Raw genomic sequence first — 139,795 nt, 5'->3', positions numbered from 1 at the left:
ATCATGCCTTACTTCATCACGGTGGGCACCGAGCTGGCGGAGCAGCAGGGCCAGGAGCACCAGAACGGCCAGCAGGCCATGAGTCTGGCCATCCTGAGGGTCATCCGCCTGGTCCGGGTCTTCCGGATCTTCAAGCTGTCCAGACACTCCAAGGGGCTCCAGATCCTGGGCCAGACTCTGAAGGCCAGCATGAGGGAGCTGGGGCTGCTCATCTTCTTCCTCTTCATCGGAGTCATCCTCTTCTCCAGCGCCGTCTACTTCGCCGAGGCGGACGAACCGGAGTCTCACTTCTCCAGCATCCCGGACGCCTTCTGGTGGGCCGTGGTCACCATGACGACGGTGGGTTACGGGGACATGAGGCCGGTGACGGTCGGAGGGAAGATCGTGGGTTCGCTGTGCGCCATCGCGGGCGTGTTGACCATCGCGCTGCCGGTTCCGGTCATCGTGTCCAACTTCAACTACTTCTACCACCGGGAGACGGACCAGGACCAGTCCTCCCTGAAGGACGAGCCGAACAGCGGCAGAACCAGCCCCGAACTGAAGCGCAAAGGCAGCAAATCCTCCACCAAGTCCCAGGACGCGGAGAACAACGAGGCGGGCGCAGCGGTGGAGAAGAACATGAAGGCGAACAGCAGCTTGGACCTGAAGAGGTCCCTGTACGCCTTCTGCCTGGACACCCGGGAGACCGACCTGTAGAACCAGAACCAGCAGAGAGCAGAGCTGAGCCCGCTGTCATGGAGAGTTTTCTAAAAAGCACATTTAATCCGCTGGTCTGATGCACCCAGCGGCCCTTTAACTCACAGAACACCTCCAAAGCTGATGAAGCAGAGCCAGCAGGACATCATTAGAGAGAGGATTAGAGCTGCAACAGCCCATAATAAGCAGAACCAGACACAAGCCTTTTTGCTCTTTGTGTAAATATTCCAGCTGCTGGATTCTGGAGGAAAAAAAGTCTATTTTTTGACACCGCTCAGGTGTGAAACTTCTTCTCAGAGGACCTCAGCCTTGTTCTGCTCCTTTTAAGCCACAGAACATTTTTCTTTTTTAAACTAAAGGACAGAACATGGAAGTATGCAGAACCAGAACCAGAACATCGTCTGGAGAGCCCAGCAGCACTGGAACCAGGTGAGTGTTCAGGAGAACTGCTCTCAGGTTCTTCAGATCCACTGAAGACGGTGTTTGGTTTCTGCTTTAGCTCTGAAGCTGTTTGTCAGGAAATACCGTCTAAAATGATCAGTTAGCTTTAATTCATTCAGAGGTGCACGATCCAAAACAGATTTCATGGATTCTGCTCTCAGATTATTGGTCTTTATAAAGAATATTCAAACATTTCTTCAGGAACCTTATGCTTTAATGTTTGTTGCTTTTTTCCACATTAGTTGAAAATTAGAAGCAGAAACCTTTTATGATAGAAACTCATTAAAGTTCTGGATTTAAGCTGATTGAAAACGTTAGAAACTGTTTCACACATTTCTGCTGAAGAAGCTCAACGGTCAAAAGCTTTAGAAGTTTCTCGGTTCTTGAAGAACCCTGATGTGTTCTACGTTCGGCTGGGTTCCAGGCATCAGAACCAGGCGTGTTGAAAAGTTCCACTGAGATTTTCTTCGTGTCTGAGCAGCAGAAAACTGAGAACATCTTTTTCTGGAATAAATCCGTTGGGCTCCGACTGTCACAGGCTTTTATTCTGAAGGAGACGACACACTGAAGTCTGATTTCTGAGCTTTGATGTGAACGTGTCGGAGCGTCTCCATCTGTGCTGAAGTTGTTCTGATCAGACAGGAAATGATTGTCAGTGGTTTGTTTTGCTGTAAAACGAAGCTTTCCATCGTCTGCTCTGCTTTTGGCTCATTTCATTTATTGGTTTGTCTCTAAAATCCGAGCTGGGATGTTTTCAGACATCTTGTTTCTTCAGTTCAGAAAGCAGAAAGATGTTCAGATTTTTAACAAATACAGAAAAAGATTGACAGATGATCACAGTAGTGGATTCTTTCCTCAGTGAAGCTCCAGTTTTAGTCCAGTAATCAGAATCTGACAGTAATGATTCATATTTTAATTTATTGAACCAGGACAGCTGTTGGTCTGCAGTTAAACCGAACATTTGGTTTGATGTAAGTTTAAGTCGGGTGCAGTTTGTGGTGGAGCATGAAGGAACGGTGTGGTTTAGAACAGAAGCGGTCCACGTTCAGCAGACTGAGGAGGTGATTGTTATTCAGAGACAGATGGAGTCTGCAGGCGTCGCTCCATCAGCTTCTGCTTCCTCCAGAGCAGCTGAGAACTTTCTGCACGTCTGTCCTGAGAGACCCGAAGAGCTGAAAGAAGCAGAGCAGCCGGTGCATCGTGGGTATTTATGGTTTCACCCTGAGAGGAGATCCACAGACAGAAAAATAACAGAAAGACAGGAAATAAACAGGCAACAAATACACAAAGAGCATTTAGCAGCACAATATGTTGACACAGGCAGTTTTTACTACCAGGTTCATTGTTGTTGTTGTTGTTGTTTAGGGTTTTATTTCATTCATTTATTTTTCCCTGCAGTTATCACAGAACTGATGCTTCACATGTAGCATGTAGCATAAAGCTAATTTTCAGCTCCTGTCTCTGGTTGGGCTTTAGAGTGAAAGCGGTCAAAGGACCAACAACAGAAATAAAAGCAGCACAGACAGCTTTAAAAACCTGCCTCACACACACATTCTGCTACATTCTTTTTCTTTCAGTACTTCACTTTAGCTGTAGAACTTTTGAAATCATTTTCTGAGCTGATGTGTTCCACATGTAGTTCTGTGGTAAGATGTCAAAAGTTTCACTGTGAAAAAAACGTGTTTTTTTTCCCATTTTCAGACTTTAAAACGGGTCAGTTTTGACCTGCAGGACGACTCCAGGGTTAAAAAGAATGACTCGTGCTTCTGTCGTTCTAACAGAAGACGTCTGAGTTCTGCTTCCTCAGAACCACAGAGACAGAAGCTGCTGCTTGGACTTCAGCTGTTAGACTGACGCATTCATAGTTTAGATTTTTACAGTGGAGCTCAAACCAGCAGAATATTTATCCCGGGAATCTCAGAAGGGATTCCTCCTAAAGTGCAGTTTATTCCATTCGCTGCCTCCAGTCCTGTCATTCCTCCTCTGCTGCTCCATCGCTGCCCCGATCCGGTTCCATTACATAACCTCTGATTTTTGTTTATTCGCTCGCTGCTGTTTGAGGACCTTCTGACCGCGTGAAGGAAGCAGTGGTTCAGCATCGTGTCTGCTGGCCGGGCTGTGGCAGCGAGCAGAAAGCTGCAGGACTGCAGTGTGTCCTGCAGATCCACGTGGCTTCACCTTCAGCCGGCAGCGGTGCAGCATCTGGATGCAGCCGACCGCAGCCAAACGCACACGTTGGCCTGCATCTTTTATTACGTTCAGCTCATTTCACAGAGTAATTACAGCCTCCGTCACGTCTCCTGCTCGTTAAAACCAGCAGCTATCCGACTGTTCCGTATCCGGGAACACCACTTCTTTCACATTATTCCTGGATAAAGACTGCAGCACTGACTGCATGTTAGTACCGGCTGAAAGCAGCTCAAGCTGTAAATTACATGTAACATTTCATGAGTCTGCACATCTTTCTGGTGTTTTTGAGAAACTGAATTAAAAATAGGGCAGTTTTCAAGCTGGTCCAAAACTACAACAGAAAAGATTTCAGCCTCAGTTTAACCCTGGTGTCGTTTAAAGTTTGAAAATTTGAAAAAAGAATATAGATTTTCACAGTGAAACGTCTGATGTCCACATTTTCAGCATTTTTGGGAAACATTTGAAAAATTTTTGGTGGGAAAAAAAGAAATGTTAAAAATGTTTCTTAAGAACATTCACAAAAAGATCAACAAAATCCAGTGAATTTTGCTGGATTTGGTGATTTTTTTTTATGTGAATGTTCTACAGGAAAATATTAGATGTTTTACTGATATATCTGTAATCACTTTAGATATTTTTAGGATTTTTTTGGAAGATTTGTACTCGTTTTTGAAAATATTTACAAGAATTTTCTTGCCAAATTTGGGGGATTTCTTTTGAATAAAAATTTGAAGGGAAACTTTTAAGACATTACTGGAATTTTCTTCCTGAAGGTTTTGCAAATTTAAAGTTAGAAAATGTGGGGGGGGGGGGGGGGAGAGAAATCAATATTTTCATGGTGAAACTTCTGTTGTCCACATTTTCAACATTTTTGGGAAATTTTTGAAAAATTTTTGGTGGAAAAAAAAATTGTTTTATTAAGAATATTCACCAAAAAATCAACCAAAATCCAGCCAATTTGGCTGGATTTTGGTTGATTTTTGTTTCCTGAACGTTCTTAAAGAAAATATCAGAAGTTTTACTGATGTGTATGGAATCACTTTAGATATTTTTAGGATTTTTAAAAAAGATTTTTACTCATTTTTTGAATGTACTGTTGTTGTTTACGGTTGTTGTTGCTTACAGTTGTTGGTGTTTACTGTGGTTGTTGTTGTTGTTTATGGTTGTTGTTTACGGGTGTTGTTGTTTTTGTTTACGATTGTTTTTGTTTGTTTGTTGTTGTTTGCAGTTTTTATTTATGGATGTTGTTTATGCTTGTTGTTGTTGATTATGGTTGTTGTTGTTTGTTTGTTGTTGTTTATGTTTGTTGTTGTTGTTTATGGGTGTTGTTGTTTATGGTTGTTGTTGTTGTTGTTATTTATTGTTGTTTATGTTTGTTGTTGTTTCAGGTTGTTATTGTTGTTTGTTTTTCTTGTTTATGGTTGTTGTTGTTGTTTATCATTGTTTTTTATGGTTGTTGTTTATGGTTATTTCAGGTTGTTGTTGTTGTTGTTGTTGTTTGTTTTTGTTATTTATGGTTGTTGTTGTTTATCATTGTTATTTATGGTTGTTGTTGTTTATCATTGTTGTTGTTTATGGTTGATGTTGTTCATCGTTGTTGTTATTTATGGTTGATGTTGTTCATCGTTGTTGTTGTTTAAGGTTGGTGTTGTTTATGGTTGTTGTTGTTTATGGTTGTTGTTGTTGTTTATGGTTGTTGTTGTTGTTGTTGTTTATTGTTGTTTATGTTTGTTGTTGTTTCAGGTTATTGTTGTTTGTTTTTCTTGTTTATGGTTGTTGTTGTTGTTTATCATTGTTTTTTATGGTTGTTGTTTATGGTTATTTCAGGTTGTTGTTGTTGTTGTTTGTTTTTGTTGTTTATGGTTGTTGTTGTTTATCATTGTTATTTGTGGTTGTTGTTGTTCATCATTGTTGTTGTTTATGGTTGATGTTGTTCATCGTTGTTGTTATTTATGGTTGTTGTTTATGCCGGTTGTTGTTGTTTAAGGTTGGTGTTGTTTATGGTTGTTGTTGTTTATGGTTGTTGTTGTTGTTTATGGTTGTTGTTGTTTCACGTTGTTGTTTATGGTGGTTGTTGTTTAAGGTTGTTGTTATTTATTGTTGATGTTATTTATGGTGGTTGTTGTTTAAGGTTGTTGTTGATGTTGTTTAAGGTTGTTGTTGTTTATGGTTGTTGTTGTTTATTGTTGTTATTTATGGTTGATGTTGTTGTTTATGGTTGGTGGTAGAGGTGAAACAGCTAATCGATTAAGATTAATTATTAAAATAGTTGTCAATTATTTTGGTCATCGATTAGTTGGTTAATAAGTCTGTTTTTACCGTAAGCGTCATGTTTCACGCATATTTTAAACCAGCCTGTAATCGCGGTGACCAGGTGTGGCAGTAATGAGCCAGTGTAGGTTTTATGTAACCAGAACTGCAGGAGAAGAAGCAAACAACCAATAGTTTGCCTTGCTTTAGGTCACATGATGTTCACTCATAGACTCGCGCTCAGCGGCTGTGTACTCACTGGGAAAGTCCAACAGGAGGTCCTCACATACTTCGGTGAGAAGCCAGTTTTCAAGGGAGAAAATCCGTTACAGTGGTGGAAGTCAAATGAGGTGAAGTACCCCTTTTTGTCAAGGTGAGCAAAGTCCTACCTCTGTATACCAAGCACTACTACACCAGCAGAGCGGCTGTTTTCTGCAGCAGGGAATATAGCCTCTAAAAAGAGAGCTAGCCTTAGCCCAGAGCATGTGGACATGCTAACATTTTTGCACTGCAATACAAAGTTCATGATTCATTCATTAGACGAATGTTTACATTGTTTGTAAAATTCACTTGTTTACTCTAAATATTCAGTTTTTTTAACTCTTAAAAATGTGACTTCCATTTAGGATCCTGAAATGACACTTTATTTTAAGTTTTGTTTACAGTTTCACAGCATGTTAATAAGCGATAAAACTCGTTCTCAGGTGAAATCTGTGTTTTTTTGGATAAAATAAAATGCAGTTAACAGCAAAATAGTTTCTATTTATTTAGTTCTAATATAGTTCACTACTTTTGGAGCCCTTACTTGTGATATTATTGTAGTATAGCTTAAAACACATGGGTGACCAGAAAATGCTTCTCTACAGGAAAGATGTTTTTAAAGTATAAATGTTGCCTTGGTGAAACTTCATTTAAGATCTTGTGACGTTGGATGTATGAGTATGGATGTGTTGATGAGTCACTGTTTGATTGCTGCTAATTGAGACAAACTAAAATCCAACTCTGGATAGGTTTTTGAAGAATTTAGAACATTGTAACATGGTTAAAAGCTCTTAAAATGTACGTTGAATGATATAGGCCCTTTATTAATATTTTACATTGGAAAATAAAGGTTGTTGTTGATGTTTACGGTTGTTGTTGGTGTTGTTGTTGTTTATGGTTGTTCTTGTTGTTGTTTATGGTGGTTGTTGTTTATGGTGGTTGTTGTTTACGGTTGTTGTTTATGGTTGTTCTTGTTTATGGTTGTTCTTGTTTATGGTGGTTGTTTACAGTTGTTTTCGTTTCAGGTTGTTGTTGATGTTTATGGTGGTTGTTGTTGTTTACAGTTGTTGTTGTTGTTGTTTCAGGTTGTTGTTGTTGATGTTTATGGTGGTTGTTGTTTACGGTTGTTGTTGCTTATGGTTGTTGTTGTTGTTTATGGTTGTTGTTTCAGGTTGTTGTTGTTTCAGGTTGTTGTTGTTGTTATTGTTTATGGTTGTTTACAGTTGTTGTTGCTTATGGTTGTTGTTGTTGTTGCTTATGGTTGTTGTTTCAGGTTGTTGTTGTTGATGTTTATGGCGGTTGATGTTTACGGTTGTTGTTGCTTATGGTTGTTGTTGTTGTTTATGGTTGTTGTTGTTGATGTTTATGGTGGTTGTTGTTTACGGTTGTTGTTGCTTATGGTTGTTGTTGTTTATGGTTGTTGTTTCAGGTTGTTGTTGTTTCAGGTTGTTGTTGTTGTTATTGTTTATGGTTGTTTACAGTTGTTGTTGCTTATGGTTGTTGTTGTTGTTGCTTATGGTTGTTGTTTCAGGTTGTTGTTGTTGTTTATGGTTGTTGTTTACAGTTGTTGTTGTTTCAGGTTGTTGTTGTTGTTTATGGTTGTTGTTGTTGTTTACAGTTGTTGTTGTTTCAGGTTGTTGTTGTTGATGTTTATGGTGGTTGTTGTTTACGGTTGTTGTTGCTTATGGTTGTTGTTGTTGTTTATGGTTGTTGTTTCAGGTTGTTGTTGTTGTTATTGTTTATGGTTGTTTACAGTTGTTGTTGCTTATGGTTGTTGTTGTTGTTGCTTATGGTTGTTGTTTCAGGTTGTTGTTGTTGATGTTTATGGCGGTTGATGTTTACGGTTGTTGTTGCTTATGGTTGTTGTTGTTGTTTATGGTTGTTGTTGTTGATGTTTATGGTGGTTGTTGTTTACGGTTGTTGTTGCTTATGGTTGTTGTTGTTTATGGTTGTTGTTTCAGGTTGTTGTTGTTTCAGGTTGTTGTTGTTGTTATTGTTTATGGTTGTTTACAGTTGTTGTTGCTTATGGTTGTTGTTGTTGTTGCTTATGGTTGTTGTTTCAGGTTGTTGTTGTTGTTGATGTTTATGGCGGTTGATGTTTACGGTTGTTGTTGCTTATGGTTGTTGTTGTTGATGTTTATGGTTGTTGTTGTTGATGTTTATGGTGGTTGTTGTTTACGGTTGTTGTTGCTTATGGTTGTTGTTTCAAGTTGTTGTTGTTGTTATTGTTTATGGTTGTTTACAGTTGTTGCTTATGGTTGTTGTTGTTGTTGTTTATGGTTGTTGTTTCAGGTTGTTGTTGTTGATGTTTATTGCGGTTGTTGTTTACGGTTGTTGTTGTTGTTGTTATTGTTTATGGTTGTTTACAGTTGTTGCTTATGGTTGTTGTTGTTGTTGTTTATGGTTGTTGTTTCAGGTTGTTATTGTTTCAGGTGGTTGTTGTTCTGACATTCAGCCTTTCAGCAGCTGTTCAAACAGTGTGTAGTGAATGGCAGCAGACTTGTAGGTTTATAAACTGATGACTTGTCCTCAGTGTGGATCTTAACGCTGCAGCTGAGATCACAGCAGAGAGAACATGATGTCTTCAGGAGGTCCTCTTCATTCCCACCTCTCCTGCTGTTAACTGAATCACACTGAACTGCTCTCGTTATCTGCTGGATGCATCAATTAGCCAGATCTGAGCGCCGGGACACCGTCCAACCGTCATGAATTCTGGCTGTAATCTGGTGAACTGGCGGGGATCTGCAGAACCCAATTAGGGGAAGCCGTCTGCTGCTGGCAGCGACTGGAGGACAAAGATCCACGAAAAAAAAACGTTTCTGACTTCAGCCTGAACACGATGAACTGAGAGGCTTTAGTTTGTCGTCTGATCTCAGAAATCAGTCCGTTTACAGCGTTAGCAGGGTCACTTTAAAGGTCTATGAGTTAAACACTGCTAAAAATCACTCACCTGGACAGGTAACAGTCTGCCACATAGAGACAAACATTCACAGCTCCAGATAATCTGGAATCGTTCACCCTGGTGTCGTCCTGTGTTCAGATTGATCCGTTTTAAAGTTTGAAAATGTGGAACAAAACTATTTTCACAGTGAAACTTCTGATGTTGAACATCTTCAACTTTTTTTTTAAACTTTTTGAACATTTTTTGGTGGAAAAAAAAAAGTTTCTTTCAGAACATTCACCAAAAAATCAACCAAAATCCAGCGGGCACCAAAGAATATAGTTTCCTTCTCTTAAAAATAAATCCAAAAATTCAGCAAAAAATTTCGACAAATTTCTGAAAATTTGCAAAACCTTCAGAAGAAAATTCCTTTAATTCCTTCAAGTTTCTTTTGAAAGTTTTTTAATCCCCCAAACCTGGTATGAAAATTCTTGTAAATATTTTTTTATGCAATAAGTTAAAATCTTCCAAATAAAATCCTAAAAATATCTAAAATGATTCCATATATATCAGTAAACCTTCTGGTATTTTCTGTAAGAACGTGCACATAAAGGTGATGTTCTTCAGAACCTTTTTTAACTTTTTTAATGATCCTGTCCTTCTGGTGGCTGAAGCTGCCGTCCATCCCAGACGGTTTGTTCCTGATAAACTGAATCAGACGCAGCAGAAGCGACGCCGCCTCCATTTTCCTGCAGCTTTTAAAATGGAAGTTTGAACCAGAGGCTGCTGCTGGTAGAAAAAGAGTTAAAAGAGAAACACCGTGGGTTTCCTCCTGAGTCCTGGTTCACGGCTCGGCCCCATCTTTGCTCTGGCAGTGATTCCCTGTTTGCTCAGGCGGCAGTGGAGGCTGCAGCTGAGCACCGTGCTGCTTTATATTTATACTTCTGTACCAGTGTGGCGTTACGTAAGCTCCTCGCTGCATTGTCTCTCTGCTCCCAGCGTTTCTGATGGAGCCTCATGCTAATCACCTCCATGCACTGAGGAGGAGCTGCCTGAAGCCTCCACCATCTCCAGCTGAGCCTCGGTGTGCTTTCACGGCTCTAATCACTGCAGATAATTAGTTGTGCTGCTGCAGAAGCTCCTCGCTAATATTTCTGGAGTCGTTGTGCTGTCAGGGAGCATCGCCCGGATTAGATGCATTTATGGGGATAAAAATAGAGCCGTGATAATGCGTCCCCTCTAAACGCCGTACATCTTGTTTGTAGGAACCGTGGGGTTGGGATTAGTCTCCCAGCTCCTCTCTGAAATGAGCTGTCGGTCATTCTGACGGCAAAGTTTTTTAATCTTTTCCAGTTTTTGGAGCGCCTCAAATGCGGCCGTCAGTCCGACTGGAAGTCCATCTGAGGAAAGTTCAGAAAGAGCTCCTTCAAAGTTTCTAACCCTGGTGTCGTCCCGCCGGTCCGAATCGACCCGTTTTAAAACTTTAGAAAAGTGGGAAAAAATTGAAACTTCTCATGTCCACATTTTTGGGAAATTCGTCAACATTTTTTGGTGGAAAAAAAAAGTTTCCTGAGAACATTCACAAAAAATGTTTTTTTGTGAATGAAGAAAATACAACAAGTTTTACTGATATGTATGGAACCACCTTAGATAGTTTTAGGATTTTTTTGAAGATTTTTACTCATTTTTAAAAAATATTTACAAGATGTTTCTTTTTTTTAATAAAAATTTAAGGAAAACTTTTAAGGAATTATTGGAATTTTCTTCCTGAAGGTTTGCAAATTTAAAATTTGAAAATGTGGAGAAAAAATCAATTCAGATATTTTTAGGATTTTTTAAAAAGATTTTTACTCATTTTGGAAAATATTTACAAGAATTTTCTTGCCAAATTTGGTGATTTTTTTAAAAATAAAACTTTTAATGGAAACCTTTCAGGAATTATTGGAATTTTCTTCCTGAAGGTTTGCACATTTTCTGAAATTTGGAGATTTTTTTTTTTTTTTGCTGAATTTTTGGATTTTTTTCAGACAAGGAAACAATATTTTTTGGTGCCCGTAAATGAGGACAACAGGAGACTCCATTAACAACAACAACAATAATAATAGTGATAATAATAATAATCCTATTAACAGGTGAATGTGGTCAGATCTGGACTGTTGCTTCCTCCGCCTCCATCCTTCCTCATCTTTATTTCGTCTTTCTTCATCTCCAGCCTGCTGATGTGCTTCCTGATGATCCAGGAGCATGAGAAGACCTCTGTGGTCTTCAGCTTTCCAACGTTACAGCACCAGCAGACGTTTCCCTTCTTCTGAACTGTGAAAAAGCACAAGAAGGGAGAAAATCCTGCAAACAAACTAAATCATTCCAGTTTTTTTCAATCTTACTTTCTCAGATTATTTTATCAGCTGATCTTTTTTGTTCCCCACTGAAGAAGATTTCAGATTATTATCATTATTATTATTATTATTATTGTTTTATTATTGTCTTTGAGTCGATACACAACCAGGTTTTCACACACTGCCTAAAAGCACACCACCATGTTTATCACAAACACTTGTTATTATTGCTGGTATTGAGGATTGTTCCTCATGGAGGCTGGTTCTACGCTCAAAGGAAGTGTGTTTGCTGGTTCGTAGTTCCTGTAAAGTCCTCTGTGTGGTGATGGACTCGTCGGTTTGGTTCTGCTGGTCCTGTCTCCATGTATGGTCAGTGGTCGGTTCTCCTGAAATCACTTCTCAGCCGTTTGGTCTTCTGCTGTTTGGAGCCCAGCTGTCCTCAGTCCGTCACTCTGAAGCTCCTTTCTGATCAGTTCCACCTGAACTCAGTGATGTTCTTCTGTTAGATGAAAGCAGGCGAGTTCAGAGAATGAAGGAGAACTCAAGAACTCTGCTGGAATCCTGAGACACTGGAGGAACCTGGTAGACTTAAAGAGTCCACATCTAGATGGAGGTCTGGATGGATGTTCTGATGGACGTCTGGGTGGATGTTCTGATGGAGGTCTGGATGGATGTTGTGATGGAGGCCTGGATGGATGTTGTGATGGACGTCTGGATGGATGTTCTGATGGACGTCTGGATGGATGTTGTGATGGAGGTCTGGATGGATGTTGTGATGGAGGTCTGGGTGGATGTTGTGATGGAGGTCTGGGTGGATGTTGTGATGGACGTCTGGATGGATGTTCTGATGGACGTCTGGATGGATGTTGTGATGGAGGTCTGGGTGGATGTTGTGATGGACGTCTGGATGGATGTTCTGATGGACGTCTGGATGGATGTTGTGATGGAGGTCTGGATGGATGTTGTGATGGAGGTCTGGATGGATGTTGTGATGGACGTCTGGATGGATGTTCTGATGGACGTCTGGATGGATGTTGTGATGGAGGTCTGGATGGATGTTGTGATGGAGGTCTGGATGGATGTTGTGATGGACGTCTGGATGGATGTTGTGATGGAGGTCTGGGTGGATGTTGTGATGGAGGTCTGGATGGATGTTGTGATGGAGGTCTGGGTGGATGTTGTGATGGAGGTCTGGATGGATGTTGTGATGGAGGTCTGGATGGATGTTGTGATGGAGGTCTGGATGGATGTTGTGATGGACGTCTGGATGGATGTTGTGATGGAGGTCTGGATGGATGTTGTGATGGAGGTCTGGATGGATGTTGTGATGGACGTCTGGATGGATGTTGTGATGGAGGTCTGGGTGGATGTTGTGATGGAGGTCTGGATGGATGTTGTGATGGAGGTCTGGGTGGATGTTGTGATGGAGGTCTGGATGGATGTTCTGATGGACGTCTGGATGGATGTTGTGATGGAGGTCTGGATGGATGTTGTGATGGAGGTCTGGGTGGATGTTGTGATGGAGGTCTGGGTGGATGTTGTGATGGAGGCCTGGATGGATGTTGTGATGGAGGTCTGGGTGGATGTTGTGATGGAGGTCTGGATGGATGTTCTGATGGACGTCTGGATGGATGTTGTGATGGAGGTCTGGATGGATGTTGTGATGGAGGTCTGGGTGGATGTTGTGATGGAGGTCTGGATGGATGTTGTGATGGAGGTCTGGGTGGATGTTGTGATGGAGGTCTGGGTGGATGTTGTGATGGACGTCTGGATGGATGTTTGTGATGGAGGCCTGGATGGATGTTGTGATGGAGGTCTGGGTGGATGTTGTGATGGAGGTCTGGATGGATGTTGTGATGGAGGTCTGGATGGATGTTGTGATGGAGGTCTGGGTGGATGTTGTGATGGACGTCTGGATGGATGTTCTGATGGACGTCTGGATGGATGTTGTGATGGAGGTCTGGATGGATGTTGTGATGGAGGTCTGGGTGGATGTTGTGATGGAGGTCTGGATGGATGTTGTGATGGAGGTCTGGGTGGATGTTGTGATGGAGGTCTGGATGGATGTTGTGATGGAAGTCTGGGTGGATGTTGTGATGGAGGTCTGGATGGATGTTCTGATGGACGTCTGGATGGATGTTGTGATGGAGGTCTGGATGGATGTTCTGATGGACGTCTGGATGGATGTTGTGATGGAGGCCTGGAGGATGTTGTGATGGAGGTCTGGGTGGATGTTGTGATGGAGGTCTGGGTGGATGTTGTGATGGACGTCTGGATGGATGTTGTGATGGAGGTCTGGATGGATGTTGTGATGGAGGTCTGGGTGGATGTTGTGATGGACGTCTGGATGGATGTTGTGATGGAGGTCTGGATGGATGTTGTGATGGAGGTCTGGGTGGATGTTTGTGATGGACGTCTGGATGGATGTTCTGATGGACGTCTGGATGGATGTTGTGATGGAGGTCTGGATGGATGTTGTGATGGAGGTCTGGATGGATGTTGTGATGGAGGTCTGGGTGGATGTTGTGATGGACGTCTGGATGGATGTTCTGATGGAGGTCTGGATGGATGTTGTGATGGAGGTCTGGATGGATGTTGTGATGGACGTCTGGATGGATGTTCTGATGGACGTCTGGATGGATGTTGTGATGGAGGTCTGGATGGATGTTGTGATGGAGGTCTGGAGGATGTTGTGATGGACGTCTGGATGGATGTTGTGATGGAGGTCTGGGTGGATGTTTGTGATGGAGGTCTGGATGGATGTTGTGATGGAGGTCTGGATGGATGTTGTGATGGAGGTCTGGGTGGATGTTGTGATGGAGGTCTGGTTGGATGTTGTGATGGAGGTCTGGATGGATGTTCTGATGGACGTCTGGATGGATGTTGTGATGGAGGTCTGGATGGATGTTGTGATGGGAGGTCTGGGTGGATGTTGTGATGGAGGTCTGGGTGGATGTTGTGATGGAGGTCTGGGTGGATGTTGTGATGGAGGCCTGGAATGGATGTTGTGATGGAGGTCTGGGTGGATGTTGTGATGGAGGTCTGGATGGATGTTGTGAATGGAGGTCTGGATGGATGTTGTGATGGAGGTCTGGGTGGATGTTGTGATGGAGGTCTGGATGGATGTTGTGATGGAGGTCTGGGTGGATGTTGTGATGGAGGTCTGGGTGGATGTTGTGATGGACGTCTGGATGGATGTTGTGATGGAGGCCTGGATGGATGTTGTGATGGAGGTCTGGGTGGATGTTGTGATGGAGGTCTGGATGGATGTTGTGATGGAGGTCTGGGTGGATGTTGTGATGGAGGTCTGGGTGGATGTTGTGATGGAGGTCTGGGTGGATGTTGTGATGGAGGTCTGGGTGGATGTTGTGATGGAGGTCTGGATGGATGTTGTGATGGAGGTCTGGGTGGATGTTGTGATGGAGGTCTGGGTGGATGTTGTGATGGACGTCTGGATGGATGTTGTGATGGAGGTCTGGATGGATGTTGTGATGGAGGTCTGGGTGGATGTTGTGATGGACGTCTGGATGGATGTTGTGATGGAGGTCTGGATGGATGTTGTGATGGAGGTCTGGGTGGATGTTGTGATGGAGGTCTGGGTGGATGTTGTGATGGAGGTCTGGGTGGATGTTGTGATGGACGTCTGGATGGATGTTGTGATGGAGGTCTGGATGGATGTTGTGATGGAGGTCTGGGTGGATGTTGTGATGGAGGTCTGGGTGGATGTTGTGATGGACGTCTGGATGGATGTTGTGATGGAGGTCTGGATGGATGTTGTGATGGAGGTCTGGGTGGATGTTGTGATGGGAGGTCTGGATGGATGTTGTGATGGAGGTCTGGATGGATGTTGTGATGGAGGTCTGGGTGGATGTTGTGATGGAGGTCTGGGTGGATGTTGTGATGGAGGTCTGGGTGGATGTTGTGATGGAGGTCTGGATGGATGTTGTGATGGAGGTCTGGGTGGATGTTCTGATGGAGGTCTGGGTGGATGTTCTGATGGAGGTCCACTCCAGTCCAGATTTAATTGGAGCTTTTTTCCATCAGAGTCTTTCTCTTGTCTACAGTTGTTGATGAACAGTCTGAAGCTGGAACTCCTTCAGAGGAGTCATAGAGTCTTGGTGGCCTCCCTCACTTGTAAATGTTCTTGTATCATCCTGGCCGAGTTTCTTTGGCATGTTCTTCAGGCTTCATGGTGTGGTTCTACCAGGAGAACCTCCTCCTGGTCCACATCCAGTCATACTCCAGCAGGCTACCTTCTACATCCTTTCATTTCACAGTTTAGTCGACGTGTCAGTCAGACCGATGCTGGTTTCTGATGAAAGCTTAATGTCTGGGAGTGGACTGATGGTAACACAAAATACATTTTAAAGTTTAAAAAGTATAATTAGGTGCAAATATCTGCATGTGCCAACTCATTTATTCTTTGTTGACGTAAAACTCCAGAACACACGTGAGAAATGAACCTTGAGTCAAACGTTCAGTCGGCTTCTGAGAGCAGAAGTCTTTGCTGCTCCTCAGATTTTAGCTGCTCTGTCCATCAGTCCTCCCCCTCCTGCTCAGTAATCTGTGCAGATGATGCAGGATTTAAAGCTCCAGTTGCATAAGAACCAATCTCCTGTATGGAGTGCAGCAGAGAGAAGGTGTTAAAGAGTGAATCTACCTGCTTCTGGAGCTGCCACTGACAAAACACACCAGCTTTTGGCTCAAAGTCAGCTCAATGTTCTGTAGAGAGGCGGTAAACTTGCTCAGAGTGGTGTTTTATGGAGGATCTCTGACCCTGACGTGGATTTACACTTGGTGAAAGACCTGCAGTTGTAGCTGAAGATGATGAGCCTAAATTTAACACTGAAGGATGAACAAGTTCAAGCATCATCTGAGGAAATGAAAGAAGTTCTGAATGAGTTGTTGTTGGTTTAATCTGAATCACAAAGATGAAGCATTTAAGACATTAAAGCTCTGAAAGCAGCCAAAGTGCGAACAGAAAATGAAGCGATGTGGGAAGTTAAAGGGTCAGTTTGGGAAAAATTAAAGTTCTGGAAAGAGAGATGATTCTTTAACATCAGCCATGAAAGCAATGGAAGCATCAGGATTAATAAAGTATCCAACCCCGCCCACCCACCCACCAACACCCGCCCACCCACCCACCCATCCACCAACACCCGCCCACCCACCAACACCCGCCCACCAACACCCGCCCACCCACCCACCAACACCCACCCACCCACCAACCACCCGACCTCCCGCCCACCAACACCCGCCCACCCACCAACACCGGCCCACCCACCACCAACACCGCCCACCCACCCACCAACACCCGACCTCGCCGCCCACCCATCCACCCATCCACCCGCCCACCATCCACCAACACCCGCCCACCACCAACACCCGCCCACCAACACCCGCCCACCCACCCATCCACCAACACCCGCCCACCCACCAACACCCGCCCACCCACCCACCCGCCCATCACCCACCCATCCACCCACCCATCCACCCGCCCATCCATCCATCCATCCATCCATCCATCCATCCATCCACCCGCCCATCCACCCGCCCATCCATCCATCCATCCATCCATCCATCCATCCATCCATCCATCCATCCACAGGGACAGGACTATTTCCTGGTCCGGCTTGGTTTTTCCTGGAGTTTGCTTTTCCCTGTAGCTTCAGAATGCTAACGTTGGGTGAAGCTCTCAGCAGCAGAGATGAATGCTGCCAATGTTGAATCCAGCGCAGCCTGACGGAGGTTATTTAAAACCTGCCACGCGGTCATTAGCTGCAGGCCGTGAGCGTAGACGGGAGCGCACGAGCAAACAGAAATGATTGCCTCGTTGTGATAATTAAGGGTTTTCAGCGAGCTGCTCAGCTGGCTCCAGGTCTGTGACATGGAAATGGAGACTCAGATGAGCTTACGTAACCTAATTGTTTAGCCTCGGAGGAGAGCTGCGGTTTAAATGGAAAGCATTGTGAGGGCCTGAATTAATCAGATATATGTAAACTGTGCTGAGGATGCTAATTATCCCCCCGCTGCCATCGACTTCCTGGATAAACTGTGATCATGGCTCTGAACTCACAGTCACACCTTTAACATCAGCTCCATTAGCCCTGGTGTCAAACTGTTTTAAAGTCAGAAAATGTGGAAAAAATACATCTCTATGTCCACATTTTAACATGTTTTGGTGGAAAAGAAATGGGAAAAAACAAATGTTTCCTTAATGTTAATCATTAATGATCCGAAATAAGTATTAGAAGTTTTACTGATATACATATACATACATATATATATATATATATAATGTATATATAAAATCACTTTCAATAGTTTTAGGATTTTTTTGGAGATTTTACTCATTTTTAAAAACTATTTACAGGAATTTTTATCAAATTCGGGGGACTTAAAAAAAACATGAAGGAATTATTGGAATTTTCTTCCTGAAGATTTTGCAAATTTTCAGATATTTGAGGAGTTTTTTTTTTTTTGCTGAATTGAATGTATTTTTTTCAGACAAGGAACAATACTTTTTGGTGCCCGTAAATGATGGAGGGTTAATCACTCGCCTCATCCTGAACATTTCAGATAAACGCCTCGTTTATCAGAGGACCAGACCACATGTTGGTTCCACTTCAGGTGAACAAACCTACATGTGCTCAGATGTATGTTGGCTTAATATGTCAGTCCCTCCAGGAATTTGCGATGTTGCGATCGCGCGAAATCAACCAATCTCCGCGAATTTTGTGCGGACTTGCAATTTTGTCCAATCACCGGAAATTTCCCGCAATTTTGTTTCCCCCACCAATCATAGCAGCTCCCAGCGCAAACCTTAATGCACGTACGTCACCGGAATTCACTTCCTGTTTCTGGTTTGAAGATGCAGACATGTGAGATACTAGTGTCTCTCATTTACCAACAAAAATTACTGCTGAAAGACCGTGATAAACCAATAATTCACTGATGTTCTTCACCAAAGCAGAGCTAAACTGTTTTACACCCGTGCAATACTGTGGTGGAATACAGAAAAAGAATCATGGATTGATACACACTTTATTTTAACATGAAACATATTAGAACGTCTGAAATGATCAGACAACAGACCACATAAGACCAGAACGTCGGCGCTGCATCATGCATGTATTATGTATGCACGCTGCAGCACGGATGTCGTTTTGGTCTGATACCGGAGAGGCTGAACTATGTAGCTAATCTGTTTATTTCAGCGCCACCTTGTGGTGAAACATCCACTATAGCAGACTAAATAATTCACGTCTAATTTCAAGTGTTCCATCATATTCAGTCGGTTATATTTCAAACAGAACATGTTGGTTCTGTTCTGTCCTGGTTTCCACGTTCTCCACGTCTAACCCAACACATCTCCATCCTTTATTTTGAAATAGCAGAAATGTTCTTCCTGGATTCACATCAATGAAGGAACGCTGCGTCATTTCTTCTGTTCCATATGTTCTGCAGAGTAACACTCATGTTTGCATGTGATTCTGTTTTGGACGTTTATTAGAAAGGCGTCTGATGTGAAGACGCGTCACGCATGTTTGAGCTGCAGAGAGAAAAAGCAAACAAAGAGCATGAGAGGAAGGTTATCTAAGCAGAGCGAGCTGAACGTTTCCACATGAGCGGCCGCTAACATCACTTCTGCATCATCTGCTCTAAGTGCAGCACCTAAACTGCTGCTTCCAGCCAATCACAGCCTGTTTACTGCTTATATAAGAACAACACCTACATCCACTAAATGTCACACACTCATGATGCTGTTTGGAGCGTTTTAACCCTCTAAACTCCTGCCTCTGCTTTGGTTCCACACCACAACCTCTTGGAGACACTTTTTTCTATCGTTTTTGGCTCTTTTTGTGTCTTGGCTGGCATTTAGCTTCTTTTTAAAGTCATTTTTTGTCTCTCTGTGGTGTTTTGCTTCTTTTTCTGCTGTTTCTCGTCCTTTGTGGTTATTTCTTGGTATTTTGGATCTTTCTTGTGGTTCTGTGTCTCTGTTGCCAGATTTCAGGGCTTTGAGGTGGTTTTGGTTGTTTTTCTAAAAACATTTCTGCTACAGTGCTGGTTGTGGTTCTTTTGCTTTTTCCTGTCTGACCGTTTGGTACCTACCTGCGATATTATGAACCTTTATTTATAGCAGCTATTTTAGCAGCAGAAGAGAGAACATCTGATGAACTCCAGTACCAGTTGTATTATTAGTTTAACCCTCATGTCGTCCTGTGGGTAAAACTGAGCCGTTTGAAAATGTGGAGAAAAAATATATTTTCACAGTGAAACTTCTGATGTCCACATTTTAACATTTTTGGGAAATCTTTCACCATTTTTGGTGGAAAAAAAAGAAATATTTCTTTAAGAACGTTCCCAAAAAAATCAACCAAAATCCAGCAAATTTTGCTGGATTTTGGTTGATTTTTTGTGAAAGTTCTTAAAGAAATAAAATAAGTTTTACTGATATATATGTAATGATTTTAGATATTTTCAGGATTTTTTGGAAGAGTTTTATCCAGTTTTTGAAAATATTTACAAGAATTTTCTTGCCTAATTTGGGGGATTTAAAAAAAAAACTTTTAAGGGAAACTTTTTAAGGAATCATTGGAATTTCTTCCTGAAGTTTTTGGATTTTCTGAGATAAACAATATTTTTGTTATCCGTAAATGAAGACAACGGGGGGGGGGGGGGGGGTTAATACAGACGGTGAACATGGAAACTGTAAAGTGAATATTGTTTAAAGCCCACTGGTTCTTATTTTGATGCCAGTTTGAGTAAAATCTATTTTTATTTTCCTCACACAGATTGGGACCTGAACTACTCAGATTACTCTGAAACTTGTTTAATGAAACAAACATGCATCACAGAGAGTTCCTACACGTGAAACACGTTTAACATGGCTAGCTGTCATTATTGGGTAGGGTTAGGGCTTTATTAACATTTTATTTTACATTTAAAGGTTCACAGCTTCATGGTGCGATGTGTTTCTCTGTTTTTAAAGAGTGGAAAGGCACTTGGTCCTGATGATATACCTGTGGAGGTATGGAAGTGTCTCAGAGAGGTAGCAGTAGAGTTTCTGACTGGGTTGTTCAAACAGGATCTTAGATAGTGAGAAGATGCCCGAGGAATGGAGGAGAAGTGTGCTGGTGCCCATCTTTAAGAACAAGGGAGATGTGCAGAGTTGTGGCAACTACAGAGGAATAAAGCTGATGAGCCACACGATGAAGCTATGGGAAAGAGTAGTTGAAGCTAGACTAAGGGCAGAGGTGAACATCTGTGAGCAGCAGTATGGTTTCATGCCAAGAAAGAGTACAACACATGCAATAGTTGCTTTGAGGATGTTGATAGAGAAGTACAGAGAAGGTCAGAAGGAGCTGCATTGTGTCTTTGTAGATCTGGAGAAAGCTTCTGACAGGGTGCCCAGAGAGGAACTGTGGTTTGTATGAGGAAGTCTGGAGTGGCAGAGAAGTATGTTAGAGTGGTGCAGGACATGTATGAGGACTGTAAGACAGTGGTGAGGTGTGCTGTAGGAGTAACAGAGGAGTTCAAGGTGGAGGTGGGAGTACATCAGGGATCAGCTCTGAGCCCCTTCTTGTTTGCTATGGTGATGGACAGGATGACAGACGAGGTCAGACAGGAGTCTCCATGGACTATGATGTTTGCAGATGACATTGTGATCTGTAGTGAGAGCAGGGAACAGGTGGAGGAGAAGCTAGAGGCGTGGAGGTTTGTCCTGGAAAGGAGAGGAATGAAGGTTAGCCGCAGCAAGACGGAGTATCTGTGTGTGAATGAGAGGGACCCAAGTGGAAGAGTGAGGTTACAGGGAGAAGAGATCAAGAAGGTGGAGGATTTAAGTACTTAGGGTCAACAATCCAGAGCGATGGAGAGTGTGGAAAAGAGGTGAAGAAGGTGAAGAAAAGTGTCAGGTGTGATAGAAGAGTTTCAGCTAAAATGAAAGGAAAGGTTTACAAAACTGTGGTGAGACCAGCCATGTTGTTTGGTCTGGAGACAGTGTCCCTGAGGAAAAGACAGGAGGCAGAGCTGGAGGTAGCAGAACTGAAGATGCTGAGGTTCTCTTTGGGAGTGACCAGGATGGATAGGATCAGGAATGAGGACATCAGAGGGACAGCACATGTTAGAGGCTTTTGGAGATAAAGTCAGAGAGGCCAGACTGAGATGGTTCAGACATGTCCAGAGGAGAGAGAGTGAATATATTGGTAGAAGGATGCTGAGTTTCCCACTGCCAGGCAGGAGGCCTAGAGGAAGACCAAAGAGGAGGTTTATGGATGTGGTTAAAGAGGACATGAAGGTAGTTGGTGAGAGAGAAGAAGATGCAGCAGACAGGGTTAGATGGAGGCAATTGATTCACTGTGGCGACCCCTGAAGGGAAAAGCTGAAAGAAGAAGAAGAAGAAGTGTTTCTCTGTTTCTAACCAAAACCTTTCTCAGTAAATGTGGGTTAATCCGCCGCTGGAAATAGTCCCAAGCAGAAGGTCACCAGAACCCAGCAGCTTTAGGAAATGACTGAACCTCCTTTAAAAAGAAACAACATGAGAGGTCTTCAGCAGACAGGAAGCACCACGGCCAGCTGACACAGGAAAATCCTTTAATCCGTCTGTTTTAGCAGCTGAAACCTGATAGCAGCCAGTCAGGGTCCTGAAGGTTCTGGAGGACACGTCTCCACCCAGACCTCCTTCACTGGACCTCGGTGGAACCAGATATTTACAGAAATAAGAAGGAGTTAAACATTCATCTGCACTTCCTTTTGAAAACGCTTTTAATTTGAAGTGAAGATAAGCACTTCCTGTTGTCATGCAAAATGAGTAAATATGATCCAATGTTCTTAACATTCTCCTTAACGTTCCCCTTCACGTTCTCCTTAACGTTCCCCTTCACGTTCCCCTTCACGTTCTCCTTAACGTTCCCCTTCACGTTCTCCTTCACGTTCTCCTTAACGTTCTCCTTAACGTTCTCCTTCACGTTCTCCTTCACGTTCTCCTTCACGTTCTCCTTAACGTTCTCCTTAACGTTCTCCTTAATGTTCCCCTTCACGTTCTCCTTCACGTTCTCCTTCACGTTCTCCTTAACGTTCTCCTTCACGTTCTCCTTAACGTTCTCCTTCACGTTCTCCTTAACGTTCTCCTTCACGTTCTCCTTAACGTTCCCCTTCACGTTCTCCTTAACGTTCTCCTTAACGTTCCCCTTCACGTTCTCCTTCACGTTCTCCTTAACGTTCTCCTTAACGTTCTCCTTCACGTTCTCCTTCACGTTCTCCTTCACGTTCCCCTTCACGTTCTCCTTAACGTTCTCCTTAACGTTCTCCTTAATGTTCCCCTTCACGTTCTCCTTCACGTTCTCCTTCACGTTCTCCTTAACGTTCTCCTTCACGTTCTCCTTAACGTTCTCCTTCACGTTCTCCTTAACGTCTCCTTAACGTTCTCCTTCACGTTCTCCTTAACGTTCTCCTTAACGTTCTCCTTAACGTTCTCCTTAATGTTCTCCTTAATGTTCTCCTTAACGTTCTCCTTAATGTTCTCCTTAATGTTCTCCTTAACGTTCTCCTTAACGTTCTCCTTAATGTTCCCCTTCACGTTCTCCTTCACGTTCTCCTTCACGTTCTCCTTAACGTTCTCCTTAATGTTCTCCTTAATGTTCTCCTTAACGTTCTCCTTAATGTTCTCCTTAATGTTCTCCTTAATGTTCTCCTTAATGTTCTCCTTAACGTTCTCCTTAATGTTCCCCTTCACGTTCTCCTTCACGTTCTCCTTCACGTTCTCCTTAACGTTCTCCTTCACGTTCTCCTTAACGTTCTCCTTAACGTTCTCCTTCACGTTCTCCTTAACGTTCTCCTTAACGTTCTCCTTAACGTTCTCCTTAATGTTCTCCTTAACGTTCTCCTTAATGTTCTCCTTAATGTTCTCCTTAACGTTCTCCTTAACGTTCCCCTTCACATTCTCCTTAACGTTCTCCTTAACGTTCTCCTTAACGTTCTCCTTAACGTTCTCCTTAATGTTCTCCTTAACGTTCCCCTTCACGTTCTCCTTAACGTTCTCCTTAACGTTCCCCTTCACGTTCTCCTTAACGTTCCCCTTCACGTTCCCCTTCACGTTCTCCTTAACGTTCCCCTTCACGTTCTCCTTCACGTTCTCCTTAACGTTCTCCTTCACGTTCTCCTTCACGTTCTCCTTCACGTTCTCCTTCACGTTCTCCTTAACGTTCTCCTTAACGTTCTCCTTAATGTTCCCCTTCACGTTCTCCTTCACGTTCTCCTTCACGTTCTCCTTAACGTTCTCCTTCACGTTCTCCTTAACGTTCTCCTTCACGTTCTCCTTAACGTTCTCCTTCACGTTCTCCTTAACGTTCTCCTTCACGTTCTCCTTAACGTTCTCCTTAACGTTCTCCTTAACGTTCTCCTTAATGTTCTCCTTAATGTTCTCCTTAACGTTCTCCTTAATGTTCCCTTAATGTTCTCCTTAACGTTCTCCTTAATGTTCTCCTTAATGTTCTCCTTAATGTTCTCCTTAACGTTCCCCTTCACATTCTCCTTAACGTTCTCCTTAACGTTCTCCTTAACGTTCTCCTTAATGTTCTCCTTAATGTTCTTAACGTTCTCCTTAATGTTCTCCTTAACGTTCTCCTTAATGTTCTCCTTAATGTTCTCCTTAACGTTCTCCTTAATGTTCTCCTTAACGTTCTCCTTAACGTTCTCCTAATGTTCTCCTTAATGTTCTCCTTAACGTTCTCCTTAATGTTCTCCTTAATGTTCTCCTTAACGTTCTCCTTAATGTTCTCCTTAATGTTCTCCTTAATGTTCTCCTTAACGTTCCCCTTCACATTCTCCTTAACGTTCTCCTTAACGTTCTCCTTAACGTTCTCCTTAATGTTCTCCTTAACGTTCTCCTTAACGTTCTCCTTAACGTTCTCCTTAACGTTCTCCTTAATGTTCTCCTTAACGTTCTCCTTAACGTTCTCCTTAACGTTCTCCTTAATGTTCTCTTAACGTTCTCCTTAACGTTCTCCTTAACGTTCTCCTTAACGTTCTCCTTAATGTTCTCCTTAATGTTCTCCTTAATGTTCTCCTTAACGTTCTCCTTAATGTTCTCCTTAATGTTCTCCTTAACGTTCTCCTTAACGTTCTCCTTCACGTTCTCCTTAACGTTCTCCTTCACGTTCCCCTTCACATTCTCCTTAACGTTCTCCTTAACGTTCTCCTTAACGTTCTCCTTAATGTTCTCCTTAATGTTCTCCTTAACGTTCTCCTTAACGTTCTCCTTCACGTTCTCCTTAACGTTCTCCTTCACGTTCTCCTTCACGTTCTCCTTAACGTTCTCCTTAACGTTCTCCTTAACGTTCCCCTTCACGTTCTCCTTCATGTTCTCCTTAACGTTCTCCTTAATGTTCTCCTTAACGTTCTCCTTAACGTTCTCCTTCACGTTCTCCTTAACGTTCTCCTTAACGTTCTCCTTAACGTTCCCCTTCACGTTCTCCTTCATGTTCTCCTTCAGGTTCTTCACGTTCTCCTTCCTGTTCCTCTGGTCAGACTGTAGAACGTTCTGCTGCTGTGGGTTCTCCATAGACCTTCCAGTTTGTCCTGAGATGCTCCTCCTGTGGAAGTCGAGTGGAGTTGCGTGTTTTTGGCAGTAATTTATTTAATCCAGAAAGATTTTGTGTGTATTTACATTTATTTTTGTTCCCGCGTTTATTTAAGTTCTGTCTTCTTTAATTTAGAGACGGTTCATAGAAAACAGGATTAGATGGCTGAGCCTTGGCTTCTTTACTTCATTGATTATTTTGCAGTAAAGTTTGAATTATAGACACAGAATAGAAATGATTTAAAGAGTGAAGAGTGAAAAAAACTCTGATGACAGCGGATCCAGTTTAACCCTCGTGTCGTCCTGCGGGGCAAAATCAAGCCGTTTTAAAGTTTGAAAATGTGGCGAAAAATATATATTTCCACAGTGAAACTTCTGACGTCCACATTTTCAACATTTTTCTGAAATCTTTGAACATTTTTGGTGGGAAAAAAAGAAGTTTTAAAAATGTTTCTTAAGAACATTTACAGAAAAATCAACCAAAATGCAGTGATTTTCTCTGAATTTTGGTTGATTTTTATGTGAATGTTCTCAAAGAAAGTTGTAGAAGCTTTACTGATATAAATGGAATCACTTTAGATATTTTTAGGATTTTTTTTGGAAGACTTTCACTCATATTTTTGAAAATATTTACAAGAATTTTCTTGCCAAATTCGGGGGATTTTTTAAATAAAACTTTTAAGGGAAACTTTTAAGGAATTCTTTGAATTTTCTTTCTGAAGTTTTAGCTAATTTTGAGACATTTTTTTTGCTTAATTTTTGAATTTTTTTCAGACAAAGCAATATTTTTGTCCCCATAAATGAGGACAACAGGAAGGTTAATGCAGTATATTAATAATGACATGATGTAGTTTATTAATTATAATAATATTCATTTTATATATTAATAATACTATCTTGTGGTTGTCTAAAGGCCAGCCACAGACCCCCTTTGTGAATTTTGCAGCTATTTTTAGAGGCTTAAAGAGGGAAAATCCTGCTTTATTATCCACAGACGAGGTGGCACAACTGCGTCACATGAGTGTGGGTTTGAAATGATTTTATTTTCCGGCTGACGGCGTCACGTTCAGCTCCATGTGCTGCATCAGTCATGCATGAACTCACAGATTTAATTACTCAGTAATAATATTCACCAAGGCTAACCCCAGATATAAATAGACTCTGGACTGTTCTGCTGTTTGTAGAAATCAGCTGCTGGAGCTGTTGATTGCAGGGGGCGGAGCCACAAGCTCCTAGCAGCCAATCACACTCTTCTTAATTGAATTTGTTACAAAGACATTCCTGACGAGGCGTCTGACAGCGCTGAAGGCCGTTTGAGATGTACGTTAGCCTAGCCTTAACCCAGATGTACGTTAGCCTAGCCTTAACCCAGATGTACGTTAGCCTAGCCTTAACCCAGATGTACGTTAGCCTCGCCTTAACCCAGATGTATGTTAGCCTAGCCTAAACCCAGATGTACGGTAGCCTCACCTTAACCCAGACGTATTTTAGCTTGGCCTTAACCCAGATGTACATTATCTTAGCCCTAACCCAGATTTCCATTAGCCTAGCCTGAACCCAGATGTACATTAGCCTAGCCTTAACCCAGATGCACATTAGCCTAGCCTTAACCTAGATGTATGTTTGCCTCGCTTTCACCGGGACATATGTTTGCTTAGCCTTAACCCAGATGTACATTATCTTAGCCCAAACCCAGATGTCCGTTAGCCTAGCCCTAACCCAGATGTCCGTTAGCCTAGCCCTAACCCAGATATACGTTAGCCTAGCCTTAACCCAGATGTACGTTAGTCTAGCCTTAACCCAGATGTACGTTAGCCTCGCCTTAACCCAGATGTATGTTATCTTGGCCTTAACCCAGATGTATGTTAGCTTGGCCTTAACCCAGATGTACATTATCTTAGGCCTTACCCAGATTTCCATTAGCCTAGCCTGAACCCAGATGTACATTAGCCTAGCCTTAACCCAGATGTACATAGCCTAGCCTTAACCCAGATGTATGTTAGCCTAGCCTTAACCCAGATGTACGTTAGCCTTGCCTTAACCCATATGTATGTTAGCCTTGCTTTCACCGGGACATATCTTAGCTTAGCCTGAACCCACATGTCCATTATCTTAGCCCTAACCCAGATGTACGTTAGCCTAGCCTTAACCCAGATATACGTTAGACTAGCCTTAACCCAGATGTACGTTAGCCTCGCCTTAACCTAGATGTGTGTTAGCCTCGCTTTCACCGGGACATATGTTAGCTTAGCCTTAACCCAAATGTACATTATCTTAGCCCTAACCCAGATGTCCGTTAGCCTAGCCCTAACCCAGATGTACGTTAGCCTAGCCTTAACCCAGATGTACATTAGTCTAGCCTTAACCCAGATGTGTGTTAGCCTCGCTTTCACCGGGACATATGTTAGCTTAGCCTTAACCCAAATGTACGTTAGCCTAGCCCTAACCCAGATGTACGTTAGCCTAGCCTTAACCCAGATGTATGTTATCTTGGCCTTAACCCAGACGTATGTTATCTTGGCCTTAACCCAGACGTATGTTATCTTGGCCTTAACCCAGACGTATGTTAGCTTGGCCTTAACCCAGATGTACATTATCTTAGCCCTAACCCAGATTTCCATTAGCCTAGCCTGAACCCAGATGCACATTAGCCTAGCCTTAACCTAGATGTGTGTTAGCCTAGCCTTAACCCAGATGTACATTAGCCTCGCCTTAACCCAGATGCACATTAGTCTAGCCTTAACCCAGATGCACATTAGCCTAGCCTTAACCCAGATGTGCATAGCTTAGCCCTAACCCAGATATGTTAGCCTAGCCTTAACCTAGATGTATGTTAGCTTAGCCCTAACCCAGATGTACATAGCTTAGCCCTAACCCTGATGTACCTTAGCTTAGCCTTAACCCAGATGTACGTTAGCTTAGCCTTAACACAGATGTACATTAGTTTAGCTCTAACCCAGATGTCCGTTAGCCTAGCCCTAACCCAGATGTACGTTAGCTTAGCCTTAACCCAGATGTATGTTAGCCTAGCCTTAACCCAGATGTATGTTAGCCTAGCCTTAACCCAGATGTATGTTAGCCTAGCCCTAACCCAGATGTACGTTAGCTTAGCCTTAACCCAGATGTATGTTAGCTTAGCCTTAACCCAGATGTATGTTAGCCTAGCCTTAACCCAGATGTACGTTAACCTAGCCTAAACCCATATGTACGTTAGCTTAGCCTTAACCCAGGTGTACATTAGCTTAGCTCTAACCCAGATGTACGTTAGCCTAGCCTTAACCCTGTTGTACATTAGCTTAGCTCTAACCCAGATGGACATTAGCCTGCCCCTAACCTAGATGTACAAAAATGTACAAAATGACAAAAACAAGACATAAAATTGCAAAAACCAGACAGAGTAACAAAAAAGACACAAAATTCCAAAACAAGATTCAAAATGACAAAAAACAAATAAGCATGAAAAGAAAGTACAGACGACCAAGAAATGCATTCATCAGGGTCTGATGTGTAATTACATACTTATATACATATATTTCTCAAACAGTTTTGTTTGATTATTGACTTCTATTAGATGGGATCTCTGCATACGGTCAGAGTGAAATGAATTGTGCATACAGCAGTTATGGTGAATGTGAGCATTTCTCTAATCAGTGATAAAGCTGCCAGTGTGGAACCAGTATGTGGTCTGACCTATGGACTAATGTGGTTGTTCTGGTTCATGACTCAGATGTCTCATGTCCGTCACACTCGGCTCAGAGACGACCGAGGTGTGAAGTTGTGGACTGTTTCGGCGCCAAATGTTCCTTCATTCATCTCAGACTGTTGAATAAGTGAAGCAGGAACGTTTCTGCTGACTGAACAGGAACGTTCCACAAACAGAGCTTCACCTGGAACTGCGCTGCTTCCATGGAGAACATCACATACAACTACGACTTTTATGTTTTCATCCAGGAACCAACATGTCCAAGTGTCCGCTGATGTTAAACACTGGGACTAATGTCGTCTCTTGTCCCGTTTCTATGGAACAGACTCTGACATCCACTTTGGTCTCCTTCCTGTTTCCTTTGTCTTGTTTTCTCTCTTGTTTTTCTCATTTTCTCCCTTTCTAGCATCATTTTCTGTCATTTCTGTCTCGTTTTCATTGTTTTGTGTCTCATTTGTGTCTCCTCAGATGTTAAACTCTGAACTAATGTTGTCTTCTCAGACTTCTGTGGAGGTTCTCAGTCATCCAGGTCCTGGTGATGGTAGGAGCTCCAGGAGAAACCAACTGGAGGTTCTGGAAGACCTCCAATTGGTTTCTCCTGAAGCTCCTATGATCTTCTCATCCTGTAGATGTTCTTCTGTCTCCATGTTTCCTCTCTACTCTGCTCACCATCTGTAGATGCTCCACCATGCTGGATGGATCTCCACCAACCTGCTCCTCTGTTCTCTGTTTCTGCTGCGTTTATTTCAGTCTCTCTGAGGAAACACTGCTGGCAGTTCAACTCTGGATGTTTTGGTCTCAGCTGGACCTGGAGAATCATTTTGAACAAACTGAGGTTCTTGGGACTTGTTTGTTCCTGGTTGTCCCTAGATGGTTCCTGGTAGGTTCCTGTTTGTTCTTAGATGGTTCCTGGTTGTTCTTAGATGGTTCCTGGTTGTTCTTAGATGGTTCCTGGTTGTTTTTTTGTAGGTTCCTGGTAGTTCCTAGATTTTTTTTTTTTAAATTTTTTTAATGTGTTAATTTACAATTTCATTTAGCAGATGCCTTTGTCCAAAGCGACGTACAACACAAGCAATTCACACACTGATGGCGGGAGCTGCCATTCAAGGCGCTAATTACAACCCACCAGGAGCAATCAGGGGTTGGGTGTCTTGCTCAGGGTCGAGGATTGGTGAGCTATGCTGCCCCCGGTGGGATGGTTCCTTGAGGATTCATTCCAAGTTTTCCAGTTTTCTGGACTGACTGACCTTCAGGTCTTAAAGTAATGATGAACTGCTGGTTCTCTAAGCTGATTGGTTCTTCCATAATATGGATTCTAACCGTTGTCCAATAGGGCTGTCAGCTGTGGACCAACCTGACTTCTGATGGACCAACCCTATTAAGAAGGAAGAAGCTCCACAGATGAACCTTGACAAGGAACAGCTGTGAAGTGGAACCATTTCAGGTTCTACCTCATGAAGCTCCTCCAGAGAATAACAGCAGTGTTATTTATAAATTCAACAGATGTGCTCATTCATAGTTTGATGCCTTCAGTGAGAATCTAGAATGAAGATGAAGAAGAACATTGAGAAGCTGTGATGGTGGTAGTGTGTGTATATGTCTATATATGTAGTGACAGCTGTAGGCCTCTTCTCATGCCGTCTCTGGATTATGGAGGTTTTGGTGTGAAAACAGATTTGGCTACGATCGGTTTGTGCTCCCAGATTTGAGATGTGTGGCTTGTTTTTCTCTCTGCCGAGGTCTGAAATGTGTCCAGATCCTTTTAAAACTGCACTCCCTCCCGTCTGAGTAACGGCTTCGAAAACATGCTAAGTCTGCGGCGCTGCGACCTGCTGGGATTTGCAGCGTCTGCTTTTAAGTACATAATGCCGAGTGCTCCGTGATCCGCCGGCCATCTTCACAGCCAGAGGTCAGCAAAGGTCTGCGGTGAAAAACATCCGACCAGCTCGTCCTTCCACTCCACGAGTCAGGCAGACATTTATCATGTTCTAGCTGTGTACGTCAGATCAGGAGAAACAGAAAAAAGACATCTACATTGTTGCTTCTTTACCTCAAAGTTTGAAGATGAAAGACTAAAAATAGCACCGCTATCCCACAAGCTAACAGATAAATAAATACTGATGATCAACACCCATAAAGCTTCTGATATGTAAAAGAATAAACTGCATTATTTTAGTTAGAATCTGAAAGCAGAAAGAGACTTTACTTTGAGTTTTCTCTGTCGTATATTTTACCCTCCTGCTGTCTTCATTTGCAAAAAATATTGTTTCCTTGTTTGAAAAAAATCCAAAAATTCAGCAAAAATTTCCCAGATTTCTGAAAATTTACAAAACCTTCAGGTAGAAAATTTAAATAATTCCTTCAAAGTTTCCCTTAAAAGTTTTATTTAAAAAAATCTTTCAAATATTTTAAATAATTAGTAAAAATCTTCCAAAAATATCTAAAGTGATATTTTTTCCACGTTTTCAAACTGCCAATAATTCCTTAAAAGTTTCCCTGAAAAAAAATATTTTATAAAAATCACCCAAATTTGGCAAGAAAATTCTTGTAAATATTTTCAAAAAATGAGTAAAAATCTTCCAAAAAACCCTACAAATATCTAAAGTGATTCCATTTATATCAGTAAAACTTCTGATATTTTCTGTAAGAAAGCGAATTTCGCTGGATTTTGGTTGATTTTTATGTGAATGTTCTTAAACATTTTCAACATTTCTTCTTTTTCCACCAAAAAATGTTGAAAAATTTCCCCAAAATGTTGAAAATGTGGACATCAGAAGTTTCACTGTGGAAATCTATTTTTTTCCACATTTTGGTTGATTTTTTTCTTTTTTATCTGTTTTCATTAAGCTGCTACCTGTTTGTCCCCTGCGGGCCTCCGTACTGTCAGCTGTGATAAAGTTCATTAGCTGGTGAAGATGTGGTGACCTTCAGCATCCACATTATCGTCACGGCAACACGAGCTGGAGGACGATGCAATCTCAGCTGTTTGAGCGGGAAAGCGGTCACCATGGCAACCGGGGATGACTGCAAAATTAGTGGTGAAAGCAAAAAAACAAAACAAAATCTGAGCTGTTTTCTGAGCTGACAGCAGCAGAAGAAGAAAAAACACACATGCAGAAATCCGTTTAATCTGCTAAACGTGTTCAGTTACAGTCAAACGAGAAATGAAACAAAAGACTTCACTTCTGAAACCCATTAAAATTCATTTTACCTTGGAGTAAACAACAGGAGAGACAGAAGTCCTGCAGCGCCACCTGGTGGACGTCTGGGAGACGAACAGCTTCCTTTTAAATCCAATTCTTCATTTACCACAAACCTGTTCTCAGTGACTAATGACGTCTCATCACAGAAACACTGAAGTTTGAACTCTAAAGATGCTGGTGGAAGTAAAATAATTCCAAATAATAAAAATGAACAATATATTTTTAATTTATTTTAGCAACAGCATTAAAAATGTTACACAAAAGACCACAATAAAATAATAAATCTCATTCAAACATTAAAAAAATATTTTAAAACAGTCAAAAGATTCAATTTCCAAACAAATACCGAGGACTTAAATTGGTTAGTTTATTCTATAATTTACTGTTTTTAGCTGCATGTTTCAAACTACAGAGGTCCAGGTTTCTATTTTACTCATCACAGTGTTTAGAAATGATTCCAGGACTCTGGTTTGAATCGAGCAGCCTCTCTGTGAAGGCGAATGAACACTTCATGACTGCTCTGGTTTTCTGTCGCCTTTAAACGATGCTTCAAACATACAGCTCCTTTGGTAGAACACACTTCAAACCCCTGAGGCTTCAAACCCACTCTTTACAAAGTTTGAACAGTTCCTGATGTGTTTGGGTGTAAATCCCATGAAAGCTGCAGAACAGAGGTGTGGCTCACCTGGACTTAACCTGTAGAGGGCGCTGGATGGAGTCCTAACCAGTTTAAATTCTGAATTCTACGTTCTGTTTTCAGCTTCTTCAGTGTGAATATTTTCTGGTTTCTGTCCTCCTCTGTGATCATGAACTGAACTGAAGACATTTTTCTGATGCTTTAGAGACCAAACAGCTGGAAATATTCCACAGAGTAACGGACAGCAGTAGCAATAATGAATGTAGGAGCTTCAGTAGAAATCAGCTGGACATGTCCTTCAGTAACCTCTAAGAGAAGTTCTGTTGATTTCTGCTGAAGCTCCTGATGACAGACATGATTAGTCCCATGTTAGAAGGACTTCATGTTGAAGGCTCTTCAGTGTTGGTTTTTCCAGTATTTATAGCTGGAACCAGTGGTTCCTGGAACCAGCTACATTTAGAAACGCAGCTTTTCTTTCATTTTGGTCCAGATGGAAGCCACTGTTTCCTATCCTGTGTGTTTGAGGAGACGTTGGTTGAAATGCTGTCGTTTCAGGTGACTTTTGGTCAGAGCATGGTAAAAACAGGACTTTTCTGTGGCTGGAATTGTTCCATTAAAGCGTGAGGAAGCTGCAGGACGACAGATTCCTGGACGGTTAAAGGCAGAGCTCCATCCACTGACGTCTCCGCTGTGTGAATTCTGGGCTGGCAGGATGAGATTAAACTCTCCTTTCAAATCTCAGTTTAGCCTTTTATTTGAACCCGGCATCCATTTTTCAGAGTCCTGACGTCGTGATCAGCCGGTTCAAAGCGCCGGCGTCTCCGGTGTTTGCTCAGCAGCAGAGGGTGATGGGGCCGCGCAGCACCTCCTGTTCTCCTTGGAGAACATTTGTCGGGGGAAAGTGAAGGAGGAAAGTTCTCCTGCTTGCTGGATTTGTCTGCTGCATATGCTGTGGTGGATTACAGTGATCCAACTTAATGCCTAAGACCATGCAATCATTCATAACTACAGGAGCTGCTGAGGGCAGCCATGGATGCTGCCGGCACCATCTGCTGCTGCCGGGCGGATTAACTTCGAGGAAGATGCTGAGGTGGGGGTGGAGGCGTGCGGACCCGAGCTGAAGACCACCAGCACAAACACGATGCCATCCCAAAACCGCCATCACTGTTAAAGCTCCCATCAGACCTGGATATGTGGAACAGGTCCACCTCACAGGGTCACCTCCTGTCAGAAAATCCTGATTATCAGTCGACAGTTTCAGTCCTTAATCATTTTTAAATGACCTGTTTTCATTAAAGGCTGGGAGAGGAAGCGTTTTAAAGAACGTGACTGTCACTGGGAGGTCACTGCAGCAGAAAAGGCTTTCATATCCTCAGTACTGCAGTGTTCACTGTCTGGGTTCTTGGACTATTTGTACTACTGTTGCTGAGTAGTTTAGGATTTTAACAGTACTAGTATTCTCACCAGTCCGGTACTTTAGTGGTACTTCTTTTAGTACTCGTCCAGGTGTCCCCACCTTTACCCTCTGTCTGCTGGGATAGACTCCGCCCCCCATGACCCTGATGAGGGTTAAACTATGGATGAATGGATGGATGGATGGATGATGGATGGATGATGAATGGATGATGAATGGATGACGAATGAATGGATGGATGATGGATGGATGATGAATGGATGATGAATGAATGGATGGATGGATGGATGAATGGATGGATGATGGATGAATGGATGGATGATGGATGGATGATGGATGATGGATGGATGATGAATGGATGATGAATGGATGACGAATGAATGGATGGATGATGGATGGATGATGAATGGATGATGAATGAATGGATGGATGGATGGATGGATGATGGATGAATGGATGGATGATGGATGGATGATGGATGGATGGATGGATGATGGATGGATGATGAATGGATGGATGGATGGATGATGGATGGATGATGAATGAATTGATGGATGATGGATGGATGATGAATGAATGGATGGATGATGAATTGATGGATGGATGGATGATGGATGGATGATGAATGGATGATGAATGAATGGATGGATGGATGATGGATGGATGATGGATGATGGATGGATGATGGATGATGGATGGATGATGGATGGATGATTGATGATTTGTTCTGAACCGACACTAAATGAATGAATGAATTGAATATCATGCACTAATCTAAAAGCAACAGAATTTATTGTTTTTCCTCCACTAAGGTGTGATCTTCTCTTTGCTTCCAGAGACTTGAAGCCCTCCGACCGTCCAGAAGACCATCCATCACAGGATTCATCTCCACCAGGAAATACAAAAATACATGGAAACTGCTGCTGCGTTTGGAAAACCAGCATCTACGCCCCACCTTTTTGGAACGCTGTGCCTTCAACCAAAACCCACCGATGAAACTTCTGAAGCTTTTTCTTCTTCTCCTGGACTCAGTGGAGATGCCTACCTGGTGAAGGAGGGCCTGGAGTGGTGCTGCTGTCTCTCTGGAGAAAAAAAACAGAACAATCAACCCTCACCAGGACACGAAACTAACATTTAGTCAATCTAAATCCCAACGTGTTCTTTTTTTTCTACAAATCGTGTCAGTGATTTCCTTCTTATCGGAAGAAATCCCTCGCTGTGCAATATCAGTGCATATTTCTGTGACGTTGTCGTGTGGACGTAGACTTTTTGGACAAACTTTTTGGTTTATTTTTGTAACGATGTTTTCCTGATTTCTATTTTTCTAAAGCGGTGTAGGACAGATAAGGAGAAAAGAAAAAAAAGAACTCATTTTGGGGGAGAATGGAAGTGAAGCTGTTGGTAAAGTTTAGTTTTCCTCAGAAACAGCCCTTCCTGCTCTGACCAGGGCCAAAGCCATAGCCTATCTCAGATATCATCGATGCACTGGAGCTCCCAAACAGTGAGATGCATTCAGGGTCTCTCAGTCTGTGGACGCCACCACAGACTCCTCGTCTCAGCTGTTGGGTTTACCGAGCAGCGCATCCTGTTTGTTCAGGGGCTTGAATCCGAAGTATTTAGTATTCTCTACCTTTGTGTGGCCTGTTCTTCTTGCTGTTATTTTGTACTTCCTCCTACATATCAATCAAGCAACTATAAGTGGCATGATTCTGTGTGTGTGACTGAGAAAAACGAGTGTTTTTTTGCTAGAATGGGATGAAAAGTTACTGTAAATTCACAAATAAATGACAACATGAAGGAAGGGAATGCTGCTAAAACCAAAAGATGCTCATCTTCCAAACAGCAGCTGATTAGTTTATCTGGAACCACAGAATGCTTTGGGATGATGTTCTTCATCTTTAGCCCTCGTGTCGTCCTGCAGGTCAAATGGACCCGTTTTAAAGGATGAAAATGTGGAGAAAAAAACTGTTTTCGTCCACATTTTCAACATTTACAACATTTTTTGGTGGAAAGAAATGTTTCTGTAAGAACATTCACCAAAAAAATCAACCAAAATCCAACAAAATGTGATGGATTTTGTGTGTGCACGTTCTTACAGAAAATATCAGAAGTTCACTGATTTATATGGAATCACTTTAGATATTTGTAGGATTTTTGTGGAAGATTTTTACTCTTTTTGAAAAATATTTACAAGAATTTTCTTGCCAAATGTGGGGGATTTTTTTTAAATAAAACTTTTAAGGGATGATTGGAATTTTCTCACTGAAGGTTTTTCAAATTTTCAGAAATTTGTGGAATTATGGATTTCTTTCAGACAAGGAAAGTATTTTTTGGTAAATGAGGACAACAGGAGGGTTGAATGGTAGAAGTGACACATATTCGGTGGAAAACGGGCGTCTCCTGACCCAGGTTTCCCTCAGATGTTGGTGCACCTCCCTCATTTCTTCTCCACGTGTCAGTTCATGAGTATTTACCGGAACATCCCATAATTGTCCTTCCAGTCAGCTGTAGAGCCTGTTGGTGTACCTTCAGTCTGGTTCCTCGGACTGATCGATGGTTGTGTTTCAGCTTCTCATTCTGACCTGGTGAGGTGCGTTACAAACACATTTATTTCAGGAATAGGAGGATTGTTTTGTCTGCTGTCTTTGCCCGTCATTGTTACAGCTTTTTGTCTGATTTCATGAAAAGATTTTAGAGACATTTGACACGTCAACATTGTAATTTTAAACCCCCTTCCTGGTGAAACAAAGGTTATTTTTCATCGCTGTGAGCTGAACATGCTGTCATGAGTTCGTTATGCTGCAGGCTTCTGGTGAAACTCAAGCAGATGTCTTCATGTGACGGAACCATTCCAGCAAGTAGATGGTTTCAATGGGACAACACTTCAGGAGCTTTTTTGAAAAGCAAATGAGTGAAACCACGAGTTAGCAAAGATGAAGAACCACGAGGCTTGTTCAGATGTTCTGCTGTTTGGGAATTTACAGTAACTCCTGTTTATTGTTTCGATCGTGTTTTTTGCAGTTGTGAATTGTGTTATCCGTGTTTCCTTGAAGCTGCTATCCCTGTACTGTGTAGATGGGAGACGTCCAGCCTTATCCCAGCCAACATCGTCCCTTCGCTCTCCATATACCTCACAAACATCTCTCCATAGTTCTTCACCTTCAGCTCACTTTGGTTGGTCCAGTTTGTGTCTCCCGGGGAACCAGTAAAGCAGATCATCCATCGGCTCAGAGTGACTTTAACCCGTTTGATCCTTCAGTGAAAGTAGGACAGGATATGGCCAAAAGTATCTGACTCGTGTCAGTTCTTCTGAAAGCTGCTGCTGTTGGAGACTTTTGGGACTTCAGGGATCTAATCAGAACCGTCAACTCTTTGCTGCTCTTCCTTCTGTCCTCCGTTAGCATCATCAGTGCACTTTATTTCACTGTTGTTAAAACCACAGTAAAAAGTTTTATTTCTTGTGACCATGATGAAGGATCATGGTTCCGCTGTGCAGAGCTTCATCGTGTTTAGAAACGGTCGGCAAAAACTTCAGAGCCAGTTTCATGGTGGACAGAGCTTCACAAGTCAAAAAACGAATTCATGCTCTAGTAGCTAGATACGGCTTTGAAACAGAACCTTTCCCAACCATCTGTTGTTTTACTGAATTTAAATGTCTGGATGAAGATGTAAAGATAAAAAGTGTGACATAGTTGTTGTTCTTGGTGGCCTTTAATGGACACCATCATCCATCATCTTCACCACTCAAGGGCTGAAGCCACAACCTGCCAGACGAGGTGAGGATGTCTGTGAGGTTCAAGGACAAAAACGAATCAGGACCAGCAGCTGCAGGTCGTTCTTTACTGACAGACCAGTGGTTTGGTTTTTATTGGATTACAGAGTTGAGGCATGAAGTTTAAGCTTCAGTTGTTGAGTTTAGCCCTCGTGTCGTCCTGCAGGTCAAACTGATCCATTTTAAAGTTTGAAAATGTGGGAAAAAAAAAATTGTCAGTGAAACTTTTGATGTCCACATTTTTAACATTTTCTGGTAGAAAACAAGATGTTTCTTTAAGAACATTGACAAAAAATCAACCAAAACCAGCGAAATTCACTGGATTTTGGTCGTTTTTTTTCTGAATGTTCTTAAGAAACATTTTGAACATTTTTTTACCACAAAAAAATGTTCAAAAACTCCCCAGTAATGTTGACAATGTGGACTCCATCGAATGCAGAAAATCCACCTGAACAGAATCAGAAGCAGCAGTTTGTTGATGCGGTGGAAAACAGACTTTTGGCCCGATCCTGTTCATCTGCTCTGGAAGTTTGTTAGTTGAGGTGACAGCAAGAGAAAGGAAGGTGTCCTCCTGACTCTGCTTTACTGAACACTGAGTTTTAAAGGACCAAAAACCTGTAAGTATCAGACTTTGTCTCCTTACTGCGATAAAAACCCCTCAGAGACACAAACTGGAACTCTACGCCAGAACATTCTGCATCGTTTTGGACATTTGCAGTATTTCTTTAGTTTGTTTGCAGAGTGTTCCTTTTACTGCATGGTTCTGACTGAATACAGCCCGGCTCTGCTGTGTTCTGTCTGCAGTAGTGGATTAGTTTCTCCTGTGTGGAGTCCGTACACTTCGCTGCCTGTAAGTGTGAAGCTGCCTCCTTTACCGACTCGTTCCTCAAACAAAGCTGCCAAACTGGTCTGAATAAGCCAAAAGTTTTTCTGTGTTTAGGTGGTTTAAGTGTTTTACATGTTAAACCTCATCCCGTTAATGTTACATTGTGTTTTTAACAAAAACAATCCTGTTTGTTAAACTGTTGATCATATATGCAGAAGACTTAAGAAATAAACTGAAACTCAGTCCTGTGTGTTTGTTGGCTGTGTTTTACACAAATGAAAATATAAATTGCTCTTTCATGTGGAGATCTGTCAGCAAAGTGTGACCACATTTCTGTACCGTAAAACGGGGCTATAAGGGACATTTTTCTGGAAAATGTTTTAAATGTAATTCTGCGGTTTTTATGTTGAGCAGGATGCGGTTTTGTGTTGTTTTTATCAATTATCCATGAATTCTTAAAGAAATCTAGGTAAAAACCGCAGAATTACATTTAAAACATTTTCTGGAAGAATGTCCCTTATTACCCCGCTGTCCCTTATAGCCCCATTTTACAGTATTTCTTTCTTTAACGTTTACCTTCATTTTACCGTAAAAACAGAGTCAGGACGCGGTGCGTTAACCAGGCTAAAAGAGCACACTTTATTAGCGAATAGATGCTCATTAAGAATGAAGGTGTTGGTGTCTAATGATGGATCACACTCTAAAGGTTCTGTGCTTTCAAGTGATGACTCAGACTGAGATACAGCATCTGTTGTTGTGTTTAGAGCAGTGAGCCTCTAAAACCACCGTCTGACAACATGCTAACGTTCCCTCATCAGGTTCTCCACTGCTTGATGTTCCCTGGTCATTGTTTGTGGAGGAACAAATGAAGGAACCTGCAGCTACACTTTGTAGGGTTAGCCTGAACCCTGACCCTACAAACCATAACCATGTAGGGTTAACCCAAACTTAACCTTAACCAGCACTTCAAATTTAAGTTAAAACTGCAATGAATTCAATTAAATGACTTTTTAGTGGCAGAAATGGACACTCTTTTCTTCTGATGTTGACCACCTGACCTGTTTTTGTTCTAATCAATCCCAGAATATTGTCTTTAAGCTGGCGTATGGGACGTGATGACCTGGGTTCTGTTCCAACCAGAACCAGCTATTCTGTTGGTCGCCTCTTAAATACAAAAATTATTCAGAAAAGATCAGCTTCTGAACTAAAACTAACGGTGTTAATTATAAGATATTTCTGTAAAATAGAACATGAGCACCAATGGAGTAAATATTAATGAATTTATTGACCATAGTTTTTGGCCATTTGCTGGAGGATCTGCTCTGCTGATGTTACCAGCATCCACCAACAGGAGAAACTTCCATCTCTGGAGAACACCAGCGCCCCCATGTGGACTGAACAGGGATTTAGTGGTTTTCAAGCCCAGTGAGTGTTTTTATTATTTCTCTGTCACCAGCTGAGCTCAAACCAACACAACCTTCAGGTTTTATTGTTCATCAGAACTGACTCCATTTCACCGAGTCTACATCTGAGATGATCCTCTGAGAGTTGAATAAGAGAGAGATAGATAGATAGATAGATAGATAGATAGATTATATTGAGTTCACCCATCCAAATAATCAGAATCAAGTGTTCCAATCACTACCATGGCCACAGGCAGTGGCATCCTTAGGCCTATTTTAGGGGGGCTTCAGCCCCATAAAATATTCTATAGCCCCCTTAAATAGTTTTATGTTCATTTATTTTTAAAAAAGTTTAGTTTTTTGTTTTTTTTTGTTTGTTTTTTTACAAAAAAGTGCTTACAAATTCAATATAATGTGGCCAGAATATGAGTTTAAATAAATAATGACATAACCAGTCATTATTAACTTAAATATGATCATAAATCTTAGTTTCCTTCACTTCATAGTTGAAGGTAGAGAGTCTGACCCAGTGCATCGTTATCCAGTCCATTCCACTTGTTCATATAGAGCACAACCACATCACTGAAATCCAGTCCACGTTTTCCCTGAAACCACTCGGTACCCGCAGCATGTGTTTACCGGGAGGAGCACACAGAACCGCTCATCGATATATATAGAAGAGTAGATAGGCCACGCCCCTCTGAGCAGCGTGCTACTGACACTAAGCTAGTGGGGGCAAAGTTTCAGTGTTTTCCATTGATGTGTACGGTGCGAAAACTAAAACAAGAAGAATGCCGGCTCATTGTGTATGGAATAAGATTACTGTCAAAAGTATTCATCCACGATTCTAACCATTCGTATTCGTAATGTTAAACATTTGTATGTTAATAAAAAATGTGTACACAAAATTCTGCTGTCATATGCATGAGTTTGATAAATTAAGGGTTAGGATTGTTTTTACGAGTATGAACCTAAAAGTTGTGAGTGCAACTCTAATTTCTACGACTACGAAGTCTTCCCTGTGAGGACGAATTCAAGTTTATGGGTACGAGTAGAAAAATACTGGAATGACGTCACATAGGTCACAGGGGAAGGTAATCGAACACAGATTGCTCCAAACGCGCATGCGCCATTTATAAAGAGTAGACGCCGGGTGGACCCGGTGGACCTACCGGGGCAGGTGACGCCTCACAGGTCAAGTAAATAACACATCCAACTTCTTGTAATTTATTTATTTCATGAAACTGTACTGTTTTAATTGATATACAGTTTATGGACGAAAGACGGTACTGCTTAGCTTGCACGCTAACGAGCCGGGCCGGTGACACATTAGCCTTCTAATGCAAGGAGGCTAATGAGGAGGCTAAGGAGGCTTAATAACAAAACAAACATAATTTGAGATTATGAATCGTGGCAATTGGCGTATGAATCAGCCCATTGTACAGCCTAAATTGCTGTAAATTAAGTCCAGTTTTAGTTCTTTTCAAACTCAGACATGTGCATTAGTTTAGTTTACAATGAATCTGGCGGAGTTCGGTAAAGTTGGAAAGATATTCACAGATTCGGACTTCCGGCATCAATAACTCATGAGATATATGTTGTCAAAACATGAACGATGCCTCTTTCAAATCGTTGTAAGGTAGACAATGTGCTACAAGGCCAATTTTATCAAAAGTCGCTGTATTTCAAGCTACAGAAATAACATTGACGTCTATGAGCAGCCGGCGGTGCAACGAGTGAACAGGGACCGTCTGCAAATAGCAAAACCGCTGCAACAGCGAAAAGAGACACTGCACATATATTCAATAACTTTACTCTTGTACCCTGTAGAGCCACTAAAATCACTGGAGCCATGAATCGGCTGCGGCTGGTCAAACTACAACTCTGTTTGGTGATAAATGAAAATCTGAATTTTAAGGAATTTTTATGTTTTGTATGATTATTTTATGAGTATTAAAATGGCACTTTTCTTCATGTATGTGGTATATTTTATATAACACACAGGAAAAATGGCATAAGGGCATAGTGTACTTGCTGTGACCTGTGCTGGTCAGACCGTCAGGTTTATTACCTCCAAGTATTGTCTGTACAGTCCTTAACTAGAAAAATATTACTCTCAATTTAACATTATGGTATAAATGAATCAATTGACACTGAAACTTTGCAATAAAGTGTCTTATCGTCTTTCTTCTCAATCATCAGTACTTGAGGTGACAGTCTAAACAGTTTGTTTGGTATATTGGCATTATCTGATACTCTCTTTGGTAAGGATTGTAAATTCCATTACTATACAGAATTATGTGTTTGGACAAACAAGTACACTATGCCCTTATGCCATTTTTCCTGTGTGTTATATAAAATATACCACATACATGAAGAAAAGTGCCATTTTAATACTCAAAATAATCATACAAAACATAAAAAATCCTTAAAATTCAATTTTTCATTTAGCGCCAAAGCAAGAGTTGTAGTATGACCAGCCGCAGCCGATTCATGGCTCCAGTGATTTTAGTGGCTCTACAGTAAAGTTATTGAATATATGTGCAGTGTCTCTTTTCGCTGTTGCAGCGGTTTTGCTATTTGCAGACGGTCCCTGTTCACTCGCTGCACCGCCGGCTGCTCATAGACGCCAATGTTATTTCTGTAGCTTGAAATACAGCGACTTTTGATAAAATTGGCCTTGTAGCACATTGTCTACCTTACAACGATTTGAAAGAGGCATCGTTCATGTTTTGACAACATATATCTCATGAGTTATTGATGCCGGAAGTCCGAATCTGTGAATATCTTTCCAACTTTACCGAACTCCGCCAGATTCATTGTAAACTAAACTAATGCACCTGTCTGAGTTTGCAAAGAACTAAAACTGGACTTAATTTACAGCAATTTAGGCTGTACAATGGGCTGATTCATACGCCAATTGCCACGATTCATAATCTCAAATTATGTTTGTTTTGTTATTAAGCCTCCTTAGCCTCCTCATTAGCCTCCTTGCATTAGAAGGCTAATGTGTCACCGGCCCGGCTCGTTAGCGTGCAAGCTAAGCAGTACCGTCTTTCGTCCATAAACTGTATATCAATTAAAACAGTACAGTTTCATGAAATAAATAAATTACAAGAAGTTGGATGTGTTATTTACTTGACCTGTGAGGCATCACCTGCCCCGGTAGGTCCACCGGGTCCACCCGGCGTCTACTCTTTATAAATGGCGCATGCGCGTTTGGAGCAATCTGTGTTCGATTACCTTCCCCTGTGACCTATGTGACGTCATTCCAGTATTTTTCTACTCGTACCCATAAACTTGAATTCGTCCTCACAGGGAAGACTTTGTAGTCGTAGAAATTAGAGTTGCGCTCACAACTTTTAGGTTCATACTCGTAAAAACAATCCTAACCCTTAATTTATCAAACTCATGCATATGACAGCAGAATTTTGTGTACAAGTTTTTTATTAACATACAAACGTTTAACATTACGAATACGAATGGTTAGAATTGTGGATGAATACTTTTGACAGTAATCTTATTCCATAATTGTGCTGCATACAGTTGAACACTCCGTCAGACCATCGAGACAAGGAAACTTGGAATTACTTTTCAGTGGTAAGAATAGTTTTTGGCTCTTTTTTCATTTTTAAATCTTGTTGAGAGCTTCTGGTCTGAAAGCTAACTAGTTAGCCACTAGCAAAACACTAACACAAGCTAACAGCTGGACAACCAAATACCAGACGATTAATAGTAGCTGTAGCATAGCTGTACAAGCAGTAGTAGTATTATAAATAGCTGTTAGAGTCGTAGATAGGGTTACCAGATAACATCATAGTGAGCCTTTGGGATGAATAAACGCCATCAACTCCAAGATTTTAAATACTTTCATTTACTGCTAATGAATATCTCCTCCAAATGTCTCACTAATAATCATTATCAGTCTTAAAAACCCACAAACACCCCTCTATACTGGACCACACTTAGGACAGTCCGGTTCCCCCTTCTATTAATCTGCTTGGAATCTTCCACTTCCTGTTTGTCAAAGTGGCCTTCTACCTGGACAGGTTTAGTTGGAGCTCATCAATAGTGATGGTCAAATGAAGCCCCATGAATCACTGAGGCTTTCCAGCCCATTGCTTCATTAAAAGGTTCACTACTCGAAGCCTCACTGAAACAGTGAATACTGCCATCTGGTGTTCAAATGAAAATATGACCTGAGCCGAAATTTGGTATGAAGATCTATGCAGTAACAATTAATATCGGATGCATCTATAGTATATGTACGTGTGCATGCATGTGAACACCCATGAAGACTCATGGCTTTGTTCTTAATCAAACCTGCAATAAAAGCAATACAAGAGTTTGCATTTTCATTCATTTTTATTTAAAAATAAAAGTTTCTCAAGTGTGGATGGCTTCAGTCGATTTCTTCGTTTACATAAAATTTCTCCTGCTTTTGCGAACACCCTCTCACAAGGCACAGAGGATGCTGGTGTTGACAGCCATGCTGTTGCTAGTCGATATAGATGCGGATACTGCGTCTTGCAGGTTTTCCAGTATACGAGTGGATCCTCATTCCTCAGAATATTTGCCTCTGCCAGGTAGCGGTCCAGCTCAATCGTTGCATCGGCAGTGGCGCTGGAGCTGCTCCTGCTGGTGGTGACTGATGTGTCCAGGAGCTGCCAAAGCTCACAGTCGCACATAGGGTGAGAAGGTTGGTTAAGACATTCAAAATCACAACACCAACATCATAATAGAGAATACAATGATCAGGTGACTCACCATGATTGGCTGGCGGATCCACGGGGACGGCTTGCAGGTGGGAGGGGGGAGACTCTCTCCTGATCATATTGACACACTCATTTTTCAGTCTATTTATTGCCTCTTGTGTTTTGCCAGGAGTTAGAAATCCAAGTTTTTTAAATCTCGGATCCAATAAGGTTGGCAGTGTGAGAGCACTGACTGATTCCAAGTTGTGGATGTGTTCCTTAAGGCGCCGGATGAGGTTGTCCCCCAGCTGCCTTGCAGTGGTCAGGGTTGGGAGTCTGCAGGAAACTGTATGATGCAGCATTTTCATGAGAGGGATCACTTTTGATCCAGACACCCTCCTCTCGCTAGAGACTTCAACTGTTGCCTGATGGAATGGCTCGAGAACATTCAGCACATCCTTTATTGCTTCGTATTCTGAAGCTGTTGGAGGTGCAACGTCAGTTTTTAGGAGGCTAAGGCTGCTCCCACTGGCTCTCTGAGCTCATACAACCTTTCCAACATATGGAAAGTGCTGTTCCACCTTGTCTCAACTTCAATTATCATTCTGTAAGGCTGCCTCCCCATTTCTTCCTGCACCTGAACAAGCCTTTCTTTAGCTGATGTACTGGATCGAAAGAGGGTCACCAACCTTCTGCATTTATGGTGCAAGTCATTTTGACCAGGCACATCATCAAATGACTTGCGCACAAGTAAATTAATTGTGTGTGCAATGCACACGGTGTGTCTGATGTTTAGCTGTCTGACACACGCATTCATGTTAGCTGCTCCGTCGGTGACCAGGCATTTCACTTTATCCGTTATGCCCCACTCCTCCATCAGCTGTGCATGCCGTGCAGTCAGGTTCTCAGCTGTATGGGCCTTCGGGAAATGTTGCACTCCCAGTAAGGAAGTGCAGAGCTGGTCCTCATCACTAATGTAGTGACAGGTCACCGCCAGATACGCATCCATGTTAATGGATGTCCACATATCCGACGTGAGGCTGACAGCTGCAGCCTTCCTGACCTGCTCCTTGGCCTTCTCCTTGGCCTCCCGGTGTCTATCCTCCACCATTGACTTCAGAGCCTGAAGGTGAAAATCAGAGTTGTTATTCTACTTACTTAAATAAAAATGACATTTGGCTCTGTTCACACACCTTTCTGCTTGGGAGCACATAGTTGGGATCCAGTGCATGAACAAGCTCCCTGAATCCCGCATCCTCCACAATTGAGAAAGGCTGAGAGTCCTTAATGACCATGCCGACCAGAGCCTCATCCACCAGCGCTTTTCTGGAATCTGTAACATTTAATGCTGCCTTATAGTTGGAGTCAAACACCAGATTTAGTAAATAGTTCCTGTTACTTTGGCTTGTCTCTGGCCTGTTGGCAGCCTGGGCATGGCTCGATAATGGCGGATCATTGAGGAAGTATTATTGCTGTATGTGAGCTGTCTATCACACACCAAGCACCTCACCTTTAATAAAATCATACATATTGTGACTGATAGTTCACTCTATGGCAAGTATACAATAATCACAAGATTCCAAGAACTTCCCAGTGGGAGGTTCCACACAAACAAACCTTATTATGAGCAGTTTGCTCAAAATACTCCCACACAGGTGAGGACTTCCTCTTTCTAGTTGGTTCCATCTGTGAAATGGGGGATTTGCAGCACAACAAACAAAAATGAAACTGGGGGGAATGTGAATTCACTTTTAAGTGAGTGACTTTATCATCACCTGACACAAGGCCCTGCTGTAAAACTATGTTTTCCCAGTGAGTTCTTGACATGGAAGGTGCTGTAGAGAAGTTTGTGACTGCAGAAGAAGGTGCACACACCAAACAGAGGAGTGAAATCATTGACAAACTTAATAAGTGACACACATGCACACACAAACACCCATGATTTCACCCAACTCACAAACAGGTGCAAAAGAAAAGTATATATATGTGTAATAGCTCACGTCAAAACCCTAGAATTGGGAAAATAATCTACACTGCTTCTACTCCTAAACCACTACCTTACTACTTCTCAAACTATTATCTACTATCTCTATTTTTTACTCTGACTGACTCTCTAACCGCTAACTCACTCTCTCACAAACCACCTGACAACTCACTACAAACGCCGACACAACCCACAGTGTCCCGCCAGATTTGAAACACTTATATGAGGAAGCGATACGTTGAATGAACCAATGACGTAACCTGAGCAAACCGAGGCCTCGTTTGTCATCGGTCACGTGATTTCCTCGGACACGACACAAGCCTCGAAGCAAGGCTTCATCTGACACGCCCACTTTTGCTCGAGACACGCCTCGAAGCCTCAGTTCATTTGTCCCATCACTACTCATCAACAAACATTTTGGGTAACTGCACTGTAATCTGGATGGATGACACTGAATTAGAGTCTGTTTTAATGAGACTGAGTTCAGATGTGTAGCTCTGTCATTAAATAGGAAATTATTTGTCAGAATTCACAGAGAAAAGTCTGAAATGTTTGCTAGGTTAGCGTCCCACATGTTCTGTGGCTCAGCTAAAGCTAACTCTCTCCAACTTCTGGATCTCTGGAGTTGCTTGTTGTTCAAATATCTTCTAGAGGTGCTGAAGCTCAGAAAGTCTGAGATGTTTGTTCAGAATCAGCTCATTCTCAAGTCTGATCTGAGCTGTCCTCTTTAGTTTGAACTTTCCCTAAACTTAGGAGTTAATGACAGAGCAGCACATCCAGACTCAGTCTCATTTACGTAGAGATTAAACTTCAGTGTCATTCATTGATGTTAAAGTGCAGTTTTTCATGTTTGTTGCTCATGCTCCCGACCAAACCAGTCCAGGTGGAAGACGATGTGAAGAGAAGCTCCAGAGGATGAATATCACACATTTATGTTGGAAATAAATGTCCTTTAATGAGACATTGTCATGTAAAAGTTGGATTTCCCTTTAATGATGTTCAAATCTTTGAGTGTTTTGTTGATGTTGGTTTCTAAATGTTTTCTGACACTCGGCCCCAAACATTAAAACCTTCTACGGCTCACAAGCTGCAACAATTCACACATTATCAACTACACTATATTGTCAAAAGTATTGGTTCACCCATCCAAATAATCAGAATCAGGTGTTCCAATCACTTCCATGACCACAGGTGTATCAGATCAATCACCTGGGCATGCAGACTGCTTTTACAAACATTAGTGAAAGAATGGGTCGCTGTCAGGAGCTCAGTGAATTCCAGCGTGGAACTGTGACAGGATGCCACCTGTGCAACAAATCCAGTCGTGACATTTCCTCGATCCTAAATATTCCACAGTCAACAGTCAGCTGTGTTATAAGAAAGTGGAAGTGTGTGGGAACGACAGCAGCTCAGCCACCAAGTGGTCGGCCACGTAAACTGATGGAGCGGGTCAGAGGATGCTGAGGCTCATAGTGCCAAGAGGTGGCCAACTTTCTGCAGAGTCAATGGCTACAGACCTTCAGACTTCATGTGGCCTTCAGATCAGCTCAAGAACAGAGCTTCAGCAGAGAGCTTCATGGAATGGGTTTCCATGGCCGAGCAGCTGCATCCAAGCCGTACATCACCAAGTGCAATGCAAAGCGTGGGATGCAGTGGTGTAAAGCGGCCACCACTGGACTCTAGAGCAGTGGAGACGCCTTCTCTGGAGTGACAAATCGCGCTTCTCCATCTGGTAATCTGATGGACCAGTCTGGGTTTGGCGGTTTCCAGGAGAACCATACTTGTGGGACTGCATTGTGCCAAGTGTAAAGTTTGGTGGAGGGGGGATTATGGTGTGGGCTTGTTCTTCAGGAGCTGGGCTTGGCCCCTTAGTTCCAGTGAAAGGAACTCTGAATGCTTCAGCATACCAAGACATTTTGGACAATTCCATGATCCCAACTCTGTGGGAACAGTTTGGAGCTGGCCCCTTCCTCTTCCAACATGACTGTGGACCAGAGCACAAAGCAAGGTCCATAAAGACATGGATGACAGAGTCTGCTGTGGATGAACTTGACTGGCCTGCACCGAGTCCTGACCTCAGCCCGATAGAACACCTTTAGGATGAATTAGAGCAGAGACTGAGAGCCAGGCCTTCTGGTCCAACATCAGTGTGTGACCTCACAAATGAGCTTCTGGAAGAACGGTCAGAAATTTCCATAAACACACTCCTAAACCTTGTGGACAGCCTTCCCAGAAGAGTTGAAGCTGTTCTAGCTGCAAAGGGTGGACCGACGTCACATTGAACCCTATGGATTAGGAATGGGATGTCACTGACGTTCATATGAGAGTCAAGACAGGTGAGCGAATACTTTTGGCAATATAGTGTAGATAGATCGATAGATGGATAGATAGACACTCCCCAGGGTTCTCACCAGGATTTTTTTACAGCGTAATGGCAGGTCGAGACGGCCCGACACTATGCGCATGCGAAATAGCCTTCATTAAATCTCGCGAGCGGCCGGCCCAGATGTCAGCCAATGAGCATCACGCAGATGCTCCAAATGCTCGTGATTGAGGTCACTATTCACCATACATGGCATCACGGAAACAACCAAGACATGCTAATTGTAACCCCGAGATTGAAAGCGACTCTTAATTTTAGGCGGGAACGGGTCAATCGACAGGAAAGTACGGCTGAGGTGGGGAGACATAAATTAACCTAGATAGGCACCCAGTTGATAAAAACAAACACACATGGCGTTATCTGTCAAAATAACAGCGTAGCGGCCCTAATCACAGCGTAATCTTTTAAACTGACAGCGTAACGGCCCGTTATGCTGAAATGCATAGGGAGAAGATGGCGCCAGTGTGTGAGGCGTGCCGTCAGCTGCTCCAGCTGTTCCCAGTGCTATGTGTGTTTATGCTGTTTGTATCCCTTGTTGCACATGAAGTCAACGCTCTGCTGGTGTATGATCGTCAAACTTTGCTAAATTTGAGAGTCTTCTCAAATGATCTAGTCAATTTAGAGCTTTATGGACGGAGATCTTTGCCTTCTTTCCTATTGGACATCCCGACATACCTCTGCCGTATGCCAGTGCCACTCCCTTGGCGAAAACGCCACCGGCGCCGGGGAAAGCGGAGCGATTGTCTGGTGAGGCTGAGGGCCGGGTTGGTGCACACTGTCCGTGGTGGATGTGAAGTGGTTCCTCGCCTTGATGTCTCCCGATGTTGGCTGGACCCGGTAGCTGCCTGTCTGGTACCGGTGACCGGCTCGGATGACATGTTTCTGCCCCGTGGTCCCTGCTCTCCTCATCTCCGCTGGCGCGGGATGGATCCGGGTAACCTGCGGCTTTTCCGTTGGGACTCCCTGTCAGCTGTTCGTCCACACCTGCCAGCTCCTGCCAGGTTTGGCTTGGTTAACCCAAGATCGCTTGCGAATAAAACATTCATCCTGAAGGATTTCTTCACATCTCAGGATCTGGATTTCCTCTTTGTCACCGAGACTTGGCTGAGTATCGGTGAGTCCAGTGCCTTCACAGAACTTTTACCTGAGAAGTGCTGCTATTTTAATTCTCCGCGGACATCTGGTCGAGGAGGAGGAATTGCAACTGTTTTTAAAAGCGATTTTAAATGTATACAGATGTTCCTATCATGGACCCTCACCAGTTTTGAATTAACTCTGTTTGAGCTAGTAAGTTCTCACACGGTGTTGTGTGCTGTGGTTTATCAACCTCCTAAATATAACAGAGACTTTTTAACTGACTTTTCTGGGTTCTTGGCCGACATCATGCCGAAATATGACCGGGTCCTGATTGTCGGTGATTTTAAGATTCATGTATGGTGTCCGGAAATCCACTTGGCAAAGGATTTCTTAACCCCTTAAGCTTCACTGTACCGCCGGCGGTACACCTACTAATTTGCATAGGAATTTCAAGAATGTCCGACGGCTGCAAACACGATTATACAAACACTATACGCCGATGGAAAGCTTAGATTCTCATGAATCCGCCGGTATAAACCACTTTCAGATGCGATTACCACAGCGGGTGAGAAAAACACATTTGTCCAACAAAAACGAATATTCATCCATCCGTTCTCTGTACACGGCTTCAAAGCACACAGCGCGACTCACATTTCCGGGTTCATTACTACACAGAAAAAAATATTCCACAAAAAACGGCCATAATCCAACCTTTTACATCCAGATGACACAAGCCAGTAAACTGTTTTGTCCAAAACATGTCCTGAAGTCGTATAAAATCCACGAATCGGTCGTTTTCAAGGAAATGCACCTCGCGATGCCCGTCCAATATTCCCCGTATTTTTCGTAATTTTTTTAATTTAAAATAGAATATTAGCGATTTTTTTTGTACTGAAAACGGCTGGAATTGACTGAAGCTTAAAGGGTTAAATATAATTGACTCTTTTAATCTTGTTCAGTCTGTACTGGGCCCCACACATGATCGTGGTCACACACTTGATCTTGTTTTGTCTTATGGTCTACCTGTTTTTAACTTGGAGATCTGTGAAGCGTTCTTCTCTGATCATTTGCCTGTACTTTTTGAACCTACTGTACATGATAACACAGTTAAACCTCGTGCTGCTGCTCACAGACGCCGGGTTTTTAACTCTTCCACTGCTGCTCGCTTCTCGGCCGCTTTCAGTCAGAACTGCGTCACTCCCAGTCCTGTGAGTGATGATACAGAGGCTCTGTGCTCTCAGTTTCCTGACACCTGTCAAACTGCTATTGATCCTGTGGCCCCATTAAAGAGCAGGAGGCATAAAGTTCTTCCAGAGCCTTGGTTGAATGAAACAACTCTCACTGCCAGACGGGAGTGTGGCAGAGCTGAGCGCAAGTGGAAAAAAGATAAACTGGAAGTGTCTTTTCAATGGTTGAGGGATTGTTGGCGTCATTACCAGTCCAATGTGAAAGAGGATAGAAGGAAATATTTCTCTGATACTGTTTTCTCAAACTGTCACAAACCTCGTGTTCTGTTTAAAGTGATTATCTCTGCTCTGAATCCACCACAGACTGTGGGAATTGAGCCCTCCCCTAGTGTCTGTGAAAACTTTTTGCACTTCTTCGTTGCTAAAGTCTCCTCTACCAGAGCATTTATTTCACCTCCTACTTATGACCCCTCTGTGTTTGTTCCTTGTTCTGCTGTGTTTGACTCCTTTGAGCCTGTGACCATGTCTTTTGTGCGGGAGACTATGGATCATTTAAAGCCATCAGGTTCACCTAATGATTCTGTTCCTCCTTGACTTTTTAAGGAGGCTTTCCCTACAGTTGGGCCACATCTGCACAGCATCATTAACAGCAGTTTGTCCTCTGGAGTGATCCCTGAAAATTTTAAACATGCGGTTGTGCAACCCTTGATTAAAAAACCTGGACTGGATCCTGCTATTATTGCAAATTTTAGGCCCATTTCTAAACTGCCTTTCCTCTCCAAAATCCTGGAGAAAATTGTGTACTCCCAGCTTATGGACTTTTTAAATGAACAAAATGTTCTGGAGGTTTTTTCAATCTGTTTTTAAAAGACTGCATGGCATGGAATCGGCTCTTTTAAGAGTTTTTAATGACATCTTTTTAGCTACTGACTCTGGTCACAGTGTGATCCTTGTCCTTTTTGATTTAACAGCAGCATCTGATACAGTGGACCATGACATCCTGGTTGCTCGTCTGGAGCAGTGGGTGGGCATCAGTGGCACGGCACTGAAATGGTTCAGGTCCTACCTCTCTTATCGGACTTTCTGTGTCAGCCTTGGTAACTCTGTGTCCTCCACTGCTCCTCTCTCATGTGGGGTTCCTCAGGGGTCGGTGCTGGGCCCTCTTTTATTTTCTTTATACCTTCTCCCCCTTGGTTCAATCCTCAGGAAGCATGACATTTCATTCCACTGTTATGCTGATGACTGCCAGATTTATGTCCTTCTCAAAAAGGCCAAGTCATCTTCCCTCAAACCTTTGTTAAATTGCTTGGATGACCTCAAGGCCTGAATGTCCCTAAATTTTCTCAGTTTTAATGAAAAAAAGACCGAAGTGATGGTCTTTGGTGGCACTTCTGTGACTCCTCCAATTGATCTGGGTTCCTTGGCACAGTACACCAAACCTGTTGTTAGTAATTTAGGGGTAAAGGTGGACACAGATGTGAAGTTCGACAGCCAGATTAAGGCTGTGTTGAAAAATAGCTTCTTCCAGTTAAGGCAGCTGGCAAAAATCAGACCTATTCTGCAGAGACAGCAATTTGAAACAGTGATCCACGCCTTTGTGACCACTCGGCTGGATTACTGCAATGCTCTTTATATGGGGGTTAGTGGGTCCTCCATTGCTCGTCTACAGTTAGTCCAGAATGCCGCTGCACGTCTTTTAACTGGTACAAAAAAGTTTGAGCTCATTTCACCGATTTTAGCTTCACTATACTGGCTGCCTTTCCTTTTTAGAATTCATTTAAAATGCTTTTATTTGCTTTTAAATCTTTACATGGTCTTGCCCCCCAATACCTCTCTGAGCTTCTTCATCCATGTACTCCGAGCCGTTCCCTCAGGTCAGCTGATCAGCTGCTCCTGAGGATCCCCAAAGCAAGGCTGAAGCTCAGAGGGGATCGAGCGTTTTCCGTGGCAGCTCCAAAGCTTTGGAATGAGCTTCCACATTAGACAGGCCTCCTCATTGTCTCATTTTAAAACCCTTCTTAAAACCCACCTTTTCTCGTTGGCATTTCACACCACATAGGTTTGTTGTTTTCATGTGCATGTATATATATATCTGGGAGGGGCAGTCCAGTTTGTTTAGTCTATGTATTGCTTTTGTTTTTATTGTGCAGTCTCCTTTTACTTCTTATTGTTTTTATCCTAGTTAATGTTTTTATCTTAGTTTTTATTATTTTAATGTTAACTTGTTGTTTATGCCTATGTACAGCACCTTGGTCAACTGTGGTTGTTTTAAAGGTGCTTTATAAATAAATCTGATTTGATTTGAAATGCGCTGGTGAGAACCTGCTCCTTCTCCTCGTCATGGCCGTGAGGAAAAATAAATGCAGCAGTAACTCATTTGAACTTCCGTTCCTTCTGCAACAATTTGGTTCCTCAAAGATCAGTTTTGTTTATTGCAATACATTTATAAAGTATATTGGATATGAATAAGTGACTAAACTGATTCAGTCAGCAAATTCACTCAAACTTAAGTAAATGTATGCAAACTTACACTTTTCTGCGTTAATATCCAGAAAATGTTCACTTTTGTGTGTTCATATGCAAATTATTTACTTTTGTGCATTATCTAATTATTTATTTACATCTTTGTGCGTTAATATCCAAATTATTGACATTTCTGTGCATTAATATCCACATCATTTATATTTTTGTATAAATGATCTAATATCCAGATTATTGACATTATTTGTAAAACATCCATTTTATTGACACTTTCTTGCATTAATATCCAGGTTATTGATCTTTTTATGTGTGTAGAACCCAGTAAACGTGATTGGACTGAACATCAGAAAGAAGCAGACAGTCTGTGAAGCACAAAAAATAGTTTAATTTCAACAAGGGAATCAAAAATATCTGTAATGAGAGACATAAAGACCTGCATTTACCATCTGCTGATATAGAAGTTTGCTCACAGTGACGATCAGTCCATTGTTCATAGAAATATACATGCAGCTGGAACCGGATCAAACCGGATCAAACCGGATCAAACCGGATAAGGTCAGACAGTCCCCAGGAAACTACAGTCTCCCTCTGATCCAACCTCAACACCCTGTTAGTCTCTTTCATTTGGTCTCTAAGGTTTAGGTCCTTCTTCAGGCGTTCTACCTCCTGTTGGGGCCCCACCAGGTTCTTTCTCAGGTGTTCTACCTCCTGTTGAGGCCCCACCAGGTTCTTTCTCAGGTGTTCTACCTCCTGTTGAGGCCCCACCAGGTTCTTTCTCAGGTGTTCTACCTCCTGTTGAGGCCCCACCAGGTTCTTTCTCAGGTGTTCTACCTCCTGTTGAGGCCCCACCAGGTTCTCTCTCAGGTGTTCTACCTCCTGTTGAGGCCCCACCAGGTTCTCTCTCAGGTGTTCTACCTCCTGTTGGGGCCCCACCAGGTTCTTTCTCAGGCGTTCTACCTCCTGTTGAGGCCCCACCAGGTTCTTTCTCAGGCGTTCTACCTCCTGTTGAGGCCCCACCAGGTTCTTTCTCAGGCGTTCTACCTCCTGTTGAGGCCCCATCAGGTTCTCTCTCAGGTGTTCTACCTCCTGTTGAGGCCCCACCAGGTTCTTTCTCAGGCGTTCTACCTCCTGTTGAGGCCCCACCAGGTTCTTTCTCAGGCGTTCTACCTCCTGTTGAGGCCCCATCAGGTTCTCTCTCAGGCGTTCTACCTCCTGTTGAGGCCCCACCAGGTTCTTTCTCAGGTGTTCTACCTCCTGTTGAGGCCCCACCAGGTTCTTTCTCAGGTGTTCTACCTCCTGTTGAGGCCCCACCAGGTTCTCTCTCAGGTGTTCTACCTCCTGTTGAGGCCCCACCAGGTTCTTTCTCAGGTGTTCTACCTCCTGTTGAGGCCCCACCAGGTTCTCTCTCAGGTGTTCTACCTCCTGTTGAGGCCCCACCAGGTTCTCTCTCAGGTGTTCTACCTCCTGTTGAGGCCCCACCAGGTTCTTTCTCAGGCGTTCTACCTCCTGTTGAGGCCCCACCAGGTTCTTTCTCAGGCGTTCTACCTCCTGTTGAGGCCCCACCAGGTTCTTTCTCAGGCGGTCTACCTCCTGTTGAGGCCCCATCAGGTTCTCTCTCAGGTGTTCTACCTCCTGTTGAGGCCCCACCAGGTTCTTTCTCAGGCGTTCTACCTCCTGTTGAGGCCCCACCAGGTTCTTTCTCAGGCGTTCTACCTCCTGTTGAGGCCCCATCAGGTTCTCTCTCAGGTGTTCTACCTCCTGTTGAGGCCCCACCAGGTTCTTTCTCAGGCGTTCTACCTCCTGTTGAGGCCCCACCAGGTTCTTTCTCAGGCGTTCTACCTCCTGTTGGGGCCCCATCAGGTTCTCTCTCAGGTGTTCTACCTCCTGTTGAGGCCCCACCAGGTTCTTTCTCAGGCGTTCTACCTCCTGTTGAGGCCCCACCAGGTTCTTTCTCAGGCGTTCTACCTCCTGTTGGGGCCCCATCAGGTTCTCTCTCAGGTGTTCTACCTCCTGTTGAGGCCCCACCAGGTTCTCTCTCAGGTGTTCTACCTCCTGTTGGGGCCCCATCAGGTTCTCTCTCAGGTGTTCTACCTCCTGTTGAGGCCCCATCAGGTTCTCTCTCAGGTGTTCTACCTCCTGTTGGGGCCCCATCAGGTTCTCTCTCAGGTGTTCTACCTCCTGTTGGGGCCCCATCAGGTTCTCTCTCAGGTGTTCTACCTCCTGTTGGGGCCCCACCAGGTTCTCTCTCAGGTGTTCTACCTCCTGTTGAGGCCCCACCAGGTTCTCTCTCAGGTGTTCTACCTCCTGTTGAGGCCCCACCAGGTTCTTTCTCAGGTGTTCTACCTCCTGTTGAGGCCCCATCAGGTTCTTTCGCAGGTGTTCTACCTCCTGTTGGGGCCCCACCAGGTTCTCTCTCAGGTGTTCTACCTCCTGTTGGGGCCCCACCAGGTTCTCTCTCAGGTGTTCTACCTCCTGTTGGGGCCCCACCAGGTTCTCTCTCAGGTGTTCTACCTCCTGTTGAGGCCCCACCAGGTTCTCTCTCAGGTGTTCTACCTCCTGTTGGGGCCCCACCAGGTTCTCTCTCAGGCGTTCTACCTCCTGTTGGGGCCCCACCAGCTTGGCCCCTGCAGCCTCATGACGTCATGTTTCTCCTGGGGGCTGAAGTGCAGGATGGTGAGGATGGCGTTGAGCGTCTGACTCCTGCCGCTGGAGTCCTGCAGCGTGAGGAACCTGTAGATGACGTTCTTCAGGTACTCCATGTTGGCGCCCTCTCTGCTCTGGTCCCGGACCAGCTTGTCGAGTCGCCCCCGCAGGTCCGATACCTCCTCGTCGTGGCGCTCCCCGTTGGCGATGAGCTTGGCCTGCAGCTGGTGGACGTCCTCCTCCAGCCGGTTCTTCTGCCGCCGCAGGCCGCCCGCCTCCACCTCCTTCCTGGCGAGCTGCTCGGCGTACAGCAGCAGCGTGGACTCAGTGGGCGTGGCCTGCCGCAGGGCCTGGCTGATGATGTCACCCTCGCTCTCCGGGTCAGCCGGCTGCGTGTCGTCGGCCGGGCCGTCGGCGCTGTAGCTGCAGGTCAGGACGGCGGCCCGCAGCCTCTCCAGCTCCTGGTCCTTCTCGTCCAGCAGCGCCATGGTCCTCTCCCGCTGCTTGTGGAGCTCCGCCTCCAGACGCAGCAGCTCTTCGCGGTGCAGTGTCTCCGCCCGCTCCGCTTCCTGTTTGTGGGCGTGCTGCAGCGCCGTCGCCTGCTGCTGTCGCTCCTCCAGCTGCTGCCGGTGCCGAGCCTCGGCCTCGTCGCTCTGGATCCGCAGGTTGATGTACTTCTCCCGGAGCTCGGACAGCTGGTCCCTCACCTCCTCCAGCTCCTTGGCCTGGCAGCCGTCTTTGGCGTTCTTGTTCTTCAGCACCACCTGGGCCCGCAGCTTGTAGCGCTCAAACTCCTCCTTCACCTGCCGGAGCTCCTGCTGGTAGACCAGCGCCACCGTGCCGTCCTCCTCGGCCTCGGCCAGGTCCTGGATGTTCGGGTCGGTGTTTCTCTGAGACGCCAGCAGCAGCAGCTTCTTCACCTTCTGCAGCTTGTCCTTCAGCACGCCCACGTCCAGCTGGGACTCGTCCAGGCTGAGGTCGGAGGACGTTCTGCTGGAGGCGGCGATGGCCAGCGTCTTGTTCTCCGTGTCCAGCTGCAGGATCCGGTCTCGGAGCCTCTGGGTGGTCTGCTGGTCTCGCTGCTTCGCCTTCTCGCAGGATCCCAGCAGCTCCGACAGCTCAGACACCCGCTGCTCCAGACCAGCCACCCGCAGCTCCGCAGACTGAGCGCGCTCACGTGCACGCTCCTCCGCCTCGCACACCTGCAACACAGTCACCAGGACGGGTTTAGCTAGTTTAGTTTAGCTAGTTAGTGTCAGCCTCCTGGTCTGACTGTAGATCTACCAGTTAGTTTAGGCTTAGTTTGAATTGGTTTAAGTCAGTTTAGTTCTTCTCACCTTGTGGGTCTACTCGTAGAGCTACTAGCCAGATTAGTTCTAGTTGGTTAGATTAGTTTAGGTTGGTTTAGTCCATCTCACCTTGCGGGTCTCGCTGAGGATCTGCTGCTGGAAGCTCTCCTTCATCTCCTTCATCTGCTGATGCATCTCATCCACTCTGGGATCCGGTTTCTTCTGCTCGTCCTCGGCGGCCTGCAGCCTCCTCCTCAGCTCGTCCCTCTCCTCCCTCACCTGGCTCAGGTGCGCCTCGGACTCCGCCCCCCGGTCCACAGCCTGTGATGTCATGAGGAGGGCGGTGCTGGCGTCCTGCAGGCGCAGCTCGGCGTCCTGTCGCAGGTCTCTCTCCTGCTGCAGGATCTTCTGCAGCTCCCTCAGCTGCTGGGCATGGTCTCCCTGCTCCTGCTCCCTCTCGTGCTGCTGTGTGATGATGCGAGCGCGAGCCTCAGCCACCTGCTGCTGCAGGGCGTTCAGCTCCGTCTCCTGCTGCGTCGCCATGACAGCCATCCGCTCCTGCAGCTCCTCCACTTCCTGTTTCAGCTGCCGTTTGTCGGCCAGGAAGTTGGCTTCCATGCGAGACTTCTCCTGGGTTACCGTAGCGAGGGCGCCAGTGAGCGTGCTCAGTTGGCCCCTCAGATGGGCGACGCGGCGGTCCGCCTCCGTGCTGAGAGGGGGCGTGGCCTGCTGCAGCTCCGTCCCCACGCCGCTGCTGTCAGAGCCGCCGGTGTCAGGCTGCAGAAACAAACAGCATCAAGTTAACAGGAAGTGTCACATTTCATCACTTTGCTCACATTTTTAACTGAACTTAACACGCTCTAGTACAGGGGTGTCCAACATGCGGCCCGCTGCCCAAGACCGGTCCTCAAAGGGTAAAAATTCGAGAAGACATTAACTGCAAATTGTAAATTAGTAAAACGCTTGTTTGCCTTTTTTTTGTTTAGTTTCATGTCATTTGTCTCAGTTTTTTTACCGTTTGTTTCTCTTTGTGTCTCATTTTGTAATATTTTGCCTTGTTTTTGTTGTCTTTGTGTCTCGTTTTGTTTGACTTGTTGTCTGTCTCATGTTTTTTATCATTTTGCTTTTTCCTTTTGTCATTTTTTTCCTGATCTTTTTGTCGTTTTGTAACTTTTTTGACAAATGTATTGTCTCTTGTTTTGTTTCGTGTCGTTTGTCTCAATTTTTGTCATCGTGTTTCTCGCCATGACCATTTGGTGTCACATTTTTGTCATATTTTGTCTTGTTCTTTTTGTTCTATAACCTTGTAGAACGTACCGTAGAACTGGACTGTCCCGGTTCTCCCTGGTCCTCCTCGCTCTGGTCCCCTCTGGCCGTCTCGCTCGGCGTCTCCACGGACGCTGCTGTCTCCACGCTGTCCTCGCTGTGCAGCGAGCAGCCGTCCTCTGGGAGCTCCGGGGCATCCCGGCCCTGCTGGTTCAGGTCCACATCCTGGGTCGCCGTCAGGACCTTCAGACTGGCCTCCAGAGCCTCCTTCTCCTTCAGCAGGCTCTTGTAGGCCTGGACCACGTCCTTGAAGCGGGTCTGGTACTGGACCAGCTGCTTCTTCTGGGACTCCACGGTGTCCAGCAGCTCCTTCCTGCTTGGACCGCCGCCAAAACTCATCCCAAACTTGTCCATGACTCTTCCAGTCCACTAGGGTCCACCAGGGTCCACCGAAGTTGGATCAGGACCGGTTTATACTGGAATCCTCTTCATCAGTATCAGAACAGGACCTGGAAGAAGACGGGTGTAACGTTTATTAACAAGAACTAATGGCTGTTTTGTGTCTCTTTGTGGTCGTTTTGTGTATCTAAAGTAGTTTCAATCAATCCACTGGTGGTTGGTGTTGCCTCAGCTTTTAAACCTCTGTGAGGTGTGTCCAGGGCTGTTATTCCAGCGACCGATACCAAAACTCATCTGACTACTCAGCGATGGTCGTTGTGAGTATCAGTGGGGGTCGTTGAAATGCACAGATGTCACTGAGCCCTCGTGTGCTAATGGTGGTCATTAGCATGAGTCTGCTGAGTCGTTCTTTTGGGGAGTTTTGAAAGGATTGATTGAAACTACTTTGGATAACCATGACCTGGATGAATGAGAACCTACACAGACATCGTTTTGTGTGTTTTTCTGGTTGCTTTGTGTCTCTTTGTGTTGAAGCGGAATAAATGAACTTAAAACAAACAAGACACAGTAAAAACAAACAAAATAAATCAACTTTAAATGAAGAAAAATACAAAAACATCGATAAAAGGAAATAAAACTGATTATGTTAAAGCTTCTGTGTTAAAATCTGAATAATTTTTATTTTATTTCCTGATGATTTTGATAGTTTGGAGCTCTAAATGTGTAATTTTTTGTGTTTTTCTCTGTATTTAACTCAGTTTGAAGCTCCCAGACTGAATCAGCTGAAACATACTTTGACGTTTATGACCGGGAACGTTTTGGCTCGACTCGGTTCTTACCGGATAATCAGCTAATCGACGAACCGGCTGCAGCTTCAACGAACCGAAACCCAGCAGTCAACCTCCTGAGAACCCGTAAATATGAAACCTTTCGATTAAAATCCTTCCTCTGTGCTTCATCTGTCAACAGCCGCCATGTTGGACTGAGCCGGACATGGACAAGCAGGAGGGGGCGGGGCTTCGGTGCTGCGTTCAGAGACGTCAGGACAAAACATCACAGTCAAGCAGACTGATTATTCTGTTCAGCTCCAGCACACTACAGGAAAGAAACTAAGCATAAAAACACTTTGCATATTGCTTAAATAATACTGCAGATGTTCTTTTTATGAGCAAAAATGTTTATTTTTAACAGAGAATTCAAAACGGTAAAAACTCTCTTAAACATGCTAGAAATGAAGGAAAAAATGCTAAATAAGTAAATACAGCAGAGACAGTATTCATCACGATTTAGAATGGCAGAAGTTTTGTGTCTCTGTCACTGTTTTGTGTCTCTTTGTGGTTGTTTAGTGTTTTGTGGTTGTTTTGTGTCTTTTAGGTCGTTTTGTGTTTCTTTGTGGTTTTGTTTCTCTCTGCGGTTGTTTTGTGTCTTTTTGAGACTGTTCTAGGTCTATTTGTGGTAGTTTTATGCCTCTTTATTCTCTTTATTCTAATTTCGTGTCTCTGTGGTCGTTTTGTGTCTCTTTGTCATTGTTTAGTGTTTTTGTGGCTGTTTTGTGTCTCTTTGTGGTTGTTTTGTGTCTCTGCGGCTGTTTTGTGTCTCTTTGCGGCTGTTTCGTGTCTGTTTCGGTTTGTCTAATATAATTCAATTTATTAAATCTTCAAAAAATCAGTCGGACTAAACGTTGAAAGCTGAATCTCCGGTGCCCTAAACGCATCACTGTCTTCTGCCCTGTCAATAAAGTTTAGTTCAAAGCAGTGACGTAAATTATTCCGCGTTGGCCTGGACGTGGCACCGAGGAGGAGCTGCCGTTCTCCGCCCGTTTTCTCTGCTCTCCCATCCGCCGTTCTCCGCGTCTCCGGCTCCGACCAGCAGCTTCTCCCGGAACCGACCGGCCGACTCTTCCCGCCTAACGCGCCCGCCGTGGGACTCTCGCTGAAGATGGGTCTGACCATCTCGTCGATGTTCTCCAGGCTCTTCGGGAAGAAGCAGATGAGGATACTGATGGGTGAGCGTCGCGGCTAGGCTAACTAGCTCTGGGCTAACCAGCCGAGCACCCGGCGGCCGGATGGAAGCACGTCCGCTGTCTTAGTTACCCACTAAAACAGATCAGATTTAATGTGTTGCGGGTATTAAAGTCTAACTTAGTTAAAGTTTACTTCCAGGTGTAGCTATAAGTGCTAAAAATGGGAGCTAACGGAGCTAACTAATGGTGCTAGCGCAGTGAGCTAACGGTGCAAACTAACGGTTTAATAGTTTACACGTTTTTAATTCAGTACAGTCAGTTTTAATCAGTTGTTCTGGTTTAATCTGGTTCGTTTGTTTGTTTACAGTCGGTTTGGACGCAGCCGGTAAAACTACGATCCTGTACAAACTGAAGCTCGGAGAGATCGTCACCACCATCCCGACTATCGGTGAGTGATCAGTAATCGATCAGCACGTGAGCCCATGTGTCCAGGTGACAGACAGGTGAAGGAAAAGCTGAGTCGGCATACGGCAGCGTCACGTGATCAATATCAACGATCAGTTATTGGAGCTGTCAGATGAAAAGACTCCGGGAAACTGATCATTTACATGATCAATGTGTTGATTTGTTGGTGGTTTGAGGCTCTTCTGTGTGTTTGTGGTTGTCTTGTGTGTTTGTATTTATTTTGTGTGTCTCTTTGTGGTCATTTTGTTTCTGTTTGTGGTTGTTTTGTGTCTCTTTGTGGTTGTTTTGTGTCGCTTTGTGGTTGTTTTGTGTCTCTTTGTGGTTGTGTTGTTTTGTGTCTCTTTGTGGTCATTTTGTGTCTCTTTGTGGTTGTTTTGTGTGTTTGTGGTCGTTTTGTGTGTCTTTGTGGTCGTTTTGTGTGTCTTTGTGGTAGTTTTGTGTCTCTTTGTGGTCATTTTGTGTCTTTTTGTGGTTGTTTTGTGTGTTTGTGGTTGTTTTGTGTCTCTTTGTGGTAGTTTTGTGTCTCTTTGTGGTCATTTTGTGTCTCTTTGTGGTTGTTTTGTGTCTCTTTGTGGTTGTTTTGTGTCGCTTTGTGGTTGTTTTGTGTGTCTTTGTGGTTGTTTTGTGTCTCTTTGTGGTCATTTTGTGTCTCTTTGTGGTTGTTTTGTGTGTTTGTGGTCGTTTTGTGTGTCTTTGTGGTAGTTTTGTGTCTGTGGTAGTTTTGTGTCTCTTTGTGGTTGTTTTGTGTGTTTGTGGTAGTTTTGTGTCTCTTTGTGGTAGTTTTGTGTCTCTTTGTGGTAGTTTTGTGTCTCTTTGTGGTTGTTTTCTGTCTCTTTGTGGTTGTTTTGTGTCTCTTTGTGGTTGTTTTCTGTCTCTTTGTGGTTGTTTTGTGTCTCTTTGTGGTTGTTTTGTGTCTCTTTGTGGTCGTTTTGTGTCTCTTTGTGGTTGTTTTGTGTGTTTGTGGTCGTTTTGTGTGTCTTTGTGGTAGTTTTGTGTCTGTGGTAGTTTTGTGTCTCTTTGTGGTTGTTTTGTGTGTTTGTGGTAGTTTTGTGTCTCTTTGTGGTAGTTTTGTGTCTCTTTGTGGTTGTTTTCTGTCTCTTTGTGGTTGTTTTGTGTCTCTTTGTGGTTGTTTTGTGTGTCTTTGTGGTTGTTTTGTGTCTCTTTGTGGTTGTGTTGTGTCTCTTTGTAGTCGTGTTGTGTGTTTGTGGTTGTTTTGTGTCTCTTTGTAGTCGTGTTGTGTCTCTTTGTGGTTGTTTTGTGTCTCTTTGTGGTTGTTTTGTGTCTCTTTGTGGTTGTGTTGTGTCTCTTTGTGGTTGTGTTGTGTCTCTTTGTGGTTGTGTTGTGTCTCTTTGTGGTTGTTTTGTGTCTCTTTGTGGTTGTTTTGTGTCTCTTTGTGGTCGTGTTGTGTCTCTTTGTGTTCGTGTTGTGTCTCTTTGTGGTCGTTTTGTGTCTCTTTGTGGTTGTTTTGTGTCTCTTTGTGGTTGTTTTGTGTCTCTTTGTGGTCGTTTTGTGTCTCTTTGTGGTTGTGTTGTGTCTCTTTGTGGTTGTGTTGTGTCTCTTTGTGGTCGTGTTGTGTCTCTTTGTGGTCGTTTTGTGTCTCTTTGTGGTTGTGTTGTGTCTCTTTGTGGTTGTGTTGTCTCTTTGTGGTTGTGTTGTGTCTCTTTGTGGTTGTGTTGTGTCTCTTTGTGGTTGTTTTGTGTCTCTTTGTGGTTGTTTTGTGTCTCTTTGTGGTTGTGTTGTGTCTCTTTGTGGTTGTTTTGTGTCTCTTTGTGGTTGTTTTGTGTCTCTTTGTGGTTGTTTTGTGTCTCTTTGTGGTTGTGTTGTGTCTCTTTGTGGTTGTTTTGTGTCTCTTTGTGGTTGTTTCTTGTCTCTTTGTGGTTGTTTTGTGTCTCTTTGTGGTCGTGTTGTCTCTTTGTGGTTGTTTTGTGTCTCTTTGTGGTTGTTTTGTGTGTCTTTGTGGTTGTTTTGTGTCTCTTTGTGGTTGTGTTGTGTCTCTTTGTGGTTGTTTTGTGTCTCTTTGTGGTTGTGTTGTGTCTCTTTGTGGTTGTTTTGTGTGTCTTTGTGGTTGTTTTGTGTCTCTTTGTGGTTGTGTTGTGTCTCTTTGTGGTTGTTTTGTGTCTCTTTGTGGTCGTGTTGTGTCTCTTTGTGGTTGTTTTGTGTCTCTTTGTGGTTGTTTTGTGTCTCTTTGTGGTCGTGTTGTGTCTCTTTGTGGTTGTTTTGTGTCTCTTTGTGGTTGTGTTGTGTCTCTTTGTGGTTGTGTTGTGTCTCTTTGTGGTTGTTTTGTGTCTCTTTGTGGTTGTTTTGTGTCTCTTTGTGGTTGTGTTGTGTCTCTTTGTGGTCGTGTTGTGTCTCTTTGTGGTCGTTTTGTGTCTCTTTGTGGTTGTGTTGTGTCTCTTTGTGGTTGTGTTGTCTCTTTGTGGTTGTGTTGTGTCTCTTTGTGGTTGTGTTGTGTCTCTTTGTGGTTGTGTTGTGTCTCTTTGTGGTTGTTTTGTGTCTCTTTGTGGTTGTGTTGTGTCTCTTTGTGGTTGTGTTGTGTCTCTTTGTGGTTGTTTTGTGTCTCTTTGTGGTTGTTTTGTGTCTCTTTGTGGTTGTTTTGTGTCTCTTTGTGGTTGTGTTGTGTCTCTTTGTGGTTGTTTTGTGTCTCTTTGTGGTTGTTTTGTGTCTCTTTGTGGTTGTTTTGTGTCTCTTTGTGGTCGTGTTGTGTCTCTTTGTGGTTGTTTTGTGTCTCTTTGTGGTCGTGTTGTCTCTTTGTGGTTGTTTTGTGTCTCTTTGTGGTTGTTTTGTGTGTCTTTGTGGTTGTTTTGTGTCTCTTTGTGGTTGTGTTGTGTCTCTTTGTGGTTGTTTTGTGTCTCTTTGTGGTTGTGTTGTGTCTCTTTGTGGTTGTGTTGTGTCTCTTTGTGGTTGTTTTGTGTGTCTTTGTGGTTGTTTTGTGTCTCTTTGTGGTTGTTTTGTGTCTCTTTGTGGTTGTGTTGTGTCTCTTTGTGGTTGTGTTGTGTCTCTTTGTGGTTGTTTTGTGTCTCTTTGTGGTTGTTTTGTGTCTCTTTGTGGTTGTGTTGTGTCTCTTTGTGGTTGTTTTGTGTCTCTTTGTGGTTGTGTTGTCTCTTTGTGGTTGTGTTGTGTCTCTTTGTGGTTGTGTTGTGTCTCTTTGTGGTTGTGTTGTGTCTCTTTGTGGTTGTTTTGTGTCTCTTTGGTTGTTTTGTGTCTCTTTGTGGTTGTGTTGTCTCTTTGTGGTTGTGTTGTGTCTCTTTGTGGTTGTGTTGTGTCTCTTTGTGGTTGTGTTGTCTCTTTGTGGTTGTGTTGTGTCTCTTTGTCAGTGTTTCCTCTAGTTTTTGCAGCAGCGCCCCTCCTATCCACTGCACACACACAGAGTAGATACTGAGGTAGTTGTCTGTAGTTTACCTTCGTACTCATGAGTACCTGACACAGTGAAGGACTGCTGTGAAGGTGTGGAGTATTTGCGACAATGAAAAAATAAAGGATCGGCTGCTGGGAAGCCACTGCTGAATGAATGTAGACAAACAATCACATAGATTTCATCATTAATTCTGTATTTCTGTGACTCTTTTATTGAACCGTCAGGAATCTACAGATGTTTTTGTGTTTCAGGTTTCAATGTGGAGACGGTGGAGTACAAGAACATCTGCTTCACAGTCTGGGACGTCGGTGGTCAGGACAAAATCAGACCTCTGTGGAGACACTACTTCCAGAACACACAGGTACATAGAACCAGAACACACAGAACCAGGACACACAGGTACATAGAACCAGAACACACAGAACCAGGACACACAGGTACACAGGTGTTCATCAGCCTTCAGGTGTTGATCAGCTGCTCTGAGGACCTCATTGATCAGCTGTTATTGATATTGATGATTTAATAATATTCTATTGATGGTAATGTATTATTATTGATATTGATACTGTATGGGTGATTATTGGTGATCAGTACAGTTTCCTCCAGGGTCTGATCTTCGTGGTAAAGTATTGATTTATTGATAGATTATTGGTGATCAATACTGTGTTCTTCCTCCAGGGTCTGATCTTCGTGGTGGACAGTAACGACAGAGAGAGAGTAGCAGAGTCGGCGGAGGAACTCTCCAAGATGGTGAGAAAGCTCTTCTGTTCCTCACACCCATGACATGATTCGGCCTGTTTTGGTCACGCGATGACATCATCGGTCACATGACTCCACAGATCCAGGAAGATGAGCTGAAGGAGGCGGTGCTTCTCGTGTTCGCCAACAAACAGGATCTTCCCAACGCCATGGGGGTCAGCGAGCTCACCGACAAGCTGGGGCTGCACAGCATGCGCAGCAGGACCGTAAGTAATCAATAATCTATCAATAATCAATATGTCAGAGCAGCAGGACCGTAAGCAGGGATGAGAATTTTCCGCGGATCTGCGGAATTCTGCGGATTTTATCATTGCCAGGGTCATTCTTGTGAGTCGTCTAAATTCGAGGAGAAATTTTTTTTGGGGGGTGAGGTATGTTTATGGTCGGAGAGTCGTAATATGGAACGGCTGCTAATATCCACCGCGCTGAATGCTAGCCGCCACTCAGTGAGAGCAGTCATGTACAGTCCTGTAATCCAATCACCATGAAGTGTAGCGTCAGAAGGCGATGTAACTGACGACAGAGGAGTGATGATTCTGACAGGATACGTCAGCCTATTCCAGGGGTCGGCAAGTAGATGTGGCTTCGGGCCAAAACGTTTGTAAACAATCGAACAGCTGGCCAACCTGCGGGGGGTGCGCTCCGATTCCGCGAGCAGGTGGAGGGGGGGGTACCGCGAGCAGCGGAGCTTCTACAGCTGATCGCTGCTGCTTGGGACACACGTCTCAGTTCTGATCACAGATGTATTAAAAATGACTCCCAACACACACACATGTTGTGCACACACTGTTGCTCAGTGAAATCTGGCTACAACCGTGTCCGACCAGTAGTGTAAACGTGGAAATGCCCGGCAGCAGCCGACCACGAGAGTTTGGTGTTGCGGTGACGGACTGGCTTGGCTCCGTGCCAAATCAAATTTTCTAAATCACCTGGTGGGCCAGATATTATTCCTGATGGGCCAGTTTTGGCCCGCGGGCCGCCAGTTGCCGACCATTCGTTGCACTGATTGGTCGTATACCTCCCCAATTGCTGCAGAGGGATTTGATAGACAACCTTTTAGCCCGCCTCCCTCCCTGCCGAGCGTGCCTGGACCCTTGCACAATAAGTCAGAAAAGACAAAAGCTGCAGAGAAACTGATCCAATTGGCTGCAAAGAGGAAAAAGAAATCTTTGCAATGAACCATGAGTGCATTTGAACAGAATGATGCAGCTTGTAAATATGTTAGCTGGAACAATGTGTAGATGTGTGTGTGGCTATAAAATCTCAGAAACATTGACTGGAGTATAATCTTTCATGTGTGTGACTATTAATTAAGAATGAAATCTCAAATATTATTTGACTTCTTGGTGAGGTGAGAGGAAGAGAATATTGAGAAAGGTAACTTAATTTATTTTACATAAAGATAGTGATGTTAGCCATTTGGTTTACCTTCACTGCTGGTAATGTGAGCAAACTGACAGCATGGTCCCTGTCACCATGACATTTAGAAATCATTTTGGACCAGACTGATATATATTAAATTGTTTTTAAGGACTCTCGGGCCACTTTTTACTGCTGTAAAATCTCCAAAACATAAGAGCTTCAGGGGGGCGTGGCCCCCCCTGATCCCCCCACCGGCCTGCGGCCCCCAGACCCCCGGCTAATTTTCAGCTGAAAATATTTTTCTCATTCTCATCCCTGTTTAAGTAATCAATAATCTATCAAACAGTGAATCTACTGATCTAGAATCAGATTAAACAGAACAATGTCAGGAAGAAGTTCCAGTGATAATTATTGATTTCTGATCATATTGATCAGTTTCATGTTGATTTCGATCCATTTCTGATCAATTTTCTGATAAGTTTCATTATTTTAATAAATGTATCAATCAGTGGCTCTGATTTTGTTCATGTTCAGAGATGAGTTTTCTAACGGTATTGATGGTGTATTGGTGACTTATTGATCGTTTATCGGTTGTCTTGCAGTGGCACGTCCAGGCCACCTGTGCCACTCAGGGGACGGGTCTCTACGAGGGTCTGGACTGGCTGTCCAATGAGCTGTCCAAGCGCTAGACCACCTGTCAGGAAGCAGGAAGCAGCAGACTGATGTCATCGACTGATTTCACGACTGATGTCACCGTGTACAAACAGAGGGGGCGGAGCTTCAAAGGACTGTTTGATTTCTTTTTTTAAATTATAAATGTGTGTCTGTAGGAGGAAGTGATGTCATGGACTCTGAGCTCACCTTGATTTCCCATCATCCTCTTCTTCTGTTTTTTTTTTTTCTTTTAATCCGCATGTTTTAACTCAGAATCATGTGACAGGATGTTGTGGAAGAGGAGGGGTGGGGCTTACAGCAGGTGGCAGTCACCTGGAGGTCGGGGGGGGTTTAAGGAAGGTGATGACTCATTCCACAGAGCCGAGCTGTCGGCCGTCATTCCTAATTAATGTGAAGAAGAAGAAACGCAGCGATGACGACGACGATGCAATAAAGGTTCTTTTTTTCTTCACGTTTCTGATGTTTGTTCAGTTTGTTACGACTTTATTTACATTTTTAGACCACATTTATCTCAAGTTAGTATAGATTTGTTTGAAAGATTCTGAACATGTTTCACATTTATTTAAATTAGCTAGAAATGCATTTCATTTTTTCCTCAAAGTATCGTTTTAGGTTTGTCTTAAATTTATTCAAAATTTTTTATGAAATATATAAATGTACTTGTAATTTTTTAAAAATACATTATAAGTATTTAAAATTTGCCCAAAAGGAATTTTTTAAAAGGCTGCACAGTGGTTAGCGCTGTCGCCTTGCAGCAAGAAGATCCCCGGTTCAAATCCCGGCCTGGGATCTTTCTGCATGGAGTTTGCATGTTCTCCCTGTGCATGCGTGGGTTTTCTCCGGGTACTCCGGCTTCCTCCCACAGTCCAAAAACATGCTGAGGTTAATTGGTTACTCTAAATTGTCCGTAGGTGTGAATGTGAGTGTGATTGTGTGTCTGTATATGTAGCCCTGTGACAGACTGGTGACCTGTCCAGGGTGTCCCCTGCCTTCACCCGAGTCAGCTGGGATAGACTCCAGCACCCCCCATGACCCTAGTGAGGATAAAGCGGTGTATGGATGGATGGATGGATGGATGGATGGATGGATGGATGGATGGATGATTAATTTGTTCTGTTTTTTCTAAATTTATTTTTTACGTGTTAGAAATATTCTAGGTATGTTCTCTTTTTTTTTACATTTTTAAAGCTTTCTTATTTAAAATTTGCTTTAAATTTGGTTTTGTTTAAAATATTCTAGATGTGTTCCAAATTTAAATGAACTTGCATCTTTTTTCCAGATTTCAGAGTTGTCCTAAATTTGACGTTTGTCTGAAATATTCAAGATGTTTTTACTTGAAGTTTGTTCTTATTCTAAATGTCTCAGAAAATTGTTTTAAATTTTTTATTTGAAATATTTCTGAATTTATTTTCAGTGAGTTGTGAATTTATTTAAATATTTTTTTAAATTTCAGATTATATACAGCATTTTTCTTCCACTGTGAAAAGATTTTGTTTTTTTTATTAACTTTTCTGAAATTTCCCCTTTTATTATCAGACTTCGTTTTTTACAAATTATTTTCACTTGTAGTTACTTCAAACTGTTCTCATGTTAAAGTGTTTTCTGGTGGTTAAAAAAATGTGTTTTGAGGTTTTCAAATCTAATTTTATTTTCTGCTGCTGCTCGATACAAAATTAATCAACACATTCAAACAACCTCGTTAAACTGTATTGACTTAAAACTAAAGCTTCCACATGAATTTATTTCATAAAGATGGTTTAAAAAAATCAGATGAAACAACAAAAGATTCAAATAATTTTATTTTACAGAAAATTTAAACAGCAAACAAACTGCAGTCACATCATCATCATCATCTTCAGACCACCTGACCTCCTCCTACACGCTGATTGGCTCGTGCTGGTTGTTGTGACGTTTGACCACAAACACCTTCTGACTGGAAACCGTCACCGTGTAGACAAAGTCCTCCATGATCACTGAGGAAACAGAAACAGCTCAGGTGAGTCCAGGTGAGTCCACACTGATCGTTTTTTGATCAACGAATCGATCGATCGATACCTGACATCCGTTTGAAGGGCGGATCGGTCGACCCGGACAACCTGAAGCGACTCGCTGTCCGGACCATCTGCATCATGACGCTGGCCGTGTGCTCGTCATTCTCCAGCTCACCTGCAGACTGGACAGGTGAGACCGATCAGGAGTTACTGAAGGTTTATAATCAATAACTGAATGGTGGATAGGTTGTTATATCAGAGGAATCTAAAATTGAGTGAAACTTGAATGGAGTTTGGGGCTACTATATCAGTAATCTTAGTTTTACCCACTTTGACATGTATTTTGTTGCTTAGCAACATAAAACATCAGACTCCATTCACAAATCATGCAATTCAATTACTTAATAAATGATGAAACAAAAATGGGAGTAAATATTAGCTAGTGTTTAAAAGGATGTGGTGATTAACGCCAGACTCCATTCAAAAATGGACCATTTTAAGTTTTTTCTTATCTATTACTTAAATTCCGTAATCTGAATGCTAATACAAATTATTAATAATTATTATAAGAAGCTAAACAACAAAACGGCTCACAAAAACGCCAAATAAACCAGCAGATTAGAAGAAAACAGAAAATATTCACACTGTTGTTACACAGAAGGGACGTTTAACGGGATTAACTCGAGTGATAAATTGGCATAAATGTGGATGGGGTTCGGCTCGGTTCTGTTTGGTACCACTCACGGCCAGAACTCCGTCCTCACTGATGACCAGGTAACCGAGCTGATCCGGGATCCGGTCCAGACCCGCGGTGAGCGCAGCTGTGCTCTGAAACGGGACAACGTTAGGTGAGCTAACAAGCTAACTGCTAACAGGCTAACCAGCATCAGCAAACTCTACAAATTGTAAAATCCAAGGTCCTAAAAGGTCTCACTGCTTAAACAGACTTCATAAAACTCGATAAAAGTTTAAACCGTCAGACTCACCATCTTCCTTCTTCTGTTTCTACAAACTGCAGCTTTGCATCATTTCCTGTTTCTGCTGGATTTTTCACGTGACCGCTGAGGCCTTCGTGTGCCGTCGGACAAACTAAAATCCTAAAAAATATAGATGGTGCGTCTCTGGCACATTAAACCATTTTCAGACAGATTAAATACATACAAACGACAGATTATTAAATAGAATTTGGCCTCAGGTTAGTTTTCGTGCAGCAGGAACAGTAAAACAAAAAGACTGGACTCGAACGCACCATATCAGACTCCATTCAGAGTTTACCTAATTAGCAATTGGCTTGTTTTCGGCAATAATTTTGACTGATTTTTTAGAAGATCCATAAAATGCTTTATTTTGGTCACATCTGCTTCTTTTTGATTATTTTCATTCTAATCTGAGAGTTAATCGTTGAGATTAAATAGATTTCCAGTCACTACATGAGACGATAAATGAGGCTTTAAATGAGCAGATTTTTAAACAGAGTCTGGTTTAGACAAAATGTGCATCGGCTGTAGAAAATAAACGGCTTGTTAAATGTTTTAATTGGCTGACATTTGAACAGATTCTGATTCAGAGACGATAAGTGAAGCTTAAACTCGCTGGCTTTTGACTGGTTTCATGTGATATAAATGCATTCAGCCAGTGAATAAATCTTTAATTAATCTTTAAATTGGCTTATATTGGAACAGGCAGACACATATTTTGCGTTTTCTGAACCTCTATTTTATTCATTCTTTTTACCGAAAAAAAAGTGAAACAGTGTGAAAATCTAAAATGAGTCCCTGAAGGCAGCACGAAGCGGTTTAAACTTGACGTCACCGCTTTCCTTTAAAATACACCAATAAAAATAAATAAATAATATGCATTATTTATAATGACAACGACCTGGAGCTTTCAGATTTTTATTATCATTTTACTGTAAAAAAAATACAAGAATAATTAAATAAATAAATATTTCCGCACCAAACCGGAAGTGCCGATCAGCTGACCTCCTCACATGACCCGTCGTCTACCGAGCTGATCGACTCCGTTCCGTCCGTTTTTCTCCGTTAAATCACCGGGACTCCGTGATGGCCGGCCGCGGGAAGCTGATCGCCGTGATCGGGGACGAGGACACGTGCACGGGCTTCCTGCTCGGCGGCATCGGAGAGCTGAACAAAAACCGGAAACCGAATTTCCTGGTGGTGGAGAAGGACACGAGCATCACGGAGATCGAGGAGACCTTCAAGTAAGATGGAGAGACTGGGCCAGACTCCGTTTTAAAAATGTCTAATTTAAAGATTAAGTTATCATCTAATTCATTGACTGAATACATCAAATATACGTACAAAGACTGGGCCAGAATCCGTTTAAAAAATGTGTAATTTAAGAATCAAATTATCATGTAATTCATTGACTGAATACATGAAATATACATACAGAGACTGGACCAGATTCCGTTTAGAAATCATCTAATTTAAGTAATCAACGAGGGACATACTACATTTAATATACACGGAATCAGAGTCCATTTAAGGATTAATTTTTCATCTAATTCATTAACTGAATGCATCTAAAACAAGCACAGAGACTGGGTCAGAGTCCGTTTGAAAAATTTCTAATTTAAGGATTTATTTATTTTCTAATTCATTCACTGAACACAGAAAAAGTTAACAGTGACTGGACCAGGATCTGTTAAAAAAAAAACATCTAATTTTAAGGATTAATTTTTGTTTTGTTTACTCTAGATTTTGTGCAGTTAAAATATCTTTAAATGTAATTTTAAAAAATCAAAATTTATGTGAAATTTGTCCTGAATTTATTGTAAATTTGTTCTGTTTATTCTAAATATTATTTGTTTTAATTTGCTTTCAATTTATTTCAAAAAATGTTTTGAATGTATGTCAAATTTCTCTTGAATATATTATTAATTTGTTCAGTTTATTCTATATTTGCTTTAAAATTATATTTCTTTTAATTCTAAATTTATGACAATTTCTCATGAATTTATTATTAATTTGTTGAATTTATTCGGAATAGTATTTATTTAAAAGTTGCTTTAAATTTAGTTTTTTAAATTGTAAATGTATGTAAAATTTCTCTAGCATTTATTCAAAACTTTTCTGTTTATTCTAAGTGGAATTTATTTTAAATTCCCTTTAAATTTATTTTAGATGTCCTTAAATTTAAATTTATCCTCAACATGTTTTTAATTTAATTACATGTACATTTATTTTAAATTAATTCTAAATTTATTTATTTATTTATTTATTTTCCAATTATGTACAGAATTCTTTACCACTGTCAAGGAGGGAAAATTATTTATTTATTTATTATTATTATTATTATTATTTAGCTTTAAAAAAATGTATCTAAATTTGTCCTGAATTTATTTAAATGTTCTTAATTTAAAATTTACTCTAAACATGTTTTAATTCATTTTATTGTACAGTTTATTTTTAACAATTGGTACTAAATGTATTAGATTTTTTTATTCAGCATAAAATATATATTTATTTTGGTATTTATTCATTGTATGATAAACGGTTTTTAAGTTAACATTATTTAGACTTTGTTTTAAAATGAGACACAAAATGATTCAGTTGGCTGGTTGGTGCTAAAATATGATCAATAATCAATCACAGTTTCTGGTAAAATGACTCATCAAATCTATTCACTGTGACTGAACCAGAGTCTGTTAGAAAATCTCCCCATTTAACGTTTTATTCATAGGGTGGAAAAAAAGTCAAATTGGATTGGTTTCAGGATGGTTTTCTACTGGTTATACTTATTTACAGAATGGTTTTAGCCTTTTTTAAACTAGTTTAGGACTTGGTTTCTATATGGTTTTCTACTGTTATTGGAATAGTTTTAGAATTAGTTTTAGATTGGTTTCGAACTAATCCCCGGTTCAAATCCCGGCCTGGGCCTGGGATCTTTCTGCATGGAGTTTGCATGTTCTCCCTGTGCATGCGTGGGTTTTCTCCGGGTACTCCGGCTTCCTCCCACAGTCCAAAATCATGCTGAGGTTAATTGGTTACTCTAAATTGTCCGTAGGTGTGAATGTGAGTGTGATTGTGTGTCTGTATATGTAGCCCTGTGACAGACTGGTGACCTGTCCAGGGTGTCCCCTGCCTTCACCCGAGTCAGCTGGGATAGACTCCAGCACCCCCCATGACCCTTGTGAGGATAAAGAGGTGGATAGAGGATGGATGGATGGATGGATGGATGGATGGATGGATGGATGGATGGTTTCAAACTAAATAATAACTTGGTATGAGCTTTGTTTCAAAACCTGTTTTGGACTTGGTTTTAATTCGTATTTATACTGAGATTAGACTGGTTTCAGAATTAGATGTAGGCTTTGTGTTAGACTGGTTTGAATGGGTTATAATATGGTTTTAGTATGGTTTTGTATTGGTTATCATATGGTTTTGTATTGGGTTTTAGACCTGGTGTTAGACTAGTTTTCCACTGGTTTTGCAGCTGAATCAACACAGATGTGAAATGAATAGAAACTTGAGTTTGATTTGGTCTTTCAGAGCTTCATGAACCCCCAAACCTTCTCCTGTTCCTTCTCCATTACTTCCTTGTGGACGTTGAACTTTCTCGGCAGTAACTCCTGATCTTTGGTCTTTCTGTTGGTTCCTTCCGGCTTCACGTCTCCGTTCAAAGTGTCTAAATCTGAATGGACTCTGGCTGATTGATCTTTGTGTCTGCAGGAGTTTCTTGGCTCGTAACGACATCGGCATCATCCTGATCAACCAGTTCATCGCTGAGATGATCCGTCACGCCATTGACGCCCACATGCAGTCCATCCCGGCGGTCCTGGAGATCCCGTCTAAGGAACATCCCTACGACGCCTCCAAGGATTCCATCCTGCGCCGGGCCAAGGGCATGTTCTCCGCCGAAGACTTCCGATGAGCGGCGCTGCCCTGAGATGCTCCTGATGTTGTTGTTGTTGTGATTAATAGATTAACTATCGGCGTATTGATCGGCTCCTTGTCTTTACTTTGTCCTGCTCAGGCAGCGCTTCATGAAGTGGAAATGTTTCCTGTGATTCACCGTCATTCTGTTGTTTTTAGACCAAAGTGATTCATGTCTTCTGTCCTCTCAGCTCAGCCTGTTTTCTTCCTCTTTGTTCCAGATGTGTAACTTATTAAACTTTAACAGATGTTGATCCAATAAAATGTTGGTTGTGAAGTTCTGCTGTTTGTTCATAATTTCTGAGCAGAAACATGAGACTCTGCTCAGGACTTAACAGGGACTGGTTTTGGCCTAGGTTTAGAAGGGTTTTTGGCACAGTTTTAGGCCTGCTTTGGATTGTGTTGAACTGGTTTGATGCTGGTTTTTCACCTTGTTTCAAACTTGGTTTTCGACTGGTTTAGGCTTTGTTTAGACTTGGTTTTTGGCTCATTTGGTTTTGATGGGTTTTGACATAGTTGTAGACCTGGTTTTACGCTGGTTTTGCACAGATTTTAAACTGGTTTTGGACTTAATTTTACACCATTTTTGGGTTGGGCTTAGAATCATTTTCAACTTGGTTTTGATCAGCTTTTGATGTAGTTTTAGGCCTGATTTTAGATTGGTCTTAGACCCATTTACAGAACTGGTTTTGAATTGATTTCTGACTGCTTTTTGACCGGTTTTGGACCTCGTTTTAGACCAGGTTTTGCACTGACTTTAGACTAGGTTTTAGATGAGTTTTTGGCATTGTTTTACACCTGGTTTTGGACCAATTTTAGGCTGGTTCTAAACTTTGTTTTAGACCGGTTTTGGATTGGTGTTAGTCTTTTTTTTTAGACTTGGACTGCTTTCAGTTGGGGTTTTGACCTAGTTTAACATTGGTTTTGGATTGGTTTTAATGTCGTTATGAACTGATTTAAGAGTGGCTTTGAACGGGTTTCAAACTCGTTTTGGACTCAGTTTGGACCAAATTTTCGGCTTGGTTTTGGACTGGTTTTAGACTTGGTTAAGATAGGGTTTAGACTTGTTTTAGGGTTGGGGTTTAGGGTGATTTATGGGTTTAAACTGGTTTTGGACTTGTGTTTGAACCTGTTTTCAGATCTGATTTTGAGTTTAGGATTTTTTTACAGCTTCAGACCGGTTTTAGACTTTTTATTCAACCTAGTTTTAGACCAGGTAGGATAGGGTTTAGAATGGTTTTGGACTCTGTTTCTTGGACCTGGTTTAAGATTTGGTTTTGGACTGGTTTTAGGCTTGGTTAAGATCGGGTTTAGAGTGGTTTTATGGTTACGGTTTAGGCTTTTTAAAGGCTCAGACTGGTTTTCTGCCTTCTTTCGTTGCTTCATTGTGACGTTTCAGCTCCAAACTGAGGAACTTTTTGGTATCTGTTGGCTGACCTCAGCTCCACATCGTCATCCAAACACCGGATGAGGAAACATTTGGAAGAAGTCTGAGAATCGATGTGGGGCTCCGTCACGTTGCTGAGACTCTTTATTTTCCTTTAATCCGTCACAGTGCAGATGTTCGTGAACTCAGATAAGAGAACGAAACAACAAACAGCGTGGAGGTCGCAGCAGATAGCATCACTCTGTAAATATTGAAACAGCACCGAGGAGCCTCATTATTTATCCTGAAAATCTCCAGCTAACCTTCAACAAACCTTCAACAAACCTCCATCCGACCTTCAGGTTTCAGGTCCCGTCAGGGTTTGATTTGTGGCTTTAAACTGTGTGAACCTGCTGAAGTATAAAAGCTGAACATCGCTGAGTCGGATTCACTCTGAATGAGCCCGGTGGAGTGTCACCATGACGACGATGATGGTGATGGTGATGACGATGGTGGTTTGTGTCTCTGCTGCTTCTCTCGGCGGCTGCAGGTGAGTTTCTGCCTCTACAGGTGAGATCAGGTGAATTTCTGTCTGATCCGAGACGTTTCTCTACTTCCTGTCTGCAGACGAGATGACGTGAAGGTTGAAGGTTCTCACCCAGAGAACGTCTCCACCAGGTGAGAACGTCAGAACGTCCTGCACCTGCAGGAACCAAAAGTAGATAAATATCATTGTGAGGACAAAAGATTTTCACAATAAAGCGTCTAAATATGCCATGCGTATATTAAGTGATGTTTTTTATTTTAGATAAATTATAGAATTTTGACATTCAACTCATGAATCTGGTTCTTCTGAAGTCATAGTCTTATAAAACTAATGAAAACTTTCATTTATTACACGAAAAAATCACCAATGTAAGGATAAAAACCTGTGATTATAATTAAATAGCACAAATAAATCATTTAAACCTGGTTTTCCTAAACAATGAATCTTAAATAACAAGAGATTTTCACATTAAAGTGTCTAAATTTGGCATGAATATATTAAATACTGCTTTTTATTTAAAAAATGTTCATTTATTATGTAAAAAAATCACAAATGTAATAACAAAAACCTAATATTGATCCAGATTGTAATTAAATATCTCATATTTATCATATAAATAAAGTGTGTGGTTTTAGAGATAATTCTGTGAAACTTTGCTGCAGTTTTAGGACAAAAAATCTGTTAGTTTTTTTGTTTTTAGACTTCAGTCTCATGAGGACATCAACAAAACTCTGGTTTTAACTTTGGTTTTGGGTTTAGACTCATTTTCATCTTGAGTTCGATCTGGTCTAAAACTGGTTTTAGATAAATTATCGACATAGTTTTAGACCTGATTTTAGGCTGGTTTTGCACTGATTTTGGACCATTTTTTATTATGGATTACATTTATTTGTTGTTTGATATTGAAATGGATTTTGGATGTATTTTAGGCTTCTTATGAAGTGATTTAAGAGCCGGCTTGGAGTGGATTTAAACTAGTTTTGGACTCAGTTTGGACTTAGGTTTAGGCTAGGCTTTTGATGTTGAGTCTTTTTCTGTTGAGCTTCCCTAAAATGTTGCTTGATGAATACAGAACCCCATTGAAAAACTGTCTAATTTTACATTCAATTCTATGAAACTTTGCTGCAGTTTTAGGACAAAACACGTTGAAAAAGTACAATTTGCGTTTTTCCTGTTCTGTTTTTTAGCCTTAAGTCTCATCAGGATGCCAACGAAACTCTAGATGTCTCCACAAGGTCAGTTCATGAATATTCATGACAGTTTTAATTGTGTCTCAGTTTCACAGGTTACAAGGAATTTAGTCCAGAACTTCATTAGAAAAGTGTCTATTTTTAGAGATGATTCTGTGAAATGTTGTAGTTTCAAGTCAGAAAAACATGTAGAAAATAAAAGTTGTTGGTTCTTTAGAGTCGACTCTCATCTCAACGTCAACAAAACCCTGGAAGACTCAGCAAGGTCAGTTCATTAAAGTCCAGGACACATGTCAAACATCTGACCACATGTTGTGCTGATTTATGCAGAACTTCATTGGAAAATCATCTAATTTCAGAAAACCTTTTTAGGACATTTTGGGAGCATTAAAAATTTTGAAACCTCTTTAAGGTCTCAGTTTCAGATTAGTTTTTGTTTCTTGATGAAGACAGAAGAAAAGTGTCTGATTTCAGTGGCGATTCTTGCTGCAGTTGTCGGACAGAAGAACAAAGTGAAAGACAGTTTTCAGAAAGATTTGTGCTCTGAGTTAAGTGTGTGGTTGTGATGAGAATAAATCAGAGATGTTCTGTTCTGTAGAATCACCATTAATCAGGACGTCAACAGAACCATGGGCGACTCCAAACAGTGAGTTCATGAACATTCACAACACAAACGTCCTTCATGTGTCAGTTTACAGTAAAAACGTGTTGCTTGACTAATACAGAACTTCATTAGAAAAGTGTCTGATTCTAGAGAAGAGACTTTCTGCTTTTGAGTTTTTATTTCTCCTTCATCTTCCTCAGAGACGTGACGTTGAACTTGCCAATAAATGAAACTTCAATCACTCCATTAATGTAAGTAAACTCTGTTCTTTTAAAGTCCAGCTGCTGCTTTGGAATCGGCTTCAAACTCATCTCCGTTTGTTTTCCAGCTTCGTTTTTCCGCTGGACGACCTGTAAGAGTTTTGTTCAGTAGAAATGTTTCCCCTAACACCTGTGGACAGGTGTAAAGCTCCTGTTCCTCTCTGTGTTTCAGGAAACCCTCTCAGGAGTACGACTTTATTCTGTCACCTTTGACCTCCTGCCTCTGTGCCGCTATCTGATTGGCCAAGGGAGGCATCAGTGGGCGGAGCCAAAGAACCTACTGCACTGTTTACCTGAAAAGCAAACATGAAAGTTATCAGAAAAACAGCGTTAAATATGATTATCTGCAGATGATCTGGTTAATTAGCTGCTCATAAACCTCATACATGAAACACGTATGTTCAGGTTCAGCGTGGAACCAGAGAAGAGTTAAAACTTTTTTATTTTTACACAATACTTCTAAATCTAAATTATTCATTCTGGCAGTTTTTTTTCATATTTACTTTGTTTTTTGCCAGTAAAGAATCGATCAGTTTGTTATGAAACAATTCACCTGGAAAGTTTCACTGATTTAAAACCTGGAGATCAACAGCTCACCTGTCTCACCTCTACCTGTCTGATCTTTACCTGTCTGATCTTCACCTGTCTGATCTTCACCTGTCTGATCTTCACCTGTCTGATCTTTACCTTTCTCACCTCTACCTATCTGATCTTTACCTTTCTCACCTCTACCTGTCTGATCTTCACCTGTCTCACCTCTACCTGTCTGATCTTCACCTGTCTGATCTTTACCTGTCTGATCTTCACCTGTCTGATCTTTACCTTTCTCACCTCTACCTGTCTGATCTTCACCTGTCTGATCTTTACCTGTCTGATCTTCACCTGTCTGATCTTTACCTGTCTGACCTCTACCTGTCTGATCTTCACCTGTCTGATCTTTACCTTTCTCACCTCTACCTGTCTGATCTTTACCTGTCTGATCTTTACCTGTCTGATCTTTACCTTTCTCACCTCTACCTATCTGATCTTTACCTGTCTGATCTTTACCTGTCTGATCTTTACCTGTCTGATCTTTACCTTTCTCACCTCTACCTGTCTGATCTTCACCTGTCTGATCTTTACCTGTCTGACCTCTACCTGTCTGATCTTCACCTGTCTGATCTTTACCTTTCTCACCTCTACCTGTCTGATCTTTACCTGTCTGATCTTTACCTGTCTGATCTTTACCTTTCTCACCTCTACCTATCTGATCTTTACCTGTCTGATCTTTACCTGTCTGATCTTTACCTGTCTGATCTTTACCTTTCTCACCTCTACCTGTCTGATCTTCACCTGTCTGATCTTTACCTGTCTGACCTCTACCTGTCTGATCTTGACCTGTCTGATCTTCACCTGTCTGACCTCTACCTGTCTGATCTTCACCTGTCTGATCTTCACCTGTCTGACCTCTACCTGTCTGATCTTCACCTGTCTCACCTCTACCTGTCTGATCTTCACCTGTCTGATCTTCACCTGTCTGACCTCTACCTGTCTGATCTTCACCTGTCTGATCTTCACCTGTCTGACCTCTACCTGTCTGATCTTGACCTGTCTGATCTTCACCTGTCTGACCTCTACCTGTCTGATCTTCACCTGTCTGATCTTCACCTGTCTGACCTCTACCTGTCTGATCTTCACCTGTCTGATCTTCACCTGTCTGATCTTTACCTGTCTGATCTTTACCTTTCTCACCTCTACCTGTCTGATCTTCACCTGTCTGACCTCTACCTGTCTGACCTCTACCTGTCTGATCTTTACCTGTCTCACCTCTACCTGTCTGATCTTCACCTGTCTGATCTTCACCTGTCTGATCTTCACCTTGTCTGACCTCTACCTGTCTGATCTTCACCTGTCTGATCTTCACCTGTCTGATCTTTACCTGTCTGATCTTTACCTTTCTCACCTCTACCTGTCTGATCTTCACCTGTCTGACCTCTACCTGTCTGATCTTCACCTGTCTGATCTTCACCTGTCTGATCTTTACCTGTCTGATCTTCACCTGTCTGATCTTTACCTTTCTCACCTCTACCTGTCTGATCTTTACCTGTCTCACCTGTAGCATCTTGGTGCGTGATTGTCCGCTGCCCACCTGTCTGACGCACAACCTCGGCTCGTCCCTCCAGCATGGCGATGAGACGGCGGGTCGAGACGCCAGCGATCCACTGGGATTCGGAAAGAAATGAAAGGAAGCAGCTGTTAGACCTTCATCATCTCTGCAGCGGATTCTGACGTTTCCACCTGTTCTTCATCGTCATCATCATCACTGAGCTGATCGTCTCCTCCTTGAGCCAATCAACTCGACTGATTAACGTCCTGAGAAGATCACACACACTTGAGAAATTGCAGTGAGAAGAAACAAAAAATAAAATTAAGAGAACCTGAGACTGTAAAAAACAAAAACAAACAACTGAGGTAGATGTTTACTACAGTTCCCAGCATGCACTTCAGCAGGAAGCGTCCAGTCACAGAGCTGTCAGGTTTCATCACATTGGAAGCTTTTAGTAACTGCCGAACTTCTTCTGTTCCCGTCTGACGAATTCTCCGGAGGTCAAAACGTCAATGTGTGGTCACATGACCAGCAGAGTCACATGACCAGAAGTCACATGACCAGCAGTCACATGACCAGAAGTCACATGACCAGGGCTGTGCTTGATCACGCTGGAGTTGTTTGAACAGTTAAAATCAGCTAAAACATGATTCGCCTACTGCTGTTGCTATCTTGGTGATTTTGTGTTCCACATCTCATCCTTCGTCTTTTTGTTTTCATGTATCAAAGTATCATTCAGTCGTACTCCACCTGAAATTAAAGACAGGGTTCTGGATGTCTGGACCAGCTGTTTGGATCCAGTTTGGTTTCTGTAACTTTCCTCCCACTGGTTTCTCTATAATATGATCCTAAACGCTGTGAGGCGACTGGTGTTGTCTAAACATGAATAAAACCATGAATCAACCTGCCTGCTGCGCTCATCTGTTCAGTATGGAGACTGAAAGTGAATAAATTGGTTGTAAAGTTCATGAAGGTCAGAGGTCAAAGGTGACATTGAGGAGTTAACCAATGACATCGATAACGTGTTTTCCTGTCGGCAGGTTCGATCAGCAGCAGCAGAACCGAACCGAAGACGAGTCACACGAGAGGTGGGTGTAAGACAGAATCTCTTAAATGGCAGGTAGAAGCAGGCGTGCTCAGAGCTGCTCTTTGTTTGTGCTGCAGGAAAGGAGTTCAACATCCAACTGGAGCAGCAGCAAAGTGAGTATACCAAACTACAAGCCGCCTCAGCGTCCACCAGGTCACCGTTTAAAGGTCAGGTCCAACTGTTTCCAACCAGAGTTCAAGAAGACGATTCCTCATGTTTCCAGCGTCTTTGTCTAAGCAGCATCCCTATTTTATGCTTCTTATCCAGGGTTATGTTTTGGTAACAGCAGGTTAAGAAGGTCATTCCAGGCGTTCCTCTCTCCTGCAAGGTCTTTCAGTTCCTGATGGGCATCCTGAGCTGTTCCCAGGTCAGATGAGAACGTAATCCCTCCAAAGAGTTCTCGATCGACCCTGGAGTCTCCTTCCAGCTGAACGGAAAACCACCAAAGATGTTCCCATGAAGATATCCTAACGTCCAAAGCACCTCAGCTGGTTCCTCTAAGTGTAAAGAAGCAGCAACTCGACCCCAGGATCCTGTCTCTGAGGCTGAGCTCAGCAGTCCTCCAGAGGAATCCCATTTAGGGCTCTTATATCTCAGTCTTTCGGTCACTTGTCATCATGACCATGAGTGAAGGTTTTAAATGTAGAACAGCTGGTAAATCGAGAGTTTTGCCTTCCAGCTTCACGTTGGACAGTACCTCCCACAAGGACCATTCAAAAGACATCTCAAAGTCCCAGAAACAGATGTGGTCTAGATGGTCCTTTGACTCCCACTGTTGGTTCCCTGCTAGCTGTCTTAGGTTACCAGAGGCTAACAGTTGCTTCTGCAGTGGAGGCTTTGAACATGACTGACTTGGATTTCATGTCCCCAACCTCTCCAGGAGACACGAGAAACCCTTCCAGAGGTGAGAGTTAAAACCCCATGGACATTCCCAGTTCACCCTCACTGCATGTTTGGGTTCACCAGGTCTATCAGCAGCCTTCCCTTCCACTGGGTCCAACTCACCACCAGGTGGTGATCAGCTCCTCCCAGCAGGTCTGAGGATGTGACCACAAAGTCAATCATCGGCCTGGTACCAAGTATGCTTATGAGCCACCTTATGCCCCAACATGGTGTTTGTTATTCCCAACCTGCTTCTAGATCACAACACTGGTCCAGATGTCTCCAGGTTTTGTCCATTTTGAAGTCTCCCAGGAGAACTATGAAGTCTTCAGGTGGACTCCATTACAGGACACCACCCAAAGACTCCGAGAAGACCTGGCTGGTACCCTGCACTGTTCCACAGGTTCAACTTCAGAACAGAACTTTTATAGGAATTTTGCATGGAGGTGATCCAGTTCCTTCCCCACCAGAAAGGTCCACGTCCCTGCAACCAGTCCAGTCCACCAGCATTCAGGACTCCTAGCCATGTGCCCTGACCTGTTGCCTGGCTTTTAGTGCTCCATCCATGCAGGTGGTGGGTCCACTGGGCCGGAGCTCCATGCTGATGGACCTGGTTGACCTCAAAAGGGACCTTTAATTCCCAACATTGTGCCTTTCCTGGACTGCAAATTCACTGAGGTCTTTGATGTTCCTGGTCCAGTCCGTCCCATAGGACCAATCTGCCCCCAGGTGGCCGCACCCGGGACTGCATTAACAAAATAAAAGCCCTGACCACTGATTTAGTGATGGAAAATTTACAAAATAAAAGTATGTTGGTTTACTAATGACATATTAGCAAAATAAAAGCCCTGCTGATGATGTTCAAGTTATTGATAATATTAAGATGATTTCAATTTAAAGCTAATGTCACATTCAGTGAACTGATCAGTGCTTTGATTACTGCTGTACTGATCTTGGGGGAGGATTGGATATGCAGCCTGTCAGTGTTGATTGATGTATTGATCACTCATGTCTTGATCTTCCAGGAGGTTCGGACTTGCGCCCCCTAAAGCCTGTCAGCTCAGTATTTGCGCTGTGATGAATCTCGGTCACGAGCTTCAGTCCGGAGGAGATGAGCTCGCCGGCCAATCATCTTCTGACCCTTTTGGACACGGGAAGTGACGACGGAGGACACGCCCACTTCCAATGGACCAATCAGAGAGCAGAGGACACCTGTCTGCATGTGAAGAATTGATATGTTTTTATAAGATTTCGGTCTTTAAAGTACATCAGTGTTTATAACTGATACGATAACCGACATCTGTGACTCTTCATGGCCAGAATAATGATGAATATTTTCTCTACTCGCTAATTAAAAGCTTGTCTCTCATCAATAAATTTTCTGGTAATGTTGCTCCTGACAGTCGTTTTGTTTTTTTAGAGCTTTGTGGTCTTTTTATAGCCAGTAATATTTGCATAGTTTTGATCAGAATGCTGTGAATGTGTTTCTAAAAAGTAAAAACTGGCCCAGCAGGTTTCTTCAGGCAGGTCTGACTGTGAACTGGTCAGACTGGTTAAGATGCTCTGACTGGTCAGAAAAACAAGCTGGGTTCACCTCATTATGTGATTAAGTGATTATAAGTCCTGCAGCCCGTGGTTTATATGAAGAACACTGGACAGTTTAACCATTTTACATTTTAAAGTGATTGAAGCCACTGGTGGAAATACAGAAGATGGAGGCTCCTCCCCCTCCGGTCCCAGGTGACGCAGCACCTGTGCAGGTGAACAACAACTGTGTGTCTGAGTGTGTGAGCCGCTGCAGGATGAAAACAGCCCAAACTGTCCAAAACCACCGACATCAGTGTGAGTATTTCCTTCATTTCTCAGAAATCCGAGAAATTATCATGTAGTCTGGTGGACTGAGTCTCTGCTGCGGTGGAAGTGAAGCTAAAGCGGAGCTAAGCGTCATACAGGTAACCCGAAGCACACCTGGTGACTCTCTGAGCTACTCTCAAACCCGCCACGCTTCGTTTGACCCACATTCAGCTTCATGGTTCACAGTTTCCTGAAACAGAATGCGGGCAGAAACCGCTCCACCGAACTCCGTTAAATTTCCACCTGTTTAAAGTTTCTTTCCTGTCGTCGCCTTTAAGACAAACGAACACGACAGAAAACCGACCGGATCCGACCACAGGTGTGTTCAGGTGAAGTCAGCTTCACACATTTGACTTCAGCAGTTCCTAACTTCGTTTCAGTGTTGTTTAAACCCAAACACTCCTTTACAGAATGGGTTTCTTGCAGTCTCTGGACAGATAAAGGAAATCTCACAACGCGCGGACAGGAACTGCGGTCAAGCCAGCCGCTCCTACATTTTCAGTGCGCTCTTACCGTCAGCTTACGGTAAATGCACGACCGCGCATCAACTATTTCCGGTTTAAAAAATAAAGCGCTGCATTCGCAGATGTATTATACAGCGATGTTTTAAGTAACTGACTCAGCTTAACTGTTAACTATCGAATTGTACGGCTAATATTTACACTAAATAAATAGCTTGAAGTATAAGAAGCTGAAAACGTGTTTATCTATCTGTCTGTCTGTCTGTCTGTCTTAAAAATTGTGAATTCAAATAAAAAGTGATGTGTGTCATCCCGCTGATCTATTAGTGTGATAATAAAATAAACCTGAGTCGAAAAGTCACATGATCTGGACCGTAATGTTTAATTTTTAGCTTTAAAATCTTTTAAGCCAAACTATTTCTTCTTCTTTGGCGTATGCTGACCAGGTAAGGTAGGATTGTGATTCTGCATTAGTTTGGGGTCAATAGGTCACATGACCTGAGAGCTATTGAGCCAAAATGCTAATATTTACAGTTAAATATCAGTATAAAATATGCAAAGTATCCAGATGGAATAAAAAGTGCTGTGTCTTGATCACTCTATGAGATGCTCTAATCCCAAATAGATTTGGTGTCTGTAGGTCACATGACCTGGGAGCTATTGAGCTAAAATACTAGTATTTACATTTTGAAATGAATTAAAAACTCACTAAAAAAATATTAATAGTCTCCAAAAGCAATAATAAAGTCTGTGTAATAAAGCAGGTCTAAATCTATTTAGCCAGAAGATCACATGACCTGGGACTTATAGAGCTGTAATGCTCATAATTACAGTATAAAATACATGAAAAATTCACAAAACATATTAATTGTGTCCAAATGTTCATTCAATGTTTCTAAGTGTGACAAAGAATCTATGAACTAGAAATCCGTAACGTATCATAACATAATGTAACATAACGTCACGTCAGGTCTTTGCTCTTCCTTTTTCTGCCTCATGTAAGTTAACCTTTAATTATCAATGAAATAAGAATCCAATGGACTGAGCCCGTAACACACGTGCTGCTCAATATCCAGAACACCATTTGGAGTCAGAGTTGTGCGACGGGTCGTTTGAAAAAAGGCAGAAAAAGGAAGAGCAAAGACCTGACGTGACGTTATGTTACATTATGTTATGATACGTTACGGATTTGTAGTTCATAGATTCTTTGTCACACTTAGAAACATTGAATGAACATTTGGACACAATTAATATGTTTTGTGAATTTTTCATGTATTTTATACTGTAATTATGAGCATTACAGCTCTATAAGTCCCAGGTCATGTGATCTTCTGGCTAAATAGATTTAGACCTGCTTTATTACACAGACTTTATTATTGCTTTTGGAGACTATTAATATTTTTTTAGTGAGTTTTTAATTCATTTCAAAATGTAAATACTAGTATTTTAGCTCAATAGCTCCCAAGTCATGTGACCTACAGACACCAAATCTATTTGGGATTAGAGCATCTCATAGAGTGATCAAGACACAGCACTTTTTATTCCATCTGGATACTTTGCATATTTTATATTGATATTTAACTGTAAATATTAGCCTTTTAGCTCAATAGCTCTCAGGTCATGTGACTTATTGACCCCAAACTAATGCAGAATCACAATCCTACCTTACCTGGTCAGCATACGCCAAAGAAGAAGAAATAGTTTGGCTTAAAAGATTTTAAAGCTAAAAATTAAACATTACGGTCCAGATCATGTGACTTTTCGACTCAGGTTTATTTTATTATCACACTAATAGATCAGCGGGATGACACACATCACTTTTTATTTGAATTCACAATTTTTAAGACAGACAGACAGACAGATAAACACGTTTTCAGCTTCTTATACTTCAAGCTATTTATTTAGTGTAAATATTAGCCGTACAATTCGATAGTTAACAGTTAAGCTGAGTCGGTTACTTAAAACATCGCTGTATAATACATCTGCGAATGCAGCGCTTTATTTTTTAAACCGGAAATAGTTGATGCGCGGTCGTGCATTTACCGTAAGCTGACGGTAAGAGCGCACTGAAAATGTAGGAGCGGCTGGCTTGACCGCAGTGGACAGGAGGTGTTAAAGCTGTTTGAGTTTAGAGATGCTCTGACCTGGAATGGTCTGTTATGTTACATCTCTGCATCCATCTGCTCTGTTTCTCTCACTAGAACGGATGCGCTTCATTTTTCAGCTTTAAAGAACCAGTTTAACTGGTAAAAAAAAACACAGTTCCACCTGCAGAACAGTGACTGCAGCTCAGACAGAACCACTCTGTTAGTAATCCTCCAAAATGTCCTGATTTCAGTCATGACGGTTCTATTTTAATGGTTGTAGCTCACAGAATGACTATAAAAGAGATTATTTCTGTATTTTATCAGTAAAACTCATCAGTTAATCATTTTATTTAATAACACACAAGCTGGACATTAAAACAATCCCATCGTTAGGCTGTTGTAGATGTCAGGTCTGACTGTAAACAGCAAACAAATCGTTTGTCCAACATGTCTTAAAACTTGTCTAAAATTACCTTAAAAGGGTTCTGGAGTTATTTAAAACGTATAGAAAGTTGACCAGAATGACAGAATCTTGTCCATTAAGTCTTACAAGTTGCATAAAATTGCTCAAGAATGATCTGAAATAACTACAAAATGACAAACAACAGTTGAAAATGGATTTGAACTCGTCCCAAATGACTCCAGAAACTGCCCACAATGACCACATTTAGCCCAGTAAGTTTTAAAACTTGTCTAAAATTTCTCAAAATGGTTCTAATGAGAAAAATTGTGTCCAAAAAGACTGAAAATATCCTCAATGATTCAAACTTGTGGAAATCTGTATTGAAAGTTGTTTAAAATGACTCAAAAATGGTCTAAAGTGACAACACGTGCCCAAAAGGACTTTGAAACTTCACAATGATTAAAAAATGACAAAAAAAACTGTTGAAAATATCTTGAAAGTTAAACTAACTAAACTAAAATATCAGAATCTTTTCCTGATGGTCTTTAAACACGTATAAAGACGCTCAAAAGGACAAAAAATGACAAAAAACAGCTGAAAATCAAATGAAATTTGTCCCAAATGACAAAATCTCATCCAATATGGTTTGAAATTCCTTCTAAATTGTCTAAATGTTTTTTAAATGACAAAACCAGTCAAACATCTGGAACGTTGCTCCAAATGGAGAAATCTTGTCCAGTGGTCTGACAGCTTGCATAGAATTGATCAAAAATGGTAAAAAAAAAAAAAAAAAGACTCAATCTTATCAAAAATCACAAAAACTGTAGAAAATGTATTGAAGCTTGACTCAAAAAATGTCCAACATTTTAGAAACTCATCTAAAATGTTTTTTTTTTTTAGGACGTATTAAAGACAAACCTTTGCTGCTAAAGACAGATTGAGGAACCAGTTTTTCTAACTCCAGACTGAAGAAACAAACTGAGATCTTTGAGGTTCCTGTAAAATCCTGACAGACGAGCTGAAACCTGCTGCTGTTTCCAAACCGGATTTCAAAACTCCTCCCAACTATTTTGCCTCCGGCAGAGAAAAGTTCAGAACAAACCAGGAAACGAAAAGGGAAATAATCCTGGTTCACGAATTCAACAAAAAAACTTCAGTTTTCACTAAAATATGATGAAAAATCTGCAAATCCTCTGATGACAGAAACTAAAAACTACAAATATTTATTTTTTCTTCACTATTTTAGCTCTAAAAGTGACTGATTTGATTAAAGAGCCCAAAGTTTACTTCACTAAATCTTCTTTACTTTATTGTTTTTACTTATTTATTGACAAACTCTCTGTTTGGTTGTTTATTAATGTTTGTTTGTGTTTTTTTAAACTTTACGGCAGAGTTTATTTTCTCTCTTATCAATGAGTTGTTTGCTCTCTAAAATGTTGGAAAAAGTCCGTCAGTGTTTCCCAAAACCACAAGATGGTCCAAAAATGGTCCAGAATGATTTCCACTTATCAACATTTACCTGAAATGACAAAATCTTGTCCAGTATGTCTGAAAAGTTGTCGAATTGCTCAAAAATGGTATAGAATGACTAAATCGCATCAAAAATGACAAAAAACTGTTAATGTATTGAAACTTGTCCAGAGTTATTGAAAAACTGCCCAAAATCACCAAATATTGCCCAATAAGAGTCAAAGCTGGTGTAAAATGACTCCAGATGGTCCACAGTGCTTGTAAAAGGTTCTGACATGTGTTTGTTGGCAATGACTTTGAAATGATTAAAACCTGTCCTGACACTTGTCTAAAATGACGGTCTTGTCCAGCAGGTCTTAAAACCTGTTAAGTCACTTTTAAATGGTCTAAATTTACTAAATCATTTCAGAAATAGCCACAAAAAACAACCTGCCAAAAACATCTTGAAAGTGGCTCAAAATGACACAAAAATGACAAAATGTTGACCATAATATTATCTAAAATGTCAAACCCTTGTCCAATAGGTTTTAAAATTTGTATAAAATTGCTCATAAATTGCATAGAATGACTAAATCTTTTCAAAATTACAAAAAACAGTTAAAAAAACGATTTAAACTTCTCTAAAATTACAAAATCTTGTCCAATATGTCCAACAACGGGGCTAAAATTGTTCAAAAATGGTCTGCAATGACAAAAAAAATCAAAATAGATTGAAAATTGTCCAAAATCCAACTAAAATATTTGATTGTAGAAACATTTTTAGGGGTCCAGTTTTCTGTCATAGAGGAGGAAAGAAACCAACAATATTCACATTTAAGACGGTTTCCATTTTAAAAAACTACTCACACAGATTATTGAATTATCCGACGGTCTGTGATTAGTTTAATCACTGTGGATGTAAACCAAACCTGTAACTGAGGCTCATTTTACTGCTTTAACATGAAATTCTTCTCGTGGTGCCTGTTTGATCTCTAAAATGTGACAAAGTGGTGAAATATGGGAATTAGTGTTCTCCAAACTCCATCAGGGTTCTTAAAACTTGTCCAAAAGCACTTAAAAAGTGTTCCAGAAGCTTCAAAATGACTCTAAGATGGTCTGAAAGGACTTAGAAATTGTCCAAAATGCGAAACCTCCCTAAAATGTCTCGAAGTTTGTCCAGAACTACTCAAAAATTTAAAAAAAAACCCAAATACTAACAAACTACTCAAAAATAAAAAATAAAACAACCAAAACAACAAAATGACCCCAAAGAATCCAGAATGTCTTGAAGCCTGTCTAAAATGATTTTGGAAAACTCTAAAATGCCAAAAACATGTTGAAATGTTTCCTAAATTAACCAAAACTTGTCTAAAATGACTTTTTAATTGTCCAAATACCAAAAACCTGTTCCAAATACCTGGAAATTTGTCCTAAATGAAAACAAATGGTAAACAATGACAGATTATTAAAATTATCTAAACTGATCTAAATGACACTGAAATGATCTGAAATTAGTGAAAACCTGTTTTAAATTATTTCCAAATGTTCCAAAATATCTTGAAATTTGTCCTAAATTACCAAAAAAGGTCAATAATGACTTTAAAATGATTTAAAATGTCTCAAAAGTGATCCACATGGCTTGTCAGGGGTTTAAAATGATTTCAAAATTTTCAAAGATGAAAAAAAAACCTGTGCCAAATATCATGAAATTTGTCCTAAAATGGACCCATAAATGTCCAAAATAACTTTTAAATTTTCTAAAATGCAAAAATTGTCCGTAACCATGGAAACGTCTTGTTGCAGGATGGACGACGGGATGAAGATTCAGCTGGTGAGCGCCATCCACCTGCAGGAGGTGGAACTGCAGGAGAAGCCTGCAGACAAGCAGCAGGGCAGCGACAAGGGTGAGTCTGATCAATAATCCACCAATGATCCATCAATGATTCACCAACAGTCCGTCAATAGTCCATCAATAGTCCGTCAATAGTCGTCAATAATTCGTCAATAGTCCATCAGTAACCCATCAATAGTCCATCAATAGTCCATCAATAGTCCATCAATAGTCGTCAATAATCCATCAATAGTCATCAATAATCCATCAATAGTCATCAATAATCCATCAATAGTCCATCAGTAGTCCATCAATAGTCCATCAATAGTCCATCAATAGTCCATCAATAGTCCATCAATAGTCCATCAATAGTCTATCAATAGTCCATCAGTAGTCCATCAATAGTCCATCAATAGTCCGTCAATAGTCCATCAATAGTCCGTCAATAGTCGTCAATAATTCGTCAATAGTCCATCAGTAACCCATCAGTAACCCATCAATAGTCCATCAATAGTCCATCAATAGTCCATCAATAGTCGTCAATAATCCATCAATAGTCATCAATAATCCATCAATAGTCATCAATAATCCATCAATAGTCCATCAGTAGTCCATCAATAGTCCATCAATAGTCCATCAATAGTCCATCAATAGTCCATCAGTAGTCTATCAATAGTCCATCAGTAGTCCATCAATAGTCCATCAATAGTCCATCAATAGTCCATCAGTAGTCCATCAATAGTCCATCAGTAGTCCATCAATAGTCCATCAATAGTCCATCAGTAGTCCATCAGTAGTCCATCAATAGTCCATCAATAGTCCATCAATAGTCCATCAATAGTCCATCAATAGTCCATCAATAGTCCATCAGTAGTCCATCAGTAGTCCATCAGTAGTCCATCAGTAGTCCATCAATAGTCCATCAGTAGTCCATCAATAGTCCATCAGTAGTCTATCAATAGTCCATCAGTAGTCTATCAATAGTCCATCAGTAGTCTATCAATAGTCTATCAGTAGTCCATCAATAGTCCATCAATAGTCCATCAATAGTCCATCAGTAGTCTATCAATAGTCCATCAATAGTCCATCAGTAGTCTATCAATAGTCGTCAATAATCCATCAGTAGTCCGTCAATAATCCATCAATAGTCGTCAATAATCCATCAATAGTCGTCAATAATCCATCAATAGTCGTCAATAATCCATCAGTAGTCCATCAATAGTCATCAATAATTCATCAATAGTCCGTCAATAATCCATCAATAGTCGTCAATAATCCATCAATAGTCGTCAATAATCCATCAGTAGTCGTCAATAATCCATCAATAGTCTGTCAATAGTCTATCAATAGTCCATCAGTAGTCGTCAATAATCCATCAATAGTCTGTCAATAGTCTATCAATAATCCATCAATAGTCGTCAATAATCCATCAATAGTCTGTCAATAGTCTATCAATAATCCATCAGTAGTCCATCAATAGTCCATCAGTAGTCCATCAATAGTCCATCAATAGTCCATCAGTAATCTATCAATAGTCGTCAATAATCCATCAATAGTCCATCAATAGTCCATCAATAGTCCATCAATAGTCCATCAGTAATCTATCAATAGTCGTCAATAATCCATCAGTAGTCCGTCAATAGTCATCAATAATTCATCAATAGTCCGTCAATAATCCATCAATAGTCGTCAATAATCCATCAATAGTCGTCAATAATCCATCAGTAGTCGTCAATAATCCATCAATAGTCTGTCAATAGTCTATCAATAGTCCATCAGTAGTCGTCAATAGTCCATCAATAGTCCATCAATAGTCCATCAATAGTCCATCAGTAGTCTATCAATAGTCCATCAATAGTCCATCAGTAGTCTATCAATAGTCGTCAATAATCCATCAGTAGTCCGTCAATAATCCATCAATAGTCGTCAATAATCCATCAGTAATCTATCAATAGTCGTCAATAATCCATCAATAGTCGTCAATAATCCATCAGTAGTCCATCAATAGTCATCAATAATTCATCAATAGTCCGTCAATAATCCATCAATAGTCGTCAATAATCCATCAATAGTCGTCAATAATCCATCAATAGTCGTCAATAATCCATCAATAGTCTGTCAATAGTCTATCAATAGTCCATCAGTAGTCATCAATAATCCATCAATAGTCTGTCAATAGTCTATCAATAATCCATCAATAGTCGTCAATAATCCATCAATAGTCTGTCAATAGTCTATCAATAGTCCATCAGTAGTCGTCAATAATCCATCAATAGTCTGTCAATAGTCTATCAATAATCCATCAATAGTCGTCAATAATCCATCAATAGTCTGTCAATAGTCTATCAATAATCCATCAGTAGTCCATCAATAGTCCATCAGTAGTCCATCAATAGTCCATCAATAGTCCATCAGTAATCTATCAATAGTCGTCAATAATCCATCAATAGTCCATCAATAGTCCATCAGTAGTCCATCAGTAATCTATCAATAGTCGTCAATAATCCATCAGTAGTCCGTCAATAGTCATCAATAATTCATCAATAGTCCGTCAATAATCCATCAATAGTCGTCAATAATCCATCAATAGTCGTCAATAATCCATCAATAGTCGTCAATAATCCATCAATAGTCGTCAATAATCCATCAATAGTCTGTCAATAGTCTATCAATAGTCCATCAGTAGTCGTCAATAATCCATCAATAGTCCATCAATAGTCCATCAGTAATCTATCAATAGTCGTCAATAATCCATCAGTAGTCCGTCAATAGTCATCAATAATTCATCAATAGTCCGTCAATAATCCATCAATAGTCGTCAATAATCCATCAATAGTCGTCAATAATCCATCAATAGTCGTCAATAATCCATCAATAGTCGTCAATAATCCATCAGTAGTCCGTCAATAGTCATCAATAATTCATCAATAGTCCTCAATAATCCATCAATAGTCGTCAATAATCCATCAATAGTCTGTCAATAGTCTATCAATAATCCATCAATAGTCGTCAATAATCCATCAATAGTCTGTCAATAGTCTATCAATAATCCATCAGTAGTCATCAATAATCCATCAATAGTCCATCAGTAATCTATCAATAATCCATCAATAATCCGTCAATAGTCCATCATCGGAGCTTCTCAATCTGTGGTTCCAGACCTCCATGAGGGTCAGGAGATAAATGTGAGGGTCCTGATGTTTAGCTGGAGGTTTTAACTGGAATCAGAATGAAAGGAACGTGATCAACTCATATTAAACATAAAATCCACTGGTTCAGGTGAATGTCTTATTACCTTTGAATGTCTTATTTTACAACAAAATCATTCAGAAATTGTCCACAATTTCATTAATATTGTCCAAAATATCCTGAAATGTGTCCAAAAGGACTCAATTTCTTTTTTAAATGACTAAAAATGGTTCAAAATGACTTTAAAATTGTCCAAAATGACTCGAAAATCGCCCTACAACGTGTCATAAATTACTCAAAAATAGTCCAGAATCACTGAAAACCAATCAGAAATTGCTTTAAAAAGTTTTAAATTACTTTAAATTTATTCAAAGTGACCATCTTGTACAAATTGTCTTGAAGCTTGTCTAAAGTGACATTGAAATTGTCAGAATGTCATCTAAATTCGCCTAAATTACTTAAAAATTATTCAGAATGAGGTACAAATTGTTCAAAAATTCCTGAAACGTGTCCAGAATTGCTCACATTGGTCCGTAATGACTTGAAAATGGTTTTGAAATTACTTAAAATGGTCTGAAATAACTTGAAAATCATCCAGAATGTCCCAAATTTATATAAAAATGATCCACAATGACTAAAAACCTCAGAAATTACTTTAAAATCGTCCAAATTCACTTTGAAATTCTCCATATTGTCTTTATTGTTGGCAATGAGGCATTCAGGGAACATCTGGAAACTACAGCGTCTTTGATTATTGATTCCTTAAAGTGTGAAAGATCAATATTCTGTAATCAGATTTTAATATCTGACTTACAGCTTGTTTTCTACTAGTAATCAAATCAAAGCTGATCAGGTGGTATTGATCGATAGACGTATTGATCTGTTTCTCCTGCAGCTGATCAGACGTTTACGGTTGAAGACGCCGTAGAAACGATCGGTTTTGGACGTTTTCACATCCTGCTGTTTGTCATCATGGGCAGTTCTAATGTAAGTTACAGTACAGGAAGTAATCAGATTACTGACAATACTCTATAATACTCTAACAGTACTGATAATACTCTAATACTGTATAAAATGTGTGTGTGTAGATTGTGGAGGCGATGGAGATCATGCTCTTGGCCGTCGTGTCTCCAGAGATTCGCTGTGAGTGGCGTCTGGATGATTGGCAGGTCGCTCTGGTCTCCACGGTGAGTCTCTGATCAAGTCTGGGTGATCAGTAACTGCAGCAGCTCCTCGTTATTGCAATCAATCAATAATCAATCAATAATTAATCACTGACAGATTTTGTGTGTGTGTGGTCCAGATGGTGTTTCTGGGCTTCATGGTGTGTGGAGTTCTGGGAGGATACGTAGCCGACAGATATGGACGCTGGAAGGTCAGAGACTCCGATAATCAGTTATCAATAATCAGTAATCAGTACACACATCAGCTCTTACCTGATCACAGAGTTGCACTACAGAGGTTCATGGTTAGTAGGTAACCTGCTTTTTGTGTACTTCCTGTCTAATTCCACGTGTTTTTGTGTACTTCCTGTCTAATTCCACGTGTTTTTGTGTACTGCCTGTCTAATTCCACGTGTTTTTGTGTACTGCCTGTCTAATTCCACGTGTTTTTGTGTACTGCCTGTCTAATTCCACGTGTTTTTGTGTACTTCCTGTCTAATTCCACGTGTTTTTGTGTACTGCCTGTCTAATTCCACGTGTTTTTGTGTACTGCCTGTCTAATTCCACGTGTTTTTGTGTACTTCCTGTCTAATTCCACGTGTTTTTGTGTACTGCCTGTCTAATTCCACGTGTTTTGTGTACTTCCTGTCTAATTCCACGTGTTTTTGTGTACTTCCTGTCTAATTCCACGTGTTTTTGTGTACTGCCTGTCTAATTCCACGTGTTTTTGTGTACTTCCTGTTTAATTCCACGTGTTTTTGTGTACTGCCTGTCTAATTCCACGTGTTTTTGTGTACTTCCTGTCTAATTCCACGTGTTTTTGTGTACTGCCTGTCCTCAGGTTGTGTTTGGAGGCTTCATCTGGAGCGCCTACTTCTCTCTCCTCACGTCGTTTGCTCCGTCCTACGGTTGGTTCATCTTCCTTCGTAGCATGGTTGGTTGTGGTGTCGCTGGAGTGTCGCAGGGGTCAGTGAACGCACCGCCACCACACTGCTCTCTGATTGGCTGAAGGTGTTACCAGTGACTCAGTTGTGTGTTTGCTGCTGCAGGTTCGTGTTGAAGACGGAGTTCATCCCGGCGAAGCATCGAGCGTTTTTGCTGCCGCTGGCGACGGTGAGTCCACGGGTCCAGGAGGACGGGCACACAGGTGTCCTCGCCTTCACCTGATGTGTGATATAATCAGTCCAGATTTCCCATCATGCTCTGTGTCTCAATCAGATCTTCTGGATGACTGGCTCCATGCTGATCATCATCTTGGGGATGTTGGTGGTTCCAACTCTGGGATGGAGGTGGATGATCCGGATCTCCGTCACTCCGAGTGTCGTCCTCATCTTCCTCTTCAAGGTGGGATGTCTTTCTCACCTGTCCATCCTCACCTATCTCACACCTGTCTGTCTCTCAGGTGTCTGTCCTCACCTCTCTGTCTGTCTGGTTCCAGTTTATTCCGGAGTCGGCTCGCTACAACGTCTCGGCCGGAAATGTTGACGCTGCCGTTCAGACGCTGCAGCGAATCGCCAGAATGAACCGATCGTCTCTTCCTCCTGGACGCCTGGTGGAACCTGCAGTGGTTCGTTGATAAATACTTTCGACAACGTTAGGACAAACTGAGGTTGCTGATATATGGTGGAACGCTCAGAAATATTTAGGATTTGAGCACCACTGGAATGCAAAGAATTTGTTTTTCTATCAACTTTTTAAAATGTGTTTTTGAGACCGTAAAAGTGCTCAAATACATGTGAAAATTTGCAGATGCACCATAACTGGCAACAAATATCTATTTTATTGGAGCTGCATGTGTGTGGCAAGATAGGTCTATTACGCCCCCTGCAATATTTAGAAAATTCAGCCCCTGAATCACGTTTGACCTTCGTCGGTAGAATTTGATAGGCATATGCAGCACATCAGGGGAAACAAAAAAAGTCTGCACTGACTATATCCTAAACCCAACAGGAAGTCCACCACTTTGAATTAAATGGACATTTTTTGGTGATTTTCATCATTTTCAAGAGCAAACTCCTGCTAGGGGGTAACTGTAAGAGACCTCATATTTGGCTGGTTTACACAACAGGACATAGTGATGAGAAGTTAGCAAAATGTTCTCCAAACGTCCAAGGATGTGTCCATGGTGCCCCCTGGAAATTTGATCCTTCGCCATTAAACAGTTAGTACTTTTGACACATTAGGAATGGCCGGAAATTCACCAGAATTACCACAAACATCACAGTTGGCTAATGGAGGGACACTATGCATCTCAGCACTGCATGTGCCATAGTAGGGCCCTCTACTGTGATTTTAACAAACAACACCCTCTGCATGTTTCACCTACATCTATGAAACTTGGTACGCATATGTAGCACATCAGGGCAAACCAAAAAACCCTAAACCCAAGAGGATGCCCGCTATTTTGAATTAAGTTAGCCATTTTTGGTGTTTCTAGTCATTTTCGTGGTTGAGTCCTCAAGGTAACTCCAAAAGACCTCAGATTTGGACTGTGTATACAACACACCTTCAGGATGGGAACTTGTGAAAATCTTCAGCATATATCAAGGGCGGGGCCATGGTGGGCCCTCAACTTTGATGCTTCACCATGAATTCAATTCAATTCAATTTTATTTATATAGCGTCAAATACAGTCAAATCGTCTCAAGACGCTTTACAGAACCAAACAAAGTATAAGCTAACATTGAAAACTGACTCATAGTTTACTCTGATGATGTTCGGCTCTGACATTAAACATACTACATATATAGCTAGCAGTAAAATTCAAACAGTATGTAAGTTAGCATAACAGTATAGTGAAGGCGATGCAGAGTTGACTGGTGGAAAAGGGGAGCTGGAAGCAGAGGGCTGGAGGAAGGTCAGCAGCAGCATCCCACAGTGGACATGATGGAGACTGGACCAGCTGGTGGAACATCAACCACAGATCTGAAGTATCCAGCTCTGGGACCAGGGACACTCGGAGAAATAGCACAGGGGGAAACAGAGTGAATGTACTGCAATAACGGTATACGTATTAAATGTAAAGGTAGATAGAGAAGGGCTCAGTGCGTCAAGAGAAGTCCCCCAGCAGCCTATAGGCCTATAGCAGCATGACTAGAGGCAGAACGAAGGGACGTCCAAGAGGGAGTCAGCTGTGCAATGAAGACACAAGCCGAACCTCTGTGGGTCACCCAGTCAGCCCCAACTATAAGATTTGTCAAAAAGGAACGTTTTAAGCCTGGTCTTAAAAATAGAGAGGGTATCTGCCTCCAGAACCCAAACTGGGAGCAGGTTCCACAGGAGAGGAGCTGATAACTGAAGGCTCTGCCTCCCATTCTACTTTTAGAAATTCTAGGAACAACAAGTAAGCCTGCAGTTTGAGAGCGAAGAGTTCTACTAGGATAATATGGTACTATCAGATCTTTAAGATATGATGGAGATTGGTTATTAAGAGCTTTATATGTCAGAAGAAGGATTTTAAATTCTATTCTGGATTTAACAGGAAGCCAGTGAAGAGAAGCAAGTATAGGGGAAATATGATCTCTTTTGCTAACTCCTGTCAGTACTCTTGCAGCAGCATTTTGGATCAACTGTAGATGTTTAAGAGAGCTATTTGGACAACCCGATAATAAGGAATTGCAATAGTCAAGCCTGGAAGTAACAAAAGCATGAACTAATTTTTCTGCATCACTCTGAGACAGAATGTTCCTGATTTTTACAATATTACGCAGGTGAAAAAAGGAAGTCCTACAGACTTGCTTTATGTGTGAGTTAAAGGACATGTCCTGGTCAAAAATAACTCCAAGATTCCTCACAGTAGTACTGGAGGCCAATGTGATGCCATCCAGAGTAACTATTTGCTTTGAAAGCGAGTTTCTAAGATGTTTGGGGCCAAATACAATGACTTCAGTTTTGTCTGAATTTAGCAGTAGGAAGTTAAAAGTCATCCAGGTTTTAATGTCCTTAAGACAATCTTGCAGTCTAGCTAACTGATCAGTTTCATCTGGCTTCATAGATAAATACAATTGTGTGTCATCTGCATAACAATGGAAGTTAATACAATGCTTCCTAATAATATTGCCTAAAGGAAGCATGTATAATGTGAAAAGTATCGGTCCTAAGACAGAACCCTGAGGAACTCCATGATTAACTTTAGTATGCTCAGAAGAGTTATTGTTGACATGCACAAACTGGAACCTATCTGATAAGTAGGATTTAAACCAGTCCAGTGCTGTCCCTTTAATGCCAATTGAATGTTCTAGACGCTGTAATAAAATGTTGTGGTCGATTGTGTCAAACGCTGCACTAAGATCTAACAAAACAAGTATAGAGACTAGTCCATTATCTGATGCTATGAGAAGGTCATTAGTAACTTTCGCCAGAGCTGTTTCTGTGCTATGATGCACTCTGAAGCCTGACTGAAACATTTCAAATTATTCCTTTGTAAGTGTTCACATAATTGATTTGCAACTGTTCTTTCCAGAATTTTAGAGAGAAATGGTAGGTTGGATATTGGTCTATAGTTGGCTAACACATCTGGATCTAAAGTGGGCTTTTTAAGCAAAGGTTTGATGACAGCAACCTTAAAAGCCTGTGGTACATAGCCTGTTACTAGAGAGAGATTAATCAGATCTAACATTGAAGAATTAATTAAAGGTAAAATCTCCTTGAAGAGTCTAGTTGGGATAGGATCTAAAAGACATGTTGATGGTTTGGATGTAGAAACTGTTGAAATTAGTTCAGAGAGACATATAGGAGTGAAGAATTCTAAAGATTCATCAGGTCTAACAGCCAATTCAAAAGCATCTGTGACATTTGTAGGAAGGGCCAGATTAATTTTATCTCTAATCAGAACTATTTTATGTGTAAAGAAGCTCATGAAGTCGTTACTGGTTAAAGCTAAAGGAATACAAGGTTCAACAGAGCTCTGACTCTTTGTCAGCCTGGCTACAGTGCTAAAGAGAAACCTAGGGTTGTTCTTGTTCTCCTCTATTAAAGATGAATAATAAATTGTCCTGGCATTACGAAGAGCTTTTTTTTTTATAGATTACTAGACTATTTTTCCAAGCCACATACACTTCCTCTGAATTAGTGGAATACCACTTTCTTTCCAGCTTTCGGGATGCCTGCTTTAAAATCCGCAGCTGGGAATTATACCAAGGAGCAAGTCTTCTCAGAGATAGAACTTTCTTTTCATGAAAGAGGAAGTGTTGTGAAAATCACCTTTCTGCATGTTTCTGTGTATTTTTTTTTTGAGTATTTATGTGTATTTGTCATTTTTCTATGTACTTCTGTGAGTATCTCAGGTTAACGCTGGGTTCATGTTTCAGACGGAACGAGGCAGCTGGAGGACTCTGCTCAACTCGTCCTTCAGGAGAACGTCCATCCTGCTCTGGTACTCCTGGTCAGAAAATTTAATTTTAACTTCTTCCAATGATAAACTACAAAATAATAAAAGAGCAAATTATCAGCTAAAATCAAAAGACTAAATCCAGTGAAAACACAGAATAGAAACAATTTCTGCATCTCAACAGGTCATATCTACTCAGGAGTCATGAAAGTAAAGAACGTGAAGGTTTCTGATGGTTTGGAGTCAGAGGTTCTCTGGATGTTTGATCTGTCAGAACCAGGTTTAAATTCTCCGTTGTGTCCATCAGGTTTGTGGCCTCCTTCTCCTACTACGGTTCAGTTCTGAGCAGTTCTGAGTTGCTGGAGAAGAACCTGCTCTGTGTGACGAATCCGGACCGAGAACATCAGGTGAAGCACCGCCATGAGGATGGACTGTGTTACTGCATCCCCTTCGCCTTCGATGACTACCAGACGCTGCTCATCAGCTGCCTGGGGGAGATCGCATGTAAGTCACTAACTGTTCCAGAGTTCCACCCTCTGAAAAACAGAGTCTGTAGAGAATCGAGGTTCTGGTTCTGGATTAGTTCTGATCCCCTTCTGCTCTGTCCTCAGTGGTTCCTTTAAACATCGGTTTACTCAACATCTTTGGACGGAAGATGTCTCTGACAGTTCTGCAGCTGATAGCGGCCATTTTCTTCATGCTGATCAACATCTGCACGACCATGTAAGAACCCAAAGACCTCTGTTCAGATGGCCCAGATAGACCGCTTCAAGGTTTATCAGGACCTTCAGACCAAAGACTTCAAAGTCTGTCAGGTTTGACCACTTCCAGATGTATTCGGACCTCCAGACTAAACACTTGAAGGTTTATCGGGACCTTCAGATCAAAGATTTCAAAGTTTAAGCTTGACCACTACCAGGTTTGTCAAATTCTCTATACTGACTGCTTAAGGTCTATTGGATCTGACTGCTTCAAGGTTTATTAAGGCCTCCAGACCGACTGCTTCAAGGTTTGTCAGTTCTGACTACTTTAAGAGTTATCAGATCTGTCCACCTCCAGTTTTATCAAGGCCTCTAGACTGACACTTCAAGGTTTAACAGGACTTTGGACCAAAGATTTCAAGGTTTATCAGGTGACCTCCCCAAAGTTTACTAGGTCTCTCTGCTTCGAGGCTTATCAGGTCCTCCAGACCAATTGCTTAAGGCATATTGTGTTTGACCACTTACAGGTTCATCATAACTTCTCGGCCAGCCGCTTAAGGATTATCAGGTCTGACCAGGCCCAGGTCTGTCAGGTCTGATCACATCAAGGCTGATCAGGACCTCCAGACTGTTTGCTTCAAGGTTTATCAGTCACTTTCAGTATTACCAGGTCCTGGTTCATCAAGTCTTTGAAGGTCCTGGTTTATCAAGTCTTACCAGGTCCTGGTTCATCAGGTCTTCCTCTCTGTTGCAGGTTTGGCTTCACAGTTCTGCTGTTCCTGCTGCGATCTCTGGTCTCCATGAACTTTAATGTGGTTTATATTTACACAGCTGAGGTACGTCACTGCTGGGTTATTGATCAGTCATTGATCAGGTCTCAGGTGTATCTATTGATCAGGTGTTTTTGTCTCTCAGGTGTATCCCACCTCAGCCCGATCTCTGGGGATGGGTTTCTGTACGTCGTTCAGTCGGATCGGAGGAATGATCGCTCCGTTCATCGCTCAGGTGAGTTCAGGTGTTTGTGTACTTTAGATGTTTCGGTATGTATTGCAGATATTTTCTGTGTACTTCAGGTGTTTTCTGTGTGTACTTCAGGTGTTTCTAGGAATAGAATAGAATAGAATAGGTTTATTGTCATCATACGGGCATGACGAAAATACTTCAACTTCGACTGGAAGGTGCAACAGGCATTAAGTAATAAAATATCACATTAAGTAATAAAATGAATATATACATATATAACAAACAATGTTAAAAAGACACCATGTGCAAAATGGAAGGTAGATGAAATGGAACAGGAACCAGTAGAATATGATATGTTATGAAAATGGTCAAAAGCAGCAAAGAGTGATACTGTGCATTTAGACAGACAGGTGTAGGGAGTTCAGGAGTCTAATGGACCATGGGAAGAAACTGTTCCTCGGCCTGTTTGTCCTACATCTTCAGGATCTCAGTCTCTTTCCTGATGGCAGCAGGATGAACATCTTCTGGTCAGGGTGTGTGCTGTCTGCTCAGATCTTTGTTCCTCTGCTGAAGCAGCAGGAGGTTGAGATGTTCTCCAGAGTCCTGATAACCCTCTGCAGAGCCTTCCTGTCTGCCAACAGACAGTCACACAGTAGGTCAGCACAGACTCTATGGAGGCCTGGTAGAAGGACACCTGCAGTCTCTCCTCCAGGTGGTTCCTCCTCAGTACTCTGAGGAAGTGGAGTCTCTGCTGAGCCTTTTTAACCAGTGCTGCTGTGCTGATTGTCCAGGTGAGGTCCTCAGATAAATGAGTCCCCAGGAACTTGAAGGAGGCCACTGTCTCCACACAGACCCCGTTGATGGATAGTGGAGCCTGGACACCCCTATGTCTCCTGAAATCAATGACCATCTCTTTGGTCTTCTTGGTGTTCAGCTCCAGGTTGTTCCTCAAACACCACCCTGCCACCTCCTGTATTTCCTCTTTGTACGCCGTTTCATCACCGCCTGAGATGAGGCCAACCACGGTGGAGTCATCGGCGAACTGAATGATGGTGTTGGAGGGGTGGATGGGTGAACGGGAGGGGGCTCAGCACACAGCCCTGGGGGAACCAGTGCTGAGTGTCAGGGTGGATGAGTAGAACTGACCCACCTTCACAACTTGTGGTTGGTTAGACAAGAAGAACTTGATCAAGGAGCACATCAGGGGGTCCAAGTCCAGGTCCACCAGCTTCTCCACCGAGATCTCGGGGCTGATGGTGTTGAACGCCGAGCTGTAGTCGATGAACAGCATCCTGACGTAGGTTCCTGGGAGCTCTCGGTGGTCAGAGCCTTGGTGATGGCGTCCTCTGTGGACCGGTTTGCCCTTTAGACAAACTGGTGTGGGTCGAAGTTCTGGGGGAGACGGATTTTAAGGTGCTGGAGAACCAGCCTTTCAACGCACTTCGTCACCACAGACGTCAGTGCCACTGGTCTGTAGTCATTAAGGTGGCATTAAGATGGCTGTGCTCTTGGGCATTGGAATGATGGTAGCTGCCTTTGGACAGGGTGGTACTCCAGCCAGTGGCAGGAATGAATTGAAAATCCCCGTCTGAAATCCTGAGTACTACAGGTGTATTCTGTGTATCCTTCAGGTGTTTCAGGTGTATTCTGTGTACTTCAGGTGCTGATGTCTCGGTCGGTGTTTCTGGCACTCAGTCCCTTCTCGGTTGCCTGTCTTCTCTGCGCTCTGGGAAACTTCCTGCTGCCGATTGAAACTCGAGGTCGAGCTCTGCTGGTGAGAAACGCTTCACCATCAACATTTTGAACAAACTTTATTCTTCATTTACAAACTTTTATTTAATTCTTTTTTCCAGCAAAGCTCCTGATGAAGTTGCTGAACATCAAACCGCTGCTGTTTGTCATTTTATCTGTTACATGTAAATATATTAAACATGTCGTTGAACTGGGTGGTTCCTGTGACTTCATTAGAGGAGATAAAGACTCGTAACAGAACAAAAGGAATTATAGAATTTTTAATAACAGATCTCCTGAATCCTACAAACTGCACTTTACAATAACAGACTCGAGTTCTCTGCTCAGGAATTTAACTGTGATTCTTTTATTTTATTTATTTTTATTTACACTACTTCTCTTTAAAATAAATTCCATCTTGAGCCAAAGTACCACAAAATAACACCCAGAAACTGTAAAAACAGAAGAAATAATCAACTTTCAGATGATATTTTTTTATACCACTCATCTGTTCTGCTGGGAAAATGAACTAAATCTCATCAAAATCAGTTCTTAATTAAAAATTCACCAAACATAACAAGCTTACATCAGCAATAATTTATGAAAATAAAAAAATTCTGCTGTCCTCCATTCAGCAGTGAAATCATTAGTGACTCAGCTGTGACAAACGGTTACATGGTAAAAATTCAGGGAGTTTTTACCAAACTGAACTGCGGGCAGAGTTTTATATAGAACGGAGAGAAAACTAATAAAAATGTGAGAAATATGTAGAACCAGCATTTTTTTCTGATTATTTTGTATACTCAGGGTTTGTAATCAAATAAATATAATTTCATTGTTAATTTTTTTTGGTTGGTGTCATTCTAACATTTCTAGTTTGTCTCTCCTTCATGTTGTTCTGTTTCCATGGAGATGCAGGACTTTAGATTGGATGTGATGTCCAGAAACTACTCAGAGTTCAGAGTTAGTTCATGTTTTTCTTTACTGCATTTAATCAGCTTAATGCTGAAACACGTTGCTGCTGCTCAAAAAAGAAAAACGGATCCGGTTTTTGCTCCAACATGATGATTTTACTGATCCAACAGAATATAGTCGTGTCATTAGAACATATGAACTGATGCTGTTATTCACACCCAACATTTGCCGTCATTTTGAGCTTTAACAACCAGCAGTGAGTTAAATTCTTCATGTGATTTAAACACATCTTTATTTTCACACTGTAAAATTCAGAAGAAATTTTAAAAATCTGAACAAAGTAGAACTATCTCATGAGCTAAATTATGCAGATCTTTTCTGACCTGTAGCTGAACATTGTTTTTCTTTTGCATGTTAAGAGTTTTTCACTGAGGCAGAACAAGATATTCTGAAGTTATATTTATTGTCATTGTCTAGCTACATAGAATTTAATAACTGGCACTTGATCAATGGCTTCATGGAGCCTGGTGGTCATATTGTGGTGCTGCTGTTCCTGTAGTAATTATTATGGCCTCATGGTGGCGCTGCTGTTCCTGTAGTAATTATTATGGCCTCATGGTGGCGCTGTGCATCCAGTCTCTTCCTCTCTGATGAAGGTGATGATGATCTTTGCTGCCGTCGGATCTCGTTAAGCTCGTTAGCGGTCAGATTAGCAACAGGATCTGGATCAGCTCACTGTCTGTCTGACTCGTAGGGGGCGGGGCCTGTCCTACTCAGACCACGCCCCCTGACCTCACCCACACTAACTCTGTCTGTGTTCTGCTCTGGCTGTCTTTGTGAGGACCAGCGGTTTATGAGGACATCTGTTATCGGTTGGATGTGAAGGTTGTCAGTGCACATGTGTGTGTTTCTGTCTGTGTGTACATGCGTGTGTGTGTGGGCGAGGTCAGGGGGCGGGGCCTGTCCACCTCAGGCCACACACGCTCTCAGTATGTCTTCTGGTTTGCCTGTCGTTATGAGGACCAACATTTTATGAGGGTTTGTGAGGACATTTGTTGGACGTGAAGGTTTTCAGTGCACGTGTGCGTGTGTTTGTGTCTGTCTGTGTGTGTGTGTGATCCAGTGTGTGTGATTAGCGTGGATTAGCTGCTGGCGGTCAGCAGTCACAGTTGGAGCTGAGCAGCAGACGGCCGGCAGCTCTGAGACGTGAGTACATTTCACTGATCTTTAAATTTTTTTAAACATAAATTCTGTATTAAATCTGTATTTCTAAACTAAATACAGATTATTATAGAATTAGAGAATCAGTGTGTTGACAAAGTAAACTGTTTTTAAGGTCAAACTTGCTTATTAAGTTTTTCTGCTTTGACTTACAAGATAATTACAGCTACTTTAATCATATAAACAGAAATGATGCACATGAATAATAATAATAATAATAGATAATAAAGGAAGCTTTGCAGATTAAATTCTTCATATAAAGCTTCATTAGTTTTCTTTGAAATGCTGAGAACAAATAAATCATTTAAATTACATTTGAAGTCATGTTTGTCTGCTCTCTGAAAGCTGAATTTAAAGATTTAAATTTAAAGCTCAATTGCGTGTTTCTGCTGTAAACATCAGCTGCTAATGTTAAAAGATCAACAGCAGCCTCGTTGTTTAATAAATCCAGATGAAGTGAAACAGCTTCTGTTTCTCATCTGACCGCCGATAAAGACGCTTTTGTTTTTGAATGAAACTTTAATGACAAACGTGTGTGTCGGTGCTTGGTACTGATGGATGTCTTCTATGTGAGCCTCATTGTGTCTGATAGCACAGCAGGTCATGTGACTTTAACAGTGACATCACTGTTACACTGGATTTTGTGTGATTTTTCTCATCACACATCAATAATATCAGGTTTGAAGCATTTTAACTTTCTGACACTCTGCAGGCTGAAAATCTGAGACTTTTATTGGCTTTACTGTCCAGATGTTCAAAAGTCTATTTTTATCAGTTTTGTCCACTGATTTGGTGAAAATTCATAATACAGTGGATATTTAATGGTTTTAGCTGGAAGCAGCTACTGAAGTGACCTGAATGAAAAAATGTGTCATTCCACTTGGAATCAAACTAATGAGAGAAAGTTTCCTCCTGATTCTTCATCTCCAGTAACTTTATCAATGATCAGAGTTTCACCTTCATCCTGTGAAAATCTCCAGAGTTCCAGGTCCATGAAGTCCATAGAGGAGAACGTCTCCTGGAGAAAGTTCTAGAGCAGGCCTACCGACAACTGTAAAGTCAAATTTGAATTTTTGTCACAGTCTCACCTGTTTTGTTGTAGTTTTGGTTCTTTTTGTTGCAATTTTGTGTGTCTTTGGCATATTGGAATCTTTTAGGGTACTTTTGGCTCTTTTTGGGTTGATTTTGTGGTGATTTTGGCCATTTTGGGGTTATTCTGTGTTTTTGGTTTTTTTTGCAAACATCAACGTTGAGTTTTAGTTGCAGTTTCACCTGTTTTGTGGTAGTTTTGGTTCTTTTCGTGGTATATTTGTCTGTCTTTGTGGTCATTTTCCAGCTTTTTCTTAAGTTATTTTAGTTGTAATTTTTTACCAGAACTCAGATGTGTTTCTCCTTCTAAATGTCATGGTTCTGTCTGCTGGACTGATGAAGTTCTGAGGCTCAGAAATGATGGGAAAAATCCATTAAAATGTGATAAATCTGGACCCACCTCTATGGACTTCAAGGACCTGGAACTCTGGAAATATTCCCAGTCTGAAGGTAGAACTCTGATCATTGATAAAGTTACTGGAGATAAAGATGGTTCTAAGAGTGTCGAGGGAAGGACTAATTGATTTTTCGTGGATTGAACCATGCTTCTTGTCAGTGTTTCTTTGTGAAAGCAGCTGTGGCGTCTCAGAAAGTGAGTCTGAGTCTCAGCAGGAGTTCAGGTTTATCAGCAGGACGTCTGGACGTCACTCAGTAAGTCACTGGGCTGCAGATGAAGGTTCTCTGCAGAGTTCTGACCCTTTGAGCTGCTTAGTTTACTACAGAAACTCCTGTAAAAAACAGATAAGTTCATGATTCTTCCCGACTAATCAGTTGCATGTGATTTATGAGCTGAACCGTTGTTCTGCTTACATACTCAGCTTGTGCATCAGTATGGGCATTTATCACTTTTCCATTAAAATAACTTCATGGGGTAAAATATCTTTGAGGAAACTTCACTAAAAGTCAACTGACATCAGGCGAAGTGACACTGACAGAGCAGCAGTTCATGCAAGCAATGTCAGCATCAGTTCTGAGGATTCTCTCTGATCTTTGGGTAGATCTTGTAGTTGGGAGAAGGTCAGATTTAGACTACAGACAAACATGGAGACAACTGGTCTTCTTAGTCACATCACAATAGACGATATCTAACCTGGACCAGAGCAGAGAGTCCTCACTTATGTTCCTCCTACAGCCTCTGCCTGTCTGAAGAAAATTTAGGATGATGTCCGCAAGCAGCTGCAAGGAAATACCTTCATAAGGGGAAGGAGTAATTTATCCTTCACACCAATCGTTCAGTAATTAACAGCTTTCATCACAGCAGAAAAGCTAATCCTCTGGACTCACTGGAGTTTGTTGGTTGAGCATAATTTCATTAGAAGTTGTCATAATTAATCCATTTTTGTTGCGGAAAAACATATTTTTTAGAATGAATAAAGTCCAGCTGCTCACAGTCACAACCTTAAAACTCTAATAGTCACAACTAGTTTTAATTTAATGCTTCATTTACTAGTTTTAAAGGTTCCTTCTAAATTGACAGATTGTTAGAATCCAGACAAACTCAGCACTAACAAATACGATTCATCTGTCTGAAGAAACTTTTGGACAGGAACAAGTCAAAAAGACAACTTCTGAAGCAACCTGTTGCTCCAGAACGACTGATGAAGACGTTGTGATTTTATAAACGTATCCAAACCAGCGCTGAGTTGAACTTTATCAGAATCATTGTCAGCAGCTCGTGTGACTGTTTTCATTTCATCAGAGGTTAAGCGTTTTCTCCGTTTCCGTTTTTTCCACTCCGACCTCAGGCGGCGAGCTGGAGTCCGTCGGCGACATCATCAGCAGGTGACGCCCTTCCCATGGTGCCCTGCAGCCTCGGGGGTCGCCATGGGAGACGAGTCTTACCCAGCATGCCGAGCTCAGGAGCTGTTCGACGAGTTTGTGTCGGCAGCGACCTGCAGGGCGGCGCTGCGTTCCTTTGGCCAGCTGTGTGAACATCTGCAGCTGGACCAGAGCGCCGCCGAGAGGCCGCTGTACCGACCAATCAAACGCCGCCTTAATTACTGGAGGGCCAACGCTCTGTGGACCAAACTGGACCGGAGGGCGGCTCAGATGGAATATCTGAGGGCCCGGGCCTGCAGCAACACGACGGTACGAGGTCGACACGTCCAGAACACAGAACCTGAGATGTTTATAGACAATAAAAATCACAATCAGAAAATATCTACATCTAATAATGTCATATATTGATGTAATTTTACGCTTGTACTTAATGTTACTTTTACTTTTTGCTGTCACCCCGGTCAGTGTGTGATCATCGGCGCCGGGCCTTGTGGTCTCAGGACGGCGGTGGAGCTCAGCTTCATGGGAGCTCGAGTGGTTCTGCTGGAGAAGAGGGACTCGTTCTCCAGGAACAATGTTCTCCACCTGTGGCCCTTCACCATCCACGACCTGCGGGGCCTCGGGGCCAAAAAGTTCTACGGGAAGTTCTGCGCCGGCTCCATCGACCACATCAGTGAGTCTACGATCCGCTGGTTCTGTCTGATCAGAGCAGCCGGATCGCCTCGTCAGTGCCACCTGTTTCTTGTCTGCAGGTATCCGACAGCTGCAGCTGGTGCTGCTGAAGGTCGCCTTGCTGCTGGGAGTTGAAGTTCACGTCAACGTGGAGTTCAGGAACCTGGTGGAACCGCCGGAGAACCAACAGCGACACAGTGAGATACGGATATTTAATGCTGTGATTGTAAAAACAGGACAAAGAGGCTGTTTAGGAAGAAACTGAAGGAACATACACTTGATTGAGTGATAGATGTGGTTCTTCATAGATGATATCAGTCATTATTGATAGGGGGATTGATTAGTGGTGTTTAGAACTGACTGAAAGTGGAACAGGTTAACTCTTGGTGTCAGAATAACACAAACTGCAACACAAAACTTTGTGTTTTTGTTTTACATGTTTAATTGAAAGAACCTCCAAAGATTCCTCAAAGAACGACCAGAAAAAAGTCTTTCCTTTAGGAACCATGGATGACGAGTCAAAGAACTTCAGCAACAACAGGCTCTTTGAAGAACTCCCAAAGGGAACCATAAATGCTGCTTAAATTAACTTTAGAAATGAAAGGTTCTTTAAGAAACCATTTCAGGGATGGTTCTTTGTGGACCTGCGAGGTTCTTTTTGATAATAGAACTTGATAATATTGCTGCTGTTTTGTGGAGCATTTATGGGTTTCTTCCATTAGAACACGTTTCATATTTTGGGTTCTGGATTGTTGGTGTCGTTGTTTCTCTCTCTGATGTCCGTGATGTGCAGGTGAAGGAGAAATGTCCGTGACACTGACTTTCTTTAAAAGTATTTTATTAAAAGAAAGAGCAGCATCAGTACAGACAGAAGCAGTCTGGAAGGAGCCGACCAATTGAATCCTTGCTGGACAATGACCAGCGATCACTTTTATAGGTTTTCAACATATAGGAGGGGTCATAACATATGGTTCTTTATTGCCTACCACATGGGGCAGCAGAGAGCATCCCCAAACAACTCCCTTCTCTACAACAGCTGAAGAATCCATAAATCAGTGTTTTGGACAGAAGAACCCTCATAAAAACACCTCCAGCAGGGCTCTGTAAACAGGAGAACACACTCCAATGGCATGGGTAGAATCAGTCACACATGTAATGTTCCATCTGTGGTCAGAGACACCAGAGCAGACACTACATATAACAAGCAACTCATATCAGATACTAGAACAAACAAAACAGAATCCATTCTACTAACTTATTAAGTAATACATGTAACAGATCAGGTACCACATTGGTCAGACAGAACAACATGTTTTAAGGTTCTGGTTTGGGTTTTTTAGCCAGTGATGGACATTTCTCCCTGCTTTCTGATGTTTCGTAGATCAAATGATTCATCTGGAATAATGCAGCTCTAATGTCCTCCTGCTTCCTGCCACCAAACCAAATAACTTCAATATAACAAAAAGACCTTTGAAACTTTAAAGAACCACATAAAGTACATGAAGAACCATCCCCTCAGCAAAAAAGGTTCTTTAGTTGGGTTTGGCATTTTGGAAAGCAGAGAACCACTGAAGAACCACTGAAGAACCATTATTTCTCTGAGAATAGAAGCAGACAGCTGCATCAGAGCAGAAGTAACAGGTTTTCTAAGTAACAGCGGTGATCATCACTAACGTGAAGCTCTGTCGTGTTCACCTGTCGTTCTACCTGCAGAGGTGGGCTGGAGGATGGAGGTGAGTCCGAAGTCTCATCCCGTCAGTCAGCTGGAGTTTGACGTGATTATCGGAGCAGATGGACGCAGAAACACTCTGCCAGGTAGAACACAGGACACCTTCACCCTCCTACTGGTTAGTTTACATTTTACTAATGTCCACAGGTGGTACCAACACTGGAAAACAGCATGAAGTCCTCATCCTGTAGATGTTCTTCTGTCTCCATCATCAATAGATGTTCCACCATGCTGGATGGATCTCCACCAACCTGCTCCTTGTTCTGTTTCTGATCCATGCTGACTTTGTTTTTTTTGTTTTTATCCACTGGTTCTGGTTTTCCTCTTGTGATAATTTTGAACAAGTTTCTGTCACATGAGACTCATTTTGAGTCATTTTAGAAACTTTATTTCAAACATTTTAGACAAATTTAATTCATTTTGTACAAATTCTGAGTGTTTTTGGACATTTAAAAGTTTTCAACAAGTTTAAGTCATCTAAGAACAACTTTGAGGGCAGAATTTAAGTATTTAATAGATTTTGGTACAAATGCATTCTTTTTGGTGAATTTTTAGATGAGCCGTGTATAGTAACATGATTTTAAGTAAATATTTTGATTTCAATTCCATTTTATTTACGTAGCATCATTTATTGGTCAAACTGTCTCAAGACACTTTCCAGAAGCCATATGAACCCCCAGAGCAGCTCGAGGACACAGTGGCAGAGAAACTCTGTTAACGAGCGTGGATGTGGTTGTTTGACATACGATGCATTTAGGGACTATTGGAAAGTTGACACTCTGATCATTTTGTCTGTTTTTACAGTTTCTTTCTCTGATAAATGGTGCTATGATACCAGTTTTTGATATTGAATTGACTTTTGATCCTTCTTTTCACTTTTAAATGAAACCTATAGAATAAAGTGAATTAAATGACATAATTTTGAGCATTTATTTTGCAGGTTAGCATTAGCTACATGCTAGCTGTAGTGTCATGAATGTTATAAACTGTTAGCCTGTAGCTCTTAGTCCAGCTGATGAGTTTATTTGCTTTGACCAGAAAGTGCTACAAACATGACTGCTGTGCTACAATACTTTGATCCCTTACAAGGATTTTCTATGAATATATTGAAACAATAGATGATGTTAATCATCTGTTACAGTGAATATCTATTTTGTTTGTGTGAGCAGGTTTCAGGCGTAAAGAGTTCAGGGGGAAGTTGGCCATCGCCATCACCGCCAACTTTAAAAACAGGAACACCACAGCAGAGGCCAAAGTGGAGGAGATCAGCGGAGTCGCCTTCATCTTCAACCAGAGGTTCTTCCAGGAGCTGCGACAAGAAACCGGTTGGTTCTCCACCGCGTCTGTCTAACTCGGACACTCCAGGTGTTTTTAACGTTCACCTGTCTACCTGTTTCAGGGATCGACCTGGAGAACATCGTCTACTACAAAGATGACACGCACTACTTCGTCATGACAGCAAAGAAACAGAGTCTGCTGGACAAAGGAGTCATTCTACAGGTAAAAACACACACCTGGAGTCATTCTACAGGTAAAAACACACACCTGGAGTCATTCTACAGGTAAAAACACACACCTGGAGTCATTCTACAGGTAAAAACACACACCTGGAGTCATTCTACAGGTAAAAACACACACCTGGAGTTGGACATAAACAGAACACTTCATATGAATGTGAAACACTAAAAGTCTCTGTTCTGTCTTCAGGACTTCGCGGACACCGAGCAGCTCCTTTCTCGGGGGAACGTGGACCAGAATGCATTGCAGGCGTACGCCAGGGAGGCGGCGGACTTCTCCACCAATCAGCAGCTGCCGTGTCTGGACTTCGCCATGAATCATTACGGCCAGCCGGACGTCGCCATGTTCGACTTCACCTGCATGTACGCGTCAGAGAACGCCGCCATGATCCGGCAACGCCACGGACACCAGCTGCTGGTCACACTGGTGGGAGACAGCCTGCTGGAGGTGAGACAGACTGCTGGGGGTCAGACAGGGGGTGAGACAGACAAGTACTCAGTCAGACAGACAGTTGAATAACCCGTCTTCCTCTCTGTCTTCCTGTCTGTCTGTCTGCAGCCCTTCTGGCCAATTGGAACAGGTGTAGCTCGAGGTTTTCTGGCAGCTCTTGATTCAGCCTGGATGATCAGAAGCTGGGCTCAAGGTGGAGCTCCACTAGATGTCTTGGCTGAAAGGTGAGGACACACCTGGACAGGGCACACCTGGACATGACACACCTGGACAGGACACACCTGGTCACATCACACCTGTCTGTCTGTCCACAGAGAGAGTTTGTACCGTCTCCTCCCTCAGACGACTCCAGAGAACATGCAGAAGAACATCGGTCTGTTCTCTTTAGATCCAGCAACGAGATACCTGAACATCAGCCCCCTGACCATCACACCTGCACAGGTAAACACTGACTGAAGAATACTATTTATCTCTGTGTGCTTTCTTTGTCTGGTGAATTCAAAGCAGAATAAATAAACAATATTTAAACCTGTGTTATTTATGCTCAGGTGAGACACCTGGTGGACACAGGGGAGGGGGCGGGGCTAAACCCTGACTGCAGTGACATCCTCCGCCTGCCCTCCCCCCGACTCTTCAGACAAGGTGAGTTCACTTCATGTAAAGATCTATTTTAGTCAGTCTACTGGATGAACGTTACAGTTTTAGTTCACAGTGTGACCTGATGGGGGCGGTGTTGTAGTTCAATGTGACCTGATGGGGCAGTGTTGTAGTTCACAGTCAATAGAATCTACCTGTTTGAATTCATTAAAGCTCTGTTCTGATTGGTTTCCTTTCTCTCTAGAGTCCTTCTCTCAGTCCAATCAGCTGCTGACTTGGTGTCAGGAACAGACTCGTGGTTACCGTGGTGTCGACGTCAGCGACCTGACTACTTCCTGGAAGAGTGGCCTCGCCCTGTGTGCTCTGATCCACCGATACCGACCAGATCTGATGTATGGAAGCTTTATTATTTAATGAAAAGCACAGATCTCTTGAATTTAAAAAAAAAAAAAAAAATTCCTCCTCACTCAGTTTGTCATCATATATAGTTCATCTTCACTGACTCGTAGATGACTTGTACATGAAGACAAAGACTCGTAGATCATTGAAGACAAGATGTGAAGACAAAGGCATGTAGATGACTTGAACATGAAGAAAGACACTCGTGGATGAAGACGAAGATATGTAGATAAAGACAGAGACTTGTAGGTGAAGACAAAGACTCATCGACGACTTGTAGATGGCAACAGACTTGAAAAAGGAAAATAAAGACTCATAGATCATTGAGACACGACAACAAAGACCTGCAGATGGCTTGTAGATAAAGAAAAGGACTTGTACATGACCAGTAGATGAAGATAGACTCATAGATGAAGACAAAGATTCATAACATTAGAGAAAGATTTGAGGATATTGGTAGGTGAAAACAAAGACTTGCAGGTGACTCGTAAATGATGACAGACTTGTAAATGAAGATAAAGACTCATAGATCATTGAAGACAAGATATAAAAACAAGACCTGTAAATGACTCATAGATAAAGAAAAAGACTCTTACATGACTAGTAGATGAAGATAGACTCAGATGACTTGTGCAGCAGGTCATTGTGTTTCTGATGACGACTCTCTAAACTTGTGTCTTTTTTTTAAAGTTACCTTTCAGAGTGACTGTTGAGGAATTCCTCTGTGGTTTTTGCTGAGTTCCTGTCTCCCTTCAGAGACTTTGACTCTCTGGACGAGTCGTCGGTGGAAGAAAACGCTCGACTCGGCTTCGATGTGGCCGAGCAAGAGTTTGGGATTTCTCCTCTGATGACAGTGGAGGAGATGTCATCTGTTGGAGAACCGGACTCTCTGTCGATGGTGATGTACCTGAGCCAGTTCTACCAGCTACTCAAAGACTCGACACGCCCTGCTGGTGAGGAATCAGACCGCTCTCTAAAAGACTCGGTGAACATGTGAAACTTAACTGTTTAACAGAAAGTTCTTCATTGAAGCTTTAAAAATAGAGAAAGACAACTGAACACAAAGACTTGTAGATGAAGACAAAGACCAACAGATGATGACATTGACTTGTAGATGACAACAAAGACTTGTAGATGATGAAGACAAGGACTTGTAGATGAAAACAGAGACTCATAGATGACTCGTAGAGGAAAACAAATACTCATAAAGACAAAGATTCGCAGAAGAAAACCTAAGCTGGTAGATAACAATAAAGATTCATGAATGACTCGTAGTTGAAGACAAAGACTCATAGATGAAGAGCAAAACCTGCAAATTACTGATAGATGAAGACAGATACACACACGGCATTGACTTGTAGATGGTGACAAAGACTTGTAGATGATGAAGACAAGGACTTGCAGATGAAGACAGAGATTCAAAGATCACTTGGAGATAAAAAAAAAATTATTTATGAAGACAAAGACCAGTCGATGACCACAATGACTTCACTATGAATCTCATATGAGTACAAGGATGTGTAGATGAAAACAGAAGCTGGTAGATAAAGGCAGCCCCTCACAGATGACTTGTAGATGAAGACAAAGACTTGTAGATGAAGATGAAGATAAAGACCTGCAAATCACTTGTACATGAAGACAGACAAAAGATGAAGACAAACCTCATAGATAACCCATAAATGAAGGCAAATATTTGTAGTTAAAGGCAAACACTTAGATGAGTCATAAATGAAGACAAAGATTTGTGTAGAAGACAAGGACTTTTAGATGAAGACAAAGAATTGCTGAAGACTTGTAGAAGAAGATTCATTGGTAACTCGTACATGAAAACAGTTCTTAAATTGGGTTTTCTAATCAAAGAAAAATCAGCCTTAGACTAAACTCATGTATTTTAGAACTGTTCTTCCACCAATAAAAGACCTTCAGAAGCACAAGATGTTCCTTCACCTGTGAGGTGAACTTGTCTGCAGGTAAATCAGCTGATGTTTGTTTGTTTGTTTGTTTGTTTGTTTGTTTCAGGCTGCCTGACTCAGAGCTCTGACCTGAAATCAGCCCTCATCTCTCCAGCCGTCCTCCTTAGCAGACTGGGAACCAGTCCGTCCAGGAAGAGGAACCCTAAGGTACCTGTAGCTCCGCCCCTTCCACCTGAACCCTTCTGTCTGAGATCTCACCTGGTGCTAACCCTCAGTCTCTGCAGGAGCACAGCGACGCTCTGGGCAAGAGGAAGAAGACCAGTCAGCCTGGTCGAGAGCTGCAGGAGGTCAGTGTCGAGTCTTTACTTCACCGTCTGAGCTTCTCAGAGATGTTTCCATCAATGTTCTGAATCCTATGATCAGAGACGGAAGCTTAAAGAAAGAAAAATAACTCTCATCAACAAAGAAAGATGCAATGATTGTTAAAGTTTTTATGATTATGGAAACGATAGTTAAGAAAGATCCAGCAGAAAAACAAAAAACTCAAGACCCAGAACTATGACAACAAAGAGACTCGTAGATCACATGTAGATGATTTCTACATAAAGAAAGAACCTCAGAAAATAATGACAAACACTTGTAGATGACTCATGGATGAAGATGAACACTTGTAAATGAGGATACTAGCTCGTAGATAAACACAAAGACTCGTCGATGAATGCAAAGAGTCCTTAGTGAAGAAAAAACTCATATATGAAGACAAGGACTTGTGAAATGCAGACAGACAACTTGTAGATAACTCACAGATGAAGACAAGGACTCGTAGATGCTTACAAAGATTCCTCAGTGTGTAAAAAGACTTGTGGATGACTTGTAAATGAAGACAGTGAGTTATAGATGACTCATATATGAAGATAAACTTACTAAAATGAGTACGAAAGACTTGCAGATGACTCATAGATGAAGACCAACACTTGTAAATGAGGACAATAACTTGTAAATAAATACAAAGACTCGTAGATGAATACGACTCCTTAGTGAAGAAAAAGACTTGTATGAAGACAAATACTCAAAATGAGGACAGAAGACTTGTAGATGACTTGCAGATGGGGACAAAGACTCCTTAGAGAAGAAAAAGACTTGTATGAAGACAAATACTCAAAATGAGGACAGAAGACTTGTAGATGACTTGCAGATGAGGACAAAGACTCCTTAGTGAAGAAAAAGACTTGTAGATGAAGACGAGGACTCGTAGATAAATACAAAGAGTTGGCATTATGTAGATGACTCCCGAGACAAAGGAAGACTTGTGCAAGATCACAAAGACTGTTAGAGGAAGATGAGAACTTGTAGATAACCCATAGACTCGTATGGTGCTAGAACCTGGTTCTGATTCTAGAGGTCATTCCTCAGAACATGAACTCTCTAATCGTATCCTTTAAACCGGATGTTCTGTTTTCTAGTCATGTGACTTGAACGGACTCGTCGACGGCCAGCTGTGTGAGGAGGCATTTGTGGGCGGAGCCGGCCGGTCCAGAGTCCGTCTGATGGCCAATCAGCTGCAGGCGAAACTGGACGAAGGTTCTTCTACTTGCAGAATGTCGTCTTCTTCTCATGCTGCGGCTCTGCGTCGACAGGTGGGAGCAAACGATTGGTTCTGATCATTAACATGATTTAATGTTGACCAGGTCAAAGGCAGAGAAGGTTCCCACAACACTGGCTAACGTTCCCCACAAGTTGTAAGAGTTTAGTAGAGAATGTTTTAACTAAATTTTCCTATAAGGTTGATATAATGTTTCACTGTCAACATCCAGAGGTTGTAACGTTCTGAAGATATTTCAGGGATGTTGTCAAGTTAACACATTAAAGAACGTTGTACTATAAAACTTTCTCACAATGTTCCATGATAAAAAAGGAAGAACCTTCTCACACCAACATTCAGAAGCTGTTCTCCTGATGTTCTCAATGCCTCAGTTGACGGAACACTGAGAAAACCCAGTGATAGAACGGTCTTCTACAACACAATATCCCATGTTCCACGATAAAAAAAGGGTTAGGGTTCTCAAACCAACAAGGACAGGGTGTTCTCAATGCAGCATTTAGATCAGATTTTGAGGATGTTATCAAGGCCTCAGAGGACTAAACGTTCTTTATAAGACGTTCCTGTCAGATGATGTATCAACAGAGGTGGAACATTCAGGAAGTTTAGAGGAAATACTTGATAGAACCTATGAAACATACCCGCAATATTCCACAGTGTTATAAGATGACAACATTTAGTTTTGAAGACATTAGAACATAACAGTCTAACAATGTCTTCAATAAACATCTTAAGAACATCTTTAGTTGTCCTGCCTTTAACTTGCCTTAAGAACATTCAGGGAACCCATTGAAAGTATTATTAGAACTATGCAGAACTTTTTCAGGATGTTTTTGGAACCAACAGCTTCCAGCTGGGTTGACGTTGACGTAGTTAAGTGTCATAGATGACCATAAGAGCATCATCAGGTTGGATTTAAAACATGCAGAACAACATGTGGATCGTCGTTCATGGACTGAAACAGTTCCTCTATGAACCAGCAGGAGGAGCTGCTGTCCAGCGTTCCTCCATCATCAGAGTCCTCAGACACTCCACCAGCAGCATCTCCACCTCCAACGGTGTCATGGAGACCGGTAAAGACAGTAGAAACTAGTTGAACTCAGTAGAACCTAGCAGAATCCAGTAGAACCTAGTAAGACCCAGTACGACCGAGTAGAACTTAGTAGGACCCAGTAGAACCCAATAAAAACCAAACTCCTTCATGCTTCTGTTCAATCTTTCCTGTTTGAACCCAGTAGAACCTAGTAAAACCCAGAGACAGAGCTCCTCAGTGCTTCTGTTCCCTCTGTCCTGTTAGAACCCAGTAAGCCACATTTAGAAGATGAACCCCAGTAGTCGTAGTTATTTTTCCTTCCATGGACACTTAGATTTCTAACAGGCTGCAGGAAGTTCCAGACTTTAGATAAATGAGTTTTAATTGCATGGAACCAGCAGGGGGCGCTGTTGCTGTTGTTGCTGCTGCTGCTCAGGGGAGATCATCATAAACTGCAACATCAGGAATCAACCGTCATGCATGATTTTTCCTGCTACTCTAGTATCTCTTACATACATGAACATTACATATCTGACTCAGACATGCTTATTAACGTCTGAAACCAGTAAGATGTTCAGGGCTGAATCATTCTGCTGCAGGAAGAAGTAGCTCCAGGGTCCTTCCATGACAAATCCTCATAATCAGCTAATGTCTTATGGTCGATGTCTCCTGTTTATTTAAAGATTCATGCAGAACACTGGTGACTATATGAGTGAACCCTGTCTCTAGATCAGGGGTCGGCAACCTTTAACACTCAAAGAACCATTTCGACCCGTTTCCCACAGAAAACACCGGGAGCCGCAAAATCCTTTTGGCATTTAAAATGAAGACAACACTTCATATATCACTTTTTTACCTCTATGCCCTTGTTAATCAGTCGTGATTAATTAATTACAAAGCCTCTAATTAGATTCATTTTTTAAATTATGTCCTTCCACTAATATTTATCTTACCTGGTTAATGTCATTTTTGCTCCTGGACCTCATATGTTACGTAATGTTAGCTGGAAATCAATATTTTGCGAATGTCTATTTAACTTGTAAAATCTATTTATCTTAAGCTAATAACTTTTCTCCGGTAAGTCACTGCCCTATTTTCCAAGACGACACTCCTCTGACTTTCTGACCTGCTGCCTGGATGTGACATCGAGCCGTGTTCTTGCGAGTAACGTGTATTACCCTATCAAAGAGTAGATACTGAGCAAGACAATTATCCGTAGTTTACCTCAGTACTCATGAGTACTTTTGACTCAAAGACAAGACGTGTCTTTCTTGGAGTGGCGCTTTAAGGCATGAAACGTGTGGGAATCAGAAGCTCCGTGTTGTCTCTCTGCATCAACTTTGCGCTCTCGTGTCCCGGGGGGAAAACCCCAGCAGCACATCCGGTGGAGTGACACGTCAAAATAAGAGCGGTAATTTCACAATAAAACTCTCTATATTAAAATGCATTGAAAGGCAGAACAATTTATTTTCCAAAGTTACAGGGAGCCACAACAGAGGGCTGAAAGAGCCGCATGCGGCTCTGGAGCGGTGGGTTGCCGACCCCTGCTCTAGATGGTCCTGGTTTCTTCTTCCATCGTCTCAAATAGTTCTAGTTCTGATCAGCCACCTACCAACACTGGGCTTGCGCTAGCCGATGCGTCACGGTGCCATTGGCGCATCGTTTTGCTGGATGGTGATCAAGATTTGGGTGGCTCCGACCATTTCCGACGCCTGCTGAGAGAAAAAGTTTGTTTTTTCTTATATTATCGCTTGGGCATTTCAAAGAAAAAGTAAGTCGAACCCTTTTTTGTTGCTTTTTGACTGCGCCATCCGGGCTATGCGCCAATGGCGCTGTGGCGATCGGCTAGCACAAGCCCAGCAACATGCTGATATGAGCCTTAAAGTTTACCCAGAATGCACTTTTCCACCTTTTGTCCAGAATGACTCAGAAATTGTGTGAAACAAGTCAAAAGACGTCCAAAATAGCCCCAAAAATCACAGACCTACCATCAACTGTCCAGCTGTCAGTAGGTCTACTCTAGAACTTTCTCCAGGAGATGTTCTCCTTTATGGACTTCAAGGACCTGGAACTCTAGAAATATTCTGGTATGAAGGTAGAACTCTGATCATTGATAAAGTTACTGGAGATGAAGAACCAGATGTTCTAAACAGGTCAGGAAGGAACTTCAGTTGTATTTGGTTGATTTTTTTTATGCTGAATTTGAGGTTTTTGTTGCAATTTCATCTGTTTTGTGGTAATCTGGGTCCTTTCTGTGGTGATTTTGGGTGTTTTTGCTGGCATATTTTAAGCTTTCAGGGTAGTTTTGGCTGTTTTTGGGGTGATATTATTCTTGTGGAAATGTTGGCCATATTTATGGTGATTTTCCAGCTTTGTAAAGTTATTTTGGTTGCAGTTTTTATCAGAACTCAGATGTGTTTATTCTGATCATTAATAAAGTTGCTGGAGATGAAGAACCAGATGTTCTGAGGAGTTTTGGGGAGAAGAAACTGATTTTACTTTAGATTTTGAATGGATGGACCTTGAAGCAGAAAGATTTCTTTCACCTTTTACCCTCAGCAGCAGCAGCAGCAGCTTGATGAAGACAGGATTAGATGTGACAGGTCAGATAAGGAACAATGAGGCACAAAACTCCATTGTAGTGTTTTAATGGTGTTCAAAGGTGAACCACACCTGGGTAGATCTAAAGACCACACTCTCACTTCAGATTCTAAACCTCTTGTTCAGCTCCGTCTCTGATTGGTCCGTTGACTTCCTGCCTCCTGCATCTTATGAACCTGTAGCTCTCTGACCGTCCTCATGAACTGACTGAATCCTGTCTCTGCCAGAAAAAACGAACCTTCTTGCAGGAGCAGATGAGTTTTCGGTTCAAAGAGAAGATCAAGTCTCAGGGCGTCCTGGGCGGTGACGAGCAGGTACCATTAGAACCTCCCGTTGTTCTCCATCTGCGTCTTTAAGAAACTAAAGACTTGGCGGTTGTCGTGTCCTCCGGCTGCACTCGTCCTCATCAGCCTGAAACCTTGATACCATCAGCGAAGCTTCAGTCCCTGCAGCTGCTTCATGTGATCAATAACAGTCAGAAGCCATGAATAGTTCCTATTGAGGAGTGGAGCAGGTCTGTGATCAGCCTGAAGCTCCTTTAGAAGATCAGATTCTGTGTTTGCTGACTGAGCACTTTATGCAGCCGGACTTTCCCTCCTCCTGTTGTTCTTCCAGCCGCTGTCTAATCAGTGTTGGTTTTCATCTCTGAAAACACGATTTTACAATCAATGTAGTAAAAATTAGAGACATCCAGATCATTTGTTCTAACCCTGAAATCATTTAACACTTAATATCTGCTGATACCAAGTCAAAATTAGATAATGCTCCTGACAGGTGAATAACTCTGCAATGTATCAAAAAAAACCTGCATTTCTGCCTCCAGTCTGTCCTTTAATGTCCCTTACATCATCAGGAACCTTGTTGTAAAGCTTCAGTAGGACACTATCTGAGATATAAGATGGAGAAAACCTTTATTTTCTACCACAACAATGAATTAATTCACTTTCTCTGTGATCTTCGTGGTCTTGACAATGTCTCAAGTAAATTTTCTGTCTCTTTTAAAGTATCCTAAAGTTTGAGTTGCTTTGATGGAGCCTCAGTTACCTGATTAAACTCACTGTGTTTACTTTATGGGGCCACCTGGACCTACTAGTATGAATTACTGCCAACGCTACAAGTACTGCAGATATGACAAGTGGCCGTTGGACTGTCTTTATTTTCCAGTTTAATTTATCGTATAGAAGGCTTTTAATGTCATTGTATTCAGGATAAAAAAACACATTACAACAGTAGAGAACCTTAGGAACACCATGAAACCACTTTAACTCAATCTAAAAGAGGTAGCTGTGCAGCAAAGGGCTAAAATCAACAGTAGCTGTTGCACAAGTCCATGTCAAATAAAATCTAACATGAAATATAATAAAAAAGCTGTTAAGTATTTTCATACTGCAGATATTGTCGCTAATAATTTGACCGATTGAAGATGTCTTAAGTGATATGGTAAAAGGAGAAGGTCGTGCATGTCAGAAAATGTATTGTAGCACCGCTGTAGTTCCTTTTTGTTCCACCTGGTGGAGCCTCTTCCTGTTTAATCTTGTAGACACCAGAGAAGACGTCATTCAGACTACAGTTCATGTTAAAATACAGAGCATTGTGGGAGGTTAGTGAGCAACATGCACCATGACAAAGACTTCTGAGGAGGTTAATGACCTCCAACTAGAACTCGTATGTTTTAACAAACTGGGATTATTGAGGACAGAGTTCCTGTATCACGTTTTTGGACACATGGTGTAGCAGCAACTGGCACCATGACAAAGACTTCTGTGATGGTTAATGACCTCCAAACAGAGCTCATGTTTTGGAAACAAGCTGGGATTGACTGGGACAGAGGACTTCCACAGAACAAACCTTCACAAGCCCTGTTATTAAATATTGACCTTAATCAGTCCACATTCTCATGACTGAAATATGTGATTCTGATTCCAAAGATGTCTCCATAAACCCTGATCAGGATGATATAAATCACCATAAAAGAGCTCAACATTTCTTTGTTGTTCATCTTTAAAGTCCATCAGATCCGATAGCTTCTGCTGGACTTTCACATCCAACTTCAACACGACACTGATTCTGATGTCGGCAGAAGAACACTTCATTTCCATCAGTCTCAGCTGGTGGACAATGAAGGACTTAACGTGGTCTGTTGTTGTAATCTGTCTGTCTGTCTGATCAGTGTCTTCGCATGTACACTGGTGGAGTGAGCTCATTGGCTGAGCAGATAGCCAGTCGTATTCAGGAGGAAGCTGGCGTGGTAAGACGGGTTCCCTCTTCTGATCAGCTGATTCTGTATCTGCAGTAACTTTAGTCATGATCAAAGTTCTACCTTCATACTGTCAGCATTAGACATGACATTTTGGACCAAAGTTTCTCAATTTGGAGACTTTTTGGGAAATTTTGGACTCATGTTGGGATGTTTTCAAGACAATTTTGATAAATTGGAGGTATTTTGGTTCATTTTTCAACTCAGTTTGACAATTTTCAAGTGATTGTAGACACCGTTTTTGTCATTTTCTACCTTAAGGACAGGTTTTTGTGGTTTTAGTTCAGATTTAAGCAATTCTGGACAAAGTGAGTCTTTCCAGACCGTTTTTGAATAATTTTAAACAACAGAAATGAACTTTTCAAAGTTTTCTCTGGTGATTTATCAGAAACCAGAACCACATCCAGGGAACCATTAGTTGTTTTTCTAGGACTCTAAACTGTTCACACTAGGATACATCCCATAATACTGATGCTAGAAGTTGGTTTGTCTCTTCATGTTCTTCAGTGTTCTCCGTCTTTCTGTTCCTGCAGGGTTCCGGCGGCAGCGACGTCTGTTTCTTCTGTCAGCAGAGGGTTTACGTGATGGAGCGTCTGAGCGCTGAGGGTTTGTTTTTCCATCGCAGCTGCTTCAGATGCGACTCCTGCAGCAGTTTACTGCGACCGGCTTCCTACAGCTACGACCAGAACAGCGGTAGGTTCAACCTTCATCTGGTCTCCACTGAGGAACGTTCTACCTCCCAGCTGGCAAGGAACGTTCCCACAACGTTAGCTAACATTATCAACAAGTTCAAATGTTTTTAATCAAGTTTAATCTAATGTTCAAACACATTATCAGGATATTTATTCTTTCCAGTTATGTTGCTTTGAGGGTTAGAACATTTTAGTGTTAATGTTCAGAAGATGTTTGAAAGATGTTCTCAGATTATGTTCCATGATAGCAAAGGAACAATGTTCTCAAAACACCATTTAAAAGCTGTTTTCTGGATGTTAGGCTTCAGATGAATTCAATAAATGTTTTAGGGGATGACACTGATGTAACATTCCTCCATAAAAGGTTCCTACAATGTTCCACAATAACAAACAAAAGATGATCTTGTTGTAAAACTTTTAGAATGTCTTTAGTTATCACTCTGGGAACTTTTCTTTTTAAACTTTTTATTTTCCCATTTTTGCAAACAGTTACATTAACACAAACTAAAACAAAAACTATAACATGCTGGGGGAGATTTTCCATGTTCATAGACATTTTTTCTTTCTTCTTCTTCTTTTTCATATAGTCCATCATTACTGGGATTTGGCAATGAATGCAGTCCATTTCTGTCACTTTAATTCCAAATCCCTTCTCTGACTCTCAGGCAAAAAGTCAATTTTTCCATGGTGTATATTTCTTCAACAATGTCCACCCATTGAAGCTTAGGAGGGTCACTTTTCAGCCAGTTTCTTGTCAAGGCCTTTTTGATAGCAGTGGTTAGGATTTTAAAGAGGTAAGTATCTTTCTTTTCAAATGTTTTGCCAGGTATTAGACCCAGATATACAGTTCGAGGGTCTTGGGGTAGTTTTACGTTTAAGATTTCCTCCATTATTTGTATGACGTTGGTTGTTTCTTAATGAATGACCAAAATATGTGGGGGTGATTGGCGTCAACATGTCCACACATTCTCCAGCAACTCTGTTGTAATTTTAATTGTTTAGTCTTTATTTGTGGAGTTATAAAAAACATATGAGGTTTTTCCATCCGAATTCTCTCCATCTTCTCGAGCTAGTTGAAGTTTGTTGTGTGTCGCACATGGAGAACCACTCACTGTCAGACAATATGACATCAAGTTCTTGTTCCCATTTTGATTTCACATACAATGAATTTCTGCCGTTACATTCTTGGAGACAGCCATTAAGTTTAGACACAATCTTCAAAGGAGTATTACTCTGGGAACTTTTTAATTACTTCCTGCTGAAATCATTACCTTATAGAATTTTCTTGGAACATTTTAGAACAAATAGATTCTGAGTGGCAGCGCAGTCGCAGTCTGGACAGAACCACGTGGTCTATATAGAACATAGAATTCTGCCAACAGTTGTATGTGGTATGCTAACAAAGGTAGAACATTCTGCCAGAAATGTTTAGAGAACCTCCACAACTGGTTCCTTTAATGCTTCACAATAACAAATGAAGAATGAGCTCAATGCACTGCTTTAAAAAAATCTTATTCTCCCCTGAAGAAGAACACTCTAGGAATGTTCTCCACAAGATTTCAGAGATATTCCAACTAAGTCTGGACAGTTACGTGTTCTATGTGAAAAAAGGAACAATGTTCTCATAATCGCCAACGTTCCTGTCGTGTGATACGTTAACAAAGGTAGAACATTCTGTTTAGAAGATGTTTTAGGGAATCTTGTTGATGGAACACGTTATAGATCGTTCCTCCATAAAAGGTTCCTGCAATGTTCCACAATAACAAACGAGGAATGATCTTATTGCAAGTAGGGCTGGACCTGACTATCTGAATAATCGTTACTGTCTTCCCTCCGCTGTCGGCCCACTTCGGCTCATCCCGTCATGTTCGGCTCATCTCGTGTTTCTTACCACCTGAATGACCGGGTTGCTGCCGACTCTGACGTCACGCTTCACTTTGTTGCATAAACACAAGATGCTGAAGACCTCCGCTGTTTGGGAATTCTTCAGTTTAACTGAAGACAAAACGAAGGCAAAATTTAGACCGGGGAGACCAGACGAACGGATCAGACTATTCGGGCCGTCTCTGCCACAAGCCCCTCCCCCCCGTCGGACGTTACAGGGCGGAACGAATATTCGGATATTCGTCTTTAATAGAGCCCGAATATTCGGAGGCCAGAAACCACTATTCGGGCCAGCCCGAATTGCAATATTTCTAGAACGTCTTTAGTTCTCACTCTCAGAACTTTTTAATAACTAAAATACTTGCAGATAGAGCCACCTGGTCTATGTAGAACATGGTTACTAGCCTAGCCACGCTATACCCATGTTTCTGACGGCACAAGGGTCTAGGGAAGCTCGACAGGGAGGGAGGCGGGCTAAAAGGTTGTCTATCAAATCCCTCTGCAGCAATTGGGTAGGTATACAACCAATCAACGCAACGAATAGGCTGACGGAGTTCCTAGAGCACCGGCGGATTGTGGCTAAGTCCCATTAGCTTCCCAACCAGCGGAGCCAACTGGTATATTAAGGATTTGCCATATCCCGTCGGCATAAGTCCAAATACGTCTTTCTTCTCAATGAAACACTTCAGTGCCTCCTTTGTTTATCTTTCAAGTTGAATTTTAGCTTCAAATCTTTAAGGGCTGTGGCCAAAGCCGAGTCCAAAGATAACTGTTTATTGTGCGCCGGTTGTTTCTGTCAGAATCGTCACGCCTCTGTCGTCACTTAGTTACGCCCGCCTTCTGACTCTACACTTCATGGTGATTGGTCCGGCCAGTTTTAGGAGAATCCAGCCTCGAGCCTTATGGAGGGTAACTAGACCCACCCTGGCAGAGAATTAAATTCGTTGCCGTGGGTTGTCTAGCGCGGCTAGGCTACATGGTTACATGTTCCACACAATAAATGTGATATATTAACAAAGGTGGAGCGTTCTTCATGCAATATTCTTAAGATGTTGTTGAGGAACCACGATATAGAATGTTCCGCGACAGAACAATCCTGTAGTACATGAGAACAACGGAGGAATCCTCTCAGTGAAACAGTTTTAGAACATCTGGAGTTCTACACTTTAGGAAGTTAAAAAACTTCCAGTCTAACAATGTTATTCCCAAACCTTTACCTCAGTGCTGGTTTCTACGTTGGTGTTTACGTGGTTCCATCAGAGGACTAAGAGGGAACATCAGGTGGTTAATATTTATCTTCCTTTACTGACCTGGATTCAAATTCCAGCTCATCTAACTAGAACAAACAAAAACGGTTAAACAGTCAGAAAAATAAAGGTTCTGTACTCTTTGAGGCAGCCGGCAGCGTTCTGCGGGGAACACATTCGGCTCTTTGTTTCCAGACTCATGACTGTGGTCTACGGAGGATAAAGACTCTTTATCTGCTCCAACGATTTATCAACAGGCCTCACTGACACTGAGGAACACTGAGGAACACTGAGGAACGTGACATTAAATTAAAAACAGAATGATTAATAACAAGAAAAATGAAGCAAAGAAATCAACAAACCTGCAGAATACAGTTTCTTTTAAAGCAGATTATTGAGTTCTGTGGAGCTGAAAATGTTCCACCTGATCTCAATGTTTACGACGTTCTGAACTTGGATGAGTTCAGGGAGAACAGTGATGTGTTGTTGAGCTGTCAGCGGTTCTACATCCAGCATTACTAAATGGTAAATGGTTGTATTTATATCGCACTTTTATCCAAAGCCCTTTACATGATACATCACATTCACACACTGATGAAGGAAGCTGCCATGCAAGGCGCTAACCACGACCCACCAGGAGCAGGTAGGGGTTAGGGGTCTTACTCAGGGACACCTCGAGCACGACGGGCCGAGGATCAAACCAGCAACCTTCCAGTTACAAGACGGCCACTCTACCCACTGAGCCACGCCGCCCCCCCATTACGTGGCATTCAAACATGGGCTCGTGGACCAAATGTGGCCTTCTCGTTGCGATAATGCGGCCCCACATTGAAAGCTGCAGGGCTTTACTTATAGACAGTCAACAAGCTTCACGGGGGTTCTAAAAGGTTCCATCTATGTCATGGATTTATGTGACACTGCTCTCAGTTTAAATTCACACAGTGACTGACATTAACTAGAAGTTCTGACAGTTCAAATATTTAATTTGAAGAACATTTCAAGAATATTTAATATTTACAATAACGTTCCCCTGAGGTTAAAAGTGGAATAAGAACGTTTTTATGTCAAAAACATTTTTAGAACAACTTTAGTTCTACATTTCCAGTCTGTTAATGCTATTAAAACATCTTTAGAACATCAAGAACGTACGTTATCTACCTTTAAGAAGAACGTTTTGTGAACCATATGGGCTGAAAACATGACTAGAACTTTGTAGAACCTTCTCAAAAACCTTCCAGCTGAGTGGCAGTGTTCCATGAGATTTCAGAGATGTTCTAAATCTGGACAGAAACACCTGGTCTATGTAGAACATGGCTCAATGTTCCATGCAAAAATGTGATACATTAATGCAGGTAGAACAGTTTTCATGCAATATTCTGAGGATGTTGTTGAGGAATAATAATAATAATGGATTAGATTTATATATTTTCAGGGCACTCAAAGCGCGTCACAATGGATCCATTATTCATTCACTCACACATTCTCACTCTGGTGGTGGTAAACTACATTTGTAGCCACAGCTGTCCTGGGGCAGACTGATGGAAGCGTGGCTGTTAATCCACGCCTACGGCCCCTCTGACCACCACCAACATTCATACACATTCACACACCAGTGTGAGAGCAGCACTGGAGGCAAGGAGGGTGAAGGACACAACAGCACATGACTAGGACAGAGCGGGAATCGAACCGCCGACCCTTCAATCATTGGACGACCCGCTCTACCACCTGATCCACAGCCGCCTGAGGAACCACAATAAAGAACATTCCTCTATAAAACAGTCCTACAATGTTCTTTACATCTTTAGTTCTACACATCCTGTCTAACAATGTTATTACCGAACAACTTTAGAACATCAAGAACGTACGTTATCTGTCTTTAAGATCATTTTTCATAACCTTTTTAAGAACCTTCTTAAAACCTTTTTATGGAACTGATAAATTCTCGCTAATTATTTCCATGCTATAAAATGTGATGCATTAACACAGGTGGAACATTTTTCATGCACTATTCTGAGGATGATTTGGGGATGTTGTTGAGGAACCACATATAGAACGTCCCTCCATAGAACAATCCTATAATGTTCCACAGCATTACATGACAACAACACAGGAACCCTCTCAGTAAAACATTTTGAGAACATCTTTAGTTCTACAGTTAAGGAACTGAAAAAGGCCAGTTTAGCAATGTTAACACCAAACATCTTCAGAACATCTAGGAAGAAATCTACCCTTGAAAGAACATGTTTTGTGTTGAAAACATTAGTAGAACTTTGTAGAACCATCGTTCTGTCAGGATGACTTGCTATGTTCCGTAACAAAGGAAGAACGTTCTCAAAGCAGTATTCAGAAAATGTTTCCTCGACGTTCTCAAGGCCTCCGATGGTGATACGTTAACAAAGGTTCTTAGGGTTGGGAATGTGGAGGGAACACATTATAGTACGTTCTTGTGTAAAGCATTCCCTCAACGCTACATGATAAAGGAACAACATTCTATTTAGTCTTGAGAACATTAGGGCATAACGGTCAGACAGTATTAGAACCAAGGTTCTCAGAGCGTATTTAGAGAACATTGTTCTACCTTTAAGAAGAACATCCCACTGAAAAGATTCCCTGAACCTTTATAGAATGATAATAATCATTTCTGCCCAACAAGCGTTTCTACATGAGACATTTCTGCCATAATCCGGTAGAACCGTTCCTGATCCTAAATCAGTCTTTAGTTTTAAGAACTTTAAGAAGAACATTCTCTTGGGAACAAAAAAATAAAACTTCTTGCTTAAAACAGGACTGTGCAGAACTTTGTCAAAGTTTTTAGAACAAATGAATTTTCGTTTGGAATCAATAAATAAAAGCAGCGTCATTAGAGAACACGGTCTGATCTTTAAGGTGGAATTATTGTAGCTTCTGATGAAATGACTCGGTGTCACGAGAAATAAACTCTGCCTCAGGCTTCACCGCCACTCTGAGGTTCTTTATCCATGTTATCGACCGCAGGCTGACATCTGCTCAACACCAGCAGCCAATCAGAGCACAGCTGTCACATGACGGAGTCGGTCCGAGTGACGCTATAAAATAGATTTAGATCAGAGAGAAGACTGCTGGCAGAGAGCAACATCTGGACGGTATCTGTTCTCTACGTCTGTCCTGATGCTTCTGTCTCTGGTTCTTGTGGTTCTTCTGGTTCTCAGGGAGGTTCTTCTGTCTGCAGCCTTCTGAGTGTCGACTCAACGCTCCAACTGTGAGGAAAAGACCGACTCCATCTGACAGAACCGCTTCACATCGAGCCTCAATAGTAAGAAAAACTTTGTTCTGATCTTTACCTGCAGTCAGAACGTTCTCAAACCGTTCAAGTTCTGTTAGAACATGTTTAAACTGCCCTCAGTCAGTCAGAACGTTCTCAGTTCTAATAGAACATGTTGGAACTGCTAGTTTGTTCTATCCTGGATAAAGTGGAACACATTTAAACTGTTCTGGTTCTGTTAGAACATGTGTAACTGGGTTCTGGATGATGTGGATCTGGTTCCTCAGAGGTTTGAATGAGTTTTATGGACAGATGTAAACAGATGTTCTGCTGGAACGGGTTCTCCAGGTGGTTGCTCCGGTGATGTTGGACATCAGGTTCTCACAGGTGGCTGTGTCATAATCTGATTACTGATAATGTGATGATTGATTATTGATTTCTGATCACTAATCCCTGCTCTTTGTCTCTCAGGTGTCCGTGCCTCCGTCTCTCTCCGACTCTCTGGCCTCTGACCGGCGGTCCTCAGGTGAGTCTCTTCACCTGGTCGTCTTTCAGTCTCCATACGTGTTCACACTGAGCGCGCTCCTTAAACGGGCATCAATGTGGGCTTTAGTGTGTGTGTGTTTCTGTGTGTGTTTGTGTGTGTGTGCGGCTGTGTTGGTGTGTTTGCAGCTGCTTCTGTGACGGCGGCGACGCCGGAGAGGATCGAGCTGGAAAACTACCGACGGAACTCGAAGACGGAGCTGCAGGAAGAACCGGAGGAACCGGAGGAGGTTCCAGAGGAGATCCTGAACCGCTTCAACCTGAGCATGGATGAAGAACCTCACCGGAAGAAAGAACCTCAACGCAAAACACAGCCGAGGTCAGAACATCCTCATAGAACACAGCCGAGGTCAGAACGTCGTCGGAGAACACAGCCGAGGTCAGAACGTCGTCGTAGAACACAGCCGAGGTCAGAACGTCGTCGTCGAACACAGCCGAGGTCAGAACATCCTCATAGAACACAGCCGAGGTCAGAACATCCTCATAGAACACAGCCGAGGTCAGAACATCATCATAGAACACAGCCGAGGTCAGAACGTCGTCGTAGAACACAGCCGAGGTCAGAACATCCTCATAGAACACAGCCGAGGTCAGAACATCATCATAGAACACAGCCGAGGTCAGAACATCATCATAGAACACAGCCGAGGTCAGAACATCATCACAGAACACAGCCGAGGTCAGAACGTCCTCACAGAACACAGCCGAGGTCAGAACATCCTCGTAGAACACAGCCGAGGTCAGAACGTCCTCATAGAACACAGCCGAGGTCAGAACGTCCTCATAGAACACAGCCGAGGTCAGAACATCCTCATAGAACACAGCCGAGGTCAGAACGTCCTCATAGAACACAGCCGAGGTCAGAACGTCATCATAGAACACAGCCGAGGTCAGAACGTCCTCATAGAACACAGCCGAGGTCAGAACGTCATCATAGAACACAGCCGAGGTCAGAACATCCTCATAGAACACAGCCGAGGTCAGAACGTCCTCATAGAACACAGCCGAGGTCAGAACGTCCTCATAGAACACAGCCGAGGTCAGAACGTCCTCATAGAACACAGCCGAGGTCAGAACATCCTCATAGAACACAGCCGAGGTCAGAACGTCCTCATAGAACACAGCCGAGGTCAGAACATCCTCGTAGAACACAGCCGAGGTCAGAACGTCCTCATAGAACACAGCCGAGGTCAGAACGTCCTCATAGAACACAGCCGAGGTCAGAACATCATCATAGAACACAGCCGAGGTCAGAACGTCATCATAGAACACAGCCGAGGTCAGAACGTCCTCATAGAACACAGCCGAGGTCAGAACATCATCATAGAACACAGCCGAGGTCAGAACATCATCATAGAACACAGCCGAGGTCAGAACATCATCATAGAACACAGCCGAGGTCAGAACATCCTCATAGAACACAGCCGAGGTCAGAACATCATCATAGAACACAGCCGAGGTCAGAACGTCGTCGTAGAACACAGCCGAGGTCAGAACATCCTCATAGAACACAGCCGAGGTCAGAACATCATCATAGAACACAGCCGAGGTCAGAACATCATCATAGAACACAGCCGAGGTCAGAACATCATCATAGAACACAGCCGAGGTCAGAACATCATCACAGAACACAGCCGAGGTCAGAACGTCCTCACAGAACACAGCCGAGGTCAGAACATCCTCGTAGAACACAGCCGAGGTCAGAACGTCCTCATAGAACACAGCCGAGGTCAGAACGTCCTCATAGAACACAGCCGAGGTCAGAACATCCTCATAGAACACAGCCGAGGTCAGAACGTCCTCATAGAACACAGCCGAGGTCAGAACGTCATCATAGAACACAGCCGAGGTCAGAACATCCTCATAGAACACAGCCGAGGTCAGAACGTCCTCATAGAACACAGCCGAGGTCAGAACGTCCTCATAGAACACAGCCGAGGTCAGAACGTCCTCATAGAACACAGCCGAGGTCAGAACATCCTCATAGAACACAGCCGAGGTCAGAACGTCCTCATAGAACACAGCCGAGGTCAGAACGTCCTCATAGAACACAGCCGAGGTCAGAACGTCCTCATAGAACACAGCCGAGGTCAGAACGTCCTCATAGAACACAGCCGAGGTCAGAACATCATCACAGAACACAGCCGAGGTCAGAACATCCTCATAGAACACAGCCGAGGTCAGAACGTCGTCGTAGAACACAGCCGAGGTCAGAACATCCTCATAGAACACAGCCGAGGTCAGAACGTCGTCGTAGAACACAGCCGAGGTCAGAACATCCTCATAGAACACAGCCGAGGTCAGAACGTCCTCATAGAACACAGCCGAGGTCAGAACGTCCTCATAGAACACAGCCGAGGTCAGAACGTCCTCATAGAACACAGCCGAGGTCAGAACATCCTCATAGAACACAGCCGAGGTCAGAACATCCTCATAGAACACAGCCGAGGTCAGAACGTCCTCATAGAACACAGCCGAGGTCAGAACGTCCTCATAGAACACAGCCGAGGTCAGAACATCCTCATAGAACACAGCCGAGGTCAGAACGTCCTCATAGAACACAGCCGAGGTCAGAACATCATCACAGAACACAGCCGAGGTCAGAACATCCTCATAGAACACAGCCGAGGTCAGAACGTCGTCGTAGAACACAGCCGAGGTCAGAACATCCTCATAGAACACAGCCGAGGTCAGAACATCCTCATAGAACACAGCCGAGGTCAGAACATCCTCATAGAACACAGCCGAGGTCAGAACGTCGTCGGAGAACACAGCCGAGGTCAGAACGTCGTCGTAGAACACAGCCGAGGTCAGAACGTCGTCGTCGAACACAGCCGAGGTCAGAACATCCTCATAGAACACAGCCGAGGTCAGAACATCATCATAGAACACAGCCGAGGTCAGAACGTCGTCGTAGAACACAGCCGAGGTCAGAACATCCTCATAGAACACAGCCGAGGTCAGAACATCCTCATAGAACACAGCCGAGGTCAGAACGTCCTCATAGAACACAGCCGAGGTCAGAACATCCTCATAGAACACAGCCGAGGTCAGAACATCCTCATAGAACACAGCCGAGGTCAGAACGTCCTCATAGAACACAGCCGAGGTCCGAACATCATCACAGAACACAGCCGAGGTCAGAACATCCTCATAGAACACAGTCGAGGTCAGAACGTCGTCGTAGAACACAGCCGAGGTCAGAACATCATCATAGAACACAGCCGAGGTCAGAACGTCGTCGTAGAACACAGCCGAGGTCAGAACATCCTCATAGAACACAGCCGAGGTCAGAACGTCCTCATAGAACACAGCCGAGGTCAGAACGTCCTCATAGAACACAGCCGAGGTCAGAACGTCCTCATAGAACACAGCCGAGGTCAGAACATCCTCATAGAACACAGCCGAGGTCAGAACGTCATCATAGAACACAGCCGAGGTCAGAACGTCCTCATAGAACACAGCCGAGGTCAGAACGTCCTCATAGAACACAGCCGAGGTCAGAACATCCTCATAGAACACAGCCGAGGTCAGAACATCCTCATAGAACACAGCCGAGGTCAGAACATCCTCATAGAACACAGCCGAGGTCAGAACATCCTCATAGAACACAGCCGAGGTCAGAACGTCCTCATAGAACACAGCCGAGGTCAGAACGTCCTCATAGAACACAGCCGAGGTCAGAACATCCTCATAGAACACAGCCGAGGTCAGAACGTCCTCATAGAACACAGCCGAGGTCAGAACATCCTCATAGAACACAGCCGAGGTCAGAACATCCTCATAGAACACAGCCGAGGTCAGAACGTCCTCATAGAACACAGCCGAGGTCAGAACATCATCACAGAACACAGCCGAGGTCAGAACATCCTCATAGAACACAGCCGAGGTCAGAACGTCGTCGTAGAACACAGCCGAGGTCAGAACATCATCATAGAACACAGCCGAGGTCAGAACGTCGTCGTAGAACACAGCCGAGGTCAGAACATCCTCATAGAACACAGCCGAGGTCAGAACGTCCTCATAGAACACAGCCGAGGTCAGAACGTCCTCATAGAACACAGCCGAGGTCAGAACGTCCTCATAGAACACAGCCGAGGTCAGAACATCCTCATAGAACACAGCCGAGGTCAGAACGTCCTCATAGAACACAGCCGAGGTCAGAACGTCCTCATAGAACACAGCCGAGGTCAGAACGTCGTCGTAGAACACAGCCGAGGTCAGAACATCCTCATAGAACACAGCCGAGGTCAGAACATCATCACAGAACACAGCCGAGGTCAGAACATCATCACAGAACACAGCCGAGGTCAGAACATCCTCATAGAACACAGCCGAGGTCAGAACGTCGTCGTAGAACACAGCCGAGGTCAGAACGTCGTCGTAGAACACAGCCGAGGTCAGAACGTCCTCATAGAACACAGCCGAGGTCAGAACGTCCTCATAGAACACAGCCGAGGTCAGAACGTCATCATAGAACACAGCCGAGGTCAGAACGTCCTCGTAGAACACAGCCGAGGTCAGAACGTCCTCGTAGAACACAGCCGAGGTCAGAACATCCTCGTAGAACACAGCCGAGGTCAGAACATCCTCGTAGAACACAGCCGAGGTCAGAACATCCTCGTAGAACACAGCCGAGGTCAGAACATCCTCATAGAACACAGCCGAGGTCAGAACATCCTCATAGAACACAGCCGAGGTCAGAACATCCTCGTAGAACACAGCCGAGGTCAGAACGTCCTCATAGAACACAGCCGAGGTCAGAACATCCTCGTAGAACACAGCCGAGGTCAGAACGTCCTCATAGAACACAGCCGAGGTCAGAACATCCTCATAGAACACAGCCGAGGTCAGAACCTCCTCATAGAACACAGCCGAGGTCAGAACGTCGTCGTAGAACACAGCCGAGGTCAGAACATCCTCATAGAACACAGCCGATGTCAGAACGTCGTCGTAGAACACAGCCGAGGTCAGAACGTCCTCATAGAACACAGCCGAGGTCAGAACATCCTCATAGAACACAGCCGAGGTCAGAACATCCTCATAGAACACAGCCGAGGTCAGAACGTCCTCACAGAACACAGCCGAGGTCAGAACATCATCACAGAACACAGCCGAGGTCAGAACGTCGTCGGAGAACACAGCCGAGGTCAGAACATCATCACAGAACACAGCCGAGGTCAGAACATCCTCATAGAACACAGCCGAGGTCAGAACATCCTCATAGAACACAGCCGAGGTCAGAACGTCGTCGGAGAACACAGCCGAGGTCAGAACGTCGTCGTAGAACACAGCCGAGGTCAGAACGTCGTCGTCGAACACAGCCGAGGTCAGAACATCCTCATAGAACACAGCCGAGGTCAGAACATCCTCATAGAACACAGCCGAGGTCAGAACGTCGTCGTAGAACACAGCCGAGGTCAGAACATCCTCATAGAACACAGCCGAGGTCAGAACATCATCATAGAACACAGCCGAGGTCAGAACATCATCACAGAACACAGCCGAGGTCAGAACATCATCATAGAACACAGCCGAGGTCAGAACATCATCACAGAACACAGCCGAGGTCAGAACGTCCTCACAGAACACAGCCGAGGTCAGAACATCCTCGTAGAACACAGCCGAGGTCAGAACGTCCTCATAGAACACAGCCGAGGTCAGAACGTCCTCATAGAACACAGCCGAGGTCAGAACATCCTCATAGAACACAGCCGAGGTCAGAACGTCCTCATAGAACACAGCCGAGGTCAGAACGTCATCATAGAACACAGCCGAGGTCAGAACATCCTCATAGAACACAGCCGAGGTCAGAACGTCCTCATAGAACACAGCCGAGGTCAGAACGTCCTCATAGAACACAGCCGAGGTCAGAACATCCTCATAGAACACAGCCGAGGTCAGAACATCCTCATAGAACACAGCCGAGGTCAGGACGTCCTCATAGAACACAGCCGAGGTCAGAACATCATCACAGAACACAGCCGAGGTCAGAACATCCTCGTAGAACACAGCCGAGGTCAGAACGTCCTCATAGAACACAGCCGAGGTCAGAACGTCCTCATAGAACACAGCCGAGGTCAGAACATCCTCATAGAACACAGCCGAGGTCAGAACATCCTCATAGAACACAGCCGAGGTCAGAACGTCCTCATAGAACACAGCCGAGGTCAGAACGTCCTCATAGAACACAGCCGAGGTCAGAACATCCTCATAGAACACAGCCGAGGTCAGAACATCCTCATAGAACACAGCCGAGGTCAGAACGTCCTCATAGAACACAGCCGAGGTCAGAACATCATCACAGAACACAGCCGAGGTCAGAACATCCTCATAGAACACAGCCGAGGTCAGAACGTCGTCGTAGAACACAGCCGAGGTCAGAACATCCTCATAGAACACAGCCGAGGTCAGAACATCCTCATAGAACACAGCCGAGGTCAGAACATCATCATAGAACACAGCCGAGGTCAGAACGTCGTCGTAGAACACAGCCGAGGTCAGAACATCCTCATAGAACACAGCCGAGGTCAGAACGTCGTCGGAGAACACAGCCGAGGTCAGAACGTCATCATAGAACACAGCCGAGGTCAGAACATCATCATAGAACACAGCCGAGGTCAGAACATCATCATAGAACACAGCCGAGGTCAGAACATCCTCACAGAACACAGCCGAGGTCAGAACATCATCACAGAACACAGCCGAGGTCAGAACGTCCTCATAGAACACAGCCGAGGTCAGAACGTCCTCATAGAACACAGCCGAGGTCAGAACGTCCTCATAGAACACAGCCGAGGTCAGAACGTCCTCATAGAACACAGCCGAGGTCAGAACGTCCTCATAGAACACAGCCGAGGTCAGAACATCCTCATAGAACACAGCCGAGGTCAGAACGTCGTCGTAGAACACAGCCGAGGTCAGAACATCGTCGTAGAACACAGCCGAGGTCAGAACGTCGTCGTAGAACACAGTCGAGGTCAGAACGTCGTCGTAGAACACAGCCGAGGTCAGAACGTCGTCGTAGAACACAGCCGAGGTCAGAATGTCGTCGTAGAACACAGCCGAGGTCAGAACGTCGTCGTAGAACACAGCCGAGGTCAGAACGTCGTCGTAGAACACAGCCGAGGTCAGAACGTCATCGTAGAACACAGCCGAGGTCAGAACGTCGTCGTAGAACACAGCTGATTGGAGGTCATTAATCGGTGTCTCAGTCTCTGTCATGGTGGCCCTTTGCTGAACCTCCAACTGAAGAACACATAATCAGTTCTGGTTCCATGGTTCCAACATAAAAACTCTTCAAATCTATTTTTCTTTCGAGCTGTCAGCTTTCAGTGTTTTTGATTTTAACTTAGAAGTTAATTTAAAGTTCTCAGGTTCTATGTTTCTGTTTGTTCACTCATATCTGCACAGAACAAAACACACAAAGAACCATTTATTTAAAAAACAACAACTTAAGAAACATTTAAGAGGTTCTATGTGGAACCAGGAGGGCCCACATAGAACAATCTGGAAAATGGTTCCTTAAAGAACCTATTTTTGCTGAAGTCTTCTTGAGCACCATTTACGGTGCTGAAAGGAATCGATTTTTGATGGTTCTCTGAGACACCACTGGAGGTTCTTCAAGGAACCAGTTGAAGAAATGGTTCTTCTTTATCTTCATGGAACCACAAATGGGCCAGCTATCACACCACTTTACTGTTCTGACCATAGTAGAACCCAAAAGTACAGTTCTGAACCTGTAAATGTGCAGATTTCCTCAGGTAAAAAATTACAGCTTCTTAAGTTAAATGTGATTTTTTTTTTTTTTAGGTCACAAATTTGACCTTTTCAGTCAAACGTCTTCATCACATTTCTGACTTTAAAACTCAAAGAAAAGATGAACTATGAAGCAGAATGTGTTTGGATCTCATTTAAACCAAAATAAGATGAAAAGAAAAGTCAAGATCACAAGTTTAAACATTTGTTGAATGTAAAAAAATGCATTGAGCTGCTGTTATAAAGACCACATTTGTGCTTTTAAAATATAAACCGGCTTTCTTCATTCAGTTTTTAATTTTTTGAAAGGAACATTGTTAGGATGAGGGTTCCTGATTTCAACTTTACATGTTGGTCTGAATCAAACTTTGTAAACTGAACTTCAGCTTTTGTTTCTGATAGTTCTGACCTAGTTTCTCAGTGAGTGTTTCTTTGTTTTTCATCCCTCCTGCTCGTGTTTTCTGTCTTCAGCTCAGATTCAGAGGACGAGGCAGAACGTCTGGAGACCTCAGAAGAAGCCGGAGCTTTGTGGAGAGAAACTCTGCAGCAGGAGGACGAGGAGGACGAGGAGGACGAAGAGGACGAGGACGGAGGAGGCAGCCAGATGGAGTCCAGTGACGGTGAGCTGTGTCTTTGTGTGTCTGTGCTTTGCGTTGCTGGTTGCGTTGCTGGTTGCGTTGCTGGTTGCGTTGCTGCTGGTGATGTGCTGCCGTGTGTCTCCCCCTGCTGGTAGAAGGGGAGTACAGCCCCTGGGACATGGAGCGATGCTCAGGCCTGTGGATGCTGGTGGAGGATTCAGGTAGCAGCAGAACCTTTAAAAAAACATTCATTTAGATCAACTAACAGCGTTTTAACAGCAGAGTTTCTTCATCAGTTCTTCATCTTTCTGTGACTTTTAAAGTTGACTTGGGAATAAAAATTCTAACCTTAAGGTTTCACTGACGATGAAAATCTTGTTTATGTTGAAATTATTCCACTTTAAACCAAAAATGGTGGCCCTTTGCTAAA

General features: G+C 42.5%; 9 protein-coding genes and 2 long non-coding RNA genes across 142 annotated transcripts in view; 8 read left to right on the top strand and 3 right to left on the bottom strand.

Moving 5' to 3' along the window:
• The window catches only part of LOC110970950 (potassium voltage-gated channel subfamily A member 1), a 2,661-nt gene extending 1,338 nt beyond the window's left edge, over positions 1-1,323 (top strand). The window contains exon 1 of the mRNA XM_051953552.1: positions 1-1,323. This exon is cut by the window's left edge and continues 1,338 nt beyond it. Coding sequence (XP_051809512.1) covers positions 1-696 — 696 coding nt within the window. The 3' untranslated portion in view covers positions 697-1,323.
• Positions 1,324-4,151: 2,828 nt separating this feature from the next.
• On the top strand, positions 4,152-10,372 carry LOC127536659 (NADH-ubiquinone oxidoreductase chain 5-like). 12 transcript variants are annotated; one of them, XM_051957590.1, is made up of 4 exons: positions 4,152-5,019; positions 6,924-7,009; positions 7,284-7,557; positions 7,800-10,372. In XM_051957590.1, exons 1-4 carry the CDS (start codon positions 4,934-4,936, stop codon positions 8,284-8,286), a joined length of 933 nt encoding a protein of 310 aa, XP_051813550.1. In that variant the 5' UTR covers positions 4,152-4,933; the 3' UTR covers positions 8,287-10,372. The 12 variants fall into 12 exon arrangements, 10 of the variants coding, with proteins under 10 accessions (XP_051813550.1, XP_051813545.1, XP_051813512.1 ...); XM_051957585.1 differs by having other exon boundaries at positions 4,152-5,365; XM_051957552.1 differs by having other exon boundaries at positions 4,152-5,365; positions 6,924-7,184; positions 7,472-7,557.
• Positions 10,373-10,739: 367 nt separating this feature from the next.
• On the top strand, positions 10,740-15,126 carry LOC127533430 (uncharacterized). Its single transcript, XM_051946509.1, has 4 exons — positions 10,740-12,700; positions 12,846-13,205; positions 14,265-14,840; positions 14,914-15,126. The coding sequence occupies exons 1-4, from the start codon at positions 11,663-11,665 to the stop codon at positions 15,124-15,126; spliced, it is 2,187 nt and encodes a 728-aa protein (XP_051802469.1). The 5' UTR covers positions 10,740-11,662.
• A 39,072-nt stretch (positions 15,127-54,198) lies between these two features.
• Positions 54,199-56,167, top strand: LOC127536904 (uncharacterized). Of its 50 annotated transcripts, none has more exons than XR_007946149.1 (10): positions 54,199-54,295; positions 54,338-54,421; positions 54,464-54,547; positions 54,632-54,715; positions 54,758-54,967; positions 55,052-55,219; positions 55,262-55,345; positions 55,514-55,723; positions 55,808-55,975; positions 56,018-56,167. It is a non-coding gene; the product is annotated as an uncharacterized LOC127536904 (long non-coding RNA). The 50 variants fall into 50 exon arrangements; XR_007946221.1 differs by having other exon boundaries at positions 54,632-54,757; positions 54,800-54,967; XR_007946217.1 differs by having other exon boundaries at positions 54,464-54,715; positions 54,758-54,841; positions 54,884-54,967.
• On the bottom strand, positions 54,454-59,984 carry gcc1 (GRIP and coiled-coil domain containing 1). 50 transcript variants are annotated; one of them, XR_007946082.1, is made up of 9 exons: positions 59,838-59,984; positions 58,651-59,108; positions 57,463-58,110; positions 55,955-57,246; positions 55,829-55,912; positions 55,619-55,702; positions 55,325-55,366; positions 55,157-55,240; positions 54,454-54,568 (listed from the first exon to the last, which is right to left on the bottom strand). XR_007946082.1 is itself a non-coding variant. In XM_051958218.1 (6 exons), the coding sequence occupies exons 2-5, from the start codon at positions 59,011-59,013 to the stop codon at positions 55,657-55,659; spliced, it is 2,265 nt and encodes a 754-aa protein (XP_051814178.1). In that variant the 5' UTR covers positions 59,014-59,108; positions 59,838-59,984; the 3' UTR covers positions 55,000-55,114; positions 55,619-55,656. The 50 variants fall into 50 exon arrangements, 3 of the variants coding, with proteins under 3 accessions (XP_051814178.1, XP_051814240.1, XP_051814128.1); XR_007946077.1 differs by having other exon boundaries at positions 55,787-55,912; positions 55,997-57,246; XR_007946078.1 differs by lacking the exon at positions 55,325-55,366 and adding an exon at positions 55,283-55,324 and having other exon boundaries at positions 55,787-55,912; positions 55,997-57,246.
• A 758-nt stretch (positions 59,985-60,742) lies between these two features.
• LOC110967742 (ADP-ribosylation factor 4) lies at positions 60,743-68,028 on the top strand. The gene is made up of 6 exons (XM_051958295.1): positions 60,743-61,003; positions 61,329-61,409; positions 65,033-65,142; positions 65,460-65,531; positions 65,621-65,746; positions 67,505-68,028. The coding sequence occupies exons 1-6, from the start codon at positions 60,937-60,939 to the stop codon at positions 67,589-67,591; spliced, it is 543 nt and encodes a 180-aa protein (XP_051814255.1). The 5' UTR covers positions 60,743-60,936; the 3' UTR covers positions 67,592-68,028.
• Positions 68,029-69,358: 1,330 nt separating this feature from the next.
• On the bottom strand, positions 69,359-70,665 carry lamtor4 (late endosomal/lysosomal adaptor, MAPK and MTOR activator 4). Its single transcript, XM_022217441.2, has 4 exons — positions 70,555-70,665; positions 70,313-70,396; positions 69,633-69,750; positions 69,359-69,550 (listed from the first exon to the last, which is right to left on the bottom strand). Exons 1-4 carry the CDS (start codon positions 70,555-70,557, stop codon positions 69,453-69,455), a joined length of 303 nt encoding a protein of 100 aa, XP_022073133.1. The 5' UTR covers positions 70,558-70,665; the 3' UTR covers positions 69,359-69,452.
• Positions 70,666-71,533: 868 nt separating this feature from the next.
• atp6v1f (ATPase H+ transporting V1 subunit F) lies at positions 71,534-74,743 on the top strand. Its single transcript, XM_051958347.1, has 2 exons — positions 71,534-71,789; positions 74,263-74,743. Exons 1-2 carry the CDS (start codon positions 71,632-71,634, stop codon positions 74,462-74,464), a joined length of 360 nt encoding a protein of 119 aa, XP_051814307.1. The 5' UTR covers positions 71,534-71,631; the 3' UTR covers positions 74,465-74,743.
• Positions 74,744-74,859: 116 nt separating this feature from the next.
• Positions 74,860-83,888, top strand: zgc:193726 (uncharacterized protein LOC561161 homolog). Of its 6 annotated transcripts, none has more exons than XM_051958304.1 (9): positions 74,860-76,382; positions 76,460-76,510; positions 77,567-77,614; positions 77,787-77,834; positions 78,168-78,215; positions 78,374-78,424; positions 81,560-81,607; positions 81,684-81,719; positions 83,514-83,888. In XM_051958304.1, exons 1-9 carry the CDS (start codon positions 76,312-76,314, stop codon positions 83,647-83,649), a joined length of 537 nt encoding a protein of 178 aa, XP_051814264.1. In that variant the 5' UTR covers positions 74,860-76,311; the 3' UTR covers positions 83,650-83,888. The 6 variants fall into 6 exon arrangements, with proteins under 6 accessions (XP_051814264.1, XP_051814278.1, XP_051814269.1 ...); XM_051958318.1 differs by lacking the exons at positions 81,560-81,607; positions 81,684-81,719; positions 83,514-83,888 and adding exons at positions 78,502-78,525; positions 78,606-78,620; positions 80,532-81,422; XM_051958309.1 differs by lacking the exon at positions 77,787-77,834.
• LOC127536991 (uncharacterized) lies at positions 79,049-80,557 on the bottom strand. Of its 18 annotated transcripts, XR_007946245.1 has the most exons (6): positions 80,397-80,411; positions 80,337-80,366; positions 80,021-80,065; positions 79,706-79,765; positions 79,481-79,660; positions 79,049-79,435 (listed from the first exon to the last, which is right to left on the bottom strand). It is a non-coding gene; the product is annotated as an uncharacterized LOC127536991 (long non-coding RNA). The 18 variants fall into 18 exon arrangements; XR_007946243.1 differs by lacking the exons at positions 80,021-80,065; positions 80,337-80,366 and adding an exon at positions 80,156-80,185 and having other exon boundaries at positions 79,691-79,765; positions 80,382-80,557; XR_007946232.1 differs by lacking the exons at positions 80,021-80,065; positions 80,337-80,366 and adding an exon at positions 80,156-80,185 and having other exon boundaries at positions 80,382-80,557.
• Positions 83,889-84,206: 318 nt separating the features above from the next.
• Positions 84,207-104,449, top strand: svopl (SVOP-like). The gene is made up of 16 exons (XM_022217442.2): positions 84,207-84,330; positions 90,546-90,646; positions 94,658-94,749; positions 94,851-94,949; positions 95,066-95,137; positions 95,767-95,891; positions 95,975-96,038; positions 96,144-96,269; positions 96,364-96,492; positions 100,235-100,308; positions 100,562-100,758; positions 100,866-100,977; positions 101,710-101,791; positions 101,871-101,960; positions 103,579-103,692; positions 103,772-104,449. Exons 2-16 carry the CDS (start codon positions 90,547-90,549, stop codon positions 103,781-103,783), a joined length of 1,488 nt encoding a protein of 495 aa, XP_022073134.2. The 5' UTR covers positions 84,207-84,330; position 90,546; the 3' UTR covers positions 103,784-104,449.
• The last annotated feature ends 35,346 nt before the right edge of the window (positions 104,450-139,795 follow it).

Source organism: Acanthochromis polyacanthus, chromosome 1, assembly GCF_021347895.1.
Source record: "Acanthochromis polyacanthus isolate Apoly-LR-REF ecotype Palm Island chromosome 1, KAUST_Apoly_ChrSc, whole genome shotgun sequence".
NCBI lineage: Eukaryota > Metazoa > Chordata > Actinopteri > Pomacentridae > Acanthochromis > Acanthochromis polyacanthus.
The sequence above is the reverse complement of the archived record's forward strand: the minus strand, read 5'-3'. Positions and strand labels throughout refer to the sequence as shown.

Bases quoted from the DNA above. Each gene is read 5' to 3' on its own strand.
- gcc1 (XM_051958218.1), bottom strand. From the start codon at position 59,013: ATGGACAAGTTTGGGATGAGTTTTGGCGGCGGTCCAAGCAGGAAGGAG. The intron at 58,111-58,650 runs GTACGTTCTACA...TTGTTTCTGCAG, and splicing joins CGGGACAGTCCAGTTCTACG to CCTGACACCGGCGGCTCTGA. The intron at 57,247-57,462 runs GTGAGATGGACT...ACTGTGTTGCAG, and splicing joins TCCTCAGCGAGACCCGCAAG to GTGTGCGAGGCGGAGGAGCG.
- lamtor4 (XM_022217441.2), bottom strand. The intron at 69,751-70,312 runs GTGAGTGGTACC...TCACCTGTCCAG, and splicing joins GTGAGGACGGAGTTCTGGCC to TCTGCAGGTGAGCTGGAGAA. The intron at 69,551-69,632 runs GTATCGATCGAT...CTGTTTCCTCAG, and splicing joins GCCCTTCAAACGGATGTCAG to TGATCATGGAGGACTTTGTC.
- LOC110967742 (XM_051958295.1), top strand. From the start codon at position 60,937: ATGGGTCTGACCATCTCGTCGATGTTCTCCAGGCTCTTCGGGAAGAAG. The intron at 61,004-61,328 runs GTGAGCGTCGCG...GTTTGTTTACAG, and splicing joins GCAGATGAGGATACTGATGG to TCGGTTTGGACGCAGCCGGT. The intron at 65,747-67,504 runs GTAAGTAATCAA...GTTGTCTTGCAG, and splicing joins ACAGCATGCGCAGCAGGACC to TGGCACGTCCAGGCCACCTG.
- svopl (XM_022217442.2), top strand. From the start codon at position 90,547: ATGGACGACGGGATGAAGATTCAGCTGGTGAGCGCCATCCACCTGCAG. The intron at 90,647-94,657 runs GTGAGTCTGATC...TTTCTCCTGCAG, and splicing joins GCAGCAGGGCAGCGACAAGG to CTGATCAGACGTTTACGGTT. The intron at 100,309-100,561 runs GTCAGAAAATTT...TGTGTCCATCAG, and splicing joins ATCCTGCTCTGGTACTCCTG to GTTTGTGGCCTCCTTCTCCT.
- LOC127533430 (XM_051946509.1), top strand. From the start codon at position 11,663: ATGGAGGTCTGGATGGATGTTCTGATGGACGTCTGGGTGGATGTTCTG. The intron at 13,206-14,264 runs GTCTGGATGGAT...GTTGTGATGGAG, and splicing joins GGATGGATGTTGTGATGGAG to GCCTGGATGGATGTTGTGAT. The intron at 14,841-14,913 runs GTCTGGGTGGAT...GTTGTGATGGAG, and splicing joins GGATGGATGTTGTGATGGAG to GTCTGGGTGGATGTTGTGAT.
- atp6v1f (XM_051958347.1), top strand. From the start codon at position 71,632: ATGGCCGGCCGCGGGAAGCTGATCGCCGTGATCGGGGACGAGGACACG. The intron at 71,790-74,262 runs GTAAGATGGAGA...TTGTGTCTGCAG, and splicing joins GAGATCGAGGAGACCTTCAA to GAGTTTCTTGGCTCGTAACG.
- LOC127536659 (XM_051957546.1), top strand. From the start codon at position 4,934: ATGGTTGATGTTGTTCATCGTTGTTGTTGTTTAAGGTTGGTGTTGTTT. The intron at 5,366-6,923 runs GTTGTTGTTGTT...TTGTTGTTTCAG, and splicing joins GGTTGTTGTTGTTGTTTATG to GTTGTTGTTGTTGATGTTTA. The intron at 7,373-7,643 runs GTTGTTGTTGTT...TTGTTGTTTCAG, and splicing joins TATGGTTGTTGTTTCAGGTT to GTTGTTGTTGTTGATGTTTA.
- zgc:193726 (XM_051958304.1), top strand. From the start codon at position 76,312: ATGACGACGATGATGGTGATGGTGATGACGATGGTGGTTTGTGTCTCT. The intron at 77,615-77,786 runs GTCAGTTCATGA...TTGGTTCTTTAG, and splicing joins ACTCTAGATGTCTCCACAAG to AGTCGACTCTCATCTCAACG. The intron at 81,608-81,683 runs GTGGGTGTAAGA...TTTGTGCTGCAG, and splicing joins GAAGACGAGTCACACGAGAG to GAAAGGAGTTCAACATCCAA.